Source organism: Panthera tigris, chromosome D4, assembly GCF_018350195.1.
Source record: "Panthera tigris isolate Pti1 chromosome D4, P.tigris_Pti1_mat1.1, whole genome shotgun sequence".
Classification (NCBI taxonomy): Eukaryota; Metazoa; Chordata; class Mammalia; order Carnivora; family Felidae; genus Panthera; species Panthera tigris.
Genome location: NC_056672.1, coordinates 88601649 through 88716065, shown reverse-complemented (window position 1 = coordinate 88716065; position 114417 = coordinate 88601649). Strand labels below are relative to the sequence as shown.

Sequence of the window (114417 nt, the reverse complement as noted above, 5' to 3'; positions counted from 1 at the left end):
ACGGAGGGAACTTCCCGGCCCACCGCCTCTGATGCTTTGGCCGCTCCGCGACTGGAATCTCCTACAGCCAAACGCGGTACTTGGCGGCTTTCGTCCTTCGCCGCAAACCGGCTGCGCGAGAGACTCCGGCGGACGCCGCCGAAGGTCAGCGGGCCTCCGTTTCCCCGGCAACAGTGGGCGGCCCGCCTGACGCATGCGCGGCCGCCCTCCGCTGCCTTGGACTACAACTCCCGCCGTGCTCGGCGCGCTCCCGTCCCCGGGCTCCCGGAAGTGGAGCCCGGGGGGGCGTCTCCGACCTTCGAGCGGGGGCGAGCGGACGGGCTGGTTCCGGGAGGCGCCGGGAGCGAGGACCCCGATGCCGGCCAGCGGAGCCCGCGATGGCTTCCGCTGGAGGCGGCGACTGCGAGGGCGCCGCGCCGGAGGCGGACCGCCCTCACCAGCGGCCCTTCCTGATCGGGGTGAGCGGCGGCACCGCGAGCGGGAAGGTAAGGGGCTGAGCGGCCCGGCGGGGCCTGCGTGCAGCTCGATCCCCGGCCCCCTGAGACTCCGGGCGGCCCGTTGCGGCCTCTAGCCAGAGAAGAGACCCCAGCTCCGGCTGCCAAGGCGCCCCCCTCTAGGGTGTGGGCGGAGCGGGGGGCGGAGGGGCGCGGGGCTGCGGCCGTGGTGGGCGGGCGGGCGGGGCGGGGGGCGCTTGCCCTCGGGCCCCCACCCCCACAGCCTTCCCGCCGGCCTGGTTCCTCTGGGGCCCCCAGTGCGTGCTGCCCCTGCCAGTGCCCCGCGGCCCTACCCGAGCCCAGCCCCACCTGTCGCCGGCCTGCTGGGCAGTCCGTGGGGGCTGGCGGGTCGGTGTCCCCAGAAGCCAGCTCCCTGCAGAAACGGCCGGGAAAGGGCCGCCCCGTGGCGGGAGGAGCGGGTCCAGGCGGGAATCCTGTTTGTGTATTCCCAGTCCACTGTGTGTGAGAAGATCATGGAGCTGCTGGGCCAGAACGAAGTGGACCACCGGCAGCGGAAGCTGGTCATCCTGAGCCAAGATAGGTTCTACAAGGTCCTGACTGCAGAGCAGAAAGCCAAGGCATTGAAGGGCCAGTACAATTTCGACCACCCAGGTGCAGCGCGAGACCCTGAGGGGAGCAGGGGAGGACAGGCCAAGGGGTCTGGGCTCCAGGGTCCGACGGGGATGCAGAGAGGCCCGAGTGCTTCCATGGAATTTGCCTGGCCCCCTGGGCCCCGAGCGGCCCCCCAGGCGTTCCCGGCTTCCTTGGTTGGCGCCGGCCAGGAAGTCGTCTCGTCTCGGCGGAGGGGGAGAAATCCATGCACCCCTCCAGCTGTTTGGGGTCCTTTGTGCACAGCGTTTTACATTTCCCCACCTGCCCTGGGGCCAAAGTCCTTGAGAGGCCAGCAGGGGAAGCAGTGGGTAAACCAGAGGGCGGACTCTGGTCTGATCTGGTCTGGTCAGGGGACAGGTGGAAATGGGGTAGATGAGGGGAGAGAGCCAGCCTGCCCTTGCCTGCCACTGCTAGGAGATTTCACCCTGTGGCTGGCACCCATCTTTCTTTCTTGGGGGTCACGTGGGAGGAAGGCCTGAGGAGTGTCCATCGGTGGTTATTTCTCAGAAACGGAAGCAGATGGGGGCGCCTGGGTGGCTCAGTCGGTTAGGCGTCCGCCTTCGGCTCAGGTCACGATCTCACGGTTTGTGGGTTCGAGCCCCACGTCGGGCTCTGTGCTGACAGCTCAGAGCCTCGAGCCTGCTTGGGATTCTGTGTCTCCCTCTTTCTCTACTCTTCCCCCACTCAAGCTCTGTCTCTCAAAATAAATAAACATTAAAAAAAAAATAGTAGATTTCTAACCCACCTACCTCCCTGGGCTGGCCACTCAGGAAATCGCTGGGTGCAAACTTCTGTGTGGGACACGAGCCTGGGCAGCGGCCCCGTAAACGTAGTCTGCAGGGGCGGCTCCCAGTCCAAAATGTTCCTGGGGGTCGTGGCTGGCCGACCCCGAGGCAGAGGAAGTCGCTCCGTCCCCGGCACAAGGGCACCTGGATAGTCTTGCCTTTTGTTCTATCCCCCGCAGATGCTTTTGATAACGATTTGATGCACAGGACTCTGAAAAACATCGTGGAGGGCAAAACCGTCGAGGTCCCAACCTATGATTTTGTGACCCACTCCAGGTGAGCAGTGGTTCCAGGGAGAGGGACCGTGTGCGGGGGGGGGGCGGGGGCGGCTAGCGCGTCCCCGCCGGGGCGTCCACAGACTGACCTGCGGCAGCCTTGCCCTGTGGTCTCTCTGCACACCCACCCCTCCCCCGCTGTGATCTGTCCCCCTCCACGCCGACTGGGCCCGGGCCCCCCAGACCCCGGATCGCCAGCAGGGCCCATCTCTGGGTCTCACCTCACAGGTTACCGGAGACCACGGTGGTCTACCCTGCAGATGTGGTCCTGTTTGAGGGCATCTTGGTGTTCTACAGCCAGGAGGTCCGCGACATGTTTCACCTGCGTCTCTTCGTGGACACGGACTCGGACGTCAGGCTGTCGAGAAGAGGTGAGGCGGACGCGGGCCTCTCTGCCCCTGGCCGAGGCAGGCCGCCGGTCCTCACCGCCCTCCTCTTCTTGCCCCAGTTCTCCGGGACGTGCACCGCGGGAGGGATCTGGAGCAGATTCTGACCCAGTACACCACCTTCGTGAAGCCGGCCTTCGAGGAGTTCTGCCTGCCGGTACCTCTCGCCTACTCGGGACCCTCCTTTTCTCCCTTTTCGAGAGGGACCCCTGGCACCCTGTTCCGTGAGAGCTGAATCGTGGGTGCACAGGGTCCGATTTACGAATGGAGAGATTAGCCCACTGCACCTCGTTCCCAGGCTGTTCCCAGGCCGGTCCCAGCTCTCGAAGCGTCTTTTGCGTTATCACTTTCTCTGCCTCGAAAAGCCCCTCGTCCCCCACGTCCACGCGGCTCACCTCCTCTCTGCTGCGGGCCTTGACTCACCGCACGTGCTCACCCCAGGAACCCCCTGCTCCCCCTTCTCCAGGCACCTCTGGTCTCACACTCCCTGCTTTGCTGGCCCCTCTCAGAACGGGAAACGCCACGAAGGCAGGGACGTGTTTGTTCGCGGCCCAAACGGACACAGATCTGGCACACCGTAGGCACTTCGTCCCCCTGTCCCTGCCGCGTGTTTCTCCAGGCTGCACGTGGCTGGCTCTCCAGGTCCAGGTGGCCTGCGGGGAGGCCTTGACTGTTGCACGGCCATCTGTCGTGTCCTCCACCTTCCGTCCTAACTAGATAGGGTTTCCAGGTGCTTCTCAGGGGAAACTTAATATTTTGCTTCTTAAAAGTGAGATACGGCACAAAGGCCCTCGAACGTGGCTTCCTGCTTCGGTTAAGTTGGACAAACGAATTCCCTCTCCCGTTGCTTGAAGAGAACGTTTTTTATCTCACGTTCACGTTTCCTGAAGCGTCCGGAGAATGGTTAGAGAAGTAAATGGTTATATCCTGTTATTCACAGGAAGATGTTTGGCAAAATAGGTGGTTTACGGTAAAACTCCGGGTGCCCGGTCTGACGGTGACCCTGCGTGGACCGCCCTTGAACTTGCCACTCGTTTTACTCACAGCCTCACACCGAGTCCAGCCTGGGTGGCCGTGTCCCTCCCCCACCCCCCGGGAGCACGACCTTTCTCAGCTCCGCCTTGGGTTCCATCCCTCCTGCCCCTCGCCGTCCCCTCGTCTGCACCCCACCAGTGAGCAAACCTTGTGGAACCAGCCTGGCCCCCTGTTGTCACGTCCTCGGTGGGTCCCCACCGCCGGCCCGTGTGGCTCATCTCTTGTGACGTGCCCTGTTGGTCCGTATCGACACGCCTGCAACATTGCACACTCCGCGGGTCGGTCCCTCAGCCCCGACCCGTTTCTCTTTGCTCTCCCTCTGCTTTGCCTGATTCACGCGTGTCCCCCTCAGTGGCATCTAGTTGGGGTCGCTCCTCGGTGGCCCTGTGCCTCCTGTGTATCTGTCTCCCTGCCCGTACCCAGAGGGGCACCTGCTGGGGAGGGGTTAGCGAGGGAGCAGGTGCTGACGACGGCCAGGATCCAGTCTGCTGCCACTGGCCTGCTCACCGCACCGGGCCTCCTGCAGAAAGCTTCCTAGTTCCTGAGGAGGAAGGTCACGTGTTGTGGCGGGGCGCCCCGCTGCACTTGGCTCGGTGTGCTGTTTGCACAGAGAAATGTTCCCACGGTGGTGTCCACGGGAAAGCGCGAGAGACACCAGGGGAGAGACACGTCTCTTCCGGCTGCCTCCGCTTCTCCTTCTTGTTTTGCCTCTCGGGCCACTGCCTCCGGCTCCTGGCTAAGCCCTGAATCCCGGCCCCACTGTCTGCCACGACACCGGTCCCTGCCACGCCCTGGGGCTGATTGAATCTGGCCTCAAACAACTAGAAGTCACCCCGGGGGGGTGGGGGGGGGGACAGATCCTTACGAGACCCCCCTTTCTGCCTTGCAGACGAAGAAGTATGCCGACGTGATCATCCCCCGAGGGGTGGACAACATGGGTAAGAACCCGCCCCGCCTCCTCCGTCTGCCCCCCCGGAGCCCCAAAGCAGACCCTGCCCGGTCCTGGCACCGTTCCTGAGGCTGGGACGGCTGCCTGTCCGTGCACGTTAACGACACAGGTTCCAAGTATCAAAAAAGGGGTTTGACACGTCGTACACCTTAAGCTGACCCGATGCCGGTCGTCAGTTATAGCTCAGTAAAGCTGGGAAAAGATGTGTATCGACGGGGGGAGTCCCTCGTTCACAGAGAGCGGCCGACCCAGGCTCTTGGTTCACAGAAAGCCCCGCAGACCAGGCCGCCGAGTTTTACTGTGCTCACTGCCCGACCCGCGTCTGTCTGTCTGCTGAGACGCGGTGCCACCAGGCCCAGGGCCGCCGCGGGCAGGCGCGGCCCAGCGAGCCCGCGGCAGATTTTTCGCTGGCCTGGAGGCCTCGAGGGGGAACGGGCGCGGCTAAGTGCGCTCTGTCTCTGCCGCAGTGGCCATCAACCTGATTGTGCAGCACATCCAGGACATCCTGAGCGGCGACATCTGCAAGTGGCACCGAGGGTCCAACGGGCGGAGCTACAAGAGGACGTTTCCCGAGCCGGGAGACCGTCCCGCGGTGCTGACCTCCGGCAAGCGATCGCACTTGGAGTCCAGCAGCAGGCCCCACTGAGCGGCGGGGTGCCCGGCCTCCCGGGCAGGCCCCCCGCCCCCGCCCTGACAGACTGTTCGGGCTGTGTCCGGAGATGCCTGCCCCCCACCCCCCATGTGGACGCAGCTGCTGCTTCCTCTCTGCGTCTCACGGTACAGACGGGGGGGTGGGGGTGGGGGTGGAGCGCGAGGATCACGGGGTTCCTCCCTGTTGTGGGCAGACCTGCACCTGTGACACTCAGCCCCCCGGGATGGCGGCAGGCCCTCCTGCTGCCTTCACCTGCTTCCTCACGTTCAGGAAGCTTCGAGTCCGTCTTTAAGTTCCTGAGAAGCGTGCCGCAGAACGTGTGGCGAGCAAGTCACGTTATTTCGGGAGCATCGAGCAGCCCGCCTGGACGCGGTGGCTGTCCCAGTGTGTTCGACGGGAACCCACGGCGTGAGGGACTTTGTCCAGGACGATCTGGTTCCCACACAACGTGTGACCGAAACATAGGTTTGGAGAGGGAGCGTTTCCCCTTTTTACGTGTTACACGTGCGAGTGTTTTGTTTCGTTGTTATTTATTCTACCGTTAATTGTGACCTAGTGACGGAGTCTTGTGCCCCGCAGTGGGGTGCGACCCGGTCTGGCACGCACGGATGTAGGAGCCACGGAGGGGTCTCCTTCCTCCTGGCCTTGCGCCAAGGGCAGAGTCGAGGAAGGAGCCCTGGGAACAAGCTTCCCTCAGCCAGCCTCGGCCGCAGGGGACGGGCCCCGCTCCCCCGGCCCGGGCCCCGTCCCCGGCCCTGTGGGTCGGGACAGGAGGCAGGCTGGCGCCCGCCGTGTCCACACACAGTCCTACTCGGGGTCAGGCCTCCCCGCTTGCAGGAGCCTCCTGGGCCCCGCGTGCTCTGCGGACAGGCCTTCCCGGGTCGGGGCGCACCGTCCAAAGGCAGCCCGTCTCCCTGCACACACCTAGAGTCCGCGGCCGCACAGACGATGCCCGGGCTCCATGTCGTCCTGCTTTGTCTTCCCCTCCCCAGTGGCACCGTTCCTGTAAAAGCGACGCTTTGCCGTTGCCACCGGCTAAACCGTACGGGCACTTCCGGTTTCCTTCTAGCGAGTACTGTGTGTAGTGACACGGATGGGACCTCAGTTGGGCTTGGCCGAGCTCCGTGGCTGCTTTCGGAGGGGTGTGTGACAGTCTTGTCCAGGTTATTTTCTCCCCTTCTGGAGGGAGAATCAATAAATAACACCAGTTACCAATACCAATTTGTCCCTTTTTTAATTCTACACGGGAGGCAGGTTCAGGACACGGATCTGCGGGGCTGGAATACACGTCACGTGCTGCAGGTGCTGCTCGCCCACGCACCTCAGCCGAACCCCGCAGGGGCGGGGGGTTGAGAGTCGGCGGCAGTGAGGGTCCTCACTGCAGCGGCCAGAATCCCACCTCTGCTTCTTCAAAGGCTTCTCACTCGGTAGCTCGTGTGACACCACCGTGTTCAGAGCGCATCCTCAAGACCTCACCGGGGGCAGGGGCTGAGACCGCCATAGCCCAGCAGGTCCAGCGGGCGCTCGGGAGAGAGACCGGGGCCTTGGCTGGCACGACCCTCGCTCCCTTCCTGCTTCTCCTCCCGCGTGAGTCCCACACTAGCCTGGTTCGGGAGGTTCTTGGGCGTTAGTGGACCCAGAGGCCGCGTTCTTTAACGCCTGGAACGAAGAAACTTTGTTGCTCAAAACGAACTTTGCTTATCCGGGGACTGTTTGAAAAATGAAACCGCGGTAGCCCGGCCAGCCGGCCAGGCTTAGGGCTACCCTGTCACAAGAACACCCCCGTAAAAGTTCTGCCTCGCCCCGGCCCCGGCCCAGACCTTCACCGGGTTTGTGTCCTGCTAGTATTTGCGAATCAAAATGTCCCAGCTGTCCTTCCAGCGAAGGGCCTTCAGTTCGCTGGGGGAGAGTGACTTGTCCCCGTAGGTGAGCGGGCGCAGCGTGTTGAACACGTGACAGGCACAGGAGTACCACGCCACAAGCAGGGCGCTGAAGAGGCTCCTCAGGAGCTGGGTCCTGCGGGCACCAGGGCAGGGCACGGGCATGAGGGACCCTGTCACCCTCCTCACGCCCTGCCTGATGTGACGAAAGTGACCCTCGTGCACCTTCCCGAATCTTCCATCTACACCCACGATCCCACAGTAGCGTCCCACGTCCAGCGTCATCGCACCACAGCCCTCCCGAGAGGCTCTGCGGCCCCTGACCACCCGGATCCCGAGTCCGTGCCCTTTGGTCCAGCTTCCAGAACTCGGGTTTACACATCTGTGCTGTAGCTCTGTGCACCGGGCAGCCCCGCCACGGGGGTCCTTCCCCGTCTCCCACACCCGCACCTCCTCTCCCAGCCAGCCCCAGCTTCCTCCCCTGGCGTCCCTCCTGGGACCTTAGCCCGTCCCACACCACACTGAAGCCGTCACTCCGGGGCCCCGGGGAGGGCCTGTACCTGCACAGGTGGTCGCTGATGTGCTGCAAGACCACGGGGAGCAGAAGGATCTGGAAGGTGAGCGCCGGCAGGTAGTGGTACAGGAAGAGCGTCTTCTCCATCAGGAAGAAGGGGACGTAGTTCACCGCCCAGCCGCCGGCACACAGAGCCCCCGCCAGCACCCAGCGCAGCCAGGAATCTGGGGCGGGAAGGTCGCCCTGAGCCAGCGCTGCTGACTCGGGCCTCGCCCGCAAAGGCCCTGTGGGTCCCTGGAGCCGCCTGCCTCATCTTTCAGGGTGCCCACTCGCTCCTCCCCCGCCGCCTGACCCTTCCCGTGATCTCTGGGGAAAGAGCGGACTGTGTCGTAAGAACTTTCCAGTGGCTTCCTGCGGGGTCCTCACCATCCCGACCCTCTGAGCCACACCAGCCCCCGGGGTGGGCGGGGGGCAAGCCCAGCTGGTCCCCACGGTCCCCGGCTTGTCCGGGATCACCACCAGGTGGGTCAGCCTCCCGTAAGAGCCATAAGGGGCTGTGTTTGTGTGCCCGGCCGGCCTGCTGGGTCCAAGAGTCAGCGGGAAGAGTGGAGACGGGCCACACGGCTCCCGAGGCCTTTGTGGCCCCGCCCTGCCCAGGTCCTTACAGCTCTTCTGTCTCAAGATGGTTTATAGTGGTTTCTATTACTGTAAAGCACCCCTGCCCAAGAGATCGCCTGCTGGCCACTCTGTGCCATCCAGCCATGCCGGAGCGTGCAGGCACTCAGGCTGTCACGTCCTGAGGTCACAGCAAGCGCTGCCTGGTACCCACACGTCCCCGGAGAAGCCTCTGGCACAACCGGGGAAGTCAACCGCAACATTTTGTCTCTAGGGAGACAAACATTGATTTAAGTTCCTTCTATGCAGAAAATCGTCTAAGGTGCAGGATCCTGGCGAGGCCGGGCTGTCACCGGAAGTGCTGTGAATGCCCGTCAGAAACAAGCTGCACATTCGGGGCACCTGGGGGGCTCAGTCGGTTAAGCGTCTGACCGGCTCAGGGCACAATCTCACGACTCACAAGCTCGTGAGTTCGAGCCCGGCGCTTGGAGCCTGGAGCCTGGAGCCTGCTTCGGATTCTGTGTCTCCCTCTCTCCCTGCCCCTCTGCTGCTCACGCTCTCTTTTTTTAATGTTTGCTTTTGAGAAAGAGACAAAAAGAAAGAAACTGGCCGCACTAACCCTCAGGGAGGTCACAGATCTTTCTTCGGCGTCTAAGCAGGTACCAGAAGAAGAGCAGAGCGTAGACCACAGTGGCGAGGCTGGCCGAAGCCCAGATCACGACATTCCCAAGCAGGTGGATCTGAGCCTGTAAGCACACAGGGACACACCGTCGGCCATCGACCGCCCAGAGGGATAAACCCTCGAGGACGCTCGCCTGTCTGCCGGCCTTCAGCTCAAACGCTGGCACAGGCTGGGACCCCACTGCTGATGGACGTGCCTATTCCCAATGAGTCTCCCTCTGGAAAAGTGCTAAGCTCCTTGATCTGGTAGGCAGAAACCCAGCCGGGCGCGGCCGGCACTCTTACGTTATCAAGTGCCAACCCAGAGCCACAAAGGGCCAAGGACCCTGCTTCCCGGCAAGTGATGGCTCGTCCCCCGCTCCGGCGGGAACGAGAGAGGTGAGCGTTCTCAGCATGAAAATTTGGGGAATATCTGCTGGCAACCGACTGGGCGCCAGCTCCAGGGCCGTTGGTCCTACTGGGACAAGAGGGATGACACACATGGAAACGGCACTGGCAGGCTCGGCCGCTCATGCTCCGCGGAAAATACAGCTTTTGTCAGGAGAGGGGAACAGCGTTGCTCCCCCCAGAGCAGTAAAGCCTGGTTTCTGTCAAGGTGCAGACGCGTAGGACCTTACTCGTCACGTGAGGGAGGGAGCACTCTCCCGGCAGGAGCACTGACCCTGTGCTGCCGACTCGTGTAGGGAGAAAGCCCAACGTGGGCTTCTGTGCGGAGGAAGGCCCTGGAGGAAGCCAGGCTGGGTAGGACGCGGTGGCTGCTCTTAACGCCACGGGAGTCTCGAGGGACGACTGTGACGGCCGCCCACTTACGACCAGCGCGAGCACCCACTTACGCTGGTCCTGGGATGCAGCCAGTACGCGATGCTGGTGTCCAGCGTGACCCAGTCCAGTGGCGACGAGCTGTACTTGTGCTCCGAGCCGTCGCTCTTGGCCGTCAGCATTCTCCACTGCAACAAGGCCACAGGCTTGAGGCGGGCGGACAGCCAGACGCCTCACCGCGCAGGGACCTGTCCCGGTCACGGGGGCATCCCGCTCCCCCTGAGACGCGGCCCCAGAGCTCCAACCACCCTGTCTGCAGACGAGAGAACTGAACTTGGTGCTGAGAACGCTTTTAGAGACGGGAGGCCGGCTTTCTGCTTCTGACCTCTCTCGGGCCCCATCGTGTTGACCGTGGCACGCGATGACCTGACCCGGGGGGCTCAGCGTGTGCCACGCTGCTGGCTGGGCTCTGACTACTCCTGCCCCCGACGTCACAGGCCCCCCGGGCTGTCAGTGGGGCACTGGCCACTTCCAGAGACAGAGGAGCCCGCCCCACTGAGCCAGGCCCCAGGCTGACGCCGGGGAGGGAGCCGCTCTCCGGGGCGCAGTGCCGTGTGGCCGGGAGCCCGCTCCCCCACGCAGAGCCGTGGTGCGCCCACCCACCCGCCCCCACCACGTCACCTGCAGCTCCAGGAACCTGGCCAGGAAGCTCAGGTTCCTGTGGACGTCCATCTGCGTGGGCGAGTGCAATTCCACTTCTCTCTCCTTCTGCTCCTGGCCTGACAGACACACCGGACCCAGAAGAACGTGAGCGGAAGGTCGGGGAGCCCGCGACACAGCCGTCGGCGTGGTGAAAAGCGGGCCTCCCCCTCCTCAGGCCGCCCACAGCGGCTGCGTCAGACCGTGTCACTCCGCTCGGCTCTCCCCCCGCAACGGGACCAGATCTACCCACCAAATCTAGATCCTTCCCGTCAGACAGCTCAGCTCATACCGCCTTCCAGCAACACTTCAGAGTGACGGCTTCGGTTGCTCACGGCTCGGCTGAGTGGGGAGCAGCGTGGACAGCGCGTCCAGCCCCCGCCGGAACCAGAGCCCGCGGGGCCGGCGTCCTGGTAAAGGGGCGGCGACGGGTGGCCAGCAGGCCAGGCCGGACTCACTTTTGCCGTAGCGGTGTTCCTCCACGTTCCACACGGTGCTCTCGTGGTAGCCCCGCGACAGCTTCTCCCCGACGACCTCCAGCTGCCGGAACCCCCAGTCTGGGAGGTGTGCCCCGCTCAGCTGGCAAAACCAAGGGAGGCGGGGCGTGACTGGGAGGCTAGGGGCCCCGGCTCACGCCCGCCGCCCCCGCCAACCGGTCACTTTGTCTGCAGCCCCCAAGGGCGACAGCCTCTCCCCCGTCCGTGGGGCCGTCACGGCGGGATTCAGTGGTGAGAAGTTATAAAGTCCTCCCTCGTCAGTGGGCAGGAAACACGGCGAGGACCTTGGCCAGATGTGCTGCCCGCTAGGAGCCCGTTCGGCCCGAAGGATCCGTAAACCGATTTCACGAGCCCCCCACCCAGACGGGCGAGCCAGATGCGGCGCCCTCTCACCTTCAGGACCGCGGAGGTGTTCACGTGCACCAGGCGGACCTCGGACAAGATGGTCTTCCAAACCCCCGCGTCGGAGTCTCTGTTTACAATGTCCTGTGAAAGCAGACCCCGTCCGTCGTCTCGTTACGTCCCCCACTTCCTTCCACGGAACGTGAGGACCGGTCACCAGACGACACTGCCCCAGGCCGACAGGAGGGGCCAAGCTCCGGGAAGCTAAGAGGACGGCGGCCCTGACCTCGCTGCGGACACCCAAGCACGGGTGCCGGTGCCGCGGGTCCGGGACACACGCCGCCCTCCTGCAGAGTTGAGGGACCTCCGAGAGCTCCCTTCTCTGGCAAGTGCACACGTGGTCCCCGACAGGTCCTTGGAAGGGACTCCCCAGAGTGCATTACGGAAACACGAACATCACAAGAGCACTGGCCTTGTCATATCTTATCACAGCCTCAAGAAGACCCCGTGAGGCCGTGTGCTGCTGGTGAGAACCAGAGGGCCCGGGGGGCCTGGTGGGCACGGCGAGGAGGCCTGGCTGAGGAGCACGGCCCATGCCAGCCATCTTCCGGCCCTGTCCCAGCTCTGTGAGCTCCCGTGGGAAATGTGGGTGCGTGGGGCTGAAGGTGCTACCAGCAGGAGCAGGAGCAGGAGCAGGAGCAGGGGAAGGGAGGGGGGAGGAGGGGGAGGAGGGGGAGGAGGGGGGAAGCGAGGGGAAGAGGGGGAAGGAGGAGGAAAAGAATCAGCGACAGCAGGATGGCAGAAAGGGCGGTGGATAGGACCCTCAGTAGAGATTCCAGGCTGGGCTGGGCACGGAGTGTGTGCGTCCAGCGGGGACATCTGGGGGCGGGGGGAGACGAGCAGACTGCAGGCAGACAGCTCTGCCCACGGAGACGCAAAGCGGGAGACACAGCGTGCACACGAGCACTGACAGCAGCCTCGCGGCCCTGGCTTTGCCGGGACGGCCTAGGAGCGGCACCGCACCCCGTGGGATGTGCCGGTCACGCCTGCGAGAACCACAAGTGGGGCGAGGAGGCTGGTGTTCGGCGGGCAGCTGCTGCCGCCGCAAGGAAAGCCCGCCTCTCGTTAGGGAGGGCCCCCCAGCGGGTCACCACGCTCAAGGGACCGTAGCGGTGTCTGCGAGCACGTCCTTAACTCCTGCGGGCTCAAGGACCCAGCCACGGAACGCTTTCCTCCTGCCTTCTTTGCTGGACGCGCGTGCAGCCCTGGAGAGTGACTCTGTGGGGACGGCACGTGCCCCTGGAGGCTCCAAGGAAGGGCGACCACAGCGCCCGCCGCCTCAGCAAAGAGCCACCCCAAGGAACCACCCGACTGAAGGGCCAAGCAGCCCCTGGGGAAACTCTGTCGGGGGGGGGGGGGGGCGGGGGCGCTGGTTAACATCAGGCTCCCCTGGTCAAGGGATGGGGGCCGAAGCCCCAGACCCCGTGTGTTCAGTGACCTGGAGGCTGAACAAGCAACCAAGTCAGAGGGAACCTTCACCTGGAGGCCCACGTGAACCATACAGCCGGCGTGGAGCGCTGACCCACCGTTCCGTAACCTCGTCACTGCCTCAGGGGAAGTCTCTGTCCCCAAGGAAAACACCTATGACCTTATGACTAAAAGTCACTAATTTTACATCGAAATCAGAATTGTGGTTTGTTTTTTTTTTTTAAGATTTTATTTTTCAGTCGAGAGAACAAGGAGGAGAGAGAATCTTAAGCACACTCCACACTCTGTGCAGAGCCCGATGCGGGGCTGGATCCCATGACTCTGGGATCATGACCTGAGCTGAAATCCAGAGTTGGATGCTTAATCGACTGAGCCACCCGGGCGCCCCTCCAGATTTTCAAGTCATCTCTACGCCCGACGTGGGGCTCGAACTCAGGACCCTGAGATCAAGAGTCACCCGCTCCGCCGAGGGAGCCCCTGGGCGCCCCTGAATCGGAACCGTTCCAAATGGCGGTTCTGAACGGTCACGTTACAAAGGATGCAGTACTGACGGCCATTAAGCCCCGTTTCCGGTGGGGACTCACCAGTCTCCAGAGGTTCTGAGGAGGCATGGAGATGTTGTAGTCGATGTAGCAGGACACCTCCTGCGAGTGGGGGCTCAGGGGCGCCGCGACGTCGTGCCTGGAGAAGGAAACAGGCTTGCGGAGGGACTGCCTCAGGCTGCTCTGAAAAGGCGTTCACGAGGTCTTCGAGGGTCCCCGAGGACGCACCACCCTGGGGCTTGCTGATAAACGTGACACTGAGAAGGCAGCCGCCTGCCACAGTCACACCTCTGGGGGAAAGGACACGTGACGAGGGGTCTGACAGAGGCGTCGTGTCGCTGGACAAGCGCCCACGATCCCCCAGAAGCACGACAACGTGCATCCGGCAGCTCCCGGACAGCCAGGCCTCAGAAACGTCTGGGCTACGAAGAGCACTGTCGGGGGACAAGGTGCCCTCGGTGCCGGCGACCTCCAATGTCCAGAAACACCCACCACCCTCGTTCGCTGTGTCCTACTGTGCGCTGGGCACTATGGAGCAGCTGGGGACCCCACAGGGAACGGAGTCCGTCTCACACCCTGCAGAAGGCAGACCTTCACACATATGGACGCGAGAGTGCCAGGCTTGTAGGGCACCACCGATAAAACCAAAGTAGCAGGGAAAGTGCCCGGGCAACGCTCTGAGGAGGTGACGTTTCAGTGGACACGTGGACACAGCAGGCCATGGGGGCGTGAGTCCAAGGACTTTCCAGGCCGATGGAGCAAGTGTCAAGGCCCCAGGGGTGCAGCACTTGGTCGTGTGGGGACAGCAGAGGCCAGGGTGACTGCAGGGAAGGTGACCAGGGGGTCACCAGGGGCAGATCCCAGGGGGCCTGAAGCCGGGAGAAGTGGGGACGTTGAGTGTCAGGGCCACACCGTGGAATCCACTGGAGTGCTTCTGGCCAAAAGGCCGGCACTGTGTTCACAGGGCGCCGCTGTCGGGGGTGGGGGGAATAGAGGCAGAGGTCGGGGCACCGGCCCCAACAGCACAGGGATCAGGCCTGGCCTGGGCCGCAGTGAGAACGAGGACGGGAAGAAGTGGTCTTATCTGAGGAGAGGAAGGGAACACAGAGAAGGACCCAGGGGGCGGCTCAGCAACTGACTCTTTCCAGAGAGAAGCAGGCCGGAGGCCGGGAACCTGCTGTACCCCAAAGCCAAGGTCTGCAGTGTGGCCTCCGGGGGGAGGCCGGGACCCGAGGCACAATTCATGTGTCCTGGAGAGCCGTGAGATGACCCACGAAGCCGGGTGGAGGAAGAGACGGGGCCCGGGCCCATCGATGTGCGGACGGCTCGGGTCAGGTGAGGTGAGAGCTGAGAACCCACACGTAAGGACCTTTCCCAGCCCCGTTGAGCCTGCGTTTGAATCCTTCTCGAATTCACGTTTGCTTCAAGCAACCGGACTTCACATCATCCTGTGCGGGAAGCAACTCCCGTGCTCGCCCCAAACTTGTCTTTCGAAGCTCTGGGGCCTCCCGGGCTCGCACTGCTCCTTCGCGCCCACCGAGTGCAGGGTCCCGCGCGGGGCCGCCCCAGGGGAGGCAGATGCGGCTTCGCCAAACGGAGAGCCCGAGGGGGACCGAGGGGGCCGAGCAGGGACACTCACGTGTTGAGGAAGCGCGTGGTCATGCCGTGCACCAGTTGCACCACATCTCCATGCCGCACGGGCCTCGGAGGGTTGCTCACCACCAGCTGGTGCCTGCGGGGACAGAAGGCCGGCTGGGACCGAGCTCGGGCCCCTGCAGAAGCACCGCGCCCACCGGGCGGCAAGGGCTCCACATTCTCCCACCGGCGGCAATTTGTACCTTATGGGAGGTGAATTCGTAAAAATCAAAACAGAGAAGTCTGGTTAACTCTTTTCTCAGACCTCAGGCCACTTTCCAAGCTTCCTGTCGTGACCCCGCTCGCCATCACCACGCTCTGGTTGCTCTGTGTTTCTCTACAAACGGCGGAGTGGCAGACACACCTGCACCCGCCCAGAAATCGCTCGAACGGATGGAATCTGTTTTCCGCCAAGCCCTCGATGAAAGCGTACTAAGGGCCCGTCGGGTCGGCACCGTGCGTGCGGTCCACAGTCGGACATGGCCGCTGGCCTCACGTCACCGCAGTAAATGGGGAACACAGCCGCCGAGAGAGCAAGCTAAGCAGCAGCCAACGGTTGTGCCACGACGGACACGGGGAAGCCATCAGGCCACCCACAGGGAGGAGGGCGGTCCAGGCCGCCTCCCAGAGGAGCCAGCTGAGTAGGACTGTTCCGGCCAGAGGGGCGGCACGCGTGGAGCCTGCCTCACTCCAGAAACGCAGGGCCGAGGGCAGAGGTCTGGATTGCACTGGATGGGCAACAGCACAGCCTGGCTGACGGAGTGGACTGGGAGAGGGGGACAAGGGGGTCCCCCGTCTGGGAGGCCTGAGCAGGTGAATGCCCGGGGAAGGTGGGGTGGATGGTGACAGAGGAGCGTTTGGGATGCACCTGTACAGAACCCAGGGGTGGGACAGAGAGCGGCCAGTTCACGGAGGAAGGATCTACCCCCCGACTGTGGCTCATCAGCACGGAGCTGCTCTCGGAGCTCCGAGGGAGGAGGTGCACACGGCGAGGAGCCCAGGAGCCGAGCCCTGTCCCGGAGGCCCAGCACCTGCACGCACCTCCCAGGGTCCTTTACGATCCACCAGTTGTTGACGTCTTTGAAGGGGTAACAGGTCACCTGCTGCTGGTGCGAGCTGCCTCGGCCGTTCTCGTATCTGTGAAGGAACCAACACAGAAACGCGTCTGCCAGCGGGCGGCAAGCAGCCTCCTCTCCAGGTCCCTGAGAATGTCACCTAGCAGGGTGGGGGGCCGCGGGGGGGGGTGGGGAGGATGAACGTCTAAGTCTAAGCGGGGCTGGAAGACTCCGGCAGGAGGCTGTGTCCAGCGTGGAGGGCGCACAGCTGACATGACAGAGCCCGGGCCCCCTGCTCCTCAAGTCCCTCTGTTTTATACACAGAAACGACAAGGTTTATTGATAATCAGACTCTCAGAGCCCAAAGTCTTTCTGTCTCGTGTATTTCTTTCCTTTTTCCTTTTTTCCACGCCGTGGAGCCTAACGCAGGGCTTGAACTCATGACCCTGAGATCAAGAGTCAGACGCTTCATCCAGGCGCCCCCCATGAACTTCATTTACAGTGAAAGCTGGTAACAGCCAAAGTGTGAAACAAACCAAACGTGTTGCAATGTTCGAGTTGCAACGGCCACTTTCCTTACATCATGGGGTAGGTGCTCTGGTGGGAATGAAGCCAGCAGGGCACGGGTTTGCCAAAAACGTTCTTCAGAGTGACCTGGGAACCGTAGGCCACCTCCAGGGGCTGGCCCTGCGTGATCCGAGCCAGCCCTCCCTAAGACAAAAGCGAAAAGGTGGCAAGTGAGAAAGGGGGGTGCCGATCTCACCAGCCTCACTGATGGCCACACCTCCATGGGGTGGGGGGGGGGGGGACATATTCACAGTGGTGGCCGTTGTTATCACGTCACATAACTGTGATGACAGGGGACCTAATCGTAATGTCACGTTAGGTAATCGCCAACACAGCTGCTGAGGACTGGATGCTGGCTCTGGGGCCAGGCGCTCACCTACCCTTCCACAACACCCCGAAGATCCGACAGCATCTTCGGAGAAGGGCAACCCTGTCCATTCAAAAGGTGAGAAAAGTAGGAACGGGATGAGCTGACAGATTTGTGCAAACACCCAGACCAGCACTCAGGACCGGGTCCGTCTGACTGGAGTCTCCTGTCCTAACCGCCCCGACTGGCACATTTCACTATCACCGCAAAGTCAGTATGAACGAATGCCAGAGTCGAGCTCGTCCTCGGAAGCATTTGCAGCTGCCCGGAGTTTGCAGGACGTCATGATGTCCCGGGGCAGGTCACACTGAAGAGCTAACCCCTTCATGCAATAGCTCACCGTCAGCATGTGCAGTATTAATTTAAAAATACTAAAGCAGATTCCTCTTGACTGGGTTTTCCCCTAAACACTCAACGTTTATGTGAGAAAACTTTGAGTCCACCCTGTCCTCTTTTTCTAATGTTTTTATTTATTTTCGAGACAGGAGAGACAGAGCACGAGCAGGGGAGGGGCAGAGAGAGAGGGAGACACAGAATCGGAAGCAGGCTCCAGGCTCTGAGCTGTCAGCCCAGAGCCCGACGCGGGGCTCGAACCCACGATCCGCGAGATCATGACCTGAGCCGAAGTCGGGACGCTTAACTGACTGAGCCACCCAGGCGCCCTGTCCCTGTCCTCTTTCTAAGGGGGCCGTGGCACCGCGTCTTACCTCCAAGCTGGCCTGGAAGGCACTGGACATGATTTGATCGTGGGGCCCAGAGCGGTAGACCAGACTCAGGTGGACGTAAAAGAACAGCAAGTACATGGCGGCCGGGACGACCAACAGAGCTGCCGCGCGGGCCAGCAGGTGACAGAGCACAGAGACCTACACGGGACGGAGACACGTCACGTCCTGCCCCACGCAAAGGCACGCAGGTCAGCAGCAGGGCTCCGGGCTCCACGCGGCCGCCCGTGGGGGACTCACAGAAGTCTGCCTTTTGAGAAGCCTTTTCCGCCAGCCGCGCCCATCACAGCCCTCTGCCCTACCCCGGACAGCCACACGCCCCGCTCTACTTTAGCACCTACGTTTGACAGACTCCGGTCTCCTATCAGGTGCCAGGCGTGGACGCCAGCGACAGCGAGCACGAGCAGGTACGTGAAAACACCCACGTATTTGACGCTGAAAGGACACGATGAGAAGCCGTTGCGACGAGGCTCAGAAGCAGGAGGCCGCCAACGCCGCCTCAGACCCGTGGACCAAACTCACCCCACGGCACAGGAGCAGGCCACTCCGGTCAGCGTCAGCCAAAACCACCAGCTCGGAGAGAAGGGCCTGGGGTCAAAGAGGAAGCGCGAAGCTGGGGACGGGTCACCAAAGACCACCCGAAGGCCAGAGGGGGCACGTTTCTCAGACCTCTCGGGGTCGGCTGGCTGTCCCCGAGCTTCAGGACGGGAAAAACAAATGCTCGTCTCCCAAATGTCGGCCCTGCCAAAATCTCTTTTTAGCCGGGACATCTCTGCAGTTACTTTAAAGTACGCAAAAATGAGAACGTATTTCTGGAGTCAGGAAGGAGCAAAGGGCCAGTCCAGGTGACAAAAGGTAGCCAGCGGGCGGCTCTCCGAAATGAAAAGGCATCAGACCGTCTCAGGTCAACAAACCACCCCGAGCCCTTCTTTCTCACGAACTAGGAAGGGCGTGTCACATCCTGCATACCTCTGTTTTTGGGAGTTGGAGAACTTCAGGTAGGACAGCACAGCCAACAGATTAAAGAATATTAACACGGACTCCAAAAGCATTAGCCTTGACTGAGTGATGAGAGCGTTCTCTGTTGCAAAGAGGACACACGTGTCGGTTGTGATGTAGTGAGGGCAGATGTACGAAGGTTGAAGCACCCACGGGAAGGGCCCGCCCTAAAAGTCACGGCACGTGGAGGTGGGAAGTTCGGGACTGGGGGGCCGGACGGGGTGTGGTCCAGAACCACGAAGGCAGGTTCTTAGGCGAGAATCATGCCCAGCAAGACCTATGCAACCCTGGGCGAGTCGCCGAACCTGAGTCTCTATTTTTCCCATTTGCCCAAGGAATACCAACTTGGTGGGGCTGTCTGTTAGGACAGGACACTGGTTCAGGGCCTCTGTTAGAGGGGCCACTCACTCCACAAACCCTAGTTCTTTGTATTTTCTCACATGACTTCTCATCTTAGTTTTCAGTTGTCCATAAACCCGGGCCAGACTTGGCTGGAGGCGGAGGCACGACGGAGCACCCGGGAGCCCCGTCTGGGCAGCCCCACCCCCACAGAGGACTGCGCAAGTCTGAACACACGGTCCCGCCACCCTGCAGCCTGGGAGTCAGGTGACTCCCAGAGTCAAATCTGGGCGAACCGGGCACACTTCCCTCCATCCTGGGAGTAGGAGACACCACGGGGGGCGGGGGGCACATCTGGGCGCCACGCTCACACATAACAAAGGCCAGTGCTCGGTTCTTCCCTGCGCGACCCCAAAGCAGGCCGAGGCCCGGTCTTACCGATGAGCATCAGCAGGGCGGCCCCCATGGCGGCACAGTGAGAAAAACCAAGCTCCGACAGGATCTGGTAGGCCATGGGGACCGAAAGGGCCCCCGTGAGGGCGGGCAGCAGGCGCAGAGACCACACGGGCACGTTGCTGCTGTATTCTGAAAGAACAACCACACTCAGCTGAACGCACCACGCACACACCTTCATATGCTGCAGCCATGTTTTCCAACAGGGCATCGCGTTCACAGAACCGAAAATGCAAGTCTGCAAGACTAGGGGCCGTGTCAGGAACGCAGGTACAAGCTACAAATGAAAGCTCTGAAACGAGCCGCGCGCACTCAAAACCTAGCTCTCGTTACGCCTAAAAACAACGCCCGATGATTCGGGAATTGGTGCTTTCCTCATTTACAAATTTACCTCACTTTTCCCCCAAAACATTGCGGCAATGTAGAAAATTTACACGTACAGAAAAGTGACTGTCGTCCGATGCCACATATGCAACGTGCTACGTATGCCAAAAACTCAGGATGCGATAGTTACCACGACTAAACGCTAAGAGTGTTACCAGATCTTTCCGAAGTCTTCCGCTTAGACCGAACTTCCCATACCCTGGACACGTCATAAACCACGCTTGTTAATCGCTATGAAAGCCACTCTCCCTCCATTGTGATACGTACACATCAGTAAGGGCCATGAAGATGACTTTTACCTGCTCCGATTCTGTTCCACAAGAAGTTACCATCGAATCCTCCTAAATAACCTGAAACAGAAGACGAATCGGTAACTCAGCCATTCAGCAAACGGTTCTGGAGTTGCCAGACTGTGGCAGGGAATAAGGAAACAATGACAAATAATCAGAAATTTCACTTACAGGTCTGATTTCATTATTACTTTTCTTAATAAACTGCCACAATTTTATTCAGTTGTTTTTTTCCATTTTTCTTTTTTTTTTAGTGTTTATTTTTGAAAGAGAGTGAGTGGGGGAGGGGCAGAGAGAGAGAGAGAGAGAGAGGGAGGGAGAGGGAGGGAGAGAGAGGGAGAGAGGGGGAGGGAGGGGGGAGGGAGGGGGGAGGGAGAGAGGGGGAGGGAGGGGGGAGGGAGAGAGGGAGAGAGGGAGAGAGGGAGGGAGAGAGGGAGGGAGAGAGGGAGGGAGAGAGAGAGAGAGAGAGAGAGAGAGAGAGAGACAGACAGACACAAAAACACAGAATCTGAAGCAGGCTCCAGGCTCCGAGCTGTCAGCACAGAGCCCAATGTGGGGCCTGAACCCACAAACCGCCCTCGCTTAGAAGTTTTAAAAGGATACTTCTCTCGGTAACGAATCCTACCTCCCAGTGCCAGCAGCATGTGGCCAAACGGTGGTCCACTGCCATCCAAAAAGAAGATCCGCTTCATGTAAAAAGAGATGTACTGCCCATAATACACTTCATCGAAACTGAAAAGCAAACCCACGCGAGATTCAACCAGAAATCTTCAGCAAACAAAGGCGCAAGGGTAACCATATACCTGTTCCCAAACAACGTTAGAAAGTGCTCAGCAAAGGTCGGAACTTTTGCCTCAACTGCACTCCGTCCCCAAATACGGAGACACGGGCACGGCATCATCCACCAGGACAGGAGGGAAAACGCACAGAAGCACAGCCACACATACTCTGCAGGTTTGCCTAACACAGACTCTGTTTACCCCCACTGTTCCCATTGAGGGACGTGCTAGCAGGCGGCCTATTGAAAAGGCACAGAGACCTGACACTAATCCCCTCGTTCGCCACCACTTGTGTGACAAAGGGTCCAGAATCACACCTGGTAACCAAACGAAACAGGGGCAGGTGTGAAAGCAAAACACGCAGAAACCAACCGCAACAAATGCTTCAGTCAATCGGGGACATTCGATGACACTGTCGATATTGCCGTTAATTTCTTAGGCGTGCTAACGCTAATATGGTTTTTGTTCTTTAAGAGTCGTCATCTTTTAGAACTATACCGAATTACTTAACCATACTGTTTATGACTTGCTTAAAAAGATCCACCACGAGGGAGAGGTGGCTAGGAGTTGATAACTTGTTGAAGCTGGGTGTTTGGTAAGGGTCGTCATACCGTTCTCCCTACTTTTGTGTACGTCCAACGTTTTCGGCCACGAAAAGTTAAACAGAAAGTACACAGGTATTAACCAGAGAGGGGATAGCGCTGCGATAACAGCGGTCACGTCCCGTTTTATAATAAAAGATGCTCTCTTAAGGTCAGTGACGACTCACTTCTGAATTCATCAATCCTCCTCCCTCCACCCTTGATTTTAAGTGGTTACCTAAGCTGTGGCACCTGTTTCATGGGCCAGGTTTCACCTGCTAGAAAACTACGGGTCAAGACGTGATAGGCAGACTCAGCAGGGGCCGTCCCGGGGACAAACCGGCCTCTCCTCTGCCAGAAGCACCTGTCACCAGGAAGCCCAGAATTCCACTCTCCCACCTCCGCTGTTCAGAAAGGCACTTCCGGTCACCGGCGCATGAACAAATGACAACCCTTTCCGAATCCGCCGCCCCCCTCCCCCCCAACGGAGTTGTTTGGCTTACACCACAGCCCTTGGATAGGAGAGCTGCCACAGGCGGCTCAGTAGCCCCATTGCAGTCAGAGCCACAACGTTCAAGTTGATGTCAGCCGTCACCACGACGGGGTGCTTCAAAAATCCCAACATCCCGTAGAAAAGCAAAAGCGGGTCCTCGAAAACACCCTAGAAAGCAAGGGAAGAGATGACGTCAATACATAAGCGGCAAACCTGAAGGCTCCCAAAGGATCACAGCCGCCCTGGCTCTCAGGCGGCTCTAGGAAGAACCATACGCGTCGTGGGGTCATTGAGAGAAAATCGGGAGGACACGAACAGACAACTAAGGTGAGGGTTTGGGAACCTCGTGCTCGAATATTCACTCATTCAACGACGCACCCCACGAACACCAGCTGAGCACTTCTTGGAAAGGAGCTGCTTTCAGAAGCCCGCTCACCTCGGTGACCTCGACCTTCTGACCCTCAGAAGGCTCCTCGTCTGCCGCCAGCCTCTCCGCTCCTCCCCTACCCGCCGCAGCACCATCACCTAGGCGCCCCCCTTCTCACCGTGGGGGTGCCTCTGCACCCAGGGGCCCCCGTTTCGTCCCCGAGGCGTCATCTTCCCTTGAGCGCCACTCGTCTTAAGGCTGCATCCCCTCGACGCCCCCTTTGTCGCACCAAATAAAGCTGCACCTGGGGTCTGGCGGTCCCCCTCTCCGCAGAGATCTCATCTGCCCCAGGAGGCCCCTACTGCTCTTCCAGACATTCCCCGCCCCCCCCCCATGGGCTGCACTTGGCCCGCGCCACCGTCCGCCCCAAAGGTTCCATTCGCCCGAGTACTCCTCCTTTTCCCAAGGCTGCACCTGCCGGGGCGCCCGCCTTTCTGCTCGCACTAGCCCTCGGTCCCGCCCCCCGTCGGCTACGACGCCGACGCCGACGCCCCCGCCCCGGCTCGTCTTCAGGCCGCGTACGCGCGTCCCGCGCAGGCTCTCCCGGGTGCCGACCCGGCCCTGGTCCCTGACGCCTCCAACGTACTCGGGTTTCGTCGAGTTCCCGCAGCGCTGCTCCCGCATCCGGCCCCGCCTCGGATCTGCTGGGGGGGGGGGGGGGCTGACCGTTAGGGCTCCTCGCCGCGCGCGGGGGCGAGGCTGCTCGGCATGCGGCACCGCCCACGCGCCGCCTGCTCGGCGCTCGATTCGCCTTGCCTGCGGAGCCTTACGCGGGGGAGCGCGCGTGCGTCCCGGGCCCGGGCGGCGCGCGTGCGCACAGGCGCGGAGGTCCGCCTCTGTGGTACGTCGTTAGCGGCCGGGGTGGGTGTTCGAAGATCGCCGTGCCCAGGGAACGCTCCGGTGTCTTTTTAAAAAACAAGACAGTAGGGCCTTGTCCGCGTGCCTCTCGGCGCGAGCAACCCGCGTGGGCGTGTCCGCCCCGAGCCCGCGGGTGAGCACGTGCGCCGGGAGGGCGGGCAGGGTCCGTGCGGCCGCTGCGCCCCACGGAACCCGTACCGCCCGGCCCCCCCGCGCCTGCGGTCCCCGCACCCCGCGAGGAGCCTGCCCGAGCCTGCCCTGCAGGAGACACAGCGCCTTTGGCCAGGGAACGGCGGGGCCGGACGGTTAACCGACGGCGACACCACCGTTCTCCCCGGCCTCACTCTTCCTGGGCCTCTGGGGTATGTATGCTTTCGTCTCGAGGACGGGAAGGGTGCTGCTGATTTGAAAACCGCAATTGAGGTTCTTGATCGTCTGCAAGAATTTTTATTTCCGGGAATGTTGGTCAACCCAGCATTAGAGAACATCGGTTAAGTGTGTGGTGATTGAGGCGCCTGGGGGGGCTCCGACGGTTAAGCGGCCGACTCGAGTTCCGCCCTTGTCATGCCCCGCATTGGGCTCTGTGCTAACAACTTGGAACCTGCTTGAGTTTCTCTCCCTCTCTCTGTCCCTCCCCTGCTGGCGCACACACTCTCAAAAATAAATAATGAACTTAAAAAATGTGGTGGTTACTTCTGACAAGCAGGCTTCTCCCAAGGCTGTGTAGACCGTGCAGGGGCTCCGTGGGGCTGGCTCCTGGTGTAGTTCCCTAAACTCCTGTCCCTGGGGGCAGTAAATCCAGGGAAAGGGTACCGATGCTAGAGCTGAGACAGCCCATGCCCAGGTCCCAATTCAGAAGGAGTCCTTTCTCGTGGAAAGTGTCCAACCTGGGAGTGATTCGTAAGCTTCTTATATTAATTGGTGCCAGGCAGCTATGTTAACTACTACCGTTACTTCTTTGAATCCACACGACCCCATGAGGTGGGCACAGTTCAAAGTGTGCCTCTGGGGTGGGGAAGTGTCCTTCCCAGCTCCCAGTCTTGGAGTTGTGGGGTGTGGGGTGGGCAGCAGAACTGAGAGGATCACCGCTGGGACTCCGATCCAAGCTCTTGATCCTTCACTGGCCCCAGACGAAAGAACTCCTCCCTCCTACCCCAAAGCGCTGCACTCCTTTCTCCTCCCAGCAAAAGAAGGGGTCACCACCAATAAAACGTCAAATCGGGGATGCCTGGCTGGCTCAGAGGGTAGAGGATACAACCCTTGATCTCAGGGCCATGAGTTCAAGACCCACCTTGGGCATAGAGCTTACTTAAAAAAAAAAAAAAAAAAAAAAAAAGTGACAAATGCTTGCTCCTCTGACCCACCCACTTCTCATGGGAAGCAGGGGGAGGGCAGAGGGCAGGCAGATGTCCTGCACACCTTTAATATCACTCACACAGATAAAGGGCGGAGATTGCTAATGCAAACCCATTTGGAAGATGCACCCCACCTACAGGTTTCGATCCCTTCCCTCCCCCACCTTGCTTTAAAGCATTTCAGCCAAGTCACTCTGGATTTCCTCAAGCACTCTGTAAAAACTCTTAATTTTGTCAAATGACGGAAAATCGAGGGACACACAGCCTGAGAAAGCACATTCAGCTTTAGGGCTTTTTTTTTTTTTTAATTTTTTTTTATTTAAATAAGGAGAATTCTTTCATATGGAAAGAGCTAGTACAATCACATATTTGAAAGGAGAAACAATAGGTACTGATCGGAGGGAAAGGGCAAAGGGTGAGTGTGCCACCATGGCCTGCTGAATCCATGATTCCGTTTCCCATCCAAGGCAAAAGCTTCCCAGAAAACGTATAAACAAGCTGCACGTTACACCTTTAGCCATCGTCTGCCCTTTCAAATATCTGGTCTACATGAAAAGACAAAGAGAGGAAAGGCCAAAATAAAAACAAAAGGGAACAAAAACAAAACACAACCCTCTTAAGAACAACAACAAAAACCCCAAACCCTTTTACTACACAAGGCGTGAAGTCAAAAGCTTAGAGTACAGTATCCCCTTTAAACAATGGAAGAAAGTCATCCACACAGAGCCTTAGTAGAAATTTCCAGTCTGAGGCTTCCTAACATGCTGAACACAGGGTCCTGGGGACACGGTCCCCCAGCCAGGGTGGGGAAATGGTGAACAGCAAGATCAGATGCGCCTGAACATCACTAGCCAAATATGTGCTGGTGGTCCTGGAGGAGGGCATGGCTAGGGGACAGTGTCAGACCCCGACACTGAGCCACCCTGTCCCAGGTGAGCTCGGTCTTAGGTCCATCTCATTTTCAAGCAGGACGAGCTGGCTTTCCGGAAGTCTGCGTTTCCCATTCATCACAAACCGTGACAAAGCAGAGGCACTCTGCAGTGTCCTCGGTTGTCAAAGGCCATTTCCAACTGACCTTCTAACCCAGGCTTGCTCTGCAAGAAGTGCAAAGGGACATACAGATTTGAGGGGCAACATGCAGCCGCTTGGTGGAGGGAGACAGAACAGCAGGGAGGGGCTTTACCGGTTTGCCACACACTGCCTCGGTGGGCCGTCTCTGAACACGGCCGTGCAACCACGTGCACACCCTCGGCCTCCTTGGCTCTGAGCATCATTCACAAACCTCACCCACCATCCAGAAGGCAGATCCTGAAGACGGGAAGGCGAGGGCGTAGTTGGAGACCCGATGTCGACATTTAACAACAAGATACCCCAATATCCCCAGAAGTGGCTGGATGACCACAGCTTTGAACTCAACCAACCGATTTCTGAGTGTGTAGGTCCATCCTTTGTTTTCCCTCTTGAGGAACCCAGAGCCAGAAGTGTATGAATTCCAAGTTTGAAAACAAAAGTAAGGTGGATTAAAAAGGGGGAAGCCACAGTAAAGAAAACCAGACCAAATACAACTGGCAGAGAAGTTTTCAGTGGGTGTATGCCTCTCGGATACTCGACCCCACACTCTGAGACTTCGCCCCGTTCAGTAGCTGGCACTGGACGGACGCTCCTGCAGGGTCGCCTGTTGCCGAGCAACGGGCTGCACCATCAATGGCCAAGGCCAAGCTGCCAGCATCAGAAGGGAGGCAAAGGTGCGGTGAGAGAGCTCCGACCCCTCCCCTCCCCCCAGTCTCGGCAGCAGGAAAGCTAAGTGCTGGTCTTCACCTGTTCCCACCAAAGGCCCCACGGCATCCTGGCAGAGGCCTCTGCGTGGATTTACACTCTGAGGATGAGGGTTTGAAACCAAAATAAGACCCTAAGCCCCATTAACCTTGAGCGCGGTTCTAAAACCACATGAAAGGAAGAGATATTGCACCTTAAACACCTCTGCACTAAAAACTGCATTTCATCAGACCAAGGAAGGGACGGGACGTCGGGCAGGCCTCAGGTCTGCCCTCTGCCCCGAGTCCAATTTAAAATCTGCATCTTAGTGGGAAAGAGACGGCAGCTCGGGCACACGGAGGTGGTGAATGCACTGAACTTCACATGCAATTTCCTGGCCTTTCCTGCACAGAATAATTCAGACATTATATATAAATAGAGCAGTGAAACATTTACTGGTTTTCACCTAGACCTACAACATCAATACATATAAATAAATTCTAGTGTTTTGTTTTGTTTTTTTTTATTGGGGAGGGGGAGGAGAGAAAATACAAGGGTAGAGAGAAGGGCTGGAGAACAGGTGACCTTGTTTTTATTTTTTCTCAAAACAGGGAGGACTGTCACCCTGACGGCAGGTTTGCCTGCAGGGTACGTCTTGAGTGTGTAACAGCATCCACGACTGTTCTTTGAATTTCAAAACGAGAAAGCCTTTTTTTCCTTTTGACATACAACGTGCACCGGAATTAGGTGTGAGGGTGTGGCCGTGTTTCTAAGTGTACAGGTGAGCGAGGGTGGCTCCTGCGGGGGCAGGTGGTGGCAGAGGAGAGCTGTCGGCAGGGCGGCTGGTCACGGGGACAGCAGTCACACACTTGCAGGGGAGAGAAAGAGCAGGTGCGCACACGGGGGCGGTTGAGTGCGGGCAACTCCTCGAGTGAGCGGCCCTTCGAGAATGGACCTCAGAGTAAGCTAAGCTTCAGGCATGAAGGTGACCAGCTGGTAAGCGAGGTCTGAGGGTGGAGGCAGGAGGGGGAGCGCGGCAAGCTGCAGACTAAGCAACAGGGCGGCTTTCGGGAAAGCCGGCCCTCTCCGGGTGGGCCCCGCAGACACCCGGCACCCTTGCGGGCAGGACGTGCCCCCGCTTCCTTAGAGCAGGGAACGGGGACAGGGAGTCGCGTGCACAGTTCCTGAGGCCCTGCCCTGCCCGGTTCTGCACTGAACATACAGCTCAGAGCCACAGGGTGTTACACGTCTGTGGTGGCACTCAGGGTGGACTCTGCGGGGCACGTCCCCACTCACCGGCTGCTTGTCCTCTGAGCCAGATCCTCCCAGGAGCCGCCAGCGGGCTGGCTGGTTAGATGCTCTGCAGAGCACGTGCATTACTTGACATTTCCCTTCCCCTCTCCCTGGAATGACAAAACCTGGGACGATTTCCTTCTAGTTCTTATTTTAAGAAGAAACAACAAAAAACCAGCATAAAATGGCTCACACAAACAGTTTGCCAGAGGCATCGCTGCAGACTTAAGAGGCTGTCGTTTTCCCCCGAGGCCGCCCCCAGGCTGCTGAGGAACAAGGGTCAGACCCTCAACCCTCCCTGCCCCGGGACCCTGCCCCAGTCATCTGCAGAGACGGACACCCACTGCCCAGCTCCGGTGCCTCTGTCCCAACAACCCGGGTCTGCCTTGGGAGCCAAAAAAAAAAAAGAAAGAAAGAAAGAAAGAGAAAAAAGAAAGGGATCCCTCCCAGCAGCCTTGCAAGCCACACGCCTCTGCCGCAGACCCAGTCAGACAACCGTCCGTGCGCCCCTGTCCCCACGAGAAGGGGCCTCACGATCTCCAGGGACGAGCTGGGTGAAAGATGGCAGGACAGGAAGATCCAGACAAGAGACAGGCTCAGGAAGAAAAGAGGAGGGCATGTCACGGAAGGCTTCGAGAAGGGCGTGCGGGTCAGACAGCAGCCCCCAGGTGCTAGAGCCCTAGACGCGGAGGCGCCGCGGGGCCCGCGGCGCGGTCAGCTCGCACCGTCCGGGTCACGCCGGAAAACGCCGGTGACTGTGTATCTCCGTGGTTTACCTCAGGTGCCCCGGGGTCAGCATGTCCACCGGCCGTAGAAGGGTCCAGGACAGAAACTCTGTGTAATTCCTACGCTAAAATCGTCATCAGCTTCACTGGGCTGTCCCTACACTCCAGGGGTCCTCAGGCCAGGGGCGAGAATCCAGCCGTGACACCGACCCGCCTCCCCTGTCTCGCTCGCTGCTCCCAAGCAGGCAGCCGCCCCCGGCACGGCCCGGCACCGATTCACCGACGGAGGAAGCACAGGGGGTGGGGGGCGCCCGCCTGCGTCAGGTGTTAAGGGATCGCAGCGACGGACCAGCGGAGCGGCAGACGCGGTTAAGGGTAGGACCGGAACAGGAGGAGGTGAGGGAGAGGACGGCAAAGTAGAAAAGTTCAGCTACGCAGACATAGCTTGTGTTTTTGTTTTTCTTTTCCTTCCGCCTTTGTAAAAACTTCAGCTGCTTTTTACAACAGAAAGCCTCCAACTACAATGGCCCTGCTGACAAACCACTGTGCCTGGGGCCGGGAAGGCTGGGGACCCAGCGGCGGAGCGGGGTGGGGGGGGGGGGGGGCGAGCTCATCTGTACTGCACAAAGGTGGGAGTCACTCCACAGTCACGGTGGAAAGGAGGCGGGGACGACATGGGGTCGGGGTCGTTTGCTTGCTTGCTTGTTTCGTATTAAAGCGAGCAGGTCAACGTCACGTATCCACGGGGGCAAGCCGGTTGGACGATGGAGCTCTCAGGAGTGGAGAAGAGAAGGGAGGTCTCTCAGTCCGGGCCGGGTGGTTGGACGGTGGATCTGGTGAGATGTCAAGGCCGAGCGGGGGCCCTGGCCTCAAGGCGGGGGGCGAGGCGTGGCCAAGCACCTTCAGGCCTTGCTCTCCTCCACTTTGACCGCCCGAGGCTTGATTGCTCCGGTTCTCTTCATCTGGGAGGCGGCCGAGGGGGCCTCCTGAAGTTTCACAGCTCCCAAGCTGGGTTTTTCATCCACTCGTTGTTTGGCCTTTGGACAGATGAATGGGGACAAAGACAGTTACCCTTCCGTAGAAACACCGGTCTGGATACACAGCCCCCACCGCCCCCTGACTGCTTCTGAGTCACAGAGAAAAGCCACCCTAAGAAGCCCATCCTTTGGTGGAAGGACCGGACTGAGAAGGAACTGGCACAAGTAGGAAGGACACTGGCGTGAGATGCTCTCTCCCCTCCCACGGGTGCTGAGGGCGGTGATTCGGAGAGGCAGGAAGAGGCTGGGTCCTCCGGGAAGCATTCTGCGATGCCCACGGGCCTCTGAAGGAGCAGCACTTCCCAGGCCGACCCGAGAGACCTTTTCAAATCCGTGCCCCCCGTGCCCCAAGGGTAAAAGGCCCCCGACCAGATCCAAGTGCACCCCACGAGTCGGAACTCCCGGATGTTTGCCGAGGGGCACGGGGCCACTAGGTGGACTTGGTCCTCCCCAATCTTGGACCTCCCCCGTCTCCCGCTCCGTGGAGACCTTTCCCCAGGACCCTAGTATGCCCTCGAGATTCCCAGCCAGGGTCCCACTGACCTGCAGCTCTGCGCAGTGGACGGGTCACAGAGCGGCCAGCCTCGACTCTGCCCCCCCCCCCCCCCCGCCCCCACCGGGGTGCAAACTCTGGAAGAAAGCTTTAGCAGCTCAGTTCAAGCAATTCAAGGAGCGACCCTCCAGGGAACCAATCAAACTTCCACCTCCACCAGCCAGGAATGCGGTTCTAGTAAAAAACCACGCCTGATGCGTAGGAGCTCTGGAGCCCCATCGCGTTTTAGAGCAGTAGCCGAGAACGGTGCCTGAAGGCAGAGACCCTGAGAAACCCCTTCTGTCACAGAATGGGAAGGCGTCGTTCCACGTGTAATCCCACCCAGCCAAGACAGAGACGAGACACAGCACTTACTGGAGCCGGCACGCGCACGCACACACGCGCACACACGCACATGCACACACACGCGGCTTCTAGAGCTGACCCACAGACCTAACCGAGTCCCAGCGCCTTCACAGCCCAAATCGCTGTGGAAGGAGAGTCCACCTTCTGGCACCACCTCGTCAGAGGAATCCGCATCCTCCCTTCTCTGCAGGACAAGGAAGGATCCAGACGCCCGTCAAGAGGAGAAATGCCTTCGCCAGGAGGGACTCAGGCTGCCGGCTGCCGGCTCCCGGCGCCACACTCTAAGCGCTTAGGGCACGTCTCTCTTTATAAGAGGAGCACTCAAATGGGTTGGACACAGTCCCTTCTCTTTTGGCGCCTGGAGATGGGCCTAAGCGTCCGGGGCTGGAAGGTCTGGAAAGCCATCTTCTACCTGTTGAACGTAGTGTCCCTGCACAGAGCCCATGTTAACTGCTGATCCAGAGGGCTTCCCACTGGGGCTAGCAGAGCTAGGCCTGAAAAAACCAAAGGCAGGGGGTGAGAACACGCGCGTCGCCAGACAATGGAGTCAAGCCTAGCACACAGCGCGGCCCTGGCTCGGGCGGCACCCTCTCCGACAGAGGAAAGCCAAGACCTCGGACAGCCAGAGTGCAGAGGGTGCCGGGGCGGCTCACGCAGACGCACCCGAGGGCACAGAGGCCGAGGCCCCTGCCGTGGGCAGACACTGACCAGACGGGTGGACGGGCACCGACCGTCTCTCAGGGTTTGGGGGGTTTGGGCCAATGGGATTCTGTGACCCAGACACACGGTCTATGCAGCTGACTTAAGGGCGGTGCGGAGTATTTTCTTAGGTTTTCACTTTTGTATACGATGGGGGTGGGAGGGGCGGAAAGGGAAACCAAGAGCAACAAAAATCTTTCAGGACGTCTTTCTGAAGGTGTTCCACTGACTGGACAATCAGTTCTCGTGGACGCTAATTACATGCCACGTGGAGAAAAAGATTCTGTGGTCAAAAGCTTGAGAAGTGCTATGTGCTGAGTTTGTCAGGACCCGCGATGGTGGGGGTACCTAGACCCCTCTCGTGCTGAGGAGCATGACCCCCCAATAAGCACGTCCAAGGACCTGACCGGAGGGCCCTTTTGTGGCAGGACGTGCCTCAGAAGCTCTGCGTCCAGAAAACACGGGAAACACTGCTCTGTGAAAATATACCAATTTTCCCAACCCCAGTAACATGCCGACCGAACAAAGGCTATCCGTTAATGTTTATGTTTTCTACATAGTCTTTCTCCAAAGAGTTGGCTGCTGCCATTCTTACGCTAAATAGACACGGACGACTCCTGTTATGTGAGTTTCCGTGTTCTGGTTTGTCTCTGTCCTTGGATGCGGCTAAATGCCACCTGTGGCAGCCATGGGGACACAGCATCTGTTCATCTGCGAAGCTTCCTCTAGTCCAAACTACGCTCACTGTTCTGTGTGGCTGTCTGGCTGCACCTTTCCTACAGTTCTGTTGTTTTGACCTTTGTGAAAAGTATGGTTGGGGAACAAAACAAATAAACAAAAATAAGTGAAGCCAAGAGAATAAAAGAAGAACAGAAAAGATGATGAAATGGGGAAAAGGTCACAAAAAACGCCTTTCTCTGGAAATGTGGAAGTATGGAATGACCAGACGGACGGGACAGAGGAGAAACGCAGCCTCGACACTCCAGGAGCGACAGGGCAGCGTGGCCACGGCACGAAGACTCGAGATGGCGACCTGATGTGCAACAGCGTTCCCTTCAAGGGGCCCGGGCCGCCCCGGAACCGGGCTGCTAACCTCTCACAGGGCAAGGGTGCTGTGAGCCGTGCGCGTCTGTTCTCCCCACCCCCTGCCCTGCAAGCCCGAGGGCTCTCCAGGCTTCTCCCACATGAGACAAGAGTTGGCTGCACCCACCCGTGGGCCCCACGCCACAGCATGCTGCCTCCCGTCCCCGCACACTTCTCCTCAGGGGCGAGCAGGTCAGCGAACCACTGGTTCTGCCACTTTCTAGTAGAAGGAATTCAGCACAGGGATTCACACAAAGCCACCTCCAGATCCAGCTAAGTAAGGGACCCGGGGCAGCTATTGGAGGCAGAGACCGAGGCCAAGGACGCAAAGAGAAGGTGCCGGTCCGCGCTGTGGGAGGCACGGACGCCCCTGTGAGGCCAGCAGCCACCGGCCTGGCAGGGCCAGAGGCTCGGTGCAGGGGACAGGCAGCCCTGAGGAAAGGGAATTCTCCCCGCCTTCCAGGGCGTGTACCTTCCTGGCCAGTAAATCCTTTGTAAAATCTGGTGAGAAAGCTGTGAGCAGTCGGGATGGGCCTCACACTAGTAAACATCCGTTGTTCCTTTTCCTACCTTTCCAGAAAACTCTCCCAAACCAGAGCATTTTATTATGACGATTAAAGGCAAACTGCTCTGACAGTTCCTGATTTCTCCATGGTTAACTAAAACAGGAGTGTGTCCCAGCACTGAAACTTCAAGGTGACACGTGGCCTCCAAGGGGACCCAGCCTCAGGGCCCTTCCGGGGCTCTCCCTGGTCCCCTAGGACTCGCCAGCACCACTGAGTCGCATCTAGACCAAGTACTCGGCGATGCAGCATCCGACTCCCAGGGCATTTCTTTACCTGTAAGTCTGCGGCGATGGCACGGAGCCTCCTGAAGGAACATTCTGTTTACTGTCGGCAAAGTGGAAGCCCTTCATCTCCATCTGAGAGGACTAAAGACACCAAGAAGGAATGAGGGGTCACTCGATGGCCCTGGAGACACCTGGCCCTCACTGAACCGCCCGTGCAGAGCCGATGAGGACTTCTGCGGACAGAGGAATTCTCTAAAGAAACGCGTACTCCCCTGCCCCCCAGTCTAGGCTCAGGAGGCGGCTTCTTTAAGTGGGAACTGTACTCTGTGTTTTTGTTTTTTTGAAGTGCAGTGGGGAGACAGGACTGTGCGTCACCACCGGGACGGCCATCAGCAGAGCCCAGGCCAGACGCATTTTCTGGGGATCTGGGGGACCGGTCTCTGAAATGGCCCCACAGCGGCTCCACAGGCCGAAGGGCCCAAGCATCAGCATCAGCTACCACACTCCTCCCCTCTGCTCTGGGCCTCGGTTCCCATCGCTAGCTTACACAGGAACCAAGGGGGGCCCGCCATGGGGTTCCCCACGAGCAGGAAACCAGTGGTCTGGTGAGGCCAAGAGCTTGCCCCTCACCTAGACCTCTGGCACTTTCTGCCACAACAGTGGTTCCTGACTAGCTAGTAAGGGTTCTCCCCAGGACGCGACAGGATGAAGTCATCCTTACCTCTCTGCTGGTGTTAAGGACCGAAGGCTGGGACCCAGGTGGAAGGATTCGTCGGGGAGCCCCGACGGAGAGGCTCTGCCCCTGTGGCAGCTGGATGGACTGTGGCAGAATCAGGGGCTGCTGCCCGGAGCCGTACCGAGGCAGAGGCAGCTGGGAGCCAGGCAGCGGCATCGTCAGCTGCTGGATGACAGGGACAGTCAAGAGGAGGCATGGATGTTGGGGAGAAAGCCACAGACTACTGGTCACACCTGCCCCCAAGAGCAAACACAGATTATGCTTCAGGTTCTCATTTCCAGACAGCTAAAGAGAGGCCTCTGCATAGCCATAGGTTCTGGGTTTCTGTTCGAGCACACCCTCTGAGGGAGGGGCAGGTGTGATCGCCAGAACAAGGCAGGGGGTGAAGATAAGCCCAAGGCCACGCACGCGGCTCCTCTCTTGGGCTCCAAGAGCCACGTGCACCCCAGACCTTCTTGCTCGCACCCAGCAAGGGTCCGCTCAGTGCACGTTACGTGCCGGGGAAGCACCAGGACATGGTCAGACCAGGGAGTGGCAAGGACCCAGCATGTGGAATGTGGGCAGCAAACCAAACCCCATGTGTGTGGGGGATGGGGAAGAGGAAGGGAAGGTCAGGAAGGCTTCTTAGGAAGCAACGTCCAAGCGAGCCCCCAGAGACGAAAGCTGTGTGGATGTGTATCTTTGGCCTCTTTTGTGCAGCACAAAAAGGCAAAACTCCTCTGTGGCTTTGCTATTGCTCTAACGGTGATACAAAACAAGACACAACTGGGTTCTGGGGTTCTGGGGTTCAGGGGTTCTGGAACTGAACTGGAGACTCTGGATCCTTCTGAAGGCTGTTATATCAGAAAAAAGTGGGGGCGGTGGGGGGGGGGTGACAGGGAGGAGAGGGGCCTGGAGACTCGGGACTGGCGCAAGGAAGCCACTTGTCGTCTCTCAGTCACTTTCCTCTTCACCCCCTGCGTTGAGTCCACAGTGGAGGGTCAGAAGGATCTATTGGAATTGCATCACTGAGACGAGCAGCAGCCAGAGCCTCCAGACCCCAGGCTCCTCCCTGCACACGGCAGGGAGCGGGACGAGGAGGAGGACGGCGCTGTATCTCGGGAGACTCGTGTTCCGGGGGCACCCTGGCTGGTGTGTGGAGAACAGACTGTCAGGCCCAACAGCAGAGGTGGGAGATCAGGGAGGAGCCCCCACGGGAGCCTGGATGGGGAGGAAGGTGGAGGGCGGGGATGAGGCATGGCTGGATTCGGAATGCTTTCCACAGGTAGGGCCAACAGGACCCCTGCGGAAGGATCAGAGGAGGCGCAAGGGGAAGCGGGGACCTACAGGGGACACGGACACGACAGCCAGGAGGACCGGGAGAACTCAGGTCTTGGACACGGTGCCAGCACGTGTCACGCAGGAGATGCCGCAAGACGCCAGAGCAGAGGCGACGCGTGACCCACAGGCTGGAGAACACAGCTGGGGGCACCAGGAAGACAGTCTGGATGGGACGCAGAGCCGCAGGGCTAGACAGGGGTCGGAGAGCAGAGCCCGCGGGACACGGAGAAGCCACAGACCAGGCGGGTAACGAGGAGGGTTTCGCCAGGATGGTGCCCGTGAACTGAGCGAAGGACAGGACTCTGGGGGAACGAGCATCTCTGGGTCAAGTGTGGCCGACGGGGCAGCAGGACGAGAGCAAAGAATAACCATTGGGAACTGATGCGTGTGCTTACACGATTTTGTTGGGTTTCTTTTTTTTTTTTTTTTTTTTTGAAAGGAGGAACAATAGGGTTGTCTGGGTATAATCCAGAGGACCCTCCTCCCCAGAGGGTGGCCCTGCGAGCAGCTCGTCTGTGTGCTGACGGGACATGTGCTGTAGGAGCGAGCAGGAAGCTGGCTGGAAGGGACGGGGGGGTGAGGGGGCCTCTCCCGGGCACGACTAGCCCACCCTGGTGGCAGGAGACCCGACACGAGATCTTGTTTCTCTAGGGACACCGTAAGCAAGATGCAGGCGGGTGGAAGGTGGTGAGGAGGAAGCTGCAAGTCAGGAGCGGGTGCTGGGGCGGCGGGTGAGGGACCGGGCCTGAGCGCGGCTGCCGGCGTGCAGCTGCAGGTGGTCTGAGCGGGGCTGGTGTTCTCCTGGCACAGACGGTTGTGCAAAGGCGGGACTGGACTCCACCAAGGTGGAAACACTGCAGGGGGGCCCAGAGAAGAGAAGAAGTGAGCAGAGAAGGAAGTGAGCCCATAGGGGGAAGGTGATAAAAAGGTGGCTGGAGCCGGGTGGCTAGAGGGAAAGAGCTAAGAAAGCAGAGGCGGTGACTGGGTAGGACCCTTAATCTTGAGATAAAGAAAGAGGTACAGTTTCTAGCAGTGACCGATCCAGACAGGATCATGGGCACAGAGGACCGGTGGCGGCAACAGGGCCTGTGCGTACAGAGACGACGTATCATCTACGCAGACGTCGAAACCACCAGCAGCTGTAACAGGAGCTGTGTCGCAGAGACTGGACCAGGGGCCAAAGGAGGAGAGGGGTGACCCCCGAAGGTGTCTGATATTGCGGACGGTCACGGGAGAGGACGACATGAAGCCAAATGCTAGATTCAAAATATGGACTCACTCACAGCAACACGGAGGCCAGTGCGGTAGTCAACACCATGGGCTCCAGAGCTGGGGTTTCAGGGAGAAGGGAGGGACAGCGGTCTAGAAGCATCGCTGGGAATGCCAGGAGGACGCACACACCTCATCTCCAAGCCCCCCCAGGATGAGGGCAGGAGAGAAGCCGCGGGAGAAGCAGCACTCTTGGGATAGGCACATGAGGTGGGAGACCTGGCCCCAGTTCTAGCAGCCCGAGGACCAGTCCCAATGGTCGCAAACAGCATGTAAGTCAGCACGCAGCGAGAGGCAGATACGAGGGAGAAAGCCGTGGTGGAAGAAAAAAGCCCAGTGTTTTGGGCGAGAGGGGCTGAATTCCTGACCTGTGGAAGCTGGGAGTCCAACAGCTGCGAGGCACCCAGGCCAGCAGCCTGGCCGAGCTGGCCCTCGTAGACCAGGGCTTGGTTTCCGCTCATGGGCTGGTAGGGGGAGCCGGACTGGGGCTTCACCATCTCCAAGGGCTGCATGCCTGGGAAGGCCGAGTAGGGAGGCTTCAGGGCCGTGCCTCCAGAGAGGATCATGGTGCTGGGCGGTGACAGGCTGGGGTGCATGTACACCTGAGATCTGCAAAAGCCAGACAGATAGTGGGTCGGGTGCAGGACTACACCAGGGGGTCTCAAATGAGGGCACACCCCACCATCCCCCAGAGGGCTTGCTAAAACCCACACTGCTGGCCTCCCCCTCAGAGTTTCTGACTCAGAAGGGCCTGGGACAGAGCCTGAGGATTTGCATTTATGACAAGCTCCTAGATGGTGCTGACGCTGCAGGTCTAGAGACCACAGTCTGAGCATCACTCGATTACACGAGCGAAATCATCCAGGCTGTACAAGGCACAGGAAAACCCAGGGGATGCCAAAAGCACAGGACCTCAGATGCGTGGGAAGAGCCCACCGAGGGTGGTGGGAGATGGGAAGAGGAGGGGCTCAGGAGGGGTAGGATGACAGGGAAAGGAAAAACAAGGCCAACCATCGAGTGCTATCAAGCCCACGGCAGCTCCTGCAGCAGGTTAATAATGACTCCGCGGTGCCGAGACCACCACGCCCCCGACCCACCGCCAAGCAGAGAATTGTGGAGCGGAAACAGTCCAGAGGGGCACATCCACGGGCCGCGGGGGCCTGAGCTTCTGGCTGCACCTCACCTGAAGGGCTGTAAGGAGCTGAAGATCTCCTGAGACTGGGAGACGGGGAGCCCGCCCCTCAGTCCAAGCTGGGCCTGAGCCTGCAGAGACGTGTGAAGGGAAATCGGGATCTGCTGGGCAGCGGCAGCCTGTGGTGGGAAGCCGGGCAGGTAACCGCAGTGCCCTCCAGGGTGGGTGTCTGCCCCCCCGCCACACCCCCTGCTCCACGCAGCAGCTCAAACACTGCCCCAAATGCAAACTGGAGCATGGCCTTCCGGTGCTTTCCTTGCTCTTGGGGAAAAGGCAAAACCTGGGTATCAACCCCAAACCATGATTTCCTACGTTGGGTTCTATACAACAGCAAGAACGAATTCTGGCTACAGCTGTCCACAGAGGTGCATTTCAGCATGCACCTGTCAACGGGAAACATACACGAAAGCTACATTCAGTATGATCCGGTTAGGTGAACATCGATACATCATAAATCTCAACAACGTAATGTTTAAGAACATGTTTCATAAAGAGATCAGGACAGGCCAAGTCCTCTGTTCTCTGTCCCCAAATCTACTTCTGCCCAAGGGCCCCACCATCCAGGCACACAGGTCCATGGGGTGCCAGACCATCAAAGGCCCCACACCAGGTTCAGGAGGGAGACTTCCAGAACTCTGCCCCTTGCAGCACAGAAAATAGAAAATACGCCCATCCTGCACGAAAACAAACACCTGCACATTTCTAAAACTACCTCTTTCTAACGCATCCATGCCTGGGAGTCTAGGCCTTTCTTCTCTTCATCAGAAGGACACCTGATACCAAAGGATACCAAAGAGAATTCCATTTCAGCTAATTCCCCAGCTAGGACACAGGAAGAACTGACAGAGGGGATCTAGGAGTCTAGAGTGCCAAGCTCCATTCCTCTTCCCTGCCTCTCCTGTGTTCATTCACCAAACATTTCCTGCCTGCTAGGATGGGCTGGGTGCTGGGCGGTCCACGTGAGGGGACACAGAAACAAGACAGTACGCAAGTCGAGAAGGGAAGTTAATTCCACCGTGTGCTGCATCCCCATCCCCCACGGGGCCACCTGTCCGGCTGTCATCACCTGCTGGTAACTCTGCTGCTGAGGTATCGTCTGAGGAACCAGCCGAGGCTGACCTGCAAACACGTGGCCGTCCAGGTACAGAGGTGGCAAGTGGCTGCCTGCAAACAGAACCCGAGAGCAGACAGGACAGGGTCAAGCCTCACCCCTCCTGAACGTCCACGCACGCACACTTTCCTGGGGAATCAGTGGGAGGGATGGAGTGTGTGCAGAGCCTGCTCGGTCCCCAGCTGCTGGCCCTGCGCCCCACAGCCCCACACTTGCTCGCCCCCAGGGGAACGCGGGCCCGGGGGGGTGGACAACTGACCTCGCTCACCAGACCCCGGGCCCACTGAACCACACCCTGGGGAGGGGCTCCACTGCAGCTCAGGCAGCCCTGGTCTCAGCCCCTACTCCTCTGTCTCCCTGCACGGAGTCCACGGTGGAGAGCAGGACGGTCCACTGGAAATGCGTCGAGACCCTGGCAGCTGGGCCCTCAAAACCCCTGCCCTCTCCCTTGGGGGCACCAACACAGCGGTCTACCACTGATGGGCCACCTGCGAGGGCTTGGCCGACACGAAGCACTTTGCAGGTTGACTCTGTGTCACGAGCTAACAGCCCAGAGAGAACCAGGTGTATCTCACAGAGGAAGGAAGGGGCCGTGGCCCGGAGGGCTGAGCCACTCGAAGGCGGAGAGGACACGGCCCCTGCATGTGACCCGGCTCTGACTCCAAGCCCTGTCTCTGCTTGCCCCTGGTCTGCTTCCCACACCACAGAAGGGACGCAGGGTAGAGGGGAGGGCCAGGGGTCTGTAGCACCTGGGAGGCCAGGACCACCCGGCCCATCAACAAGCCCCTACTTTTGCACACTCAAGTCAGGGTAGGGGGAGGCGCTCAGGGCCGGCACCACTTTTCTCCCGACAGCGAAGGGAGGCTCCCTGAGCTGGTTCAGGTGAGGGAGGAGATACCTGGAAGAGAAGCAGAGGGTGCTACGGAGGCCACGGGCATGGGCGGCATGGAAACTCCGCCAAACGAGCTGTAGCTGACGCCGTTGGAGGCGCCCACAGAGGACGGGGGCTGGATTCCCGAGCCTGCGCCTCCCGGGGAGCTCTGCTCTGGCAAACTGGGTGAATTTTCCCAAGCCTTGCGTGCGGACTCCATCTGGAAAGCAAGGGGAGGGAAGAATTACTTCCAAGAAGGCGGGGGACGGCACAGATCGAGGCCCCAGGATGGGCGGGCGGGCGGGGCTGCGTGCTCCAGCCCTCGGCAAGCTAAGGCGCCCCGCAGCCTTCGCCTAGCGCCGGCCTGGCGTTACCTTCAGGGTGAGGTCGGCGGTGGGGAAGGACATTTGGGAGAGGCCGATGGCCCTCTGGATGTGATGATCACGCCGGAGGATGGGAATACTTTGTGTTAACCCAGCCTGGAAGGGGAAAGGAGACCATGGAACACGACAGGCACAGGGCCAACAAGACAGCAGAGCAAAACGCACCTTTGGTTTTGCCCGCGGGCGCTCAAGACCCCTACGGTGAACCTGCCGGGAGCAGACACCCAAGCTGATCTGCTCCGGTCGGTGGTCTTCCCCGATTCCCTCAACAGAAGTCTGTGGAGAGCCACCTGCACACCCACAGCCCACGGAGCACTCGGGCAGGGGCGGCCGCGCCAGGCACAACGACGGGCTGCCAGCACAGAGGCGCCGACGCCTGGCGTGGAGACCCCCAGGTCCCGTCTCCGCCCCCCACCAGAAACTGAACGAGGTCCCTGGTAACGTTTCTTCACACATGTGGCCAACAGACCCTCCCATGTGTGCCCAGTGCCCCTCAGCGTATCAGAGGGATTCTGAGTAAACACGTTGGTTTATCCCAGCACTACCAAACATACGTAACCACAGAACGTCAAATAACCGGGACCTGAGAAGTTCTGTTTTCCCATGGTAAGATCACAAAACCGGGGCACAGGACATTTATACAACATGCCCGAGGACACGTAACCAGCTAGAGAACGCATTTTGCCGCGCACCCAGGCCTGACCCCAAAGCTGGTGTTGGCCCCCTCCTCTGGCTTCAGAGCCCCCCAGAAGCCTTGCTCCTTTCTCTCCAGGGCCTGCCAGCACAAGAAACAGGGGGAAACACACACTCACGTTACTGGCCAAGGCATCCTGAAGTTTGACGACGGGATTCCCTGCGGGCCCAGAGGCAGAGCCAGGTGGCAAGCTGAAATCCGAGTCCTGAAGAGAAGGAAGAGCTCACTGAAATCATCTGCCCGCTTTTCAGAAGAGGCACACATTAATTCGATCCAGTCTCCAAGACTCAAGAAATCTAGTGGGCAGCGTCCACCAGATAGCACCCAAAAAAGGACGCCACCCCGTGACCCTCCCTCCGTGCTCCCTGCCTGTGCCCACTGGCCAATCCCGAAAGAGACAGTGAAGATCACTGGTCTGCCCAGCCTGAGAACCTGGCTGGTGTCAGAATAATCTAGAAGGCAGCTCAGTGGCACCTGCCTCATCCTGCAGGCTGACACACTCCCCCAGAGAGCTGCTCAGCTTCTGTCCCCCGGCTCTTTCTAGGTGACGGCCCCGTCTCAGCACCTCCCCTCCCTCTCCAAGTTCAAAACCACGGGGGACTTGTGAGGGGGGCTGGGGGGTGGGAAAGAAACACATCCAAGCCTCACTTTTGGATTGACTCCAAATTCAATGGGCGGCACCGGCAGCACAGAGTCCACGTGAATCTCCACCCCGTTAACGGGCGGGACGACGGCTCCCTGCAGCCGCTCGGCCCCCTCTGAGCCCTTCCTGTTCTTCAGAGAGCGCTCATTGCCAATGGGTCCCGGTCTGTGCTCCTTGCTCTGTCCTGAGCCTTGATCCGAGTCCTTGATAGAAAACCAGAGATGCTGAGAAACACGGGCTGGAAGGACCCCAGTCCCCAGCTTCTGAGCACCAGGAAGAGGGGAGAAGACCAGGGACGGCAGTCCCCTGCCCCGGCCCAGGCCTCCGTGGAGGGACTTCCAGCTGACCTTTGGCTCGGGCTGCTTCTGGGCCTGCTCCTTGTGGCCGTCAGCCTTGGGCTCCAGGCCAGGCCCGTTCATGTCCTCCGGCTTCAGAGTGCCATACGGGGAGCTGCGCTGGGAGGATGTTGCAGACGACTCCCGAGACTCGGCGCTCAGGTCAACGCCGCTATCCCCCTGGCTGCTCTTAAAACCCTGCTGTGCAAGGCACAAGACGGGTGAGAACCCTGACCCCCAAACTCCAACACGGGACCGCCCAGGAAGTGGGACCAAGTGCGTGGCTGAGACACACCCCCGTAAGCCTGTCCTCTTTAGCCCCGTCCTGACTTGGGCCCTGACCCGCCAACGGTACCCAGCAACTGAAGACGCGATCAAAAAAACCACGATATGCAATGGGCGCCAGGGATGGGGCCGCCAAACTCATTCCCTTGTGGCCAGGTCAGACAGGGCCTGACTGCCACCACGGGCCCGGTCGCCCACCCTCCCCAGAAGTCAGGAACAAAGACCAGCGCCAAGCCAGGGCCGGTGTAATCAGGCTCTGGGCCGGGCTCATCGGCTCGGCGAGGAAGAGCTGGGCTGGGCAAGGGTGCACGAGGCCCAGGACGAGCCGGCCGTGGGGGCGGCGGGCTCGCGCGCTGCCCGCGGGCGGCTCAGTGATCACTCACCTCGGCGGAGCCAGGCTCGGCGCTGTTGAAGGCAGTTGCGGCTTTAGTCCAGGAGTCGCTGGCCGGGGCCTGGACGGGGAGGGCTGCCCGAGGGTGCAAGACAGAGAGTCAGGGCCGCGCAGGGGAACCGCCTGGCTGGCGCAGCCCCTCCCAGCTCTCCTGCCCCATGCAGGGCACTGGAGCTGCTCTGGTAGCTTCACCCGACTTCCCAACATCCTCACACTCCAAGAAGCGTGCTTCCCTTTACTTCATCCGCTACTTGCTCTGGAAGGCACGCCAGCAACTTCTCGTTCACGTCCGTGAGAAAGCTGTACCGCTACTCCGTGTACTGACGTGGTCTTAATCTTAAGCCGACTGTTCATTTCTACGAGCCTGGCAGCTTCACAGAGTCTCTCGAGGATCTAGGCTGGTACTACTCAACCTCTGTTAGCTCGAGGACCACTCCAGGACTCCCACCAAAGCCGCAGAGCCTGCGTATGTACGCAAACCCGACGTGCTATTTTCAGAGCCAGGGACCCTCTGAAGCCGTGCGCGCGCCCCCGGGCTGAGCGGCCGGTGAGGCGGGTCCTGGCGGTAAAGGCCCGAGGGCAGGGGCTGGCGTCCAGCCTGCTCCGAGCGACAACCTGGGAGGTTATCTGAGGACATTCGGAGTGTGATACCCTGCTCACGTGTGCTACCAAATCAACTCACAGCCATATTTTATGAAGAGAAGATCATACTTTGAATCAGAGTTGAACGTCGTCCAGTGTTATTTGTAACGTGTTGGAACCTAGGTTTTAGCCCGGAACGTGACAGGCCAGGAGGGAAGATTCAAAGAATCAACACCTAGGACCCAGAATTTTGAGTGTCTGTCATGTGGCTCTGGGGTCACGTCACTGCACTCCAGGGTCCTCGGCTACTTTGTTTAACACACCGGAAATGGATAATTTCTCTAGGCTCCCCTGTGAAGCATCATGCTTTTCTTCACCTGTGTACTCTCCAGGGCTCTGCCTCAAGCAGGCATTAATGAAGAATCTGCTCGATTAACATGGTTTTGTATCTCAGGAACACCTGGGTGGCTCGGTCGGTCGGGCGTCCGACTTCGGCGCAGGTCATGATCTCACAGCTCGTGAGTTCAAGCCCCACGTCCGGCTCACGCTGTCAACGCAGAGCCTGCTTCTGGTCCTCTGTCCCCCTCTCTGCCCCCCTCTGACTCGTGCCCTCCCTCAAAAACAAACGCTAAAAAAAAAAAAAATTGTTTTTGTATTTTAAAACGAAGAGTTACCAAAAAAAAAAGGGCATTGGGTTTGAATTTTTTTTTTTTTTTTTTTTAAGTTCAGGAAAATAAATTTTCCAGAAAGTGAGGTCTCCTCACTTTGGTCTCAAGCCTGTCTGGCTCAGGAGAGCATGAGGAGGAGCGGCCAGGAGCGCCCGGCGTCAGGGCCGGCACGTGGCACAGACAGGAAAGCTTCGGACCCGCTCCTCCTCCCTGGCGGTCACCTGGTGCTCCTCCACAAGCTGAGTTTCTTGGGTGCCTGACAGGGGCAAAGGAGTCGAGCCAACTCCCCCCCGTGACCGGAGCCGGGCAGGGACGGGGCCTCCCTTGTCCAGATCAGTGGACGCAAGGAATGGTGTGCTCTTGCCCCAAATAGCAGGCGGGGCAGTTTCCAGCTGTTCAGGGGCTGCCGGTGGTGCCGAGACGGTATCTGACACCGTGGCTCCGGAGAGGAGGCAGGAGACAGGCAAACCCCACAGGCATGCACAGCCCCAAAGCAGGACGCTCCCAGAGAAGAGACCCCCTGCCCTGGGGACAGCCGTGGACCAAGCAGCTGAGCCCAAGCACCCAACTCTTACCCTGGCCGCTGCTCTCCCAGATCTCCGTGCCCAGGCTGCTGCCAGGCACGGTCACATCACCCTGCTCCAGGCACAAGTTGTTCTGCTTTTTAGCAAACCGAGGAGGAATACGGGAGGAAAGACCTCGACCCTTGACAGGCACCTAAGGAGAAAAGAGGTGACGCTGTCCGGCCCAGACGTGAGGCGTGAAGCACGAGTTCTCCCCGCCAGAACCACACCACGGGAAACTGCCCCAGGGGTGCAGGAACGCTGGCATCTCAAGGCCTCGGCCACGGGTGAATGGCAAGGCCAACCACACCATCCCCGGGAAGGGCGACAGGCCGGTGCACGCAGGCTGCAGAGGCCAAGGGTGCAGGGTCCATGCCTGACTGCAGTTCCAATACAGGGTCCCCGGCCCTCGAGACGCCCTGGGTGACGAATCTCATCCCACACAGGCTGGAGTGGTGGGAGGAGGGGGGCCTGGGGGGCCTGAGGGAGGTCTGCGTCCTGCTGTCACCTGGGATGAGTCACCTTCTCCAAGCACTGGGCTAACATCACCTACTCCCACACGACAACAGGGTTGGTGGATGTCGGGGGCACAAGCACGCTGCTGTGCCCGCCTTCCCCTCGTCTAGCTTGGGCCTGATTCAGAACTCTCTCTCCTCGCTCTGGGTTTCTCTGTGCCGGCCTGCCCTCCACCCCACACCCCCTACCTGCACGGCCTGCTCCTTCTTCCTCCTCTCTTCTTCCAGCAGACGGCGCTGCTTCTTGGTCAGGACCTCAATGAAGCCTTCGCCCGCCATGGGGCCCACCTCACTCTCCTCCCCAGGGCTGGATCCGCAGTTTTCAACGATGGAATCTGAACCCAGATTTCACAAGAAGGGACAGTGTCTCCATTCATCGGAAGAAAGAATAACCCAACCCTACCGGTTTCTCATATCTAAGGACAGCTCAGCTCCGAAGGTTGGGCGGCACCAGGCCCGATGCCTCCAAGGAGCAGACTGTACATGGAATCTATGGAAATCCTGAAAGGGTCCCTTCTCCCCCCCCCCCCCTCCTCGGCACATGGTCGTCTCACACCGCAGACGCCAGTAACACTACAGTTTAAGAAAAGACGCTGGTGACCAAAGTCTCTGCTCTGGTACCAGCCAGCCGCGTGACCCTGGACACACCACACAACCTCGCTAGGCCTCGGGGTCCCCCTCTGTAAAACTGGGGCACCGGGGCTGCTACGAGGGGTGGCAAGGCTGTGAGCAGCAGGAGGGCAGGAACCATATCCGTTCGGCTCACCAGCGTCGCCCCGGAACTTGGCCCGCCACCTGCCCAGAGGCCACGATGTCCAGAGAACAGATGGGCAAACCCAGCGACCCTCGAAAGCCACCGTGGCCCTCGGTTTTGAGGGGCCTGAAGATGTGAGGGGACAGACTCACTTCCATAGCTCAGGTCGAACTGTTTCATGGTCTCTCCCTGTTCGCCCGCCCTCTGAGCAACCAGCTTGGCCGCCTCCTCCGCCGTCTCACAGGAGGCCTCGGGGATGTCAGAGGCACCGTGGGCCACCCGCTCCAGCACGTAGTGGCTGCTCCCACTGCTGCAACCGAGACCCGCGGGCAAGGCCTCATCTGGGGACCTAGGAAGGAGGAGGAACCGTGTTAGCTCGGAAGCGGCCAGAGGCTGGGGAAGGAGAGAAAGGGACGATCAGCATGTGCACACGGCACGCACGTGGACACAGGGCCCCGACCTACAGCGCGCCCCCTCTGCGCAGTCGAAGCTGCTCCCCGGCGGCAGCCCTCCTACGGCCACACTGCTGCGGTGGCTCTGCCGGCTCACGGGGACAACTGCTCTTCTCTGACCCCTTCCAGGGCTCAGTGCCTCGGTTCTTCCCCACTGCGTGCCCAACTCAGCAGGGCTGCAGACAGGAGAGAACGAAGGGGACCGCCCAGAGCAGGGCCACAGCCCTTACCGCTCCTGACACAGGAGACTGACCAGGGAGTCAAGGAGCCGGGCCAGGCCGCACGACAAGGCTCTCAGCAGAAGTCAGAAGCGAAGCCCCGTGTCAGCAGCTGGGGCCTGGAAAGCTAGGCCAGCCCAACACCTGGAAAGCTCAGCATTCCCCTAGGGCTCCTTCTTTGGGGCTGAGTGGATTCCAATCCAGGTTTCTGGCCCCCAGGTTTCTGGCCCCGGATTCTCAGGAGACTGGGAGGTAGGGAAGTGGCCTTCCTCAGGCGGAGGCATGGATCAGAAAAACAGGCTGCGCGAGTGAGTCTCTGCACGGGCTCTCCCCTCTCCCGGATTCCAGGCAGCCTGCAGGCAATGAGCCACACAAACCTGAGCCACCTGGAAGCCTCCAGATCCCCTGAGAGACGCTCACAGGGCCTCAGGCAGCTCACCTGCTTTTGCCACTGCCTGGCTCTTCCCACCAGGAGGTGGTCAATCCCTGAAACGGAGCCGCATCTCCTCACGGCCAAGAGGCAGAGCCACTTGGGAAGAGCTGTCCCTACAGGACCAGGAGGCTAGATGGCCCAGCAGGACGCGGGGGGGAGAGCAGTCCAGGGGCAGAGGAATCTGGGGGACCGGCACCGTGCACAGGAAGCGTCCCCCTCGGCGGGGCGGCAAAGGGTACTTATGGAGGCTGAGCTCTCCTGACGGGTGCCGGGGCAGCCACCGCTCGAGGACCAACGGGCTGGGGCTCTGGGTTTCGGTTTTCAAGCCACAACAACAACAACGACAACAACATGCCACGAGAGAGGCAGACAAGCAGTGTGAGAGCGAGTGATGGAGACGCCCACACACAACGGCCCGGGTGGGCAGCGGCCCTCCTGGAGGACGACAGAGGGACGGAGTCGGGGCGCCGGACACACGGCAGGGCATGCATGCATGGGTGCTGCTTACAACGACAGGCTTGGTAACAGAACAGCAACAGAGAAGAGCCTGGGGTTCGGTCTGCGTTTTACCTTTTGGCTTTCAAAGGCGTCCCATTCTGTTGGCTGTCATAACGGGGAGAGGCGTCACCACCACCTGGCCTAATGGACTTGTCCCCAAACCCCCCCGGCTCCAGCTTTCGGCTCTGCCTGTCGGCCAGGGGCCTCTGGCTGGAGAAGCTCCTCTTGGCCAGCTCCTTCTTCTCACCCGCGGCGGCCCCGGGCAGGCTGCCGTCCGCCTGCGGGTCGGGCTCAGCCCCCGGGCCCTCGCGCCGCTCCCGCCGCTCGCTGAAGTCACTGCTCTCGGAAGCCGTCTCCCACTCCTCGTTGGCGTGATCGGACGAGTTCTGGTACGAGAGCTCGGGGGACCCGCTCTTGTCCCCGGGGCAGAGCTTGGGCCGGCCCGGCCACGGCCCCGCCAAGAGGTGCGGCTCCTCCTCCGGCCCCCACAGGCCCAGGGACTCCCGCTCCTGCCGGAGGCGCCGGAAGCGAGGGGGCTTGTCCTGACGCGGGGGGCGCCTTCTCCGGAAGGGCCGGTTCTCGGCGGCTTCCGAGTCGGCCGCGTGGTCATCGGGGAAGAAGGGCCTCTTGTCCTCCAGGCGGCCGTCCTCGAAGGCCCTGGCGCCAAGCGAGTCAGAATGTCTGTAGGCGTCAGGGACACAGTCTCTGTCTGCGGGTCGCCGGGACCCGCACGTGTCTGGGGAGCTGTACTCCTGCCAGGAGGCTCCCGGGCCCTTGCTCTGCCAGTGGGCGGCCTCTTTGGACACAAAGGTTCTCCGGCCGTAGCCGCAGCTGCTCAGCCGGGGAGGGAGCGCCCGGCCGAAGGCGCGAGGGCCTCGGCTCTTGGCCTCCGGGCCGCCGTGGTCCTCGGAGCATGCCTTGGTGGAGCGCCAGGAGTCCCTGAAGTCGCCCCTCCTCAGGGTGCTGCCCTCCCGCTCCAGGAGCGAGCCCTCGCTCCCGTTCTCCGAGCCTCGCTGCCGCCGCCGCTTGGGAAGCTCTTCGTACTCAGAGCCCTCGCTGTGCGTCTCGCTGGCGATGCGCCGTCGCGGCTTGGCCCTGGGGAAGTCCTCCGGCTGGCCAAAGTCCCGCAGCCCCCGGCCGCGGCCACTCCTCTGGCCGCTGCCGTAGACGCCCCGCGCCCCGAGCACCCCCCCACCGCAGAGGCCTGGGCCACCGCCCGCCGGCCGCCCTCGGAAGGTGAACTCTCGGAAGCCACGGCCGCGGCCCCGGGCCTGCCCTCGGCCCCCGAAAGCTTGCTCCTCATCGATAAAGATCCAATTGTTCCTCTTTGTCGCGGGCGTGTCATTGGACTCCCGGGGGGGTCTGCCCTCCCAGGCCCTGGCCGGCTTCTCGTCCTCGTCACACCTGCTGGCCTCGCGGCCCACACTAGCACGGGCAGGGCCCTGGTCCTCCAAGGGGGAGGGGGAGGAGTTGGCCAGCGCGGGGTCGTTCTCTTCATCCTCGTCCTTCTCCGCCTTGCGAGCCGGCCCCTTCTCCTTGGCCACGCGGGCGCTCTCCTCCCCCAGCTCCTGCTTAATCTTCTCCAGTTCCTTCTCCTTGTCCTCCACCTTGAGGGCTTTCAGGACGGGCTTCTTGATGGGTCCCGACCTCCGCGTCCTGCTGGTCTGCTCCTGGTGCTGGCTGCCGGGGCCCCGGGGCTCGGCGGTCCACTCGGGCTCCAGGGACGGCTGTTTGTTGGGGCTCCCGTCCTTCTCCCAGGAGGAGACGTTAAAGGGTGGCTCCTCCCGGGGTGTCCCCTTCTCGATGCCGCTGGCCGTGTCCGTGGACTCTGGCGGGTGGCTAACGTCCCAACTGCTATACTCTGGCTTTTTCTCCGCTGGGGCAAAGTCGGGCTCCAGTGGGGAACACCTGAGGTCTGGGCTGTGACCCCCAGGAGCACCCGCTTCCTGAACATTTTCTTGGGGTGGAAACAAAAGCTCCTGGCCTATTCTTTGAGAAGAGACACAGCTGTCAAAGTCTGCTGGGGCCTTCTTGTCAAAAGCACTCAAGAACTCCTCCCCTCTCTCCTCAAGGAGATCGCGCTGGGCACCTACACCCCCTGACCTTCCGTGGGGGGCAGAGTAAGAGCTTTCATTCCTGAAAAGGAACCAGAAAAATCAGTCAATGTGATTGGAGCTTGGTTCCTGGTTTCCATGCTGAACACAGAGCTTAGTTTTAAAAAGAAAAAAAAAAAATCTTTTTTAAAAAGAAAATGAAAAAGAAAAAAAACACAAGCACCAACATTTGCTCTAGCTTTAAACACGTCTCAGAGCTGCTGGGCCATGGATTGGTCGGCGGCCCCTGGAGTCCAGAGTGAAGAATGCGGGGGCTGCTGGTGGACTCAGCGTGCCACCTGGAGGCGTAGCAGCTGGGGATCCTCTGGTTCAAGCGACAAGCTGGAGCCTGGGAGTCCACGGAGAGTCTGGGGCCCTGGGCCAGCAGGGCCAGCTTGCTCCACTTGGACAGGAAGGAGCCACGACCCGGGCACGTGGCCCCGCCAGACCCCACCCCTCGCCCTGACCCAAGGTTCAGCAGATCTGCCTCTGACCCAGGACCTCTCCTCGGCCGTCAGCCCCGCCGGCAGGTGAGCGCCTCTCACACAAAGGCGTTCCAGCAAACCTCCTCGTACTCCCCGTCCACGGAAGACACTGCCTGTGGGGACAGCGCCCCCTCCCGGAGCCCCGCACGAGCAGGATTTGGACATCCTGCCTTCACTCGCAGGCCAGGAGGGCGGAGTTCCAGCTCACCTGACATGCATGTCCACGGCCAAAGCGTCGTTTGATTTCGGCTGCGGAAGCGAGTAGCCTTTGCTCTGCAACGCCATGTAGCCCTCTGGGCTCCACACGGGGGCCGGATCGAGGGCGGCCACTTTCCTTTCTTGCAGCGGGGGCACGCAGTTCTGGTCCTCAGAGCGACAGCCAGTCCCACCGAGGGAGTCTTGGGGCATCATGGGTTTCATCAGTCCTGAAGGAGGCACAGGCAAAGAATCACCCTGCATCAGCCAGCGCAGAGAGCCGCACTCCGACCTCGGGGGCAACCCAAGGCCCGAGGGAGACCGTAGTTACCAGTTACCCTATCAGGCGGACACAGCACCCCACCTGCTCGCCATCGCCGAGCCCTCCGTGTTCTCTCAACACGGAACCTCTGAAGGCGCACGAGCACGCGACGGGAGGGGTCTACGGATCCATTCTAAGACCTGTGAAGTCCAACCTGAGCTCCAGGTTCAGGACCCCATGCTGAAGAGTGCCTCAAACTGGCAAATGGAAACTGGAAATATCTAACTAGAGAGCCCATCATGTCAGCAAAAGGCTAGAGAGGTCAACCCGTCGGCCACGAGGGTCTGTGTGTGAGCAGGGACGCTGAGGTCTCCTGCCCAGGCGCGAGGAAGACCAGCCGTGTGGCCAAGAGGCACACGGACCAAGAGCTGCCGTCTGCAGGCTTCAAACCCCGAGCAGCAAGCCTTAGGAAGGGATTCTGGTGTCAGCTTTGTTTTTTTTTTTAATGTTTACTTATATTTCAGAGAGAGAGACAGACAAAGAAAGAGAGTGCACAAGCAGGGAAGGGGTACAGAGAGGGGGAGACACAGAATCCGAAGCAGGCTCCAGGCTCCGAGCCGTCAGCACAGAGCCCGACACGGGGCTTGAACTCACTAACTATGAGATCGTGACCTCAGCCGAAGTCGGACGCTTAACCGACTGAGCCACCCAGGTGCCCCCATCGGTTCCTTTATTTATTTATTTTTAAAAAGATTTTATTTTTAAGTAATCTCTACACCCAACATGGGGCTCAAACCCACAACCCTTAGACCATTTAGAGTCAGATGCTCTCCTGAACAAGCCAGCCAGGTGCCCCAGTTCCTTTTATCTCTAGCCCTAGGACTGACTGCCACACTCCACGTTTTTATACGGTGAATGGTGGTGCACAGATGACAATAAACTGTTTAACGGGCCTGAGGTGATTAAGACACAGAGGACACCTCGGTCCCTCCAGACATAAGCTACCAGGGGAAAGTGTGCCACCACCCCCCTCCCTGCCACCGTGGCCTATCTGTCCACGTCCATCAACCTGGGGAGAGTGAGGAGGGAGGTGGTGCAGAAATTAAACGTCTCATCAGGCCTAAGTCTGTGGACAGAAAAAGATCTGATTTTTCAGATACTTTCTTCACAGAGCTTATTAGCATACACACATTTTGTGTGGCTTTTACACGGAGATAATCTGGCCAGAAAACAGCTCTGCGTTAGGCCGGTGCGTTAAAGCTTTCTTTTAGCTCTAGAGCGCCCTCTTCAAATGCCACTGATACGTGACTCCAACACAAAGTTAGTGTGAGTCAGCCGGTGGGGACCCTCTCTGGAACCCTGAAATTATACACCACTCATTAAGTACTCATTATGAGGCACACTGGCTTCTTTTCACAGCTCTTATTACCTGGAAAACCCTGCTACCACAAACGCGCGGGGCAGAATAGGTCATCACACATATCACTTGCAGAGCTGTGTTCCCAAGCAATTGGGAAATCTCCAGGGAGTTGAAACCACAGCCACCGGCCAGCGCCACAAGCCGGTGCTTCCTGGAGGGGAGCAGGGGAATACACCTGTCAGTCCTAGTAACCATGGGCTTGGACTCTGACCCCCGGCAGCACAGGGGATGGAGCTTTCTGCACAAGGAGAAGCTGCTCAAGACAGAGGCCCTCAATTCAAAGGCAGATTTAAAAATCTATGCTCTTTTGGGGCACCCGGGTGGCTCAGTCGATTCAGTGCCTGACTCATGATTTTGGCTCAGGACATGATCTCACAGTTCGTGAGTTCAAGCCCCACATCAGGCTCTGCACTGGCAGTGTGGAGCCTGCTTGAGATTCTTTCTCTCTCCCCGCCCCTTCCCTGTTCACATGGGTGGCTCGCTCTCTCTCAAAAAAAAAAACAAACAAAAAAAAAAAACAAAAAAACATATACACACACACACACACACACACACACACACACACACACACGCTCTTTAGTACAGGGAAACAACTTAAGTTTGTGTCCTGGCCTGGGCCAGTTAGGGAAAAATAGTTTGCTGCTAGGAATGTATAACTGTGCTGGCTTTCATGCAGGTTGTGGGGAGGAGGGTTTAGATGCATTCCCCAAGAGTGGTCCAGAATTTTCCCAAGTTAGAATAGCAAGGGGTTCTAGGAAGGCAAGAGAAAACATAATTGGAGGGACAGACTCTCCACTCGAGCCGTACCGGATCCCCACAACAAATACAGCTCTGTTAAAAATGAGCTCACAATCCAAAATTCCCAGCATGTGTGGGAAGCTGCCCGCCACTAGCCCACAGTGAGCCCACAGGGTTACCTGCCTGAGAACTTCAGATAACAGAATAATAAATACCAGAAATCAGGTTTTAAGTTATTAAAAGCATAAAAAAGGAATTAAAACCTTAAGAAAAACATGACACACACACACACAAACACACACACACACACACTAGAATTGACAAAAGAAATTCCAATAATAAAAAATATAGTCACTGAAAAAACTCACTGGGCAATAAATTAAAAAGAGAGAGAGAGAGAGAGAGAGAGAAATTGAACACAAGCAGAAAGAAAATGGACACAACACGGGGAGACGAAACCACAGAGGAAAGAGGAGATTGTAAAGAAGCCAGAAAGAACACAGAGTGGGTTCCACAGAAACGAATCACTCTGAGCAGCCACAGAACCAGAAGAAAATGGACTACTACCTTCCTGGTCCTGAAAAAGAGACGTGCCAACCCAGAATTCTACACCCAGCTAGAGAAAGGGTGTCATAAAGACTTCTTCAGGCCAAGAAAACCTACTGCCAGAAAAACTTCCTGAAGAACTCGACAGAACGTACTTCACAAAGAAGCGTATCGCACCCAGATGGAACACACGGGAAGGAATAGCGAAGGGACAGGCGAGTCCGCAGAAGCAGACTGCAGGAAGCAACAGAAACAATGCCCGATTTGGTGGCATAAAAACAAGAACTAAAACTCGAGGGAGAAATCAGAAGGCAGACTGATGAGCTAACCAGCTCGGCTGAAGGGGGAGAACGCCCATCAGCCTATGCCAGTCACAGGCACGTCTCAGAACGTCCCGTAACCACTAACACAGTACAAACAGCACGCAGAAGTAAAACAACCCGAAGCATAGGATCCAAAGAAAGGAAGAAGAAAAGTAAGAAAGGTGGGATCAACAGAAAGCATAAAGTAGGACAGCAGAAAATCCGAATATCATAATCGCCCCAAATCCAAAGAGAGGCACTTTGGCGATTGCAGTCACAGATTTTCAGGGTGGGTAAAACCATACGCATCTTGTACCTACAAACGCCCCCTGCAAAAAAGGGCTCAGGGAGGCGGATGGTAAAAAGATACCAAATGAATCTTCATCAAAAGAAACCTGGAATGATGACATCAGTATCAGACACAGTGGACGGGAGAGGTGGACAGCACAGTTAAGGAGGACAGTGCTGTGTGAGGATAAGGAGAACGAGATACAACAGTCCAAACCCGTCTGCTTCCAGACAGAGCGAAGCCCGACAGGCTTAGGGATTCAACACACCTACAGTCACAGTGGGAGATTCTCATGCACCTCTTAGTAAGTGATGGGGGGGGTGGGTAACAAATCGTGATGGATGTGAGAGAAACTCGCACAGCACAGCCAGCAAGTTCGATGGAATGGACCACATCCAATTGGAGAATATTCTTTTCAAGAAAACACAGAATGTTAAATAAAGAGTATGTAATAGCCTACAAAAAAAAAATCTCAACAAAACGCCAAGCAATCTCGATCGGGAGCTAGCCGGCATACGAATGCCCTTGAGTGAAACCCGACCCGCCACCTGTTTTTAAAAATAAAGTTTTACTGGAAAGCGACAGACTCGTTCAGTCACTATCGTCTTTGGTCATTTTTGTTCTACAACAGCAAAATGGAGTAGCTGTTCAAAGCCCAAAATATTTATTATCTGGCATTTATAGAAAAGCTTCCTGACCCCTGTTCTAGATCATACAGACAATGGTATCTGACCACAAAGCAGCCACGTTAGAAATTAACACCGTCCGGATATTCTTAAAACTCTGTATTTGGAAAATTTATGCCATACTATTAAAAACCATCGACCAAAGAAAGGTAACAAATCAAAATCTGACGAGCACTGAAAACTGTACAGTAACAAAAATGCTGTATCTTAAAACTCCTGTTCATAGCAATTTACAGCTAAAGTAATACTTAAATACTTACATCTAAAAATCAGATATTACTGGTCTAAGTATTCAACGCAATTACAAAAGAGTACAATACTTAAAAATGGCATTTTAAAAACGGGGAGGAGAAGTCAAGGAAAAAAAGAGAGAAGTCACAAAAAAACATTAAGAATGGAAAGAGAGATATCCTTCAGTAAGAAAAAAAAGAAAGAAACAAGGGGGAAAAAAAGGAAAGAGGAACCAAAGGGCATTGCAGGGACATCGGAACTAGTTAAAACAACATATAATGCATCATCAGAAAGACTCTGCCCGGTAATTCTTTGCGACTGGTACCGTCCATGCCCTCATGGTGCAAACAACTAAGTTAAAACTCAGACCGGTCACGTGCGTTACAGGAGCGGCCAGACTGGATCCCGAAGCAACACCCCGAACACCACACCATCCTGGACGCCACTGGGGTGGCCCACTGGGGCTCGCTTACCCGAGGGATGGAGGGCGGACGGGTAGAAATCCACTGGGGCCCGAGTGGGCGGGATCCGTGGGTCCATGTAGGAAGGCATCATCATCCACCTGGGATCGAAGCCCAGCATTTGGGGGTGGTGGGGGTAGAAAGTGCGCTGTGGGTGGGAAGGTGGGGGGTACACGGGCTGCCAGTGCTGCATCTTATACAGCTGCTCCTGAGCAGACAGAGAGAGAACAGGTCAGACCGGTGCTCGGGGCAGAGACCGTGCAGGTGCGTACACGCACACGCACGCACGCTCACACATATACACACCACACACACACACGCACCCCCCCCCACACCCACACACTCACACACACAGGCACACTAACCCCGGGCTGTAGGAGTCTCTGATGGCTCCCCACAGCTCTCCATGGAACAGCCCGAGTCCCACCAGGCCCCACGTGACCTGCCCGACCGCCCACCAGCTTCACTGCACACGACTGCCTGCCCACATGGGGCCCTGGTTGCACACTGGGCCCTCCGTCTAGGAGGCTTCCTACTCCCTTGCATCCTGGCTCATCCCTGCTCCTCCTTCAGGATTCCGCTCAAAACGCCCTTCCTCCGGGCAGCCACCCCGAGTCCCTGGACGAGATGAGGCCCCTGCCTCTGCTCTGCAGCACTGGTCCTCCTCCTCTGTAGCACTGACAACGGGTGATCATTTTGAGCTGCCGGTCTCCCTCACAAAACCGTAAGAAACTACACGCCGGGTTCACTGTCGTATCCTTGCGGCCTACCACCAGTCACGGCACATGGAAAATCCAGTGCACAAATGGATAAATATCAGCAAAACCTTCGAAATCGGGTCCTAGACCCCGTGGGGGCGCATTTCCAGCCCTGCCCCTTCACATCAGTGACCTCCGGGGCTGTCCTCTCCAGTGCACCCAGAATCAGCATTCCGGCAGGACCCAGGTGCAGAGTCAGACAAGAAAAGCGGACCGGGCCGCACCCTTCCCATCTGCAAACAAAGAGGCCCGGGCTGGATTCCCAGGACGGCTCTGTGGGCCTCCCTCCTCCTCCGTCTGGACCCCAGGCCCCCGGGGAACCTGACCAGACAGTCTGTCTGCCAGGCTCCTTCGGCAGTCCTGGTGCTTTCAGACTCCTTTCTCTTCCCGAGGAAGGACTTACCCGTCCCCGCCCCCCAGAAGCGTTACACACAGGAGCTCTCGCTGCTGTGTCTGGCTGGAGTCACTCCAGAGACCTTCCTGGTCAGTAGTTCCCCACCAAGCCGGGGAGTAACTGCACAGTGCTGGCTCACACTGTAACACCGTCACAGCACACGAGGAACACAGCTTCGCGTTTACAGCTCAGGACCCGATGAGCTTCCGGAAGACCTCGTAGGGGCCCAGGGGAAGGAGGCTCTGGGGTGAAGGTTTCACAGGCAACTAAATGAGATTCTGGAAAAGGCTGGAGATGCTGGAGATCCTGATTTGTGTCCCTAAGGCACACATGTTCTGCACCGGGCTCGCTGTCATTAAGGATGATTTACTGCACGTCTAGCTGCTGGGCTACGTGAGGTCCACGTTTCATCTGTTTCCCACCCGAGTGCACTGCTCATCAGTAATCATCTGTTCCTTCATTGATCACTCCTGGAACACACACGATCACCAACGGTGCTTCCGGCTGGCCACCAGAGATCGGCACGATTACAACCATCACCCACGTAATCTTCTCTGGGGCGAAGAGCAGGTCCCTTTTAAAGCTCACAAGACACTAATGAAGAGGACACTGATAACACCGATCAACCAGAATGCAGGCGCCACAAAACCCTCGCTGCCCCTCTGAGGCCGGTACTCGTTGTTCCTGGCCCATCTGAGGCCACACTCGACCCGAGAAGCTGCACGATTAGGACCAGGAGGCACAGCAGTTCAACTCCACCCCTACAAACCCCCGTGCTTATCCCAAACTAGTACACCTCTCTGCCAGCTTTCCAAGCCCTCCCGGGCCTCCTCACTCCTTGGGACGGTCCCAGGGCGGACAACGCTGGCCTACGGACAGGCTGCAGTGCACTGCTCTGAATGAAAACACCACTCTTCAGCGAGACTGCACTGGGTGAGTGCACGCCCCGCTGCCACCGCCTCACCAACACCAGACAAGGGAAGGCGCTACCAACAACCGTTCTATTCATCCACGGGAGAAATCACTCGGAAAAACAAAACACGGCCAGGGATGATCTTCCAAGGCCGTAAGTTTTCAGGTGCAGCCCCTAACATCCGTGCCAGTGATGGGGACATTCGAGTTGTTTCTTTTCATCGAAGGGGGAGGGGACCGGAGGAGGAGACAGGGGACATCCACACTCAGCGGTCCGATCTGTTTACCTGCTGTTGCTGCTGCTGCTGGCGCTGGAATCTGGGAGGAAGAGACTTCTGGTACTTGCCGAACTCCTGTGCGGGGGACCCAGCCTCCCTGGCGCCCTCCTCACTGCCGCCACTCTGAGCCACAGCCGGAGGAGCCGCGGGGGCTTCTTCTGAAAACGTGTTGGGGGTTCCCTGGGCGGGAAACTCAGGGGAGCCTGGAGGACAAGTAACCAGAGAGACGGCTGCGGTGAGCTCACGGAAGCCGGGCCAGCCCAACGTTGACGGCAAACGCTTGCTCTCGTCGGCACGGACGGTGCACGAGCTCATGGGCTCCCCACGACGCCATCGCTTCAGAGGTGAGAGAGCGCTAAGGGTCGAGAGGTCAGAGGAACCACCAGGGTTCCAGAAGAGAAGGGTTCTACTGAAAAGGACCCCAGTAAATGAGAGAGCAGCCACCAGCTCGGCGACAGCCCACAGCCATCACCTGAGCGACATGAGTCAATGCAGCCAAAGGCCGTGCTGGCCACCAAGTCAGCACGCGTCCCCTGGCTGGTTGCCTCATCTGTGAAGGGAGGACAGCAACCCTGTCCGTCCCACGGGCCTCTGTGAGCCTTAAGGGAGACAATCCATGCAAGGCCGGTAGCAAGTGCTCCCCACAACTTCCCATCTGTATACTCTCTGAAATTCCCTTCTTCCTTACCTCCACCCACCTTTACAGCTTTAACGAAGTAGAAAAGACGTCAGCATTCTTAATTTTACTGCCGGGGACACCCAAACCCTGATGCAAAGCCTCAGGGACCCGGCGGTGCAGCGCAGGGGGAACACGGAAGCAGCACAGAGCAGGTGCCCACACACCCCGAAGGCCGGTCTCAACTGAACACACTCACACCGTGGCACCCGCTTCCTGGACTCTCCACTGCCTGTCTCAGCGAGTGTGGACACCAGCACAGGCCGCACTCGGGCCTCAGTGAGAGGCGATGGACAGGACAGTGGCGGCTTCTCGGTGCTCCTTGGCCAGAAGGGGGCTGAGGACCAGCAGACCCTGACCATGAGTGAGACCCACCTGAGAAGCTTTCAGGGTCTGAAACTAACATCGGGCCCGTCTCTCCTAAACAGAGTTGGTTTTAGTTCATTTAAGAAGGTCCCAAAGAACAAAGCTGGTCACAAAGAACAGGTTCTTTACAACTGCTACGAGGCACTTTCCAACTTGCAATGCTGTTCCACATCTCTTATGGAGCCATGTGGGTCCATCCCTCAGAATCCAGGCCAGGAAAAACATACTCTAACAAACAGGCGGGCTTCTCCCCAAGGTCACAAAGATACTTTGTGGTTTCCTTTCTTTCTTTTTTGAGATAGTGTGCATGTGCGAGCACAAGTGAAGGAGGGGCAGAGAGAGAGAGAGGGAGAGAGTCCCGAGCAGGCTCCGCGTTGTCAGCACAGAGCCCAACTTGGGGCTCGATCCCACGAACATGAGATCATGACCTGAGCAGAAATCAAGAGGTGGACGCTTAACCGACTGAGCCACCCCGGCGCCCCACTTTGTGATTTTGGGTTTTTTTTTTAAATGTTTATCCATTTTTGAGAGAGACCGAGAGACAGAGCACGAGCAGGCGAGGGGCGGAGAGAGAGGGAGACACAGAATCCGAAGCGGGCTCCGGGCTCCGAGCCGTCAGCACAGAGCCCGACGTGGGGCTTCAACTCACAAACCGTGAGATCGTGACTTGAGCTGAAGTCGGCCGCTTCACCGACCGAGCCCCCAGTCGCCCCGCTTTGTGATTTTGTTAAGTGAACTCAGAGGGCCCTGGGCTTGCACTGAGGCCCGCCACCATCCGCATCTTTGGTTGAGCAGTGGCAGGGGTGACAATGGCCACAAGGCACGGAATGACAACCAAGCGGGCAGCGCGCGCACTTTCCGTATCTAGAAGCTGCACGAGGTGCTTTCTGTACGTTATCTCACGTGCCCCTCAGCGTGTGGCAAAGTGCATACTAATTCCAGCCCATTTTACAGATGAGGGAACGCGCACCAGGGAGGTGAGTGGCCGCAGCCAGCCGGTTTCAGTCCCTGACACGGGATGTGAACCCATGCCGAAGCGCAACGGCCGGTGCTTCCCCGCCCCCTCCAGCTGCCCGCCACAGGCTGAACCAGTAAGGCAGGGAGGCACCCACAGCCTAGGGTGTCCAGTTGATGGGACAAGGGCCCAGCGCCTACCTTTGCGGACAGCAGGGCCATTCTCCTGTGGGGGCACCTTCTCGGTGCCTGGAGATCGGGGCACTTCCTTCTCCGCCGGTTTCGGGGCCTCGCCCGCCTTCTGAGCCTGCTTACGCTTCTGGTCCAGCTGCTTGAGCTTGGCGGCACAGGCAGCCAGCCTCTCCTCCCGTGCTCGGCGCTCCTCCTCCTCCCGGCGCTTTCGGGCTCGTTCCACAGCCTCGGACATCTCTGACTGTACAAACTTCTGCCGTGGAGGTGGCTTGTCCTCTTTGTCCTCGACAGACTGTTGCCGGAACACGCTGACCAGCGAGGACTTCTGCCAAGAGAATGAAGTCTGCTGGAACAACAGACCCCAAACCCAGGAGACGGGGCCACCCCAGCATGGGAGCAGTTCTGCTTCCCAAGATCCCCGAGCACCTTCGAGAGGCAGCAGTCACGCACGCCACGGACCTGGGTCTCCGGGCCCCTTCCTAACCTCCAGTGAGGTCTGGGCAAGTGTCAACCCTCCCTCCCTTAGCTCCCCACTGTAAGCTGGGGATAGAGGAGGCCCTCGGGATGGTGGGTGTGCAAGGAAGGATTCGCACCACACTCTGCATGGTGACCGACAAACAAAACAGCACCCTGGTGCCCCCACCACCACTAATGGGCACACAAGATAAGGGCCTCCACGGCTACTGGACGGGAGCAGGGACCACACGCTCATCCCCTGAGTTGCAAAACGGCTCTAGTCTTTCTCCCGTAAAAATACAGAAACCTCTGGGAATAAAGAGGTACGAGAAATTAAAATGCAGTCAGATCGACGGTTACAAAGTGACGCTTCATCTAAAAACATCTCTTCTGGCAACTTCATCCACTCCTGAGTCTCTCTCACCGGTCGCCAGTTACCGGACAGCAACAGAGAGAAGCCCACTCAACACCGGGAAGGTTCCTCCCTGATCTGCAGGGAGCACCCAGAATATGCACCAGCACGGACGACGGCCAAGTTCAACCGATCCCCAGCCACTGGAACTCCGGCGAGGTGACCGTCACAACACACAGCTTCCCATCCTGAGTGCTAGTGATGCACGGAAGTGTCACGAGTCCTCAAACATAAACAAACACGGTCTGGGCCTTCTCCAGTCTGCTCGTGAACCCTCCACAAAAGCGCTATGCAACACGCTGACCGCAGTCAAGGACTTTTCCTCCTGAGAGCTGGCTTCTCATAATCCAGAGACAACGGTGACAATTGTAAAAGATCAGAAACTTCTGACCTAGAAGCACGAAAGTACTTTCACACGATGTAACCGGGGCCGACGTGTGCACTGTCCTTCACGTGGCCCTTGACCAGCCCCGGCCGCGCTCTGTAGCACTGGGCACAGTGGCACGACAGAGCCTCCACCACCAGCCCCCAGTGCTCCCAGGGAGGCAGGAGCAGCACCCGAAGTGTATGAATACTTCCATCGAGACGGCTGACGCGCCTTTCCGAACTCCCCTAACGGTAGCTACCATTTCATAGACTCCATGCTCTGCAAAATACTTGAACTTTTCAGAAATCGGAATGCAGAAAACTACATTTTTCTTTCCCGACTCAGTTAATTCACATTGTTATGAGATCAAAACGAAATCTTCTTTGAATACTCACCAACCCCAATATATGAACGAAATTTGGATTCGTTGCAGGGTAATTTCCAAGAATAGGTCTGTGTCGATTTGTTTTTTAATGTTTGTTTATTTGAGAGAGAGAGAGAGGGAGAGAGAGAGAGAGGGAGAGAGAGAGAGAGGGAAAAGAGAAAGAATCCCAAGCAGGCTCTACCCAGTCAGCGCAAAGCCCGACACGGGGCTTGATCTCATGAACCTGGGAGATCATGTCCTGAGCCAAAATCAAGGGTCAGATGCTTGACTAACTGAGTCACCCGGGTGCCCTAGCTCTATGTCAATTTTGTTTCGTTTTTGTTTTCCCCTGTACCCAGCACAGTGCCTGGTACTCAATTTTAAAAAAACAAACAAACCTGAAGATAAAGGTATTTTCATTTTATAAGATATGGAACCAGACTCCCTTAAATGGCAAAGTGCATTAAAAATGGCAAGTTTTGGGTGCCTGGGTGACTCAGTTGGGAGTCTGACTCCTGATTTCAGCCCAGGTAATGATCTCATGGCTGGGCCTGCTTAAGATTTCTCTCTCTTTTCCTCTGCCCGTCCACTGCTGGTGAGCTCTCCCTCTCCCTCTCCCTCTCTCTCTTAAAAAAAAAAAAAAAAAAAAAGCAAGGTTTGTTTTGGGTTTTTTTCCCCCAAATATATTTAAATTAATGCCTTCTCTGCCCCTAACACCGTGCCTCCTGCACAATTCAGTCCCAAAGTCATGAAGTCATGAAGTGTGGCAGGTCTGGCACCAGGAAGTCACGGCGGCTAAGAGCAGGTGGTCGGAACCCGGGCAGGGAGAGGAGGATGTCCGTGTGGACATGTGGCTGGTGTGGGAGTGAGCGCCCCATCAAGCTGGGTCAGGAGGCAATTCGTAAGGAGAGGTGGCCTAGAGGGGAGATTCAGGGCATCTGTGGGGTTGGGAGTGGGGGAACGACGCGGATGGCTGAGTGAGTGAGGAGGGCATCTTTACAAGGGAGAGAGGGTGGGGGCAGAAACGGGAGACGGGTCACGTACAGGGGAGCTGATCGAGGAAGTGTGAATACTGGGGACAATGGGAACAGGTGTCTCACTGTTGGGAGACAGGAGTTACAGATACGCGGGGGGAGAGAACTAGGTTGGAATGTGTGGAACCTGAGATATTACTGTGAACTCATAGTTCTCCACGCAGACACGGGAGTAAATAATAAAGACAACACGAACATGTACGTACGTGTGCACGCACATATCTATATATACACACACGTTTCCTCACTCTGTCCACCAAAAGGACCCAAGAGCAGTGAGCACTCCTGGTGACCACATACTGGTTTCTCAATATCACAAGGGCTGATTTCAGACCAAGGCAGGGTAAGGACAAAATGAGCTTGGGAAAGGTTCTCCTGGTGGGCCTGAAAAAAAATTTTGAAAGGGAAAGAAAAGAGAGAGAGAGAAAAAAAAAAAAGAGAAGAAAAAAAAGCCAACTTGTCTAATCAGAAAGCAAGGGATTTGCTCCATAAGGATGGAGACACATAAAGACAGATGCAGCTTGAAGAGGTTCCCAACAGCCAAACCAAAAATACTTGGGGCTTCAGAGCCAACAATCAGAGGCACAGATCATAACCCATTGGTATCGATAAATAAATTCCAAGTTTCATAAGAACCAGGACATTCATAGCCTCAAAGTATCTCCCCACAAAATTCTCATCAATTACGAATGTGGAAGACAGAAACCCCACAGCGTGAAGTTCGGCGGACATTATAACCTTAGTCAAGAGATCAGAGCGAAGGCTGTCAGCAGGCGGGCAGAGTGGAATCAGTGACCTGGCGGGAGGCAACGTGAGCCAGTGTCACTCCTGAGAGATTCTAGCCACAAATGGAAACCCCGAACCTAATCGTGAGGAAGCACCAGACCCCACTCGAGGTACAGTCTACAAAATAACTGGCTTCCAGTCCCCACAAGTGTCCAAGTCCTGACCGTCAAGGAAGGCTGAGGGGCTATCGTGGACCGAAGGCGGCATGGGACTCTGAACCGGATTCTTCCGTACAAAGAACATCAGTGCCACCACTGCTACAAGACGGAGGGGGTCTGGGGGCCAGATGGCAGTGGTTACCGATGCTGCCTTCCTAGCTTTGGCTGAGGTCACCCAGGAGGTAGAAAATAGACGCCAACGTGTTCTGCGGTGACAGGGCCTGGTCAGCCCGGCAACTTACTCTACAAAAGGTTCAGAGAAAAATAGTCTTTGTATCCAGCTAACTGTTTTGAAATTTTCAAAGACAATTTTTTTTTTTTTTTTTTTAATTAAAACAGGAGAAAGAAACGTCCACCTAGGAGTTTTATGCACGCGTGTGCGCCTTCCAAGCTCATCACATGCACAGAAGCCCTCCAGTGCCCATGGTACCTGGTAGTCTGGGCCAGATGCCCAGCTGTGAAGCTTCCTAGAAGGTGGCTGAGGTTCTGGCACTTTGCGGACAACACGGGCCACACCCACTGCTTCACCCCAGTCCTTTCCTTCCTCTTGGGGACGCTTAGCATCAGCACTGTCCGCGGAGCTCATCGACAACTGCCGCTGCCGCCGGGGGTCCCAACTGTTCCTAGGACAAACCACAGTGAATGTGAGTTTCCCCATTCGGCCCCAGTGCAGTCTGATCTTACCCGTCACAGGGCCTCCGGAATGCCGAAGCCAGCCGCCCACATACCAGTGTCCTTCCCTCGAACAGACCCAGCCCCTCACGGCTGAGAGGACACGCCCAGAACACCACAGTCCGGTGGCACCAACATTTACCAAGTCCCTCTTGCACACAAAGCTCTGGGCAGGATGTTTCACACCCATTACTTGGTTTACGGGAAAACAAGTCCTCACCCCCATTTTAAAGGGGTGGTAACGGAGCGTCAGAGAGGCTGGGGAGCTGCCTTCCCAGGAGGAGTGACTAGACTGGAACCTAAGATCCCAGAGGAAGGTCTCTCTCCTCATACCAGGGCTCCCTCCCTGTGCTTTGCATAAAGGAGGTGCTCGATCGATTTTCCTCAAAATAGCAAAAGAAGGCTCACTGAATAATGCCGTAACAGAGACCAAGAGGAGGAAAGCAGAGCAGACTCCACGTGAGAAAGGGGAGAGGTTCCAAAGGGAGGCTCGGAGGGAATGGAGATCCAGCCCCTGCTCACCTTTACCTGCCGCGGGGGAAACAAAGGCACCAGGGAAAAACACTGTGCGCATTTACCAAGCACCTCGTGTATGCAAAACAAGTGCCCAGCACACATCAAGGAGTTCCGAGAAAAGCAGGGAGTCAGGTGTGGCCCGCACGTGCGTGTCCGCAGGTGTCCACACACACACCGGGGGGGGGGGATGAGGCCGCGGAGGTAGCTGAGGTCACGGCAGGGCACTAAGTGCTAGTGACTACTGCCTTCACCTTGAAAGGCGCGGAAACCACACGAGGCTCCCGACCCCCCAGGAAAGATGACAAGGGCACAGTGTGAAGGAAGGAGGCGAGCCGGCTAACCTCTGAGTGGTCTGGAAAAGAAAGGATGAGGTCCCAGCGACCCAGAGACGGTGAGCGGGAAGGGCGGGGATCCAGGGGAGTGTCCGGAAGCCGTCAACAGGTGGGGAGACAAGATGTAAGGAAGACCTGGGAGCTTGGAGGAGGAGACTCACAACCAGCTCAAAGAACACCGTAGAAAGATCAGGTTCGGCAGGGTGGGGTGGGGGCAGGGGGTGGTTTGGGGATTCTCAATTTGAGATGTCCTTGGTCACATTAGCAAAGCTGCGTCCAAATCCATGCCTAACTCTTTCGGTTGAATATTCAATTCACATCAACCGAAAGAGACAAGGAACAGAGTGTCCTACTATTCCAGAAGTCTGTAATATTTTATGTCTTTGCTTTTGATTTAAATGCTTGCTCACAATTCCTTCTGAGCTTAGTGTTCCAAGAACTGACCCACAAGATATTTCCCAAGTGCGTCTAAAACTTCAGTTAAAATCACACAGCGTTAAAATAAATTAGAGAAGCCTCAGATAGTTAACTGTTTGTGTATCAGTGAAAAACTAGCAGAAGGTCACTACCAGCTCCCTCTAGAACAGCTTTAAAGGGAGGAACATCGAATAACCAAAAAAAAAAAAAAAAAAACCCCAAGGCTCGCAAACTTGGCCCTCTGAACATTCAGTTATAGACAATAAAACAGACAAAAGGAAAAACATCAAGGGGTGCCTGGGTGGCTCAGTCAAGTTGAGCGTCTGACTTCAGCTCACGTCATGATCTTACAGTTTGTGAGTTTAAGCCCCATGTCAGGGCTTGGAGCCTGGAGCCTATTTCGGATTCTGTGTCTCCCTCTTTCCCTGCCCCTCCTCTACTTGGGTTCTGTCTCTCTCTTTCTCTCTCTCTCTCTCAAAAATAAACATTAAAAAATAATTTTTTTAAGGAAAAACAGCGAAGCATTAATACCTAAACAATATATAACATTGATCACATTTTAAAGGAAATACATTAAGTCTAATAAATAAATATGCAAAGAACATAGGCAATTCCATACAAAAGAAAGCATCCATATTTGCTGGTATTCAACATAAATAAATAAAAAGCAAATTAATGCAGCTGTAGGTACTATTTAAAAAGAACCAGAGGCGCCTGGGCGGCTCAGTCGGTCGAGGTCCGACTTCAGCTCAGGTCATGATCTCACACTCTGTGAGTCTGAGCCCCGCGTCCGGCTCTGTGATGACAGCTCAGAGCCCGGAGCCTGCTTCCGATTCTGTGTCTCCCTCTCTCTCTGCCCCTCCCTTGCTCATGCTCTGTCTCTCTCTGTCTCAAAAATTTAAAAAAATTAAAAAAATTAAAAATTAAAAAAAAAAAAGTACTAGCCATGGACACCTGGCTGGTTCAGTGCATACAAAGTGTGACTCTTGATCTCAGGACTGGGAGTTCGAGCCCCGCGTTAGGGATGGAATTTACTCCAAAAATAATAAAAATAGGGCGCCTGGGTGGCTCAGGCGGCTAAGCATCCGATTCTTGGTTTCGGCTCAGGTCATGATCTCACAGTTTGTGAGTCCGAGCCCCACATCGGCCTCCATGCTGACAGTGCAGGGCCCGCTTAGGATTCTCTCTCTCTCTCCCTCTTTCTCTGCCCCTCCCTTGTTCATGTTCCAGCTCAAAATAAATAAACTTAAAATAAGTAAATAACTAAAAATAAAAAGTCCTAGCCAATCATTCTACAATCAATCTATTATGACAAAAACTAGAGGGACCAGACTACAATGCAGTGATTTTGCAAAAGGCGTCATAAGTAAAATGAACCCAACGAAATGACCCAGAAAAGGGAAGACCGAAGGGGTCGAGGAAGCTCCGGAAATCTCGTATCCCCCGTCCGGTGCTTCTCCCAAGATCCCTGATGTGCACTCTAGCACGCACAACCCCGGAGTAAAGGGGTAAGTTGAACCCCGGTGGTTTCCCAAACGTGCTTGGCTAGAGAAACCCTTCCGGGCACCACACCCACAGAAGTGATCTGTGGAACCAGCGGCGTATACACACACACTCAGGGGGACACCGGCACAGCGGCTGAAACCACCGGGACTCAGCCGGCCCGCCAGCCACCCGGCCAGCGCGCCCTGGCTCCCGTCCCGCACGGCTGTGCCATCCGCAGAATGGAAACCAAATCTGCCCCAGTGAGGCTGCCGGGGCGACGAGGCAATGCGCCTGGCACGCTGACCGGCACCGATGCGTGCGCCTCCGGCCGCGGTCAAGCCCCGGGGCGCGGTGCCACGAGCAGGGCTGGGGGGCATCCTTACCACTTGGGCCTGCCGTCCTTCCCAACTTCCTCCTCCTCTTCATCATCACTGAACTTCAGTTTCTCGGAGTAGTCCACTTCCTCGTGAAGACCTGTAACCGGGGAGGGCCAGGGAGAACGGGCAAAGCCAAGACTCAGCAGCGCCAAGAGCGCCACACGGGGCGAGGGGTGGGGGGGGCTTCCTCCGGTCGGAGCTCGTCCTGGCCCAGCTGACGAGGAGGGCCACCCAGCCAACCGCAACCACCAGACAGACACTGCGGATCAAGTGAGGGACAGCTCCGGCTTCGGGTGACAGCAAGGCGGCCCCGTCAGATTAACCTTCCCACAGAGGACAGTTCTTAAATCTGGACAAAGTATTTTGGAATTATATTGGAAGGTGCAGAAGGGTGAACGAAAGAAAGCAGGCAAAAACCAGACAGGACCCAGATCCATCTGGCAACACAGAGGCTCGGCCAGCGTGATTCGTGGGCTGCTGCTTGTGCCCTAGGGCACTCCCCGGCCTGAGCAGCTCAGGGGCAGAAAGTGCCCATCAGCTGGCAAGTGGGCACACACACTGTGGGAGATCCACACAGGGGAATGGTACTTTGGCCACAAAAATGAATGCAGACAGGGGCGCCTGGGTGGCTCCGTCAGCCGGGTGACCGACTTCAGCTCAGGTCATGATCTTGTGGTTCGTGAGTTCAAGCCCCGCATCGGGCTCGGTGCTGACAGCGCAGAGCCTGGGGCCTGCTTCCAATTCTGTGTCTCCCTCTCTCTCTGCCCCTCTCCCACTCGTGCTTTGTCTAACTCTCAAAAATAAATAAACATTAAAAAAAAAAAAAAATGAATGCAGACACACCCCCTCAACAAGACAAACCTTGAAAAACAAGCTCAGTGAGAGAAGCCAGACGTGAAAGGCCACATTCTATACCGGTGCTTCCATTTATATGAAATGTCCAGAATAAGCAAACCCACAGAGATAGAAAGTAGCTCAGTGGTTGCCAGAGGCTGTGTGCGGGGCTGGGGGGTAAGTGAGAGTGACGGTTAATGATACAACACTTCTTTTGTGGCTGATGAGAATGTTCTCGAACTGGACAGTGGAAATGGTTGCACAAACTTGTCAATATACTAAAGATCAATGAATTGCAGACTTTAAAAGGGTACATGTTATGGTATATGAAATTTGTTATATGCACTGTATCTTAGTAAAAAGGCAAAAAGCCCAATACAATGACAAAGCAGATTTAATGAAAAAGCAAGGGCAACTATATGCTGTCTAGATCATCCGTTGAAATACAACCACAAATGGGTTGAAAGGAAAAGGATTAAAGAAAAAAGACACACCGTTTACACAGTAACACCAGAGCAGTAGTAACATAGGACAAGACACACTCCAAGAAGCACTTCCAATGATAAAGGACATCTGCAAACAATACCAAGGGTCAATGTGTCGACTCATGAAAATTATAAATGTGCATATGCCCAACAGTAGCTTTGAAATCAATGAAGCAGAAACTGATAGAATTAAAGGGAGAAACAGATAAATCCACAGTCACAGTGGAGAATTTACTGCTTCATTGTCTGAGAGGATCATACAAAAACATCAGTAACTACGTAAGGTCTGAAAGACACATTCCACAACCTTGATAGTGACTAAATTGAGATTTACAGAATGTAATAATCAACAACCGTAGAATACGCATTCTTTTCAAACGCACTTGGAATATTCATGAAGAAAGATCATGTTCTGATCATAAAACAAGTCTCAGTAAGCTGAAAAGAACTGAAATCATACAGTGCATGCTCTCTGACTATAATGGAATTAAATTAGAAATCTAGAGAGCCCCAATAATTAAAATGAACAGATAAAATGAAATAGAAACAATCCAACAATGGAGAAAATGAAAGCCCAAAACTGCCTTTTAGTAAAAGATTAATAAAACCAATAAGCCCTTGGCATAAGTAAGAAAAAGAAGAATACAGATTACCCAATTAATGAGAAAGAAAGAAGTCCATCACTACAGAACTTACAGACATCAGAAAGAAAAGGAATTGCTATCAACTTTATACCAATAAATTCAATCACAAAGAACAAATAAATCCCTTGAAAAACACAACGTACCAATATTGACACAAAACAACAAAGGGAATCTGAGCAGCCCCATTAACTACTCATAGAAATTAAATTTATTATCACAAATGTCACCACAAAGAAAATACCAGCGCCAGGTTATTTTACTGGTGAATTCTATCAAGCATTTATGGGAGAAATAATCCCAAACTTACAGAAACTCTTTCAGAAAGTAGAGAAGGAACATTTTCCAACTCCTCTTATGAGCCCAACAAAGAAATTAAAAAAAAAAGAAAATTATTATAGACCAATATCCACCATGGACATGGAGGCCAAGAACCTTAATAAAATATCGGCACATTGAATCTAGGTATACAAAAAGGTGTAGCTTAGTCTAGGAATGCAAGGTTGGTTTAGCATTAAAAAAATCAGTTGGTGCAGGGCACCTGGGTGGCTCAGTAGGTTGAGCATCTAACTCTTGATTTCGGCTCAGGTCATGATCCCAGGGTCGTGGGACTGAGCCCAGCATCAGAATCAATGCTGAGCAGGGAGCCTGCTTGGAATATTCTCTTTTTTTTTTCCTCTCTCTCTCTGTCTCTCTCTCTCTCTCTCCTCTTCTCTTCCCTGCTCATGTACATAAAAGGAAGGAAGGAAGGAAGGAAGGAAGGAAGGAAGGAAGGAAGGAAGGAAGGAGAAAGAAAGAAAGAAAGAAAGAAAGAAAGAAAGAAAGAAAGAAAGAAAGAAAGAAAGAAAGAAAGAAGAAAGAAAAAAGCAATCCACCAGATTACCAAAATAAAGGAGAAAAACCTTATAATCACAGCACAGGAAAATTTATTTAACAAAATTCAATACCCATTCGTGATTTAGAAAACATTCAGCAAGCCAGAAATACAAGGAAACCCTCAATCTGATAAAGAACACCCAAACCTTACAGCTGACATCAGATTTAATGGTGAAACACTAAACACTTTCTCCACCAGATCAGGAACAAAGAACTTGAAACAACCCTGTACTGAAGTACCACACAGCATTTAGGCAAGAAATCAAAGGTAGGGGGCGCCTGGGTGGCTCAGTCGGTTAAGCTGAGGCTCAGGTCATGGTCTCACAGTTCGTGGGTTCGAGCCCCACGGCAGGCTCTGTGCTGACAGCTCGGAGCCTGGAGCCTGCTTCGCATTCTGTCTCCCTCTCTCTCTCTCTGCCCCCTCCCACTCTCTTTCTCAAAAACAAACGTTCAAAAAAAAAAAAGGAAAAAAAAAGGAAAAAAGAAATAAAAGGCATATAATCTGAAAAAGAAACATAAAACCATCCCTATTTACAGACAACATGATGGTTTATGTAGAAAATTCTAAGAAATGGGGGTGTCTGGGTGGCTCAGTTGGTTAAGCATGCAAGTCTTGATTTCAGTTCAGGTCATGGGAACTAGAGCCCCACGTGGGCTCCACACTGAGTGTGGAGGCTGCTTGGGATTCTCTCCCTCCCTCTCCTCCTTCCCCACTTATGTGGTGTGTGCACTCTCTCGCTCTTTCCCTCTAAAAAAAAAAAAAAAAAAAATCTTAGAAATTCTAAGAAATCAACAGAAACTAGTATAACTAAAGAGTGTATTCAGCAAAGTGCCTACAACAAGGTCCACACACAAAAATCAACTGTATTATCTATAGGAACACCAAACATAAGAAATAAATTACACTTAAAAAAAAAAAAATCAATGCCATTTACAGCAGCATCCAAACAACATCAACTACTTAGGAATAAACTCAACAGAAGATGTTCAAGACCTCCAACACTGAAAACTGAAACAGAACTGAAGAAAGTCAGAGATTCACCCAAGTTCCTGGATGGGAGATCCAAGGTATCATCTATCCAGAAATACATTCGACGCTGTCCTACCCAAAATGCCTCTAGGCTTTTTGTAAATACTGACAGGCTGATCCTAAATTTATACGGGAATGAAAAGACCTTACAGTCAAATAACATGAAAGGGAACAAGGCCAGAAAGCTTATGCTACCTGAACTTTAAGACTTACTATAGAGCGACAGTGTGGTGGTGGCATGAATGAATCAATACATCCAGGACACAAACAGCGTCCAGAAACAGACCCACACTTATCTGGTCAATTGATTTTTGGCAGGTGCCAAAGCAATTCAATAGGCAGAGGAAAGTTCTCCCAACAAATGGTGCGGAACCGGATATCCTGACGGATTAAAACGAGCCTCAACTCCATCTTATGTACAAGAGTTAATTCCACGTAAATCACAGACCCCAAAACAAGAGTTGAAACTATAGAAAATAAGGGAATATCTTTGCTGTCAAGGAGAGACGAAGATTTTCAGATAGGACGCAAAAGAAACAACCATAGAAAACATAAACTTACAAATTAACCTTCATCAAAATAAAAAAACTCATCAAAACAGTGCTAAAAAAAAAAAATGAACCAACAAGACAAGCAATGGGGGAAATATTTGTAAAAAGTAAGTGGCCAAGGACTCGTACCCATGACTTACTTGTAACCTACCGCTCGAAGAAACGAGAAAATCTACCAGTTGCCAAATCACACAAGAAAACTTATTCATCAGCATTAGTCATCAGCAAAATGCAAATGAAATGCACAATGAGACACCACTACACACCCACCAGAAGGGCTAAAATTAAAAAGACTAATCACGTGGAAGCGTCGTGAGGATACAGGGGACCCACGTTCCCCACAGCCACCGTGGAGAAAGGTTTAGGTGGGTCTCACAGGCCCGATCACACACCTTCCCTCTGACCTAACAATTCACTCCTGGGTACCGAATGAATGAATGTACTATTCGATAGGAACTCCCCTCAGGAGAGGGGAGGCCCTGGGGTGGGAGCAGGGAGTTGGGGGGGGCGGGGGGGAAGTCTGGTGGGGGGCGGGGGAGGGGGGACATTCGGCACACATGTATCCGTTTGTCAAAACTGCATCATTAAAATGGGCACCTGTCAACGGAATTCACATGTATGTGAACGCAAATAAAAAGGATTTTAAGAGAAAATCATCAGGTTGGCAGACGGGGCATGGTAGTTGTTGAAGCTAGGTGATGGGAAGCTGGGGGCTCATTACCCCATTTACAGTTCGGTTTAACTTTCCCATTCCAAAAAGTCTTTTTGGCAAGTTAACAAAATCTCCCATGGATCTGAGATCAAGACCAAAGGCCAACAGGAGTCAGTGCTCAGAGAGGAAGTCACCGCTGGCGAGGTGGCTGGCTGAGGGACGCACACCTTGCTGCCGGGGGGCCTTCAGCCCTGGAAAGCAGAGGCGACCCCGACCCTGAAAGCCCCACAACCCACCTGCCCAGCCGTCGTCGGCGTCGGCGTCCAGGTCGTCCAGGCCCTTCAGGTTTTCCGCGTTGATGATCGTGGGCCGCGGCGCCCGTCCCACCAGCTGCCTCAGCGGGCGGATGGGCCGAGTCGTTCCCAGCCTGCTTTCTTTTCTGATGAGGGCGAGAAGAGTAAAGATCTGGCCTCGTGTCAAGTGCACAGATGGCAGCAAAAGCCAATACTTTTCCAAAAATATGTCCCACATTGCAAAGGTTCATGGTTGCATTTAATATTTAAATCCTCTCCTTTAAGGGAAAAAAGGAAAAAAAAAACTTCTAACAGGGGCGCCTGGGGGGGGGCTCAGTCGGTTAAGCTTCCGACTCTTGGTTTCGGGTCAGGTCGTGATCTCTCGGTTTTGCGGGTTTGAGCCCCACATCGGGCTCTGCGCTGGCAGTGCGGAGCCTGCTTGGGATTCCGTCTCCCTCTTTCTCTACCCCTCCCCCACTCGCATGGTCTCTGTCTCTCCAAATAAATGAAGGAACTTAAAAAAGTTAAAAGAAACTAATAATGAAAAGATAAAAGAAACCTACACCAAACAAATACGTCCCAGAGAGTATCGCCTCATTCCACAGTTTTTATACACTCGGCACTAACGCCTCGCATAGCAGCCACAAACACACGCCAAAACTTCCAACTCTGTCAAGAACTCGCGATCATAATACAAGCTCGTCTAGCTCCAGATCCCAGCCACCCCACACACCCTGGAGCTCTGAGTTGGTTTTCAGAGTCTCCAGGACTCTGAGCTCTGAGTTGGTTTTCAGAGTCTCCAGGAGACAAGACACCTTCGCACATGAGCCCACGATGTTGTGCAATACAACCACCGGGGGCAATTTCTACACACGGGACTATTAATGCAGTAGCCTTACCCATCTTGGTCATTCATCTGGAACTGTCTAAAAGGGACACGGGGCTCAAGACGGAGCTGGGGGAGGGGGAAAGGTCCTCGTTCCACGGTACCCTGGTTCTCTGATGACTGTGGCGAACACATCTGAAACATAACATCAATGAACAGGATTTTCCGGTAATGGCTCAAATTCTAAGTTCCCCTTGCACTCGAATTTGTTTGGGAAAAATAGAAAATGGGAGAAAGAGACAGGCAAGTCTTGGAACTTCCCAGTTAATCCTACCACCATCTCCCCCATCTGTTTCCTGCCGTCAGTAAGTGAACCTGGGGACTTGTGGTGTCCGGGGCAATGCCTGCCTCTCCTTTTTCTAAAGAACCAAGGCTGAAACAGTATCTACATCACCAGGGAAAGAAGCCGAAGACCCTTAAGATCTGAAAAGGGGGAGAGCAAACGCAGAAGTAACGGGCACTTCCAAGGCAGGGTATATCGGGGCAAAGACACTGGGAGGGGGTACCGAGGTGGATATTCAACCACTAGAGTAGGTTCTGCCTTCGCAAGCAATCCGACTCCATGGGAAAAAAAAATATGCACACTCTGAAAACTTACAAAAGCAGGAAGCATGTCATGGTATGTAGGTGGGTGGTATACATTTCCCATGAACTGTGAAGCCCCTTTGCGGACAGGCTGAGCCGGGCGGAGAGAGGGGTCCTTAGAATCGCTGGTACATGCCGAGGAGGGGGCTCCGTCTCCCGCACTCGAGTTCCTGCTGCCCAGCTCAGTCGGGGAGGCGCTCAGAGACGTGGCAGAAATTATGTTTCGCCCACCGCCCTCCCTCCAGCTTGTCACATCTGGAAATCGAAAGGGGGCAAAAGGGGAAAGGAAAGAGGAGGGGGGGAGGAGGGATTGTATGAGGGTCTGAAGGTCAAGGGACCCCCTCATTCACCAAAAACAAAAGCCCCAAAAGTGCAGAGTCGAGTCAAGTGGTCGAATCTGTCACGGAAGGTGGAGGACGGACACCTGGCCAACGAGTATGAACTTGCTGCGGGAAGTCGGGCGTAAAGAGAAACACAAAATAAGGTCCACTCACAGAGAAGGCAGGTAGAAGCGAGACGCGGTCTTCATGGGTGAATATAAACCACGCACACCCATAGATCGACCACCCCAAAGAAATCAGGACAGCCCGGATGAAACAGCGTTGGGCCATCTCTCCCACGATCACTGACCCGTCAGGAGCAGTACTGGCCTTTACGTTAAAACTGGACCGAGTCCTATGGTACCTGGCTAGAGGAGCGTGCAACTCTTGACCTCAGGGCTATGAGTCTGAGCCCCACTCTGGGTGTAGAGATTACTTAAAAATGAAATCTTTAAAACTGGAGTAAGTCCTGACGTGTTTCGACTCTGATTCAAGGTGACATCTCTGGTCACACAGACTCCCCAGGTCATATGAAGCAGAGCCCCTCTCCCTCCAAGTGGGGGCGTGAAAGGGTCTGGGGCCCTACCCACCAGGCCTTCACCCGACTTGGTCCTGCTCCAGCCCACAGGGCTCTCCTACAGGTCACAGATTAAAACCTTCCCACCTATCGACCTTTCTAAGATGACGTTTCCCACTGCCAAACATAGCAAGATGTGGGGGAATTACGGGCCAATGAGAAATCAGATAAGCCTGCCCCTTCTCAGTCAACGTATGGCTAGGAGGTGAAACACGAAGCCCCCGAGTACTTGACCCTCAAGAGAAAGAGACACAGCACAGGAGCCACAAAATCAGGGTCAGCTCCCGGCAATATGACCGCCTTGAGTGTGACCTTGGGCAAGCCCTACGGCCACTGCCCTGGCCACTCCTGCTTCTTCTCCTTCTCCTCAAATGAAGAGACGGAACTGATCCCAGGAGCCTCTGCTAGGTCTAAATTTCTGTGGTCCTACAAAGCAGGTCATCTTAATCCCAGAAAGCTACACAGTTCTCGGCCTGAGAATTTGGTTACCTATTTGGGGCAGACAAAATAACCCACCACAGGCCCCTGAAAAGGTAACATGCTCATTAAGGAGCCACCTAGTGATCACTTCCTGTATCGGGTGTCAGTTCTAACTCTAACCCCGGGACACCTTGGGGATTAATCAGGACAGGCAGACAGAAGTCCCTCCATTTCAAGACCTGATCAAGCCCTCCCCTCCCCCCCATCCCAAACAAACAAAATACATAAGAGCTATTTCACAACCCTTGCTTAGAACAGATGGAAAAATCTCATTCCTCAAAAAACCTTAACCTCTAACCGCTCGAGGCCACTAAAAAGAAAATCCTACCTGCAAGTATTGCTATATGATCCTGCCAACTCCTTGGCTAGACCCCAGGTGAGGGAACTGCGGAGACAAATCCTAGACTGGCTACCAAACAATCCCCAAGGGAACATGTTAAAAACCAGAGATTCTCGGGGCACGTGGGCAGCTCAGTTGGTTAAGTGTCCGACTCTTGACTTCAGCTCAGGTCATGATCTCACAGTTCATGGGTTCAAGCCCCTGCAATGGGTCTCTGTGCTGACTGACAGTGCAGAGCCCTCCCTCTCTCTCTGCCCCTCCCCCAGGGATGAGCTCACTCTCTCTCTCTCACACACTCTCTCTCTCTCTCTCTCTCTCTCCCTCTCAAAATAAATAAACTTTAAAAAAAACACACACAAGAGATTCTAATTTGGCTGAGGACGGAGGAGGGCGGGAAATCAGACTTTTTAACAAACTCCCCAAAGGACCCTGACAGGACTCCGCTAGGTTTAGGAACCACTGGCCTAGAAAACAAGCTCCTGGCTCGGGGACAGAGTTAACGCGCCCTCAGTCTGTCTTTGCCAGGACCACCTGAGCAGAGCAGAACTCACGTCTGATGACAGCTGGGGAAGCAGACAGGCCTGGCCCAACCCAGGGGGCAAGTCCCACAGAGGCAGAGAGCAGACAAAGGGTCAGTAGCCACGCTTTCCAGGCAGGGAGCCTGGGCCCCGGGAGCTCGGCTTGCTGAGGACACGTATGCTTCTAACAGGCAGAGAGGCAGGAAGATGAGGGGGAGCCCCGCTGTCCCCATAGGTGCCCGGACAGGGACTGCAGCTCACTCACTCTGAGGGCGGAGGCTTGGTCCTGGCCCATACGACAGATCTAAGACGCCCCTTTCTTTGCCAGCCTTGTCCTGCCCTCCAGCTGCTTTCAGCGTCGGAAATTCCTCGGGAGAGAAGGATAACAGTCGGCTTGAGCCCCTTAAACCTGCCAAGAAAACCAGAAAGACTCAGTTAGGGAGCAAGTGAGATGGGCATCGACAGTTCTCTGCTTCAGCCGCTCCACGGGCCGGAAGCCACACTGCCCTGGCGTGAGCTCCTGTTAAGTGCCCCATCTGTGCTGGCATCTTGTGCTGGCAGGGTGGCACTGGAGACCCCATGTGACAAGGAGAGGCCAGGCGCAGGCTACACCAGGCCCTAGCAGCTAACCTGCAGGAGCAAGGGAGAGGACAGCACAGCCGCTCCAGCTCGGATCCTTCACGCTGCCGGAAAAAGGCAGTAAGGCCCTCCTGGTGGCCCCGGGGGACACACAAACACAGTCTTCAGGGAAATCAGCCCAGGGAGGTCAACTGCTTTCGTGTGGAGGTAATGCCAACAGAAAGGTCTGCACCCTCGTTCCACCCTCATGAGCACCGGACAGCTTACACTGCCGTCTTGGGATCAATTCCCTCCTTTGCTGTCCCATCCGTTCCCCAACGCCACAGGCCCCTGAGAAGAAGCCCTGCTTTATCTCTGCAGGAGCCCCTCCCAGCACTTAACACTGGGGACCTCTGATCTATTCTGGACGAACAGATAATAACAAAAGGTGCATTCTATGGTCCAGAGTGGGATTTGGTGCTTTTATCTGGACCGAATGTCCAGCACCATCTAAACTTAACACGACAGTAACAGCACATGGCCCATGTCTAACTGAGAAACGCCTCGTTCCCTGGGCGATAAAACCAAACTCTCCCCCCTCTTCCCCACCACTGTTTCACGGACCCATGAACTACAGCGGACTTTGCAGAAAGCAGCAGCTGGGATTGGTGCAGACGCACAAGGCATAACATCCCTATTTAGCAAAAAGTCCCAGGGTCAAATACACCCGCCAGGGTGACACAATCTCCCGGTGTCACGAAGGAGCTCCACTACTCTGCGAAGGGGGACTTGGACCCAGGTTAAAAAATCCTTGGCAAGGATGAAATGTGAAAGTCATGCCTTAAACACACACAGATCTGGAGCCTGAAAACAAACACTCAGTACTTTTATCTGCCTCAGCAGTCACGAAGGTCTTACTCTATGCGTGAATTAAACTTCCCTTCCACAGACCAGAAGGACAAAGAACCCAAAATCTCAAGCCAAAGCAGCAGCATTCCTAAGGTTTTCAGTGCTCTACAACGTTCACCACCAATGCCGTGTGCTATGTGATCTCTGCCGTGAGAATCTGAGGCTGGAATGTCAGGGGCTTCTTCTAAGGTCCCAGATGGAACCATCCCCCTGGCCTCCACCCGCACCAGTCAGGCCCCCCCACCCCGCCCCGGTCTGACCCAGCTGCAACAGGCCCAAACACCACTCTCCGTGCAGTGGTCTATCGACGCAGGAAGAGCCCTTCTGAACTGCAGAGTCTGAACATGTGTGTGGGCAACACCACCAAGTGCCCACCGCCCTGATGGCACCACAGACTCGTGACGGCAGCACAGGACGGGGAACCGGGGGCTGCTCCCACCTCAGCCCCAGCAGAGGCCTAGGATGCATCTGTCCCTCCTCCCGGGCTCCTGGGCCCTGTTGCCTCCCAGATGAGCAATCACACATTTACAGAAGGTGCTGCTGTGTTTCAGAATTCTTTTCTAGATCACTTATTTTTCATAAGAAACACAATCACATGGTTCAAAAGTAAGAAGCATAGAAAACTACAAACAGACGACTCCCTCCTGCCTGCGTGCCCACCTGCCTACTTCTGACGCCCTGAGAAAACAGGCGGCTTCCCCCCTCCCTCTCAGGCTTCCTTCCGGAGACTTTTTTTTTTTTTTTTTTTTTTGATGGCACCTACATTTTCTATAAGTACACTTTCCCTCGTCCCAATTTTTTTTCATGAATAGTAACATACTCTACATATTATTCTGAACTTTTTTTTCATTTAAGAATATATCCTAGAGATCTTGCCAGATCCGTGGAAAACTACTTTTTTTTTTCCCCTAGAGGCAAGTAGTATTTCTTTAAAGCACCAACATTTAATGGACATTTCAAGTGACCGTTTCCCATCTTTCCCTACCACAATTTCGCAATGAGTATCTTTTGAATATACGCCATTTCCCACATTGGCAAGCATCATTTCTGGGGTGATCTTCCTCCACGTGGAAATGCCAGGTCAAAGGGTGCACACATCAGTATTCTGATAGCACCAAGCTGCCCGCCAAGGGGCTGTACCAATGTACTCTAGTATTTCTTTGTATTATTTTTTTTAATGTTTGTTTTCTTTTTGACAGAGAGAGAGAGAGAGAGACAGAGACAGAGACAGAGACAGAGAGACACAGAGGGGGGCAGGGGCCGAGAGAGAGGGAGACACAGAATCTGAAGCAGGCTCCGGGCTCCGAGCTGTCTGCACAGAGCCCGTCGTGGGGCTCAAATTCATGAACCGCGAGATCATGGCCTGAGCCAAAGTCGGACACCTAACTAACGGAGTCACCCAGGCACCCCTCTGCAGTTCTTTTTAAATAAAAATGAATGCATGTGATTTACTTTAAAAAATCCTAACCCACAGAGTAAAAGCTGTAGAAAGCAAAGACCACTGTTAACACAGTCTGGTGAGCACTCTCTGTAAAAAGCCTCTTTAAAGACCTAATTTTAGGGGACTGAAACGCTGGTCGCCGTTCCCCTTCCCCCCGCCCCGCCCCCGCTTATCTTGCCCCCTCCACCTCACCCCACGGACTGGAGAATCCGTAAAGCTCCCTCCTGCCCTTAGCCCCTCCACAGGAGCCGGAGTCTGACGTCAGTGGGCACACTGACTGACGAGTTGGGGACAGAGCCTCCAACCACACAGGACTCCCGCCCAGAAGGGGCACGTGCTGGGTAGGAGCGGAGGGTTTAGGGCAGGCAGGATGTTCGCTGTTTCTCTACACGAGCTACAGAAGGCAGCTGGCGAAGCCTTGGCGGCCAGGGGCACGCAGAAGGCCGAGGGCGCCGCGGTGGGGAGGCCGGTGGGGGGAGGGTGGTGGGAGGAAGAGCAAGCGTGGCCGCCACTCCCACCTGCAGCCCTCTCCTTCCCGTGCGGGGGCATCGCCCAGTTTGGTCCGTACAACATGCTAGAAACATTCGAGCTGTCAGTGGTGGCTGGGGGGTGGGGAGTGGAGCAGTCTGGCCGCCCTCTCTGCCCAGGTGGGCCCTCCCCTCTGCTCTGGGCCTGCCCGGGAGGCCCTCTCACCATCTCCCCTTCCTGCTCCTCCCCGCCATCTCCCCTCTGCACAGCTGCCGCGGCTGAGGTCCCGCGGGCAACACCTCTGACGCTTCCCGTGTCGGGCGCGACACAAACGGTACCAAGGAGCGTGTGAGCCGTGAATGCTCTGGTGTCACCCACCAAAGAGCAAGCAGCCCAACTCCCAGGGCCTGGCTTATTTAGAAACCCAGGCCCGAAGCTCGCCCCACACCACACCACACCTCCTCCTTGCAGGCCCCAGGGAGAGGAAGTAGGCGCGTGTCGGCCACACCGCTGAGCAGGTAGCAAGGGCACCAACCACACGGCGGAGTCCAGGAGCAGCAGGGCCAGCGCCCAGCCTCCCCACAGCCCCCAGGGGGGATGTCAGGAGTAATAAGGTTCCGTGAAACCAGGGAGCGGACAGGCCTGGCAGACGCAGCGCCCCCACCCCCGGGGGCAGAGGTAAGGCTCCTCAGGGTAGCAGCTCAGTCGGGTGAGAGATCCCACAAAGCTCTGGCCAAGGGCTGCCTAGACCCGGGCAGAACCGTCCGGAAAAGGCACTCGTCCCTCCCTCCCACCCAGCCCAACGCCACCCGACCACACTTACCACCTTCGTGTCCTGCTGGCTTTCCATTCAGCTGTGCCCATGACTTTGGTCCACCTGGCACTGAATTTGTGTTCTGGAAGAAAGAAGGAAATGAAAACAAAGCCAGCCCGGTCGGCCTGCTTTCCACCCAGCTCCCCACCCGGGCACGGCAGCCTGGGCCCACGGCGCGGGGGGCGGGGGCAGCTCCCACGGCCGGTTCCACAGCCCAGCCAGGACTCCAACCCACATCTGCTTCGTGCGACACTCCGGAACACTGGCAGCTACGAGGCCTTGCTCCAGAGATAAAGACCAGACCCCAATTCTAACACGTGTCTCAAAACCCGTGTGCCACCGCGAACCGAGGAGCATCGGCACGGGAGGCTGGCGTGTCTGATCTTCTGCTGGAAGGGCCACCGCACCGCTCTCCCTAATTACTGTCGTTCTCCAAGGCACAACTACTCAAGTGAGAGGCCTCTCTCCTCCGCTAATCCACACTTGCCTGGCTCGGCACACGAGCCGAGGAGTTGAGCGTGCTGAAAACTCACTGCAGGCGAGGCTTTGTGCTGGGCACGCCCTGCCCGAGCGAATCCTCCCACACCCTGGGAAGGTTCTAGTCCTATCCCAGCGGAGGCTCACAAAGGAGCGACCGGGCCCAGCCCAGAGGGACTTGGCCCCACTCTGCCTGTGTCCCAAGCCCCGGGAGTCCCCAACCACTGAGCCCATCTGCCCCTCCCGACGACATTCAACCAACGGCCTTCCCCTCCAACTGAAGGTGCAAACACACAAAACAAAGCTGGGGCAGCACTTCCTGGGTCAGACCTCACGTTAAATAATCACCCTTTCTCAGCACCCCCGCCTCCAGTACCACCAAGCTCAGGGCAGACGGCGGCCTCTCTCACCTTCCATGTGGAGCCGGCCAGGCGTAACAATCCATTTACCGATCAGGAATTGCCCTCAGCGCCCTGGGGTGGCCACAGGCCCCCCGCACACACGCACACAGACCACAGAAGGGATGTGCCCGCAACGTCACAGGGCAGTGCCTCCGGGGCTGGCAGGTCCCCAGGAGGCACAGGGGCACCGCCCGTCCCACAGCCTCCCACTCGGCGTCCGCGGGCCGCACGAAGATGCCCCTGCCCTCGCCCACCAGAGGCACTGACCGGTTAGAGAAGGGCTCCCGGGGCCGAGGAGGGGTTACTAACGTCGCCATTAGAAGGCTGCCGTGCCTGAGGCAAGGCTTTAGGGGCTGGGAAACGCTGGGGGTCCCATTCCCACCACGGCGGGAAGGGCTGCGCCCTGGACAGAGCGAGCGGCGTGCCAGCCCCAGGACAGGGCTCTGACCTCCAGCAGTTTGCTGACAGATGCCGGGACCACACCAGGCCCCAGCCTAAACCCCGCCGTGCTTGGGTACGCCACATAACAGACACCCTTCGGGCGGCTCTGAAGGGGAGTCGGACATCCAGCCAGGGCTGTCAAACCGAGGCTCTCCGATCTCTGAGCTGCCGATCCCAGGAGACAGATCCAAACTCGACTCTCTGTGCTCTGACTGCGTGACGGCACCCATGGATGCAGGCCAATGAATACAGAGTTCCGCATGAACGTGGACCTCTCTTTCCTTTCCCTTCAGTTCCAAAGGCACAGTTCAGTGTTGGGTGGGGGAGGGTGCCCTTCTGGCAGACCCATACACTGTCCCCCGTGGTTGGGTGGCACCCCAGACCTTCTGCTGCCCAGGGCACAGTACAGAACGAGAGCACACCGTTCAGGTTGTCTTCCAGAGAGCTGCCAAATGCTAGGTACCCGTCCACGCGCCTCGCGGTTTTCTACAGGATTAGGAGACCTCTCATCCAGATTTCTAACTACCAGCTAAGTACACCCTCCTGCTGGCCGCGAAACCCAGACGGACTCGGAGGGGCTGAATATATTACGAGCCCCGGCTCGGTTAAATCCTAACTTTCTGCTTAGGAAAACACTTTACTTCTTTAATTTATTTACTTATTTTTAGACTTTATTTTTCAAGCAATCGCTATACCAAACGTGGGACTCAAAACTCACAACCCCAAGATCAAGAGTTGCATGCTCTACTGACTGAGCCAGCCGAGGCACCGCCGGGGAAAACACTTTAAATGCATCGACAAATAAAGGGTCACAGATCAGTATTTCCCAAGTGTGTTCTGAGGGACAGTAGTCTCCAAAGTCAGTCAGTTAGAAAGATTTCCCAGGACAAATGAGTTGGGGGATGCTGTCCCCACTGTGTCTTTACAGAGTCACAGCACACGTCAGCACGTTAAAGACACTGATGAGGGGCGCCTGGGTGGCTCAGTCGGTTAAGCGTCCGACTTCGGCTCAGGTCATGATCTCATCACGGTCCGTGAGTTCAAGCCCCGCGTCGGGCTCTGTGCTGACTGCTCAGAGCCTGGAGCCTGTTTCAGATTCTGTGTCTCCCTCTCTCTCTGCCCCTCACCTGTTCACACTCTGTCTCTCTCTGTCTCAAAAATAAACGTTAAAAAAAAAAAAAAAATTTAAAAAAAAAAAAAAAAAAAAAAGACACTGATGAGAAGTGTGACAGTAAAGGAGCATGCTTAATTTTTTCAACTTACCTGACCCCCAAACGTTCCCGTGGCCTAACCAGTCCCCCACGGCGCACATTCAGGGGACCCTGACCTAGCGTAGAGCTGGCCCCAGCGACCTTGCCTCCAGGTAGGTCACCAGGAAGCAAATCAGGTGTCCGTACTCCGTTCTGCATCTGGGGTCTTTCTCCAAGAGCCGCGCGTTCAGGCACCTCCCGGGAACCAGGACAACCTCCCACGCTCATTTTCCGCAGCCACCCGCCAGGCTCACCCCTGGAAGGAACAGGTCACGCGGCACCTACCTCCTGGCTGCTCGACTGTGTCGGCTTCTGTAAGCTGGAGACAGGCCTCTGCAAACCCGGCTGCGGCAGCGACTCCGGCGGCTGAGAGCCCGTCGCACTGGAACTGGACAAGGCAGGGGGCGCAGGGGTCAGATGGGCACGCACGGTCCCCTCCGTGCTTCCCACAGCGGCGGCTGCTCGGTGGCCCAGGGGCAGCACAGAACCTCTCCGGCAGACTCTGACGCCTCGGAGCCCACAAGAAGCCGGGCCCCATCCGAGGCCTGCCCGCTAACGTCTGCCGGGCAGGACGGTCCTCGGCCCCCTGGCAGGGCTTTCCTGCAAAGGCTAGAGGTTCCCCACAAACAGGTGCTGCAGGGGCTGCCAACAGGGAAACTGAGTCAGCACGGCGAAGGGGCTCTGAGCCCCTCGCTCCTGACCAAGAGCTCATAGCTGTACAGGGGACTGATTGCTTTGCGACGTGATTTTTTTCTTCTCCTGGCTTATAGAAGAAATACATGCCCATAGTGAAAATAAATGTATAAATATAGAGAACACAGGATTTGTCACGATCTCATCCTCCAGAGAGAGATGCCAAGCAGATTTTTCTATATGTGTGTGTGTGTGTGTGTGTGTGTGTATATATATATATATATGAACATAGTATTTTTTTTAACACCACACATACAATTCGTAACCTGTTTCCTACTTACTGTATCGAACATGTTTTTAGGACAACGCCTGGATCTACCTCTTTGTTCTAGTGACACAGTGTAGCCGGCTAGATAGGCCCTAACTTAACAATTCCCATCTTTTCTTCCCATTACCGGCGAAACCACAATGAGCACTTTTTATACATTACTTGGCACCCTTTTGTGTAGGTAGTCCAGTAGTCTAAGTTCTTAGAAACAGGACCGCTGGATCAAAAGAGGTTTTGAAGCTTAAGAGATATTGCCCAAGCGTGCTCCCCGGAAGGCGGGGTGAGTCGAGACACAGTCCCCAAACAAGTAGGGGCTCCGAGGAAGACGTCTGCTCACCCAGAGCCTTCCAAGCGCACTCCCTCATCCCGATGGGACCCAAGGAGGGCAGCAGTCTACTCCGCCAGTCGCCCAACGCCAGGGGCTCCCCAGTAAGCTGAAGCCAAATGCTCCACACACAGGCTTCCAGGGTTTATGGGATCCAAGGAACTCACCGGGCAGGATTCCTCCGTAATGAAGGCCACTCATCTCTTACTTCACCTCCTACCTACAACAGAAGCTTCCAGCGAGTGTTGCTTCTGTGTTCTCCAAACCTCAGCATGGAGTCCCAGCAGCTGTGGCCCTCCCTCTGTCACCTCCCTGACACTCCCAAGGAGGACGTGGCCCCGGGGCAACAGAGGACGGCGCCTGGGGTCCACGGCCTTGTCCGGTGTTCTGTTTCTACCTCTTCCCTGGCTGGCATGCTTCAGCGCGACCGGCCCCACGAAAGCCGCCTCATCCCTCCCGTGCCCGTGTCGGCGGGAGCCGATACCGGGAGGAAGCAATGCCTCGTCCTCTCTCTGGAACTTCCCGTAGCAGCAGCATCGCAACACTCGTGCTGGAATGTACGATAGCATCTACCGTGTGAACTCTGGAATGACAGCGGTGGTAGCGGCACCTGCCGCGTGTCCCCTGCCAGGTGCTGCGCCAGGTGCGCGACTTGCGCTGCCCGGTCTATTTCTTACAAGCAGCAGGCAAGGCAGTAGTCCTGCCGCGCAGGAGGATGCCGGAGCGCACCGAGCAAGCAATTCTCCGAGTTCCGCAAAGCTAGTAGTAGGTAGCCCGGCTGACCCTGAAAGTCGGGCCACACCCCCGGCCCAGTGTGACCCCTAAACAAATCGTGAGAGAAGTTTTAAAAACAGCTTTTCAGACCCTAGTTTGGTTACTGCTACCCTACGCTCATCCGAACGAGTGACGTGCTCACTCTCTACATCTTGTGTCAAGTGACTGCGCGAAGTTTTACAGAAGCTACCGCGGCCGTTCCCGGTGAGAAAAAAGGACACTGGCTGGCAGGCTGCACCCTGGGTCGTTTACTCTCTGGATCCCGCGCCTCGGCAGCCAGGGCACAAGAGACGGAGGGCAGGAAGACGCACGGGACCGAGTTTTGTTCTCATCCCCCGACGGGCAAACCCCAGCATCAGGGTCCCATTCCTCTCTGGTCCCTTCCCAGTGCAAATCCCAAACCCTCTCCCCTGGCTGGCGCCCAGAAGACTTGCAGTGGAAGGGGAGGGACACGGGCTTGGGCAGGAGGGAAAGGCCCAGGTTACGTGCCCGGGGCAGAGCTGGCACCGGCCACACGACGCAGCAGCAGCCACGACACTCACTCTGTTGCCGTGATGGGGATTTCTGTGCCAGACCCTGGGCCTCCGAAGGCTCCCGGAGGTGGCGTGCTGGCAGAGGGGTGAGCCTACCGAGGCTGCACACCCGCCCCCGATAACGAGGATTCTGGGTTGCCACCCTTCATAACTGGGTCTGTTTGGAGCAACTAACCGCAGCAGTCTGTGTGGGACGCCGCTGACCCCGCACTTAGAAGTCGGCCTCCTCAACCCGGAGCCCAGCACACAGGATGCCCCGGAATGGAGCGTTCAAGCACCCGCTCTGGCCACAGTGGCCCTTACTGGCTCAGGCACTGGCTCTGAGGCATTGCATAAGCCCCTCTGGGGGGAGGAGGTCCTTCCTAATGAGGCACAGGCGACACTGGTCACTGGGGACAAGGCGGCCCACGGAGGCAAGGCCGCGTCAGCTCCAGAAGCCAGGAAAAGCGAAGGCAGGGAGGAAGAACCAACCAAGCGGGGGGAGTCCGAGCAAAAGCAGCCTCCCTCCTCTGGGGTCACCCGGTTCTCCAGCTCTGCCTTCTGCAGAAGGAAAGGGAGCTGCCGGGCTCCGTGAGGCCCCGGCTCGCCACCCACCTCTTTGGGTCTTGCTGGTCCTGCTTGTTTGCCCATCCCGTTCCGTCCTTGGGAACGATAACGATGTTGGGGTCGTTTCCTCTGTTTTCAGACTTCAAGCTTGGCAGGTTTGCAGGGGGCGGCATACGCCGGGCTGTGGCAACTTTCCCGAGACTCTGTAAGCCATGTCGAGGAATAACTGCAGGGAGAGAGGGGTGGGGGCGGGGGAGGAGTTTCAGAAGCTCTCGCAAGCTCTAAGCGACGACGACAGACGGCCGAACCACCACCAAGGGCGGCCCTGTGCCCACAGACCAAATGGCCTGGTAGCTGCTTTCGCCACTTTACGAGCCCTTCACCGAGGCCTCAGACACTTGGGAGCTGCTGAGGTCTTCAGAGGCTTCCACTTTACTAGCGGGCAGGAGCAGGCGTGGGGAGTTTATGACGGGGCGGGGAGCCGGGCCCAGAAACCTCCGGCCCAAACGGTAACCACCTCTCCACCACCTCTCCGCAAGTTGAGAGTTGAGACTGCTCCGGCCTCCCTGGCAGGACCCGAGGGCCAGCCTCCACCTGGCCCCGGGGCCGGGCCCGAGGCTCAGCAGGGCCCTTGACATCCACAAAATCCTCCCGGGGTGTGGACAAAAGGTCCAGAACGTCAGAACCCCGAAGCCTAAAACTGGTTGCTCTGACGCAAAGTCAGTTCCATTCTACCTCACAGGGGAAGAACTATCTGTGGCCAACGAGGGAACACGGTTAAGGAAACAATCCCACTGTGGCAGAGAGGGGGTATTCCTGCTCGAAATCGGACATCGAACAGGAGCAGGGGGTGACCGCACGTCCCCAGAACTGCCTGGTGACCACTCCGTGCCCCGAAGACCATCCGGCCAGGCGGGGACCCTGGGTCCTCACAGTTCAGGACCTGGAGTTTCTCACGGAAGGGAAAGCATAAAGAAGTGGCCTCCAGCCCGGTTCTTACCTGAGGATCTGACCGCGTCTACTGATTTTCCTTTATACTTATCAAACAGGCTGAGAGTCGAATACTTGCTTTTCCCATCCTTGCCCTTGGTTATTTGCCCCAAACGATCGGACATTGCGATGAAATGTCATCTAGTAAGGAAATTTTTCTCGGCACCGCTCCCGATCTGCCTTTGAAATGTAAGAGAGGGAAAAAAAAAAGAAAAAAGAGTGTTAATCCGCCAAAGTCCCTGAGCCAGGGGGCTGAATCCATCAGGGATCATGGATCTCCTTGACGACCTGAAGAAAGCCCTGGATTCTGTCCCCAGAAAAACACCCTCACCGTGCACAGGCTGTTTCGCCCACATTTAAAGTGCGTTTCATTGTAGGTACCTTCCCCAACCCAAGTTCAGAAGTCTTACTCTGTCTGAACTGACCACAGTCTACTGCTCACCAGTGACACAGAAATGTAAACTTTTCCACACAGAGTCCTCCGGCCAAATCAAGGACCGCTCCTCAAGATGGAAAAACAAATCCTCACGGCTGTATCGACCTAACATGAAAAACTAAGGCAGAGCGGGGACGTACGTAACCTGCTTGTGGAAGGCTGTTCATGCCGAGGATGAGCAAAACCAAATCAAAGGGAAGCCACCAAAATCAGTAAGTCTTCAGGAACAGCTGGGTGTGTGCACTTTTCAAACTAAAGAACCAGCCTCCAGAGAAAAAACACCTGCGAGGGGAACATAAGCGGGGTTCTCTGGGGCGCAGGCGTAGAAGAGGAAGCAAGGACTTCCCAGGGAGAGACCACTTGGGGGGCCGTAGCGGTGACACCGCCCCCTCCACTCAGAAAATCTTGAGGGGATGACCAAGAAAGAAGCCCCTTCCCCCTGCCACTTTCTGACTTCCTACGGGCTTCACCGAGTCTGTTAGCCGTTAAAGCATTAATTCACTCACTCATGCATTCACTCAAACGCCTAGCGTGTGCCTGCCGAGGGCGGGTGAGTGCCACAGGGCAGGCACTGGGGACTCAGGGCCACAGGTTCTAAAACTTGATCATGATAAACTCGGAGAAGTGCCCACCACTTCCCACTGGAATTAATGGATGGGAAGAAAGCTAAACCATCCGCTTAGGCATAGTGCTAATAATGTCTTTAGTGACAAAATGGAGGGAACCGTAAAAACATCCACTGGTAATAAAAAGACCTTGGTGGCCCCAGCAGTACGCTTTGCCGTCTTATACTCTTCCGAAGCCACGCAGGCCAGAAGGAACACCCCCAGAGATGACTCGAAGATAAAACCCTATACGTTATGATCCAAGACTTTGTATAAAGCGCAAGGGGCAAAGAGGCAAAGATCAATTATCAACCGAGGCCAAGAAAAGCGAACCAGGGGACAGTGACATCACACGGAGCCCGGTGCCACGCCAAGTGTGAACCAAGCTTGTTCTGACACAAAGCCGGGAACATCCACCCTTTCATTCAAGAAATCCTGACAGTGAAAGAGATGTGTAGGAGAAGGAGCCTCCATGAAGAAACCAACCAGAAACGCTCGAAAGTGCTCACAGCTCCCAAGTTTCCAGGTTACATGCCAGCAACCCTCCCCCAACGCGCCTGCCTCGTGTGCCAGGAGCAGAGTGACCAGGAATGGAAACTGGCCAAACGTGTCCAATTTCTGATTTTGGTGCCCAGGGGTTCCATAACATACCTCTTTCTTTAAATTTCCCTCCCCGGAGCTGGCTCCAGGGAGTTTCTGCCCTGCCAGGCCCCAAAGTCCCAACTGGGAACAACATCCCTCCCCCACGCTCAGGGCAGGGACTAGATTTCATTTTCATCAGAGTAAGTGGCATTTAACAGGCTATCAAATGTAAGTCAACTTGAAATTCTCTATTAAGATCAGAAGAGATCTAACTTCTAGACACTTCTATCAAATCAAAAGATCATGCAGATAAAAATACAAAACACCACACCCACACACCCCACACTACTAACAAGCCCTGGAAACTTCCAGGGTGGGCGGTGACGGCAACATGTGGAGCCTGCGTCACAGAGCTCACAGTCCCAGTCCCCAAGGGGTGGCAAACACTGGTCGGCGACCGGCCAGTGGCCTGTCTGTCACAAAGCCCTCAAGCTAAGAATGATTTTTTAAATCCGTTTTCACCTTTGTTTAAAAAAACAAAGAATGTGTGATAACCCCGTGTGGCCACAGGTAAGAAAACTTTGCAGACCCTGAGCCTAAAAGAAAAAGCCTTGAGCAAGCACTTTGAAAAGTCTCCAGGAGGGAGGGGCGCCTGGGTGGTTCATTCAGTTCAGCGTCCAGACTCTTGGCTCAGGTCAGGATCTCACGGCACAGGTTCGTCAGTTCGGGTTCGTTAGTTCGTTTCCAGTTCTAGGTCTAGGTCTAGTTCCAGCCCTGCATCGAGCCCTGCATCGGAGGCTGCTTGGGATTCTCTCTCTCCTTCTCGCTCTGTCCTTCCCCTACTCGCTCTCTCTCACAATAAATAGATAAACTTAAAAAAAAAGTCTCCAGGAGGGAAACAGATGAGAGTGGGGAGAGAACCAGGGAAGAGGCCCTACTGCTCAGCCAGGAGACGGGGCAGGGCTCGGCACAAGGGGGAGGGGCCCAGGCAGAGCAAATTATTCCCTGGACTGTGAACTGGGCCCTTAGGGACTTGTCTACTTAGTACTTTTTACAAACTTATGAAGCACACTGCATAACCAAGAAGTTCACATCCTAACTCCCGGACCTGTGACTTCCTTACCTTAGCAGCGAGAAAGGGATTCTGCAGATATGATTCACGTAAGGATCTCAAGATGGGGATATTATCCTGGATTATGCGGACAGGGCCACTGTGATCACAAGGTCCCTAGGACAGGGACGGGAGGGCCAGAGTCAGAAAGGCGTGCCATCCGGAGCTAAGGCTGGGGCGTGCTCTTCGAGGATCAGCGGGGCCACTGCAGAGAGGTGCAGGAGCCCCTGGGAGCTGGAGAAAGCAAGAAAACGATTCTCCCGTGGAGCCTCCAGAGGGAACCAGCCCAGCCCACGCCTTGACTGTATGCAGCCCAGTAAGATTCACCTGAGACTTCTGACCTCCAGAACTGTAAGAGGATAGGTCTGTGTTGTTCTAAGTCACTGGATTTACAGTAACCGGTTACAACAGAGAATGCACTCATTAACAGGCTTTTACTAGGCACTGCCCTGTGCCTAGCACTGAGCTGGGCGTGGGATGCAGCAGACAGCAGGCTGAGCCCTCCCCTCCCCATGTCCAGCCCGCAGAGACGACGGGACCACCCACAGTCACACAGCTAATCAATAAGGAACCTGTTCCAGAATTTTTCACTTGGGCACAGCGATGAAAACTGCTCTTCTCTGCCACCCCTGACCACGGCTTTCACCTGACCCGTGAACCTACACACAGTGCTGAATAAAACCAGCGTGAATAAAGCCCCCTTCCTGGCCACATGCCTTGCGGGACTACACATTTAGCACTGTTAAACTTACGTAACTACAGAGTCCTTTACTAAATTAAAAACCAAACTGACAAAGAGAAGAAAAAATTATCGACCAGCCTATCCAATTCCCACATGAAACCTTAATGGGCTTGATTTTGACACATCGAAGGTCTTTCAATTGTGAGACCTGGCGGAAAATACTTGTTTCCACAGATAGTGATCAAAAGTCCTCTTCAAATCTGTCAGCCCAAACTCCTGCCAGTTCGTGAATACAAACAGGTCTTTCTTGGATTGATTCCGCACCGCCTGGGCCCACGGGCAGAGGTTAGAGTGAACACAGGTGGCTCCCTCGGGCCTTCCTGGGGACAACACACTTCTGAGAACTAACCTGTCCGCACCCCCACCCCCAGGAAGCACTGGGAGACGGGAAGCCTGACCGCACCCTGACTCCTGGCACCCCTGGGAAAAATTAAAGAAAAACCCCGGGGCCAAGGGGATCCACTCTCCCGGGAACTGAGAATTCTGTCCACGACCGTTAGCTGGCCTGCAGCTGTTGCCTGAGGCCCTCCCAAGAAATCCAACCATTCAGCAAATAGCTGAGTCCCTACTGCGCTGGGACCCCTTGCAAACGGGGCTTCAGAAAAGCCAGCACAGGCACGCGCTGAACTAACGCCCACATTCAACCTGCGCGCGCAGTTTTTTGGTGGCCCCCCTCCTCCTGCTTTCTCACCCAAGCTCTGCACCTGCGGGCCACGTTAGCGGCCTCTCTTGCCCTCAGCCTCCCTGTCCACAGAACGGAGGGGCCACAGCAAGATTTCACAAGTGGCAGCCGGTTCCAAAAATCAAACACGCCAGTGGGAAAAACCCACAGCCACAGCATTTAGGACTGACTCCCGGTCAAGGTGGCCGTCTCTTGCCACACACGTGCTACTGCATTCTATCTTCCGACCGAACCTGGGATGCTGCCGGGCAGTGCCACCGAGTCACCGTTGCTATGGAGACAGCACCTGTGGGGGAGGGGCCGGATACCTCTCATTCTAACGCTGGACGGGAAGACCGTACAGACGCAGGGTCTCCCAGCCCCCGTTTTCCCTTTAGAACTGGGGTCGCCGAATTACTGACAGCCCGAAGAATATGCAGCAGAGGCCTAGGAGGCCCACAAAGCATAACCTATTTACCGTCTGGCCTTTAGATTACAGACACCAGCCTGACAGCATAACCAAGTTCCTTTCATTAGGCCAGATTTCACTGGACACAAATCTAAAAACACAAATATAGTCACTAGGGTATTATTGCCATATTTGGGGCCCAGCCCAGCCCCACACCCAACTGGCTACTCTGCCTGCCCCTTGGTTTTCATAAACCTCAGGCCGGGAGCATTAACTGTTAACAGGAGTTTGAACGGCTTACAGGTATCTGCTGAGTTGCTACCCACCAACACACACACATACACACACAACATGCTTGACTGGCCTCATCAGATGGCAGAAAAGTGCAGGCAAATATCTGGCTGTGAATCATGAGGCCGGTCAAGGCGAGAGAACGTCGTTCTCGGTGGATCAGAAGCATGTTCATTCAAGCCTGACTCACGGCCGGATCCGTGGGACAAGAACTGGCTGAGACGCACCAGGTCCTTGGAGATGGGCATGACCACGCTTGGCTTGTAGCCACCGCTTTCTCTCCCTTTTGTAGGTACCAGAATTAATTTTCTTTCCCCAAATAAAACCTAACTTGGACCCTCCATATTACATACACAACAGCCAGGGATGCCCTGCCAGGAGGGGTCCGGCCTACACCCCACCCCCTACACTGTAACCCACTCTTTCCCACAGCAGCCACTCTGAGACACCAGGGAGGCATGCCGCAGGGTCCTGGAGCATTTTGGAAATGGCTGGCCTAAATGAAAATATTGCCATTAGGCACAGAAAAAAAGGGCCTAAGATCCATGTGTGAAGAGAGGCACACCTGGGGGGCTCAGCCGGTTTAAGTGTCTGACTTCAGCTCAGGTCATGATCTCTAGGGTTGTGAATTTGAGCCCTGCATCAGGCTCTCTGCGGTCAGCCTGGGGCTGGCCAGCTTCTGATCCTCTGTCCCCTGCTCTCTCGGCCCCTCCCAGCTCGTAAGTGGGCATCTTGCTCTATCAAAAATAAACCAACATTAAAAAAAAAAAAAAAAAGGTCTGCATGCATATTCTGGCAAGTTATCTAAAAAAGCTCAAGAGGCCCAGGATTTGCTGGCATAGAAACAACCAGAAAGATTCGCCAACAAAGAAAGGCAACTTAATACCCAAGCCCCGCCTCTCCAGACAGCAGCCCCACCTGTCAAGCAGGTTACTGAGCCGGTCTGTTATCTGCCCACCAAAGGGAAAACCTCCCTGTACTCCCATCTTATCAAAAGCTATTTCCGGGAACAGGATTAATTTCACTCTGCTTGGGTCCCGGCCAGAGTCAGAAGCCCCCCTGGCCAGGCGATCTGGGATGGCCTATAAATCACCAGGGGACCACTGCAGCTACACGTTCACTCCTGAGAGCCAGGCACCCTGCTGACCAGCCACCACTCTCGTGCCCTCACAGGGCTCCTCCCAAGAGCCCTTTCTGGAAGCCGCTACTGCCACCAACCTGCTTTACAGAGGACGCGAAGGCGTAGTTGGGGCGGAGAAGTAACTTGTCCAAGGTCACAAGACTACACCCGGAGACAGCACCAACACTGAGGAAGGACCCACTGTGTGCCCCAGCTCCAAGATGCTCTCTCAGAGCAAGGCCAAGGGATCACGGACGACCCACGACCCGCTGACACAGGGCCAGAACAGTGCGGCACAGGCAGAACTCCCAGACCAGGGTGGGGGGAAAAGGCGGCAGAAGGAACAGAAAGACCCCAGTGCCACACAAAACATATCAAAAACCCTGATCCGACAGGAGTGGAAACTGAGAGCAGGCTGGATAAATGCTTGAGAAAACAACCAGTGGGGCCGGAAAGGACGTGGTCATTAGTCAGTACACTTGTTAAATCTCAGTCGGACGTGAAGAACCATCGCCACAAAAGCCAGCTAGAAGATTAATAAGTAATTCCACCCTTTTGCAACACGCCAAAGGCATGTTCTCTTCTCGGGCAGAAGAGAACTTTAATGTAAGAAAGGCACCGCGCCACCTACTCCAAATTCTCAGACATTTTTTGTGTCGGCAACGAGACTCCAAGCTTGTCCCCAGAACCCTTTTTCTGTGAAAGGACAAACAGTATGTCAGGCTCTGCGGCCGCAGTCCCCACCACAGCCACTGCACTCTTACCAAGGCTGTCACTGCAGCACAGAAGCTACCACAGACAACACGCGCAAAAGAAGACTCGTGTTCTCATAAAACTTTATTTACAAAAACAGGAGGCAGGAGGATTCGGAGCCGCAGTCTGCTGACCCCACCCTAAAGGAAAATGATGGGCTACAGTTAGACGGATTCAACTAAAAGAGGTTCGCATACACAGCAGGATAGAGCAGGGGCATGCGACAGACGTGGGGGTGGGGGATCCTAGCTGGGTTTCGCAGGGGAACTCTGCCGCCTCCCCCTCAGCCACGGCAGGGGTCAAACCTTCCACTCCCCCCCCCACACACACACACCCCGCTTTCAGAGGCTCCTTCTGGGGCAGCAGTGAGAAAAGCAGGGACCTGTACTTGTGCGTCCCCTGCCAGTCCTTCTACCTGCAAATGCCCGGCCTCGAGGTTTCTGCAGGAAAAGTATGAGGGGTGCCTGCAGACGACAGCACAAAGGGATGAAAACGAGGTTTCTGGTCCCCACCATTGGGCACCAGAGCCCCCACCCCCAACCCCCCAATTCCCGGACAGCATGTTCAGGAAGCAACAGAAATTAAAGACAAGAAAGAAGGCGTGTGCTGCAGGGACCCAAGCGCTTCCCAGGCCCCTCTTCTGCACGCTGGGTTTGCCAGCCCCATCCTTGATTCCCTGGACCACACTCAGGCTCAGCTCTCGCGGACTGGACTGACCCTCGGGCCCCCTCCGGGACCGAACTCCATCTGGAGCCCCTGCTGTAACCCTTTCATCGGCAAGGCATCGGGCATTCCCACCACGGCACAAACAAGCCCGAACTTCCGGCCCGATACCCTGGCCCAAACAGGCCCCTCCAGTCTCCCCCCCACGCCACCAGGCTCCGCTCTGCAAAACAAGCTGCTTGTATCTTGACTCCGCCCCACACTGGCTGTGACTTTAGGCCTGTTTCCTCGTGGATTAAACAGCGATGAACATACTGTTACCCACCTCCCAGGTCTGACGTCAGGAATAAATGAGACAAGGAACACAACACACGTGACCCAGAGCTCGCCTGCCCTTAGAAGGTTCTCAGCCAAGGGCAGCTGTCACACCGGCTCTGCACAGTCCAGCCCTCAAGCTGCCCCGCCCCGCCCCACCGTCAGCCTGGCACACAGCACTCCTTCCTCCGGATTCCCGTGCAAGCAACGAAGCCTTCGTTTTCCCCACCTCTGGGCTCCCACAGGCCTGGGTGCTGCCACACCTGGGACCTGTGCCCGCCTCCTCCTGCGATCAAGGGACCTGTCCCCACTTCGGGGTGTCACAGCTTAAGAGCCCTGATGCAGAGCACAGGCCTCTAAAACCACGGCAAGAAATTTGTTCAATGTTCAGGATCTGTTGGTGAACCCCATAATTAATTCTCAGGAGACAGACACGCTTTAATTCTCAGAAAACCCCCTTGAGATAAAGAGTCCGCTGCGACTACCTTTTAAACAACACTCGACTGCCCCCGCTTCAACGTTTCCCACTTCAGGGCAATAAGCATGGTGTTCAACGCAATCCCACACCAGTGTTACCACAGACCCCCTCGAGGAGGGGGTGATCCTAGCCCCAGTTCCTTTCTTCATCTGTAATATTCTTTAGGAAAAGGAATACATACTGGTCACAAGCTTTACGACATACAGAAAAACGGGGCGCCTCGGTGGCTCAGTCGGTTGAGCTTCTGACTTCAGCTCAGGTCACGATCTCGAGGTTTGTGAGTTCAAGCCCCACACGGGGCCAGCAGGCTCTGTGCTGACAGCTCAAAGCCTGCAGCCTGCTTTGGATTCGAAGTGTCTCCCTCTCTCCCTGCCCCTCCCCTGCTCACATACTGTCTCCCTCCCTCCCTCTCGAAAATAAACAAACATTAAGAAAATATATATACAGTCAACCACCTCCCAGCTACACTGGCAGCTCTCCCTCTGCCGGCATGAGTACTCTGGCCACCTGCCTCCTGTTCCGCTCTTCTGCTCTGCTTTTGTTTCCTATTTCAAAAGAGTTCGGCAAGGAAGGTCATATAAAACACTGTCACTAAATTCTAAACCGATTTGCTACGTGTGTAAAAAATACTGCACAGGGGTGCCTGGGTGGCTCAGTGAGTCAAGCGACTTCTGACTTCCGCTCAGGTCATGCTCTCACGGTTTGTGGGTTTGAGCCCGTCTGTGCTGACAGCTCGGGGCCTGGAGCCTGCTTCGGATCCCATGTGTCCCTCTCTCTCTGCCCCTCCCGTACTCGCACTCTACCAAAATAAATAAACATTTAAAAAAAATTTTTAAAGAAAATTACACGAATGACTTTAAGGATAGCTCCGAGAGGGACAGGCGGTGCACAGGCACACAGAAGGAGAGTCCCGGCAGTGACTTTGTTGACAGCCACAGCCTCCCCGCAGGAATGATGTCACAGCCCAGGCTGGAAGCTGGGCTAGAGGAGGGAGGACCGTGGGCAGAGAGCATCTTTCTTCAGCCCAGGGGAAAGCATCCCGCCACCTTCCCAAAGCCCGAGTCCTCACAGATCCGTGGCTATAAACACACAGGGTGGTGCAGGGACAGAGGCTGGTTCTACAAATGCCGAACACCAGCCACCACTGACCCCATCGCTTCACACCTGCCCCAGTGACCACTAAGGGGCTCTCGGGCAAAGCCCCCCTACCAAGGGTGAGCCCCCTCGAGCAGACAGTCGCACCCTCTGCACACACGCAAGCAAGTGCCAGGAGAAAAGGGCCACCTCAGCCACTTCCGTTTGCTCCTCTACACGCAGGGACAGGAAGTGTACTTCAGCGGGTTGTTAGAAATGCCGGTCGCAAGACGTGATACAAACACGCCTGGTGGAGGACTCGCGGCTCCAGTTACTCCCCTCCCACCCTCCTCCCTGCGCCGGACTCCCTCCACCGCGCCTGCAGCCCCAGAAGCCTCCGCGCCTACAGCCCCAGAAGCCTCCGGCTCCCAACCTTCTCAAGAGAACTGGAGGGGAGGGCAGAGTTCACACTCCACACGCAAGGAGGTGGAGACAAATGACCAGGGATCCCAACCAGCCCTTTCACTGTAGCGGGGGAGGGGTGGGGGACAGCAGCAGCAGAGCGGTGTAACTGACAAATACGTACACGGGTACACACGAGCACACATTCAAACACGCGCACGTAAATATGACCGAGTCTCTATATATGCACACACGTCCCTTAATTCAATTCCATCCAAAAAACACTATATAGAGTATGGGGGATTCTGGTTAAACACGGACAACAGGCATTTCTAGCTCACCCTTCCAAAACCCCCTAAAATGAAAATACACAAAGAGCACCCAAAGGTCAGGGACAATATTGGCAGACAAGAAACAGACACACGAGTGGAAACTGATTTCACAGACTGAAAGATCCTCAGACAGGCCTGCAGGACACTAGAGAGAGCTCAGGAGGCACTGGGAGGCGGTGGGCACCTTGTAAGACGGGGAGGCAGGGATTTGAAGGTGGGACAGCTTCTTGAAAGACCCCTCCCCCGCCTGTATAAATTAAACAAGAGAAGTCTAGACTTGAGAACGCCAGGGTCAAAGGGAATGGAATTGAGGAAAAGACTTAAAAAAAAAAAAAAAAAAAAGCTAGGTGAAAACCTGAGTCACAAAGCGAATCGTGGGGTGCCTCAGCCCTCTCTGCTGTGGGCCTCATTGCAGGGTGGCGGATAAACACATTCTGTCCCTTTCTCCACGTCCCTGGCAAAGATGAAGGAGTCTTCTCTCGAAAACCAATAGACAAACACTTGGGTCTTGAGAAAAGAAGGCCGGCTTCCCACCCACTCACCCTACAGGGAGGTAGGCCACCCAGAGCCAGCCACCCCATCCTCAATCAGCTGTGTGTGCCCAAGACCACAGTCATCTGAAGGGCCTCACAAAAAGGCTGATACGAAAAACGCAGACAAAAGAACCTGCAAGAAACACACAACACCAGGAACCAAAGATTCAAAAAAAATAAAGTAACATAAAATTAGGGGCTCCGGGGTGGCTCGTTGGTTAAGCGTCTGACTTTGGCTCAGGTCATGGTTCTAGCCCCACGTCAGGCTCTGTGCTGACAGCTCAGAGTTTGCAGCCTGCTTCGGAATCTGTGTCTCCCTCTGGCTCTGCCCCTCTCCCACCTTTCTCTCTCAAAAATAAGTGAATTTTAAAATAACAGTAAAAAGGCAGAATAACAGAATAACAGAAAAAAAGAAAGTAACATAAAATTAATATCCTCAGAAAATCGGAAGATCCTACACCCATCCAATAAAAACAGGGTTTCTTTTCTTCAGGGACAATCAAAAAAAGCCCTAGGAAGTATTAAACACAGGATAGGCCAAACCCCACCACCTCACGTGAATCACGAGGAAAACAGCAGACACGTCTCAACTGACAGATATTCTAGAAAATACTGGGCCGGTACCCCTCAAAACTGTCAAGGTCATCAGAAACAAGGCAAATCGGGTAAGGGTCAGTCTGGAGGGAACCAAGGAGGCATGACAACTAAATGTGGTATCTTGGAACAGAAAAAGGACATTAAGTATAAAACTAACAAAATCTAAGGGGCACCTGGGTGGCTCAGTTGGGTAAGCTGCCAACTCTTGACTTGGGCTCAGGTCATGATCTCACAGGTTAGTGGGGTGGAACCCCACGACAGGCTCTGTGCTGACAGCACGGAGCCTGCTTGGGATTCTGTCTCTCCCTGTCTCTCGGCTCCGCCCCTGCGTGTGCACATGCTCTCTAATAAAATTTCAATTAATCATAACATATCAGTACTGGGTAATTAATTGGGACAAAGAACCGTACTAACGCTAGAACTTCGTAATAGGAAAAACCGGCAGCACAGTATACAGAAACTACAACTGTTGTGTAAATCCAAACTCTTCTAAATTTTTTTAACTTTAATTTCAATAGAAAAAATGAAAAATAAAGTGAAGAAAATCTCAGGAAATTAACAAAGAGATGAACGCTAGTCTTTCCATCAACCCAAAATTAAAGGATGAACCCAGGAGTCCAAATTTAACCAGGAGTGATAAAAACAGAGAGGAAAACAGGGGAGAAGAATTTATCAAATGAAAAAACCATGAAAAATCCCCAGAGCTGAAGTGCCCAAGATTGCAAGGGCACCCCTAGTGCTCAGAATAACGGACGTGAAAAGAACAGAGTACAAGGTGACATTCCAGTATTATGAGGTACAAAGAGAAGAACCCCAAAGTTTATGAAAGCACCCCACGTACCAGGTAGAAGCAATGAGAACAGCCATGAAGACTCATGAACAACAATGATGTGTGTCTGCATTTCTCATCCACATCATTCCCCTCCCTGGAAAAGGAGTTTCAACCTAGAATCCAATACTCAGCTGACCAAATCAAACACGGGCATAGAAAAAGATACTTTCAGACTCACATGAGGACTCAAAACATATACCTTCACAGAAAGTTCCAGAGGAATATACTCTAACAAACGAGAGAGCAATCCAACACAGAAGCAAACGTCATAGATGCTAATTCTCCCTTCCTCTTTCCTAGAGGAAAAGTGATCCCGTCCTTCCCCAGCCTGAGGGGGCTGACCCACACCCTGCTGGGGGCGGGGGGTATGCAGGGTCTAGAAGCCCACTCCCCTGGCTGGGCTGGGCTGTAGGCTCAGCGGCTCAGCATGGGTTCATGACCCACCCAGACAATTAACATACCTGGTTCCTCTGTCAATAACGTCCTCGTGGTTCAAGGCAGCTTAAGACGGTTGCAATTACTTGATGTTCAAATTACCCAACTGGTACACACATGGGATCCAGGAAACAAGGGATCCAGCACAGAGGGACAAGGTCCCAGGATGACATGCAAAGGAAGCCCAAGATGGCCACTGCACGACAGGCAAGAAGACGGTTCCAGGAGGTAAACAGAGCTCACAACTACCTAATGTATCTGTGCAATCTGAAAACAGCATTTGCTGCATTTTACTGAGCATGTGCAAAAAAGGAGAAGATTCAAGTTTTATTGTCATTCAATTTATCAACCAATGTATCCGTTCTGGTGTGCTTTCCCACGTAAGGAATTTTGTCTCACCTGAAATTGGAGGATATTCTCCTATGTTTTCTTCTAGAAGCTTTACTGTCTCATCTTTCATGGTCAGCTCGATGCTCTATGTAACCCTGATTCTGGATATGATTTGAGGCAGAAGATTCATTTTCCCAGTACCTTTTTTGAAAAGGCCATCTTTTCCCTTTGTCGTGAGGCACCCTTGTCGTAAAAGGCCTTCTGTGAAGTCTGTTTCAAGACCTCTCTTCTAACAGCCTATTGTCTATCCTTCTGACAACACTGTGCTGCCCTAATTACTGCAGCTTTTATAAAGTCTTGACATCTGGTAGGATAAATCCTTCAGCTTTGCTATTCTTCAAGACTGCTTTATTCTTGGCTCTCCGCATTTTCGTATAAATTTCAGAATCAGTTTGTCAATTTCCAAACAAAACAACAACAATAAAAGAAAGCCTGCTGGGATTTTTACCGAAATTACATGGAACCCAGAGTTCAAATTCGGGAGAACTGACATCTTCACAAGGCCAAGCGCTGGTGATAGGCGTGGCCAGGACAGCTGCCCCGCCCTGCCAGTGGACGTGCCCATTGGTAAAATCACTGGAAAACTGGCAGCCATCCATTAAAGCCACACATATGCCGACCCTGCGACCCAACCTTCCCATTTCTGGGTACGTACCCAACAGAACAAGTTCGCACACACGTCCAGGGATCTTTGTTTGAAGGTGCACGGCAGCATCATTCGGGAATAGCTCAAAATGGAAACTAACAGAAGCTAAAAGTCTATCACCACTAGAACAAATAAATATCATACCCACATAATGGAATGCTACTCAACAATGGGAATGAATAAACTGTCACACACAAACCACACTGATGAAACTCACAGATATCATGCTGAATGAAAGCACGTACAAAAAAGAAGCAGAACAGAGAGTCATTTTACAAGCATCAGGGGGCAATCCGTAACGAAAACACGGACTGGCGCAAATCTATATATGCAGAGTAACTTCAAAACGGAAAAAAAAAAAAAAAAAGGCATTGAAAAAAATCATTGTTAAATAGAAAACACTGGGAAAAAAATCTCTGCACCTTGGTGGATAAAGCCCACTCAAAAGAGAGAAGATAACAGATGGTCTGATTAAGGTAGATCAGCCAACATGTTCAGAAAGGGACTACATGGCACCCGCCTGACCGGGTCGATGAAGCGCGCAACTCTTGGTCTCTGGGTTGTAAGTTCAAGCCCCACGTTGGGGGGCAGAGATTACTTAAAAATAAAGTCTTTAAAAAAAAAAAAGAAAGAAAGAAAGAAAGAAAGAAAGAAAGAAAGAAAGAAAGAAAGAAAGAAAGAAAGAAAGAAAGAAAGAAATTACTACACATGAAACTTTAAGGAAAAACCCAAATTCTGAAAAGCAAAACTCTCTGACCACAGTGCAATAAAAGAAGACATAATGAAAGCAGAAGTAAAAAAGAACACTACCGGCTGGAAAACTTAAAACACTCTTAAAAAATTCTGAATCAAAGGGAAATTCAAAACCATAGATGCAGAATCCCTAGAAAACCACAAATGGAGGAGAGAACACTACACTATCAAAACTTTTAAAACAAATTTATACTCAAAGGAAATTTAATAATCTAAAAACTTTAAATTTCCTTTTTTTTTAAATTTTTGTCTATTTATTATTGAGAGACAGAGAGACACGGAGCATGAGCAGAGGAAGGGCCAAGAGATGGAGAGATACAGAATCCAAAGCAGGCTCCAGGCTCCGAGCTGTCAGCACAGAGCCTGACGCGGGGCTCAAACTCACAAACCGCGAGATCATGACCTGAGCCGAGGTCGGACACTTAACCAACTGGGCCACCCAGGTGCCCCAAAAAACTTTAAATTTCCAAGAGAAAAGAATGAGATTAAATTAAGCATCCAATTCTAGAACTCAGAAAAAGACACAATGGAATGCAAAGGAAAGCAGAAACAATGAAGAAAAATGAACCGAAAATAATGAAATGAATTTAACTGAATACGTTGGAATAAAATGGAATTAAAAATAGTTCTTTGAACCAAGAAATAAAACAGATAAACCACTGAGAAACAGTTATTTGTACCTCATTTCACAGACAGGACACCAAGTCTGGGAGGTTAAAAGACTGGCCCGAGGTCACTATCAACAAGTTAGGACGTTGTAAAACCTGAGCGTAAACCCAGCTCAGTCTGACATTCAGGTCTGCTCTGAAGCATGGACCCATGTGGCCACCAGAATAAAATGCCCACAGTACCCCCCAGCTCTCCCAGTGCTCCTGGGGCCGTGGTGAGTGTACAGGTCAAATGTGGGCTGGGGTGGGGTCTGAGGAGGCACCACGTCAGGTGAGGGACTCTAACAAGAGTCCTGTGGCCCCAGCGGGTGTGCCAGCAAGTGGGGGGGTGGGGAGGACGGAGAGAGAGGGAGACACAGAATCCAAATCGGGGCTCAAACTCAGGAACCGTGAGTCGGAAGGACGCTTAACCGACGGAACCACCCAGGTGCCCCTACAGGGGTCTGTCTTGAGTCTCTAAGCCACCGTACCTGAATGGTTCCAGGGACCCTGTCATCACTCCTGACCAACTTAAACTCTGTTATGGCTCCTTTCTTCATGGGCCATGGGGTCAGTCACTACACGCCCAGCTCACAGGCACACAGGAACGGGCTGAAGCCTGCAGAAGAGTCTGCTAGAAATCCATAAGCAGTCTGCAGAGCTCCCAGCCAACCTCACCTTTTGAACATACAGTTAATTTAGTGAGAGGAAAAAAAAAAAAAGACAATTTCAATTTACAGCTGGAGACGGACACTCGGGATAGACTTGCCACACACAGGCCTCCCTCTCCAGGGTCAAAACTTACCAAGGACTGGGTGCATGGGTGGCTCAGTCTGCTGAGCATCTGACTCTCGATTTCGGCTGAGGTCACGATCTCAGAGTTCATGAGATCCAGCACAGAGCCTGCTTGGGATTCTCTCCCTCTCCCTTTGCCCCTTCCCCATGAACACTCTTTCAAGTGCTCTCTCTCTCTCTCAAAATAAATGAACAGTGGAAAAAAAGAAAAAAGAAAAAGAAAAACTTACCACGGACCTGGCAAAAAAAAAGAAATACACCTTTATTTCAGTTTCTCCTTCCTTTTCTACCTCCCGTTAACGGTAAATTAGCAAGTGAGAAGCACTTTGCAAATGCCACCAAAATCCATGTTCTATATCGTAAGGTCTGATTGAGCAGAGAACAGAAACCGAGACGGCATTTGAATTGGATTGTTCTTTCTAACCAGATCAACAAAGCGGTTTCCAAGGGCCATGAACAGAGACACATGACTGAATCAGGTGGATTCCTGTGAACCGTCAGGGCCCCAACACCAGGAGCGGGGGCACTTGGGATGAGGCTGACCAAAATACTGACCCTGGGCGAAGCTGTTGCCGGAAAAGAGCCAGTAATGCGCGAGCTGCCCAGTCCTGGCCCCGACCACCCACAAGCACGCATGTTTGTTACACCTGTACGCCCTTCGCAACCAGTACCCGTTACTACCCCGCATCCAGTGTAACAAATGCAAATAACACGACACGTCAATCCAACTCACTAACGTGGCGGACGTCCTCCATACCGTTTCTTCTCAGCTCGCGCAAACCTAGCAGCGGCCCGGGGTCTTGGAGTTTCAGCCCACCAACGTGGGAAGTTTCCGTATTATGCCGTAGCTCACTCTCTTAGTACACTGGGGTCATCTTCCCAAGAAAACACATACAGATCCATCTCATCGTCTGAATGCCTAATCGTATTTCACGGTGTAGCTGTGCCTTTACCCACTGCCCTACAGACAGATACAGAAACGACTTCCAGCTGTGTGCTATGACAAATAATGCTCCAGCCGGCATCACACTCCACACGCCTATACGCACTCGGGCCAACACTTGCGGACCATCTGACATTTCCACGGAGCAGGTTTCCAGTTTGTGCCCAAGGAGCTGAGAGGCAGCAGATGAGAGCTGTCACCCCGCCCCGCGCTGCGGACTCCAGACCCCTCCCCCGGTGAACCTCACGGGGGACAGATGCCCTCTGGCAGGGGCGCCCTGAGGGCTGCAGAACGCGCCCCACTTGCGACAAGACGAAGACCCCATCTTGCAGCCCTCCTCCAACGGTGGCACTCTCGTGGCTGCACCCTGAGGAGGCAGGGCGGGGGGCAGCAGTGGCCTCCTGACAAGCCCCAAAGGAGACTCCCTAGCAACAAGCCATGCCACCCGGAGGTGACGGGCCCTTTGATCCGGCGAGGAAATACTTCACCAGGCCGCCTCAGTCACGGTCACGACTGCACAGAGGACCCTGCTAACCACCGCAGAGGTGGGTGTCCTAACTATCACCCCCACGTGGAGGCCACAGGTGAAGGAAGAACAGGCCCAGGTCACTCCGTTCTGTGTTCTGTCACTCAGCGACTCATGGCGACCCAGAGGCGAGCCACACACACCAGGGGGTGTGCTTACGCAGAGACGTTTCATCAACAACTCAGCCCCTGCAAATCCACCTTCTCTTTGAAGAAAATAAATTAACAAACCCAAATATGCTGAAGGCGGGGGCGGGGGGGGGGGGGCGCTAAAAGGGCTCGGTTGGTTTAAATGATCTCCAACAAAGCCCAAAGCACTAGAGCCCCGGAACCCACAGGCTATTTATTCCCCAAGCCTCAGACACCACAGGAAACCCAGGATGATTACAGCCACTGGGCCTCCAATCGGGCAAGACCGGGTCTGAAGTAACAAAAAGGAAGAACCCAAAAATAAGGGCCAAGTGTCCCCAGGGGCTCTCACGGGCGCGCCAAGCCAGTCACAGGTCAAAAGGAACATGTGCGCCCACGGCCGACACACCAACTCCACTCACTCGTTATTCGTAACGGGTCTTAGAGACGTCACCCCCACCGATGGAGCTCTATTCTCGCAAATCCCGGGCCCCCTCCCGGCTCCGTCGTCTCGGCCACCATCCCCGAACTACCACAGGCCGTGTGTGCTGCTCTCTACCCTAACAAGTTCGCACCACAGACCACACGGCCCACCTCGCTCCCCACTCCCCGTGTCAACACCGAATCGCATCGCACAACCGCAAGATCTCTGCAGGGCCACGCTGGCTCATTAGATCTCCTCTTGCCACTCATGACTCACCCGGGGTGCAGGGAACTACGAGGGCCTTTTGCTTTGTTCCTTAAGAGAACAAGAAAGGACCCCCGTGATAATATATACATTATATAAACATACAATATAGGAAATATTATCTAAATCTGTGACCCAGGCAATCATACATTTAACATATACGTTAAATATACAACATATATGGACACCACATATAAAATGTCTTTTATTTACCTTTGTTTATATTAAGATATACCTATAAGCACCTATTAGCTCCTATTTTCCAGTGGTCACTTCCGATTTAGAATTCATATGCATAAAGCCTTCCCATTAGTGGAAGACAAAATTGCTCTCCAGACAGCACTCATCAACTGATCTGAAAAAGGGATGGCGGCCTATGGCCATCCCACCCCGAAGGTGCCCTATCTCATCGGAAAGCAGAATAGTGGGCGGGAAGAAGTGACTCATTTTCTACTTTGGGCACTTCTAAAGCGTTCGGGCATTTTTGTAACAAGCCTGTGTCATTACTGATACATTGTTTTTAAGGTCTGGGTAAGCTGAGCAATACAGAATCGACACCTTACACCGTTTGAGCTGAGTAGGTGCCGTGGTCACCGCCACACCGTGTGACAGGTTTCATCCCCATCTGGCAGGAAGCGGAGGCTCGAAGGGATGAAGGGCACTTGTTCAAGGTCCTCCAGCAAGTAGATGGAAATGAACGCTCCCGTTTGCCTGATGCCGAGACAGGTCGTAGCCCAGCAAGCTGCAGGGCCTCCCTTGCACCCGTCAACTGCCTGAGTGCACCTATCTCTATTCCTAGCAAGACATTTACCTGCAACAGCACAGGGCGCCAGCAAGTGACCAGATGCCAGTATTTACCTTGAACGAAGACAAGTATGGCAGAAAGTGCTCCGATGCACCTGCCCCTCGGGGAGGCCCCTGCTTAAGGTGTCTGAGCTCCTGGAGGTGAAGACGGGGGCTATCTGATTTGGGTCTAAGTCTTCTGCACGTAGCACAGGACTTAGCACACTATTAGAAACAGCCACATCTAGTAAACAAATGAGCCCCAAGTGTATACGCCTGCCTACTCCAAACCCCCAGGCCCTTGGCTAGTGCTGTATCCAGGAACCATTAATAGCTACTGTTTACTGCGAGCCTGCTTGCCTCGTGCCTGGTACCTTCTACACACTTTGGTACAGGACCCACTGGATCCCTCCCCCTTCCAGGAGGATGGCATTACTACCCCCCGTTTTGCAGACAAGAACAGAGACTCCAAAAGATTAAATAACCTTAAATCACCCAGCTCGCAAGTGGATGGACGAACCTGGATATGAAGCCAGTGGACCTCGAAGCCGAGGGCTACTCTCCATCAGGAAAGGGAGCAGAGGAGAGGGCAAGGCATTCCCAACCCTGCCAGCGACTGCTTCCAGTTCAAGCTAACAATAACAGCCCTCAAGGGCAGGAGCAGTGTAATCCCAAAGGGTACCTCCCCTGGGTACAAGCACAAATCCTTCCCAACCCCGCCTGATGAAATACCATCCAGGCACTTCCAGGGGCTTCCTTTCTGCAGTCACTTCGCCCAGGAAGTGTGATTTCCTTGAGTAGCTAGAAGGGAGAGAGACGTGGGCCCTGAAGCCAAGTGGTTGAGCAGATCTGCCTAAGAGCCATTAGCAGGAAATGCAACGGAGAGCTGGCCTCCAGGTAAGTTCCACACAGTAAGAAATATTAACAGCAACAAAACCACCAAGGGCTGCAAAACGGGAGCCTCAGAAATCTCCAGAGAGGCTAGGCTCCAGTGTGTAAAGGCTGGAAGAAAACATCTGTGCCAAGAGGCTACCTGTGCCTCTCTCCACAACCTCCTTCTGGTTCCCACCCCGACCTTCCCCCAGTGAGGTGCCCAGGGCACCACTCCAGCACCAGAAGACCACAGTGAATACTGCTTCCATAAAAAAACCCTAAGATTCGACACTGACTACTAGAGCAAGTCCGAAACAGTGACTGCTTTTGATTTGGGAAACCGTGCTCATTCATCCAAAAGGACAAGTTAAAGGCTCTAGGGTTAGTAAAGTCCACAGTCCAGAAACACCCGCTCTCAGATTTATACTATTACTTACAAATGGGCACAAAGTTGGGTTTAAACTTATTCTTATTCCTGAGAGAGAGAGGGAGAGAGAAAGTGTGAGTGGGGTAGGGGCAGAGAGAAAGAGACACAGAATCCGAAGCAGGCTCCAGGCTCTGAGCTGTCAGCACAGAGCCCGACGCGGGGCTTGAACCCACGAACCGCGAGATCATGACCTGAGCTGAAGTCGTATGCTTAACCCACTGAGCCTCCCAGGTGCCCCCGACACAAAGTTTTTTGAAGAGGAATTTAGCAGAATTCTTTCCAAAATGCTATTCATCTCGAAGGGTCCACACTACAGAAACACATGCAATTATGTACAAATTATACATTTCTCAAGAGAAAACTGGCAGAATTTTACCAAAACTGTGCAATATCCAAAAGTCAGAAACAGCCCCAATGTCCACCAATGGGAAACAGATTAAACCAAGTGTATGCACAAAACATCCTCTGCATTGCTAAAACAGACGACGTAATCCATCTGTACGGACTGTCGTGGGCATACGTGTGCACAATTTTTTTCTGGAAGGAATGACAAACTTCTCACGGTGGTTTCTCTACAGAGAGACTGGGGAAGAGCCCTTACACTTTTAATACAGCTTAACTTTCCTAACTGTTTTCTTGAAAAAAGTCAACTGGAAATATCTGAGTCGTGGAATTACTAGCTGTTTTTGTTTTTCTTCATACGCTTGTAGACTTTTTAAAAGCTTCAGAAGTATTATTTTAAAAATGTTAGCAGCGTAACACACTGGTACGCATTAATATGAAAACGTGCTCTTGATGTGTTTAAGAACGCATGTCGTGGGGGGCGCCTGGGTGGCTCAGCGGGTTAAGCGGCCCGCTCCGGGTTTCGGCTCAGGTCATGATCTCCCACTGACAGTGCAGAGCCTGCTTGGAATCCTCTGGAGAGCACTCGCACGCTCTCTCTCCGCCCTTCCCCCCGCCCTTCCCCCCGCCCTCAAAATAAATAAACTTAAAAAAAAAAAAAGACTCGAGTCTGGGAGGATAAACACACTGAGCTGTAAACAGTAGTTACTGCCTGGAAAGCTAGAGGAAAGAGCTTTCATTTTCCCTCACACACTTGCTTTTTCTCTTTCTTAATGAGTGTGTATACTTTTGTAATTAATTTTCTATCAGGGGAAAAAAAAAATTCCACTTTCTGCCTTAGGACAACGTTTCCACTGTCCCCAGCTATTTCCGAACACTCAGCCCATTCACTCCCCTGGCAGGTCGGCCAGGCAGCACCGCTCCCAGACAGGCCTATGTTTCTGTAGCGCCTGAAACAGAGCAGTTCTTTAAGCTCTGAACTGTATGTAAACAACACCTGCCGAAAAAAGCGCTGGAAGACACAAAGGAGCCGTGGAAAGAGTGGAAAGAGTGCCGGGGATGACCTCCTTTTCCCAGTTGGTCCTGCGGCAACGCATCCCATCCTTCTACACAAAGAGATGATCTCGAAGCCCCGGTGGGAGAAGTCAGCTCGCGCTTCCGAAGTCCTGTCTGCCCTCCCCCGGGCTGGCCACCAGCCACAGCAAAGTACTCGCCTAACAGGTTCCCGTCCAAAGGGCTCTCGAGTTCTGCAAAGCAAGCTGACCGGCAAGTTTTCTACCGTGGCTCACGCGGTTCTGATTCCAACTTAGAAACGCATTTTTAATACTCCAGGGGGCTTGGCGTACTGTTTTCAACAGGTGCCTGATTCTGTTTAAGAATTTTTTTTTTTTTTCTTAAAGCAATCTCTACACCCAACATGGGGCTCAAACTCACAACCCTGAGATCAAGAATCACATGCTCTTGGTCAGGTGCTGATTTCCAAGTCTGCTGTAGTTTCCAGAAGGTCTTCCCTGACCACCCCACACCCAGGCTGGGATGGCCTTGACTCCCACGCACCTCATCTGCAGCTCCAGTGCTTCCGCACCTGAGCCCCCTCCCTGTGTCAGACACCCGAGCACAGCAAACAGGAAACAGAATGCTGCTTCCTGGCCCCCCCTCCCTCACTCACCCCGCTGGGGAAAACGTACCCGTCAATAAAGAGCAAAACTGCATTCAAAAGCTGTCATCACTGACAGACGCAGGGGTAAACGAAATGTGATAGATAAACAGAGTATGGAATACTACTCGGCCACCAAGAGGAATGGAGTTCGAACACCCGCCACAGCCTGGGCAAACCCTGAAAGCATGAAGTCAGACACAAAAGGGCCAATAGGGTATGATTCCTCTCAGAGAGACATAAAGCAGACGGTCGCTGCCAGGGGCTGAGGGACGGGAAGTGAGCAGTCAGTGTTTGACGGGCACAGAGTTTCGGTTTGGGAAGGTGACAACTTTCTGGAGGGGGGTGGCGGTTACGCAACACTGTCAATGGACTTAACGCCACTGATCGTACACTTAGACATGGCTACAACGATAAACCTTACGTATATTTCACAATAAAATAACTGTTTAAGAAAGTGTATTTAAAGTTGTGAAAAGAACTACAGAGAACAGCAACGGAGGAAAGGAAAGAATCAAGGGAGGTGATGACACAATCGGGTTGAGAGGTCCGGAGGCCTCTTTAAGGAGGGGCTCGCTTTCTCCCCACTGGACAAGCTCCCAAGGAACACAAACGTGGCACCAACAGCCATGTGGCCTCAGACTGGTAAATGTCGAAGTCAAGACACTTGGTTCAGACCCAACCCAGTAGATGGATTAAAACCCCAAACTTCACTCTTCAGACAGCTCAGCCAGGACTGAAACAGCCAGGTCCGAGACACCCAGAACTTGGTGGCTCAGGCAGGAAGCCACCTTGGGAGTCAAAAGGGACAAGGGCTAAGGGAGAAAACAGAACTGAAGAAGGAGCCTGCATTCTCTCTGGCCAGGAAATGCCACTTATGGGAAATCATGAGCAACATACACCAAGATTTACATGGGAGGATGTGCCCTAAAATTTTGTTTACGTGAAGGAAAAATGGTAACAACAACTTAAATGTCTAATAACAGAGTTAAAAAAAAATCATGGCAAGTCCATATAAAGCAATTACACAGTTACTAAAATGTTTTCCGGGGGCCTAGTTGGCTCAGTCAGTGAAGCGTGCAACTCTTGATCTCAGGGTTGTGAGTTCAAGCCCCGTGTCGGGCAGAGAGCTTACTTAAAAAAAAAAATAAAATAAAGTAGGGGCGCCTGGGTGGCTCAGTCAGTTAGGTGTCCGACTCTTGGCTTCGGCTCAGGTCATGATCCCACGGTTTGTGGGTTCGAGCCCTGCATCAGGCTCTGTGCTGACAGTGTGGAGCCTGCCTGGGATTCTGTCTCTCCCTCTTTCTCTGTTCCTCCCTTACTTGTGCAGGCACGCACTCTCTCTCTCTCAAAATAAATAAACTTTAAAAAATTAAAAACATAAAATGAAATAAAATAAAAATATGTTCTCGATAAGTTAAGAAAATACACTCTAACGGCAAGAACTATAAACCATGGGGGCACCTGGGTAGCTCAGTCGGTTGAGTGTCTGACTTCGGCTCTGGTCAAGATCTCTCGGTTCATGAGTTCGAGCCCCACCTCGAGCTCACTGCTCTCAGCGCAGAGCCTCTGTCCCCCTCTCACGGCCCCTCCTCCATCTGTTCTCTTTCAAATCATAAATATAAACATTAAAAAAACCAAGAACTATAAATTGTGAACAGCGTATATAGTATTTGCCTAACTTTGAAAAAACAAATACGTAAGCAAAGGAAAAAAATACACCAGTCTTTTCTGTAGTTCTCTCCATATGGTGAGCTTAGAGGTGTTTTATATTTTTTTATCTTTATTCTTTCAGTATTTCCCTTTTTTTCTCTTTAATAAAGATGTTATTCTTATGAATAGGGAAAAACGTACTCCTAGGGCCTTGCACAACGCCTGGCAAACAGTACACGCTCAAGGAGTAGCTGGTGCAGGACAGCGACTCTTAAAGGCGCTACATACTGCCTCGCCACACCGCCGCTGAGAGGGAGAAAGGATCCAGAGCCCGAGCTCCAAAACCAGCTGCAGAGGTGGGAGAAGAACGTGCTCTCAGAGGGAACGCGAAGGGCCGCCAGCAACCTAAGATAGACCTCACTCTGCCCACAGACCGCTCCCGCTGCAGGCAGAGAGCTCTACAAACCAGTGCGGCTGCCAGCATCATACAGAAGCAACCCAGCCCTCGGCTCAGGCCACACGGGGCGGGGGACAAAAAACAAAATCAACAAGTACAGCTAACAGCAACACTCAACCCGGACTTCTGGCTCAAGTCACCAGAGCAAGCCTCTCTCCCGGGGCCGAGGCTTCGCACACGCCAGCCACAGACACGATCGGTGACACAGATCGGACAACGGAGCCGGGGTCTTGGAGCTCCCAGGTGAGGCGGCCTGGTCCAGACGGCACCTTTGAAGCCGAAAAGCTTGTCATCCACAATTTCCGTCCACCAGAAAGCTCTCAGTCTTTCTCATCCGTCCTGAGCACCACAAGCTTTATTCCTCCGTCCAAATGACAGACCAAAGGTTCCCAAGTCCACACGAGGCCCAGAAAAAAACGAGACTTTCTTAAGAAACTTGAGTTACGACTTGAAAAGCAGTCTGGTTACCCCTGACCAAACTCTTGAGATTCAGAGGCACAAAGCCCCACAGCTCTCTGCCGGAGACTATTTTTCAAGGGGAGCGCACAGCTTTAAAATCTAGTGTAGACAGGCCCCACTTAAGATCTGCCTGCCCATAACAAGACACATACGCTTGATAGTAGAGAAGCCTCATTATCAAATTTAGAAATACATGTCCTGACCCACCCGGCCTATTCTGGTGTGAAACAGAAACCAACACAGAAATGATCAATCTTAAATGGTAGAATAATGAGACATCCAACCAGCACACAGCCATTAGCAACATGAGTCAGGACTTTGTGCAAGCCAAAAAAAAAAGAAAAAGAAAAATCTTTCAAGTACAATAAAATAATCCTTCAGGAGAAAAGAGAACTGAAATTTAAAAGGGGGTGGGGGATGGTGAAGGGGCACAACAAAAAAATCCCTCGGCAGGGCCCCAGGCAACCAGTCGGTGCTGGAACTAGTTCTGACTTGCCATTCCTGAAATTCTACTCTCCCAGGGCTTTCTGGCTCTCCCTTCCCCAGGCTCTTTCTTTACCCATTTGGGCTTGAAGGAGACTGCAAAGGACCCAGGCCGCTGCAGGCAGGCCCCCACAATGGGCAGAAACGTGGCCCCTCCAGGAAGCCTTGGGTAACTGAAATTCACAGGTAATCCAAAAGCTTAAGGGGAAGGACAGCGGATTCTTCTCCTTCCCTAAGTAATAGTGCAGGGCCAGACCTGGCCACAATGAAATCAGACAGAAAAGACAGGCCAAGAGGCAGGAAGCTGGGAAAACTAAAGACAGGGCCCCCCGCTAAGATGTCTTCAGTCCCGCAGCCAGTGGGCCTGGAGGAGGTTCCAAGGAGGCTTAAAAAAAAAAAGAGAGAACACAACAAAACCAAGATGGTTGGGGGAATGCCAGAGTGTACCAAAACAACTGCCCAGGAGACTGCAGAAGCACAGTAAGCCCAAGCGGAGCGTCTCCAGGGCCGTTTCCAAACATGCTACAGGTGTGGCCCAGACATAACCTGGGTCTCGGCCCTCACCCATGACCGAGACCCGGGGTCAGTTTCCCTTGCATTAGCCTCAGTCCTCCCTATGGTCTCTAATAAACACCCCGGGGCAGCCTAGCTGCTCTAGGCCGTTCTGTTGCTTCCAGGCCCCGAGTAGTGGCCGTGACACGCAAATACTAGCTAAGGATAGAATCTGGGGTGGGGAAGTCACGGCGCCATCAGCCAGGAGAACAGGAGAAAAAGTTCAGGAGCCGAGAAAGGATGAGAAAAGCGGGAAATCAACAAGAACGAGATACATTCTCGTCACCCTCCCACAGAACGAAGCGGTTTGCTGTACAAACAGAATATGAGGCTCACAAGAGCCCCAACAGACGCTCCAGGCAAGGCATGATCATTCCCATTTCACAGATGCAGGAGCCGCGGCTCAGAGACTTGCCGAGGGCAAGCCGGTGAAGACCAGAATGCAGGCTCCAGGAGAGACACTTGCCCGAGCAGGCACAGGCTCCCCAAGTGGTCATCTGCCATCCCCAAAGGAAAGCAGTCATCCTCCAAAGTCCCCGGCCTCTGCTTGTTCTCGGTATCTCTCACTGTTCTAAGTCTGCCTTACACAAAGCCGGAAACGTGCCTGGGAGGGGGGCAAGCAGCCCAGACCCGAGGACCCGGACTTACAACCATCGGTTCCTGGGAGCTCCACACGCTACTCTCTCCCACCCTTGTCTCCCCATAGAGGCTGAGCACCGAACAAGCCAAGTGCTCCGGAGACGTTCGGTGCCTTCGATGCCTCTCCCGTCCACGCCTTAGCCCAGCACCTGTGGCATCTGCACCAGCTCCGTCAGGTCAGTCAGCCCTACGGGTGGCATCACGGTGGCTAAATTCCATCCTGGGGCTTGACGGCAGTTACAGAAACTACTGCTAAACGCTCACCTGCGGGCCGGGCCCTTCCAGATCTTTCACCACCTCCCTAACTCTACAAGGTGGGGGACGCGAAATGTAGGCCAATGACGGCTCTCTGAACCCTAGATTTCTCTGGCAGAAGGATCTGCACCCCAAAGCCTGGGCCCCCCCAGGCCCTCTTTGCACCACACCACTGTATACCGAGCTAAAAGGCTCAGATTCGGAGAAACCACGCTCGGACTTCACACGGCTGGTTCCAAAAACCAAACTGGATAAATGTATACACAGCCACACAAAATGCACAGAAAATCTTAAGGGGGAGGGGGGGAGGGCCAATTTAACAACCCCGTAAACCAAAGGCTTCTAAAGGTTTCTCCCTGGCAGCCATTGAGCAAATGACACAGTCTGGGGAGCCTCCCCAGCCCCCGTTTCCCCCCACTTCCTCCGAGCTACCCATTCCCTCGAAAAACACCTCCTCTCCTCGCCGAAAGGTGGGCTCGGGCCTCCCACGGTATTGAGAGAGAGAGAGAGAGGGAGGAGAGAGAAAACCGCCTTCCAGCTTTGTGTGTGGGCAAATCCACTCCAGAGGCCCACGGTCTCAACAGCGCTGTTCCTCACTCAGGCGAAAGGGGGGGAAAAGAAAAAAGAAGGAAGGAAAAATCCCCATCTGGCAGGCCCCGAGGAGCGACATCCTGTTTATTATTAAACACGCTCAGTAACAGAGCATGGAGTATTTCGAAAATAATCCCGTCGCTGGCGCACCGAAAGGGCGGCCGGCGGCGGCGAGCCCCCTGCCCCCCGCGCGCCCCCGGCCGGCGACTCCGCGAGGGGGAGGGGCACCGCCGCGCCCCCCGCCGCCGCCGCCGCCCCCCACACCGCCCGCCGGGGAATGGGGGGAAGGGGGGGCGCCCCGACCCCGGGACTCCCGGGCGGGGTGGGGCCTCTGCAGGCCGGCCCGGGGGGAGGGGGGGGCGGCGGGGGGCGCAGGAAGGCCGCCCCGGCTACTTCCAGGCCAGCGGGGCGCTCCGGGCCGCCGGCCCCCGGCGGGCGGGAGGCGGCCCCGGGACGCGGCGACCCCCCCCCCCCCCCGCCCCGCCCCGCCGGCCCCGACCCCGCCGCCCGCCCAGGCCGCGCGGCGCCGCACAACAATGGCGAGCCCGGGCCCGGCCGCCCGCCGCCCCCAGGCCGCCCCGCCCGGCCCCGCGGCCCTCGCCCCGGCCGGCGGGGCCCAGGCGGCGGCGCGCTCGCGGACGGCGGGCGGCCGGGCCCGGGCTCGCCGCTGTCAGTCGGTCGGTCTGCCGCCGCCGAGACAAAGCCCCGCCGGGCCGCGCCGCCTCCATCTTAGCGCCCGACCGCCGCCCCGGCCCCCGGCCCCCGGGCCCCGGCCCGCGCCGCCACCCCGCCGCCCCGGCCCACCTGGTCTGGTTCCGCGGGCGCGACTGGGCCGGGCGATGGCGGTCGGGCGGCGGTCGGGCGCGGAGGCGGCGGGATGGCGGCGGATTGCGAGGCGGCGGCGCGGCTGCTCGCTCCCTCGCTCCCTCCCTCCCTCCCGGGCTCGCTCGTCGCTCGCTCGCTCGCTCGCTGGAGCCTCGGAGCCTGTGTCTCGCCGCTCGCCTCCCTCTCGCGCTCGGCTCCCCGCCCCCCGCCTGCCGCCGCCCCCGCCTCCTCCGGGCCTCCTCCTCCCGCCGCCCGCCCGCCC

General features: G+C 55.5%; 3 protein-coding genes and 1 non-coding gene across 23 annotated transcripts; 1 reads left to right on the top strand and 3 right to left on the bottom strand.

Moving 5' to 3' along the window:
* The first annotated feature begins 273 nt into the window (after nt 1–273).
* Nucleotides 274–6405, top strand: UCK1 (uridine-cytidine kinase 1). 2 transcript variants are annotated; one of them, XR_006210452.1, is made up of 8 exons: nt 274–485; nt 947–1106; nt 2071–2167; nt 2395–2537; nt 2615–2709; nt 4477–4525; nt 5004–5653; nt 6181–6405. XR_006210452.1 is itself a non-coding variant. In XM_042964023.1 (7 exons), exons 1-7 carry the CDS (start codon nt 378–380, stop codon nt 5180–5182), a joined length of 831 nt encoding a protein of 276 aa, XP_042819957.1. In that variant the 5' UTR covers nt 274–377; the 3' UTR covers nt 5183–6405. The 2 variants fall into 2 exon arrangements, 1 of the variants encoding a protein (XP_042819957.1); XM_042964023.1 differs by having other exon boundaries at nt 5004–6405.
* Nucleotides 6406–22951, bottom strand: POMT1 (protein O-mannosyltransferase 1). Of its 6 annotated transcripts, none has more exons than XM_042964020.1 (21): nt 22883–22951; nt 21880–22037; nt 20642–20748; nt 20026–20076; nt 19328–19474; nt 18521–18632; nt 18074–18139; nt 17893–17986; nt 17537–17692; nt 16476–16606; nt 15882–15977; nt 14845–14937; nt 13248–13344; nt 11227–11319; nt 10795–10915; nt 10319–10416; nt 9712–9825; nt 8817–8943; nt 7629–7806; nt 7009–7204; nt 6406–6847 (listed from the first exon to the last, which is right to left on the bottom strand). In XM_042964020.1, exons 2-20 carry the CDS (start codon nt 21999–22001, stop codon nt 7030–7032), a joined length of 2178 nt encoding a protein of 725 aa, XP_042819954.1. In that variant the 5' UTR covers nt 22002–22037; nt 22883–22951; the 3' UTR covers nt 6406–6847; nt 7009–7029. The 6 variants fall into 6 exon arrangements, with proteins under 6 accessions (XP_042819954.1, XP_042819955.1, XP_042819953.1 ...); XM_042964021.1 differs by having other exon boundaries at nt 7015–7204; XM_042964019.1 differs by lacking the exon at nt 22883–22951 and adding an exon at nt 22819–22837 and having other exon boundaries at nt 6406–7204.
* A 2067-nt stretch (nt 22952–25018) lies between these two features.
* PRRC2B (proline rich coiled-coil 2B) lies at nt 25019–114196 on the bottom strand. Of its 14 annotated transcripts, none has more exons than XM_042964004.1 (33): nt 90440–90655; nt 89019–89240; nt 86283–86452; nt 85331–85508; nt 82429–82531; nt 79584–79656; nt 75650–75793; nt 73163–73404; nt 72578–72699; nt 71682–71824; nt 66323–66413; nt 62948–63140; nt 58950–59265; nt 56762–56955; nt 54423–54618; nt 49489–49705; nt 46775–48838; nt 45254–45450; nt 44537–44682; nt 43845–43986; nt 42012–42094; nt 41356–41544; nt 41014–41211; nt 40484–40570; nt 39663–39767; nt 39316–39508; nt 38373–38470; nt 37298–37425; nt 36483–36723; nt 33511–33690; nt 32839–32930; nt 30630–30711; nt 25019–29319 (listed from the first exon to the last, which is right to left on the bottom strand). In XM_042964004.1, the coding sequence occupies exons 3-33, from the start codon at nt 86395–86397 to the stop codon at nt 29185–29187; spliced, it is 6687 nt and encodes a 2228-aa protein (XP_042819938.1). In that variant the 5' UTR covers nt 86398–86452; nt 89019–89240; nt 90440–90655; the 3' UTR covers nt 25019–29184. The 14 variants fall into 14 exon arrangements, with proteins under 14 accessions (XP_042819938.1, XP_042819939.1, XP_042819937.1 ...); XM_042964005.1 differs by having other exon boundaries at nt 90453–90655; XM_042964003.1 differs by lacking the exons at nt 89019–89240; nt 90440–90655 and adding an exon at nt 114135–114196.
* LOC122233329 lies at nt 34455–34538 on the bottom strand. The gene has a single exon (XR_006210888.1). It is a non-coding gene; the product is annotated as a small nucleolar RNA SNORD62 (small nucleolar RNA).
* Nucleotides 114197–114417: the final 221 nt, after the last annotated feature.

Bases quoted from the DNA above. Each gene is read 5' to 3' on its own strand.
- UCK1 (XM_042964023.1), top strand. From the start codon at position 378: ATGGCTTCCGCTGGAGGCGGCGACTGCGAGGGCGCCGCGCCGGAGGCG. The intron at 486-946 runs GTAAGGGGCTGA...GTGTATTCCCAG, and splicing joins GCGGCACCGCGAGCGGGAAG to TCCACTGTGTGTGAGAAGAT. The intron at 2,538-2,614 runs GTGAGGCGGACG...TTCTTGCCCCAG, and splicing joins CGTCAGGCTGTCGAGAAGAG to TTCTCCGGGACGTGCACCGC.
- POMT1 (XM_042964020.1), bottom strand. From the start codon at position 22,001: ATGTTGGGATTTTTGAAGCACCCCGTCGTGGTGACGGCTGACATCAAC. The intron at 17,693-17,892 runs GTAGGTGCTAAA...CGTCCCGTGTAG, and splicing joins GAGACCGGAGTCTGTCAAAC to GTCTCTGTGCTCTGTCACCT. The intron at 13,345-14,844 runs GTGAGTGTCCCT...TTCCTTCTCCAG, and splicing joins ACCACGCGCTTCCTCAACAC to GCACGACGTCGCGGCGCCCC.
- PRRC2B (XM_042964003.1), bottom strand. From the start codon at position 86,397: ATGTCCGATCGTTTGGGGCAAATAACCAAGGGCAAGGATGGGAAAAGC. The intron at 85,509-86,282 runs GTAAGAACCGGG...CTCTCCCTGCAG, and splicing joins AGACGCGGTCAGATCCTCAG to TTATTCCTCGACATGGCTTA. The intron at 63,141-66,322 runs GTAAGGATGCCC...GGTTTGTCCTAG, and splicing joins AAGGACGGCAGGCCCAAGTG to GAACAGTTGGGACCCCCGGC.